The sequence below is a fragment of the Quercus suber genome, unplaced genomic scaffold, assembly GCF_002906115.3.
Source record: "Quercus suber isolate HL8 unplaced genomic scaffold, Cork oak 2.0 scaffold_551, whole genome shotgun sequence".
Classification (NCBI taxonomy): domain Eukaryota; kingdom Viridiplantae; phylum Streptophyta; class Magnoliopsida; order Fagales; family Fagaceae; genus Quercus; species Quercus suber.
Window position 1 is genome coordinate 1 of NW_027069999.1, and position 103,590 is coordinate 103,590.

The following is a 103,590-nucleotide window of genomic DNA, read 5'->3' on the forward strand; positions in this document are numbered from 1 at the left end:
TAATAAATAATGTAAATGCAAGAGCAAGACCCCAATTGTCCCATATAAATGTTCTGATCCACTGGAGAAGCATTTGGTATAAAAATTGCAGTCAACTTGCCTCCCCTCTTCGACAAAAAAGAAAGGAAAAAAAAAAAAAATTGACAAGTGAAGGTATCCTGGAAGCCAGAGCTGCCAGAATCAATTCACATATTCTACCATATGATTGAGTAGAGTTTTTTTTTTATATATACATACATACATATATATATATATATAAGTAGATTAGTTTCCATAATTCTTAGCATTTCTAATATTGTAATTGACATATCAGAGTATCTCTCTTACCAAATACCTCCATAAACTTGGGATCAGCAGCTGATCTGGAATCTGAAATTAAAAAATGAGATAAAATAAGCATTGTATCATGTATTATCCCTGCTAACTCTTATGACCTGCTAGTTCTCACAGGGTAGCAACTACAAAAGACTTGCATCCAAGTAAAAAATTTTAATTTTTCTTCCAAATGTAGCGTCTAGGCCCTAAAATCATTTTATGACAAAAACCATAAACAATATGAAACCACAACACTATTAATCAGTTGGAAGAGCCTGGTATTATAATGTCACATATTTATGATATGGACTAGAAATGAACCTACGTCTATCAAATGAGGAAATGAAACAAATATTCAGATATAAATTGAGAAAGCTTTATTATTAAAAGATAATATAATAACAGATCGATCCAGAGAAAGAAGACCATGCAACCAAATTTTAGGTCATAAGAAAGCCATACCTAAACTGGACTGCCGAACCAAATTCGGACGTCTGTCTAGAGCCAATGCTAGTACAACAGCATCCTCAACCTTAAAACAGCAATGATAAAAATTAAAAATTAAAAAGGAAGAAGAAGAAAGTATAGTTAGCATATACTTATAAAAAAAAAAGTATAGTTAGCATATATAGGTCTTCATTTTGTTTTAAGCAAAAATGGTGACTTGAAAAACTATATGCCAAAACATATCATGACAGAAAAAGATGTAATTGACTAGCTTATGAGCTCTAGTTTAACTCACACCTCCTCCCCTAAGTGGAGGGTGGGGTCATGGATTCAAGATCCATCGAGTGCATGTGTAACTTACCAATAAAATAAAATAAAAATGATGTAACAGACTCTTAAAATCCACATTATATAAGGAAAAACCTTAAAGGTATGCGGCATGTACCTTATATTTACAAATTACATCTCACAAAGAAAATTATGGAAAAATAATAATAATATAACAGAAAAGTGAATGCAGATTAACATTGGAAAAACAATAATAAATAAGGAAAAACCTTTAGAGATGCCAGTTCCCTCAAACCCATTTCAACTGAAAGCATAGTCTCAATATTTCCTTCTCCTGTGAGATCACTAATATCCCGGACAAGCTTGCTCCTGTCTGGATCATCTCCACCTGCTCCATGTCGGACAGTGTAAATTATTGATTATCAAATACTGGACGGTAAAAGCTAATAAACTAATAAAAAGGAGTTAAACTAACCTCTATCCCAAGATTCCTCCTTAGCCTTTTGTCCAGCAGAGATGACAACTTCAAATGGAAGAGGGGCTAAAGATGACCAATGCTCATGCTTTGACACTGCTATATCTGCACATATGCCTATAAAGCAAAGAGCAAATGCCAGAAAAGCAACTCAGATGTGACTAAATATTACAAATCTAAGAGCTCGTTCATTCAAAGCCAAAATCATTAATATATCAAAACCATCATACTTTAAAAATGAAGAATTAAAGCAAAGGTCTGTCAAGAATTCCCCCCCCCCCCCACAAAAAAAAAAAAAAGGAATCAAGATGCAGAACATTAAGGAACAATGACTTTTTTATAATAAAAATGGTCCTGACCCGAGGAAGTGCTAACTATATATGCACTATACCACAAAAGGACTAGTTAAGTTAGAATTAAGCCTCCCTGTAATTGTTTCTATAGCTTATATCAACCTAGAAACACTTGATGTAAGACTCAGCACACACTACACAACACATTCAATCAATCTAATACCAACTACGTATCAAAAAAAAAAAAAAATCTAATACCTAAGAAGCATGGACAGTCATTTTGTGTCCTGATTTTTCAAGATTTTTTTTTTTTTTTTTTATAAGTAATAAAAATATATTAAAAAGAAGAGGGGTGTCACCTGCATATACAGGAAGTACACATCAAGGACAAAAACAAATCAAGTGCATAAAGTACAAAAGTCCATGAAACTGTGGACTGAAGAAAAAGAATGAAAGCATAACACTGTAACCCAATCTAGAAGAGTCTTAAGGAAGAAGAGTTTAAAATCTGAAACTAATCTCTCTAAATGCTCAAAATGCCAGTTACTCCTCTCCCGTCAAATGCAACACATCAAATAGTGGGGCACAGCCATCCAAATAGCGGAATTCCAATGCCTCCCAAACTTTCCTTGCCAACAAGCCAACAGCTCCACCACTGTTTTCGGCATAACCCAGTGAATGCCAAACAAAGTAAACACCATAGACCACAAATCAAAAGCAATAGGGCAATGGATAAGGAGGTGGTCTACTGATTCCCCATTTCTTTTACACATACAATACCAATCCAAAATCAAGATCTTCCGTTTTCTAAGATTATCAATAGTCAAAATATTCCCCAAAATTGCAGTACCCAAAAAAAAAAAAAAAAAAAAAAAACACTCTAGAAGGGAGTGATAACTACACTTGTGCTATACCCAAAAAGGACTATTTAAGTTACAATTAGGGCTCCTCACAACCGTTCAGTACACATCCAACATTGGACTTAGCACACAGCCACATAACCCACACTCATATCAAATCTAACACCAATCTAGAATATCCAAGGTATCACAAAAACTCTCATCCATAATTGACTTATACCTAGATAATGATATGTTTGAAACTTTTATCAACCATATCCGCAAAAGAAGAAATTTAACAGGACATGTGGAATTAAACCAGGCAACTGATTTCCTCTTTCAAGCAGGAGAAACTGTTAAGTTTCAATACAATTCTAGAAGATCCGTGATATCACAAAAACACTAGTCCATAATTGTTTTATAACTAGATGATGATATGTTTGAAACTTCTATAAACCAAATCCACATAGAAAAAGAAATTTTAGAATCAAGCTCATGTTGCAGTTTGCTAATCAAGAAAGGAAACACTGAATTAAAGCATGCAACTTATTTCTTTCAAGCAGGAGAAGATTGTAACAAGTTGATTACCATGCTGTACAGCTAAACCCCAGTAACGAGCAAGCCAACATCTCTTCAAAACAACTTCCTCCTAAAAGATAGATGCAGCGACAGAGTTAAGTGCAAGAACAGATAATCATAAATCACTTGATTATCAAAAGACAAACCATCTCTTCTTGAGTCAAAATCATTCTCTGTGTCATAGAGCGGAGAGCCTTTGCTTCAGATTCTGCTTCTTGGAGTTGTTCCAGAGCTGTTGCAGCTTCATCTTTTAAATTCTAATTTGAAATGAAAAAAAAGAAAAAAAAAAAAGGAATGAAGCTATAGTAAAAAATCAGAAAATTTTCAACTGGGACAATCACATATTCTAACATAGAGGACCTATAGCCTACTGATCAGCATAAATTACCTCAACCTCTGTACGAAGGGCGGCAACCTCCTCATTTTTCCCATCCTTGTTTTGTGCTACAGCAGCCTTTAGAGCAATCTGTGACCAAAAAAGAAAACTGCAGTCTAAGAACAGCCACAAAGGAGCTCAATTGTAATATAGATCATGAAACAAAGTTAACACAGCCCTTGTAAATTACCTAAAAATAGGAGAACTAGCTTTCTCTCTCACTTTTTTTTTAATTAAAAAAACAAAGGGTCATACATAACCCACGCACACAGGATGGAACCCAGGTTTTCACCATCCACCCCTTACTTATGGGGAAGCAGATGCCATTTGGTCCAATGGACGATGGCATGTTTAATCAAATTAATCTCAATTTTACTGACCTAAGGAAATCAAATTTTCAATGCCACATTTCTGCCACATCCATTCTTTCAACATACCTCTTTTTGCCGCAACAATTCTTCCTTCCTGCAGAAAATCATCCATAGAATCATATACCAAGAATATTAAACTATGAAATGGCAAAGCAAGTTAAACCATGCTTACTTGCTCAACAATTTAACTTCGAGGGACACGCCTTCTCCAAGAGTAGCAACCTATGAACATAAAATAAAACATGAACACGGATAAAGAAGCAACAATACTTTTGAGGGATACATTTAGTGCTAATTTGTTAAACTTCATAAACAAGACTAAGATTTGCAACAAAATAAACTGAGTGAAAATTTACTCATCAACTGGTTCAGCAGATAGCTACTAGAATACACAATGTAGACTTAATTTACAAGAAAGTGGCACTTGTCTTATAGGCAGCACAATGAAAAAGAAGTGGCAGAAACAGGAAAAAATAACTACCAAGAACTTTACTTAGATGCAGTTGTGTATAATATATAATATTCAACCTATTGAACTGTTTTCTGTATGGTATTCATTAGTGTCAATTCTTTTAAAGTAGGGCAAGGATAAGGAGGGGGATGGGAGGTAAAATGTTTTCCATCATTAAGGTTGTCCTGTCTATGCACAATCATATATAGTGGCAGGATTTTCCTCAACAAGAAAGAGTAAGAATGGATGCTTAATATAGATTCATAACACTGATATGCAACTTATGTAAAATCCTAACTTAACAAACTAATTGCAAATTAAAATAACAACAGTAAAAACTAATGTAATTGACCTGTTTCTCAAGCTCCCTAGCTCTGGCCTCTGCTGCCTCTCGTCTTACTTCTGCATTTCTAAGCTGTATAGCATTTTTGGGCGTCAATGTTATACATTACATATGACATATGCACAAAAATCAACTTGTTATTGAGTTTGGATTACACACCTTGTCAAGAATAATCTCATTTTCCTCTTCTAACATATCAAGCTGCAATTTTAATGCATGTTAGCTTTGAAGCTATGCTTACCATTTACATTCCAAACCCCACATAATACTAAGCGAAAAGTTGGAACAAAGTAAAAAAACCATATATAGCTTCCTTTAAAACCATATACAGCTATGAAAGCAAGACTTGACGGATGTGAATGACATACTTCATCACGAAGTGCAGAAGCTTCACGCTGATCTCCTTTATCTTTTGAGTTGAGTGGTGAAATATTGGGAATAAACCTGCTTCATTAGACCAATAATATTATCCAATCAACAGAATGCATAACATCAACCATGACCAAAACACCCAACAAAACAAAGTTTTGTCAACTCGAGCTCATCGGATAGCAGACGAATACTGTATCTATTCACAGTTAAAATAACACACCAAAGAAGATATTTACTTGTTGTTCCTACTAGAAGGAGGTTCAATCGGAGGTATCGCCACCGGACTTCTAAGTGAGGATCTGCTGGGTGGCACAACGGCTGCCGAACGAACTGACATTGATGGTCTTCCAGCTGATGTTGACCGAACCGAAGAAGGATGCTCTACAAAGTTCCGACCTAACTAATTAAAATATCAGAATCCCAATTAGTCTAATACTTTACCAACTATAACCAAATCAAAAATCAACCATAGCACCACCATATCTAAATTTATCAACTTTAACTCAAAATTTAACAATTTTCTCTTAAATTTAAATATTTTAAAAAATAAAAAAAAAAACCGAAACTTTATTTCAAAGAAAACGATATTCCAGAGAATAACGGTGAAACTCAATCTTATCATTGAAATTGAGACTTAAACAATACAATTCAGATCTTCAAAGATAAAAGAGAAAGAACAAATTGAAAGACTAAAATCTTACATAATTCAAAAGCAATTAGTTCAAATAATAGATTCAAAAAACACAGTGAAAGTTAAGAGACAAAGATTTCTCGAAGTTACCGCAGGCGACGGAGATCGATTAGGCCGAGAAACCGAAATCGCCGGAATTGAATTCCCGCTACTATAATTGTTGCTGTTACTGTTGGCGAGGGAGAAAGGCGAGGGAGCAGGTGGAGCCGGAACGGCGAATTTGAATCCGTTCTCCTCCTCCTCGTCGTCTTCGTCGGCGGAGGTCTGCGACGCCATGACCTTAGCCAAGCGCTGAGCCGCGACCTTCGCGGCCGCGTTCTGCGTTCGCTTGACGGTGGAGAATCCGGTGGCTCCAGCCGCCAGCCGAGACTGCGGATGCGCCGGCGACATCGCCGGCGACGACGAACCCGTGCTCGAAGTCGAACCGCTCCACTGCCGAGAGTACACCGGACTAACCGGCCTCCTCCGATCCATTTCCTATATATGTACAAATATACACGTATGTATATATCTCTATCTCTGTGTGTGAGAAAGAGAGATAGTTTGGGGAGTGAAGGCCGAGATTTTCTCGGAGATAGATTTTCTCGAGAAAATCGGAGAGAGGTGGTTTTTGTTGATTTGAGATTTGGAGGAAGAACAGTAAAACGGTGCCGTTTTTTGAGCTTCTTGGCAAGGACGCGCATTTCGCGGGGTGAGAGAGAATATGAGTGGAAATGTAAAAACGGGTGTGTGGGGGCCCAGTGTTTTGCTGGATCTGACTCTGGCTTTTTGATGACGTGTCAAAAAAATGAATACGTGTGGGTCCGATATTTCGGTGAGGTTTGGTAGGATTACCCGATATTTTGGGTTACGTGTAAACTGATTTCGGACCCGGTATTTAAAAAAACAAATATTGTACATTTTATTTTATTTTATTTTATTTTACAGTTAATTCAACTGATAAAATATTTAATGATTAAATAAAAAATTTAAGTTTTAATTCCTGACTGAATTAAAAATCGATTGATATTTTAATTTAATGATAAAGAACTACCATCAAAAGCGAACGATATAAATTAAAAAGTCTCTCTAAAAAAAATCGTTTTTTTTTTTTTTTAAAGAAAGAATTGTCTTATCTAATTAGATGATATTTGACTTGCTAAACGGGAAAATTTTATAAGAGAAAACGAAATTTTGTTTTATTAAAAAAATTGAAAATGTTTACCAAATAAGGGTCCCACAAGAGAAGACAGATGATTGGGAAAACGACATTACTAAAAAAAATATTCCGCCAGCACAGCTGCACAAATGAAAACTTGGTAAGATTATGAAATGTAATCGCTTTCATTGTTTATTAAGGGGCTGTGTCTCTTTATTTTTGTAAACTAGAGTCTAGAAAAATGTGTATATTAATGAGCAAAAGGTTTGCATCATTTGTTGAAGATCATTATAAGGTCGTGGCGTGCTACATGGTCTAATTAAGCTCATTAATGTTGCGTGAATAAATTCACTAATAGTGGGGTCTAATTGTAATATATATATATATAGAGAGAGAGAGAGAGAGAGAGAGCCAAATGAATTGTTGCATATAAAAATCAAAAAGTCTAGAATTAATGAATATATATAAAATAAAATAAAAATACAAAAACAACATTTTGATCCTTACATTTTGGCATAACAACCAATTTTGTCCCTATATTTTAGTAGTAGTCAATTTGATCCTAGTTATTTTCAACTTACAACCAATTTGGTCTCTACTATTAACTCACTAACGGAAATGCATACATGGCAAATGGTTTACATTATTGGTGCACATGTGGTTAAAATAATAATATTAAATTAAAATATTAAATATTAAAAAAAACCCATGTAAGCATTTTAGTAAAAATAAATAAAATTCAATGTCAAACAAAAAAATTTCTAAAACACATCATCACCTAGTCAACCACAAGTTTTCTAATCCGCTAACTCAAACAGATTTACCATTTAACCTTAAAGATCTGTTACTAAATAACCAATCATTCCAAAATCTTCATCACCAATAAGATCTAGTAGTCGTCGATTTGCGAACCTCCACCTTCACATTCATCACCGGAGTGTATGAAGGTGGGTCAACTTTGTTGCCGAAAGTGTTGGCTAGGCTATTTTAGTAGAAGTCGGAGTTTTTCCTTTTGTCTTTCCTCAATGTAGTATATTTTTAAGTGTCTGCAATTTTACCGGAAGTTCATTCAATTACCAACAAAGTCTTGAATTATGTAATTGTTTTTTTCTTTAATTTGTTGTTACTTTGATTCTAGGATATATCAACCAACAACTAGTGGAACTTGGTATTTGATTTTGAGTTTTTTTTTTCTTCAATTTGTTGGTACCATTTGCGTTTAATGTTATTTTACAAATTAAAAAAGAAAAAGAAAAAAGTTCTATCAATCTCATCAAGCCCAACACCCCTTTGATGAACAAAACTTTAAATGAACCTCAAGATCTGATCGAGAATGCCCAAATTGGTCATGGCATAGCTAAAGACTGAAGTTGAAGATTTGGAATGGATAGTGAGGTTGAAACGGCCATGGCACTCTCGGGTTGAATGTGAAGGTGGAGGTGTATATATTGGCGGTGGCTAGATTTGACTATTGGTGAAGATTTAAAATTGTTTGGTTACATGGATAATGTGAGATTCATCTAGATAAGTGGTGAAATGTATTAGTGGCTTATTAGACAATTCATATTGCTGGCTAGGTGATGATGTGCTTATTTTCATTTGTTGTTATTTTATTATTGGTCCACTTGGCATTTTTAATATTATTAAAATTTATTATTATCATTTAATTAGCCATGTTAGCTTCATGTGTGACAACTATGTATTCCGTTAGCCACATAGGCATTTTTCATTAGTGAGTTAACAGTAGAGACCAAATTGATTGTAAATTGAAAATAACATGGATCATATTGATCGCTACCAAAATGTAAGGACCAAGATGACAATTACACCAAAATATAAGGACCAAAATAGTGTTTTTGCCCCAAAAAAAAATTAAATGGACAATTTACACTTTCTACTGAATAATATTCTTACAAAACTTTTTAAAAAGTTAAAAAAATATATATAAAAATGACTATATATTTTTTTTTAAGTATATCAATATATATGTACAAGATTACAAACTGGTGCATATAAATAGACAATTTAGATGACAATCTATTTCAACGGAATTAAATAGGAACTTATTTTTAAAAGAGAAACTTATTAAACTTTTGAGCATTAACATAGGCTTTTTCCAAGTGGGGTATCTTAAGATATGTACAAAGCTTTGAGCACAGAGCAAAGCCAACTGTTTCTTCAAAATCTCACCTGTCTCCCGATTCAGATATTAAATTAATAATAACAGGCATCTAAAACTTGATCTTAGTCAAAAGGTCCCCAAAAAGAAGAAGAAGAAGAAGAAGAAGAGTACTGCAGCTCAGCATATGGTTTTTGTTGCATATTATAGAAGAAAAAGGATGTACTTAACTCACAGGAGACGTGGAACTGGGAAGTCCTCAGAGAAGGGAAAGCCCTTTTCTTTGGAATTCTCACCATTACCTGCACATGTAAGCAAGCATAATGGACTAAAATTATTGCTTTGTTTGGTGAACAAAATATTAAAAAGTTTACGCAAAAATGGCCATCATTGGCCTTGAAATATTGAATCCTGTAATTCAGAATAACTAGATGGATCCCATTCACCTCGAAACATGATCATCTCAATGATTATAGAATCATCTCATATATGTGAAAGTACCTTTTTCATAAAGGATTAGCATAACTTCACATGTTATATCATTTATGTTTCTTTCTATTCAACCAAATATTTTTAATTTCAACAAAAATACTAAAGTTATTACAACACAATGTTTATAAATTAAATTTAAAGAAAATTTTCATGGAAGAAAAAATTAATTTGTTTGGGGGTAATTCTCCCATACGGCCATACCCTCTTTTTTTGGGGCTATAGTACCTACTTGTAAGGTTGAATTTAATCAACCATTTAATTGGCTTTATTCCGTGACCAATTTACTTGTAATTTAGCACTTAGTAACCCTGTATTTAGGTGGGAAAATTGTAAGGGTAGTGTGTGAGAAGATGTGAAGAAAAGCTCAAGAATGTGCAAGAAAAACCGAGTCTCGCGACTAGGACTCACGGGTGGTTCGCGACTGGCAAGCCACGAAAGGCAGGCACGTGAGAGGCACACTGGGAAGCTGAAGGGTCGCGCCAGCTGTCACGCTACAGGACAAAAGTTCCAGTCTGGCCAGGCCGTTACGTCGCGACTTGATTTCGCGACTTGGCCAAGCCGCGAGATCAAGTCCTCAACTTGCCCTGTTTGGCAAAAACTGACGTTTTGCATTCCCTTCTCACCCTACTATATATACACCCTTATACCTATCATATTGAGAGAGCTTCCAGAGAGAATTTTGTGAGAGAAAACCCTAGAGAAATACAAGATTGATTCATCCCCAATCTTCATCTAAAGAGACTCTACAAATTCCTCTACTCTCTTCCTCTCCATTGTCATACCCTTGAGAGGTCATTTACCAATCCCTTATCTCACTACACCCACGTCTGTGAGAAGGTCCATTTGGTGCTTTGGGAAGCAATTTGGAAAGGAACCAATATACATTGGTTGATGCTATGGTCAAATAGCAGAATCCGGGAAGCTAGAGAAGAAATAGGTTCGGCTTAACCTCGTTGGAGCAAGAAGCTTGGAGGGCTTAGGTACTTGGGTAGATTAGGCTTGGAGGGTCTTCTGCTGTTCATGTATCCCAACTACATTCTTTAGTGGATTATTTGACCGCTTGGAGGGCGGCGGAGAGGTTTTACGCCAAGGACTTCGGTTTCCTCTTCGATAACACATCGTGTGTTGTCCGTGTGTTTGCATCTCTCTTTCCTTTATCTTTACCTTATATTTACTGATGTGGATGTGTTTATATTTGGCTTAGATTGATTTATCAATTCTGTTATAAGCTTGTTATCATATTCCGCACATTGATTGTTTGATATATAGCTTGAATTGGTATTTTGTTTCTGGGGGTCTAAATGTTCAAGGGTGTTTCATACCCATATTAAACTTTCACTACTAGTAAGCAACCTGTTATATCAGATTACCAAAGTATCACATTTTATGAGATCATCCTCACATTGTGTAATACTAACATCACATGTAACTGTACTTTTGTCACATTTGGCGGTTCTCTTATTTTTTTCTCACATTTGATGATACCATCTTCACATTGTGCAGTACCAACATCACATGTAATTGTACTTTTGTTACATTCAGTGATTCCCTTATTTTTTTTATCACATTTAATGGTATCATCCTCAAATTGTGCACCAATATCACATGTAACTGTACTTTTGTCATATTCAGTGGTTCCCTTATTTTTTTCTCACATTTAATGGTATCATCCTCACATTGTGCAGTACCAACATCAAATGTGACTCTAAATACAAATTACTATCTTAAATATATATATATATATATATAATTCATTTAATAATATAAAATTTACAAAAAAAAAAAAGAAAAAAAATTTACCTAGTACTTGATTTCTTGAAAGTAAAGTACCATACAAAGAAAAAAAATATATAAATATAAATCACTCCACAGTCCACTCTCTAATTACTAATTACTATCTTAAACATTTATAATCCACTTAATAATATAAAATTTACAAAAAAAAAATGATTTTTTTTACCCAATACTTGATTTCTTGAAAATAAAGTACCATACCAAAAAAGAAAAAAGATAAATCACTCCACAATCCACAATCTAAGTACTAATTACTATCTTAAATATTTATAATCCACTTAATAATATAAAATTTACAAAAGAAAAAAATTGAAAAAAAAAAACCCAATACTTGATTTCATGAAATAAATAAATAAATCACTCCATAGTCCACAATCTAAAGACTAATTACTATCTTAAATATTTATAATCCACTTAATAATATAAAATTTACAAAAGAAAAAAATTGAAAAAAAACCCAATACTTGATTTCATGAAATAAATAAATAAATCACTCCATAGTCCACAATCTAAAGACTAATTACTATCTTAAATATTTATAATCCAATTAATAACATAAAATTTACAAAAGAAAAAAAAGTGGAAAAAAAATTTACACAGTAATTAATTTCTTGAAAATAAAGTTTTATACCAAAGAAAAGAAAAGAAAAAAAAGATAATCACCACACAGTCGACCATCTAAATATTAATTACTATCTTAAATATTTATAATTCACTTAATAATATAAATTTACAAAAAAAAAAAAGTAAAAAAAACAGTTACCTAGTACTTGATTTTTGGAAAATAAAGTACCATATAAAAAAAAGAAAAAAAAAAAAAAAAAGATAAATCACTCCACAGTCCACACTTAAAATACTAATTACTATTTTAAATATTTATAATCCACTAATAATATAAAATTTACAAAAGAAAAAAATTGAATTTTTTTTTTTTACCCAATACTTGATTTCTTGAAAGTAAAATACCATACAAAAAAGAAAAAAATATAAAGATAAATCACTCCACAATCCAAACTCTAAATATTAATTACTATCTTAAATATTTATAATCCACTTAATAATATAAAATTTACAAAAAAAAAAAAAGGAAAAAAAAACTAATCAGTACTTGATTTCTTGAAAATAAAGTACCATATAAAAAGAAAAAAATCACTCCACAATCCACAATCTAAATACTAATTAGTATCTTAAATATTATATTCCACTTAATAATATAAAATTTACAGAAGAAAAAAAAAAGTGAAAAAAAAAACTAAAACTTGATTTCTTAAAAATAAAGTACCATACAAAAAGAAGAAATGATAAATCACGGTCGCAATCCACACTCTAAATACTAATTACTATCTTAAATATTTATAATCCACTTAATAACATAAAATTTACAAAGAAAAAAAATTAAAAGAAAAAAATTTATCCAATACTTGATTTTTAAAAATGAAAATATTTTTTACACAATACTTGATTTCTAGAAAGTAAAGTACTATACAAAAAAGAAATAGAAAAATGATAAAGATAAATCACTCCACATTCCACACTCTAAATACTAATTACTATCTTAAATATTTATAATCCACATAATAATATAAAATTTACAAAAGAAAAAAGAGTGAAAAAAAGTACCCAAATTTGATTTCTTAAAGTAGAGTACCAATACAAAAAATAAAAAAAAAAAAAAAATCACTCCACAGTCCACAGTCCACAGTTCACAATCTAAATACTAATTATTATCTTAAATATTTTAATCCACTTAATAACATAAAATTTAAAGAAGAAGAAAAAAAAGAATTTTTATTTTCACAGTACTTGATTTCTGAAAATAAAGTCCTATACCAAATGAAAAGGAAAAAAAAAAAAAAAGATAAATCACTTTGCAATCCACACTCTAAATACTTATTACTATCTTAAATATTTATAATCCACTTAATAACATAAAATTACCAAAAAAAAAAAATTACCCAATACTTGATTTCTTAAAAGTAAAGTACCATATAGAAAGAAAAAGAAAAAGAAAAAGGAAAAAATAAATCACTACATAGTCCACAATTTAAATACTAATTACTATTTTCAATATTTATAATCTACTTAATAATATAAAATTTACAAAAGAAAAAAAAGTGAAAAAAAAAAAATTTACATAGTACTTGATTTTTTGAAAATAAAGTACCATACAAAAAGATAAAAAGATAAACACTCCACAGTCCACAATATAAATACTAATTACTATCTTAAATATTTAAACCACTTAATAATATAAAATTACAAAAGAAAAAAAATGAAATTTTTTTTTACACAATACTTGATTTCTAGAAAGTAAAGTACTATACAAAAAGAAATAGAAAAATGATAAAGATAAATCACTCCACATTCCACACTCTAAATACTAATTACTATCTTAAATATTTATAATCCACTTAATAACATAAAATTTACCAAAAAAAAAAAAATTACCCAATACTTAATTTTTTGAAAGTAAAGTACCATACAAAAAGAAAAACATAAAGATAAATTACTACATAGTCCACAATTTAAAAACTAATTACTATCTTCAATATTTATAACCTATTTAATAATATAAATTTACAAAAGAAAAAAAAAGTGAAAAAAAAATTTACATAGTACTTGGTTTTTTGAAAATAAATTACTATAAAAAAAAAAAGATAAATCACTCTACAGTCTACAATCTAAATTCTAATTAATATCTAAAATATTTAAACCACTTAATAATATAAAATTACAAAAGAAAAAAAAATTACACAATACTTGATTTCTAGAAAGTAAAGTACCATACAAAAAGAAAAAAGATAAATGATAAAGATAAATCACTCCACATTCGACGCTCTAAATACTAATTACTATATTAAATATTTATAATCCACATAATAATATAAAATTTACAGAAGAAAGATAAAGTAAAAAAAAAAAATTACCCAAATTTGATTTCTTAAAAGTAAAGTACCATACAAAAATTAAAAAATAAAAATAAATCACTCCACAGTCCACAATTCACAATCTAAATACTAATTATTATCTTAAATATTTATAATCCACTTAATAACATAAAATTTACAGAAGAAGAAAAAAATGAAAAAAAAAAAATTCACAGTACTTAATTTCTTGAAAATAAAGTCCTATACCAAAAGAAAAAGGAAAAAAAAAAAAAAGATAAATCACTTTGCAATGCACACTCTCAATACTAATTACTATTTAAATATTTATAATCCACTTAATAACATAAAATTTACAAAAAAAAAAAAAAATTACCCAGTACTTGATTTCTTGAAAGTAGAGTACCATACAAAAAGAAAAAGAAAAAGAAAAAAAAAAATCACTACATAGTCCACAATTTAAATGCTAAGTACTCTCTTCAATATTTATAATCTACTTAATAATATAAAATTTACAAAAGAAAAAAAATACATAGTACTTGATTTTTTGAAAATAAAGTACCATACAAAAAAAAAAAAGATAAATCACTCCACAGTCCACAATCTAAATACTAATTACTGTCTTAAATATTTAAACCACTTAATAATATAAAATTACAAAGAAAAAAATGAAAAAAAAAATTTTACACAATACTTGATTTCTAGAAAGTAAAGTACCATACAAAAAAGAAAAAGATAAATGATAAAGATAAATCACTCCACATTCCACACTCTAAATACTGATTACTATCTTAAATATTTATAATCCACATAATAATATAAAATTTACAAAAGAAAAAACAGTTAAAAAAAAATTACCCAAATTTGATTTCTTAAAAGTAAAGTACCATACAAAAAATAAAAATAAAAATAAATCACTCCACAGTCTACAATCTAAATACTAATTATTATCTTAAATATTTATAATCCACTTAATAACATAAAATTTATAAAAGAAGAAAAAAATGAATTTTTTTTTTTCACAGTACTTGATTTCTTAAAAATAAAGTTCTATACCAAAAGAAAAAGGAAAAAAAAAATCACTCTACAGTCCACAATCTAGACACTAATTACTATCTTAAATATTTATAATCCACTTAATAATATAAAATTTAGAAAAAAAAATTACCTAGTACTTGATTTCTTGAAAGTAAAATACCATACAAAAAGAAAAAGAAAAGATAAATCACTTCGCAGTCCAGACTCTAAATACTAATTACTATATTAAATATTTATAATCCACTTAATAATATAAAATTTACAAAAGAAAAAATAAAGTTACTCAGTACTGTATTTCTTAAAAGTAAAGTACCATCCAAAAAAAAAAAAAGATAAAGATAAATCATTACACAGTCCACACTCTAAATACTAATTAATATCTCAAATATTTATAATTTACATAATAATATAAAATATACAAAAAAAAAGTGAAAAAAAATAATTTATCCAGTACTTTATTTTTTTGAAAGTAAGTACAATACAAAAAAATAAATAAATAAATAATAATAAAAAAAGGACAAAGGTAGATTCGAGGTCAGCTGGTCCTCCAAGAAGAAGAGAGATAAGAACAGAGGTAGAAAGAAAAGAAAAGAACTGAATTATGCTTTAGTCAATGCTTGAATCACTACAATTATGCTCTCTTCCTTTTATACACTTTCCCGCCCCCTAACTAACTTGGAATTACTAACTAACTAATGCCAACTGTCCTCTCACAACTAACCCCCAGTAATTGCCACTCTCAGTACCAATCTCTTTCTATTACAATTTCAACAATTACAAATCAGCCCCAATCACTACCAATTACAATTACCACTTAATACAAATCCTAACAATACCCTCCCCATTAAAACATCTTGCCCACAAGGTGTGGAAATTGTTGTTGCAGCAAGTACAGACTTTCCCAGGTAGCATCTTCCACTTGTTCACCTTGCCATTGAACCAAAACCTGAGTGATAGACCAGTTCCTCAATTGATGAGTCCTCTCTTGTAACATAGCAACAGGTTCAGGCCTTAGAATTCCTTCAAAGTCCGCAAGTGGTAAGGATGGCAGAGGCACCACATGTTGACCCAACCGCTGCTTTATACAAGAAACATGGAAGGTGGAATGAAGTCTTGATTCAGGGGGTAATTCCAATTTGTAGGAGACATTACCAACCTTCTGCAATATTTGAAAGGGACCATAGAATGTAGGTGATAACTTTCCCAAACGTTTCTGCTTCAAAGACATCTGTTTGTATGGTTGCAACTTAAGATATACCCAATCACCCACTTTGAAATCCCTTATGGTTCTATGCTTATTAGCAGCAACCTTCATTCTTTCCTGAGTAGCCACCAAATTTTGCTTCAGTAATGCAATGAGTTGCTGTCTAGTTCTCAATTGCACCTCCATACTGTCCACCTTAGTAGTGCCAAGAATGTAGTCCAGGAGTCTAGGTGGAGCAAAACCATATAATGCCTCAAAGGGTGTCATCTTAAGAGAGACATGAAAATTGGTATTGATCCAAAATTCTGCTGAGGGTAACCACTCCACCCAAGACTATGGTCTGTCTGTAGCAAAGGCTCTTAGGTAATGCTCAAGCTCTTGTTTACCACCTCCGTTTGTCCATCTATTTGTGGGTGATAAACTATAGACATGGCAAGCTTTACCCCTTGTAGCCTCATCAACTCTTGCCAAAAGTGTGATGTAAATACAGGGTCCCTGTCACTCACAATTGTGCCAAGCATACCATTCAATTTAAAGACATATTGCATATAAAGTTAAGCTACTTTCACTGCAGAATAAGGGTGTGACAAGGGTACAAAGTGAACAAATTTAGTAAACCTGTCCACTACCACTAACACCACATCCTTTAATTGAGATTTAGAAAGTCCTTCAACAAAATCCATACTCACATCCATCCAAGGCTTGTTTGGTATTGGCAGAGGCTGCAAGAGACCAGCTGGATTACAAGTTTCATACTTCAATCTTTGACAGGTGTCACACTCCCTAACCAACTTCTTCACATCAGTCCTCAATCTAGGCCAATAGAAATCCCTTTTAACCCTATGCAAAGTCTTAAGAAATCCTGAGTGACCCCCCAATGGACTATCATGAACCTGATGCAGAACAGTAGTCTTCAAGGCTTCACAAGTGCCTAGGTAGACCCTCCCTTTGTACAATAACAGACTATTCTATAGAGAATAGCCTTTAGGAGCAGCCTGCCCTGACCCCAAAGCTTGTAGAATACCCTGCACCTGTTGATTCGTGGCATAGCTTGTTTTAAGATCACTCAACCAAGCTGGTGAAGGAAATGAAATCATACACAAAACTCCTTCTTGAGAGTCAAAATCACCTTCAATAGTAAGGTGAGTAGAATTAGCCTTACTAAAAGACCCAACGGTATCCAATTCATCATTAGTTTCAACTTTTCTGGACAATGCATCAGCCACAAAGTTATCTTTACCCTTTTTATATTGAACCACAAAAGCATAACCCAATAATTTGGCAAACCACTTCTGTTGAGTAGGAGTACTAATTTTCTGCTCTAATAGGTACTTAAGACTTTGTTGATCAGTTTTAACAATAAAGGGCCTACCAACCAAGTAAGATCTCCGTCTCTTTACAGTGGTAACCAGAGCTAATAACTCCCTTTCATAGGTAAATAAGGCCAAATTCTTTATTGTTCTCAACCCTTTGCCTGAAGCATCACATTCTATGACAAATGGCATATCAAAATTTGGAAGAGCTAACACAGGTGGTTGAACCATGGCAGCCTTTAATTTTCTAGAAAGCTTGCTCAGCCTCCTCAGACCAAGAAAATGTATCCTTCCTCAATAATGTAGTCAAGGGAGCAACAATCTGTCCATATCCCTTAACAAATTTTCTATAGTAACCTATGAGCCCCAAAAATCCTTTCAAGGACTTAAGATCAGTGGGGGTAGACCACTACTACATTGCTGCAGTCTTCTTTGGATTAGTATGAACCCCAACACCAGTGATGATATGTCCGGGGTACTCAACCTTAGAACAAGCAAATTTGCATTTAGACTTCTTAGCATATAGTTTATTTAAGGCTAACACCTCCAAAACAGATCTCAAATGGGTCACATGCTCAAATAAGGAAGTGCTATAAACCAAAATGTCATCAAAAAAGACTAAAACAAATTTTCTGAGTTAAGGCTTAAAAATCTGGTTCATCAAGGATTGGAAGGTTAAGGGGGCATTGGTTAACCCAAATGGCATTACAAAGAATTCATAATGCCCCTCATGCATTCTAAATGCTATTTTAGGCACATCCTCCTCCTTCATCCTGATTTGATGGTATCCTGACCTCAGATCAAGCTTGGAAAAAACTATTGCTCCATTCAACTCATCTAACAGCTCATCAATGACTGGAATTAGAAACTTATCCTTCATAGTGATGTTGTTCAATGCTCTATAATTAATGCACATCCTCCAAGACCCATTTGTCTTCCTTACTGACAAAATAGGTGAAGCAAATGGACTTGTGCTGTTTCTGATTGACCCAGCAGACAACAACTCTCTCACAATATTTTCAATTTCATTCTTTTGATAGAAGGGGTATCTATAGGGTCTCTGGCATACTGGTTGAGAGCCCTCCATAAGAATGATCTGGTGTTCATGACCCCTCACAGGTGGTAAACCAGTAGGAGTCTCAAAAACCTCACCAAATTCCTGCAATAACAACTCTACTTCTGCAGGTACACCATCTTCCAACACCACATCAGTTGTAGGGTTGATTTGAAGCAGTAAACCCTTCCTCACTGATCCCTTAAGCAACTGATTACAATCTATGAAGGAAGCTGAAGAGGGTTTTAAACCCTGTAGCAAGACTTGTTGATTCTTATAATGAAACTTCATAGTTAACAATTGGAAATCCCAATGTATTACATCCAAGGTACTCAACCACTGAGTGCCCAACACAGCATCACAACCTCCTAATGCCAAAACATGAAATTGAACACAAAATTCCACTCCTTACACACACACTGGTACACTACTACAAAAGCCTTGAGTTCTCACCACAGTGTCGTTAGCCACTTTAACCTCCAAAATTCTTGAAACATCGACTTTAACCTACAAACTAGAGACCACTAATGCATCCATAAAATTGTGAGTACAACCTATGTCCACAAGTAACACTAACCCACTGCCATTAATCTTGCCTCTAACCCTCATGGTGCCTGGTGTAGGAGTCCCAGTTAAAGCATACAAGGTAATTCCCACATCTTCTTCTTGACCAATTGGTTTATTAAGATCACTGCACAATTCCTCCTCCAATTCTGTAATTTGCACTCCAGATTGCACCCTACGTGTTATATCAATTCCTTCTAAAAGGAACAGTTTAACATTCTTACACTTATGCCTAGGGCCTCATTTCTCATCACAATTATAACACAAGCCTTTCTTTCTCCTTTCATCCATTTGAGCAGGAGTAATTCTCTTAACTGGTATTTTTGGTTTAGTAAATAACACTGCATTACTAGCACTACTTTTAGGCAAACCAAGAATTGAAGTGTTACCTGATTCTTAATGACTCCTTATGCTTTTCCTGTTGCTCCACACATATTCTTCTTGAATCTTCACTAATCCAAAAGCTTCATTCAAGGACTGCGGATTGAGCATTCTTGCAGGTAATCTTATTTCATCCTTTAAACCACTTAGGAAACAACTGAGCTTATGTAAAGGAGAAAGGCCTTTGACTCGGTTAGACACAGCTTCAAATTCTGTCTTATACACAGCCACAGTTAAAGTTTGCCTCATCTTGGTTAGCACCTCCATAGGATCATCGTAGGCACTAGTTCCAAATCTCACATGCAAAGCTGGTACAAATGATTCCCAATCCGAGAACACCCTTGTCTCTTCTGCTCCTTGAAACCAAATCAAAACCTCCAAATCCATGTGGAAAGAAGCTGTCAATAGTTTTTCTGCAATTGGGGTTTGATAATACCCAAAATACTGGTTAGCTTTGTAAACCCAATTAGCAGGATCCACACCTGAGAATCGTGAAAAGTCCAACTTCACAGACTTGGCAAGCGACAAGGTTGAAGAACTTGGAATTGAATTTGATTGCACATTTCTCTGAGGAGAACTTTGATTCACCTCTATGGAATTCAACTTCTGTAAAATCACATTGATGTTCTGATTCATCTCATTCAAGGTCCTGGTATGAATGCTTTGAATCTTTCTTATTTCTTGGATGTCCCTGTTATGGTGATCAGAAGTAGTACGAAAAGAAGCAATAGCTTCATTCACTGTATTCATGGCCGTAGCTCGTGTTTCAGTCACGATAGCACAGGAACTATGCTCTAATACCAATTGTCAAGAACAGAGTATGGTGTTTAAGTCTCTAGCTGGATTCGAGGTCAGTTGGTCCTCCAAGAAGAAGAGAGATAAGAACAGAGATAGAAAGAAAAGAAAAGAACTGAATTATGCTTTAGTCAATGCTTGAATCACTACAATTATGCTCTCTTCCTTTTATACACTTTCCCGCCCTCTAACTAACTTGGAATTGCTAACTAACTAATGCCAGCTATCCTTTCACAACTAACCCCCAGTAATTGCCACTCTCAGTATCGATCTCTTTCTATTACAATTTCAACAATTACAAATCAGCCCCAATCACTACCAATTACAATTACCACTTAATACAAATTCTAACAACATTCCACACTCTAAATACTAATTACTATCTTAAATATATACAATTCACTTAATAAAATAAAATTTACAAAAGAAAAAAAAATTATCAAGTATCTGATTTCTTGAAAGTACGTTAAAGTACCATACAAAAAATAAATAAATAAATAAATCACTCCACAATCCACAATCTAAATACTAATTACTATCTTAAATATGGGTAATTTTACTATACACTCCTTTTTTTTTGGTATGGTACCCACTAGTAGGCAACTTGCTATACCAGGTTACTAAAACATCACATTTGATAGTTTTATCCTCACATTGTGCAGTTCCAATATCAAATGTGACAAAAGAACTATCACATGTGAGGGTTTCATCCTCACATTGTACAGTTCCAACATCACATATGACATTTCTTTTGTCACGTTTGAATCACATGTGACAATTCTTTTGTCATATTTGGTTGTTTTCCTTTTTTTCTCACATTTGGCGGTTTCATCCTCACATTATGTAGTTCCAACATCACATGTGACTGTTTTTTTATCACATTTGATAGTTTCCTTATATTTTCTCGCATTTGACGGTTTCATCCTCATATTGTGTAATTCTAATATCACATGTGACAATTATTTTGTCACATTTAGTGGTTTCCTTATTTTTTTTTTTTCTTACATTTGATGGTTCCATCCTCACTTTTTTTTTTTAATGAAAAAAAAAAAAAAAAAAAGGTCATACACAACTCACGCACACAGGATTGAACTCAGGTTTTCACCATCCACCCTTTACTTATGGGGAAGCAGATGCCATTTGGCCCAATGGCCGATGACATGTTTAATCAAATCTAATCTCAATTTTATTGATATGAGGAAATCAAATTTTCAATGCCACATTTTTGCCACATCCATTCTTTCAACATACCTCTTTTTGTCGCAACAATTCTTCCTTCCTGCAGAAAATCACAGGAGACGTGGAACTGGGAAGTCCTCAAAGAAGGGAAAACCCTTTCTTTAGAATTCTCACCATTACCTGCATCTATAAGCAAGCATAATGGACCAAAATGATTAGGTAATTTGCAGAATAGCAGTAGTAAGGGAAAGAATATAAGAACATTAGTATTGAGGAATCCCAATTCTACTCTATTTTACCATTCCAAAAAACAACTTTATCATTATACCCTGTCATTTTACAATACCTCATGTATCCCAAACTTTTATTTTCCTATTCTACTCATTAAAATAATATATCTACACAATAAAATATATTTTTTCTTTTTTATTTTTTCCTAATTTTCTCCTCCACCTTCCCTCAACCTCTATCACCGCGCCTCCACTACCCAGTCACCACCACCGCACCTCCACCATGCCCACCACGCCACCACTACCCACCAAAATCCCACTGGAACAAAAACCCATACTAAAAAAAAAAAAAAAAAAAACCCACTCTGTGACCCACGCTGACCAAAACGCAGAATCGAAACCTTGCCGGCCAATACATAGAACCAAGACCTCACTGACCAAGCACGCCCTAGACCTCGCCGACTAAGCACAACGCAGCAACCCACGGTCAAACACAGCAACCCACCCTCTCCAATTCAAACCTTTGTCAAACCCATCAGAGCCATCTCCAGCAATCCACCCTCTCCGATTCAAACCTTTGTCAAACCCATCGAAGCCATCTCTAGCACAACCAGCCCACCGATCCGCGCCGATCCAATCCACCATCAACCGATCCCAACCCACCACCATGCTTAGATCAAACCACAAACCCAACCCAACTCTAGTGCATGCCTTGAATGAGAAAGAGAGATGTGAGATGAGAGAAAGAGGGACTTTGCATGGAGTGGGAGATGGAGAGACAGAGTGGGAGTGAGAGGGAGAGAGGACTAAAGGAGAGATAACCGATGAATAAAAAATTAATATTTAGTTTAGAATTGTGCTATAGTGCAATTCTAAAGGTAAAATTGCACTGTAGCAATATTGTAAAAAAATTTGCAATACTTGGGTTTAGCATTCGTTGATGTAGAGTGTTTTGAGGCTTAAAATGTCAAATTTCCCTTACATATGGCATTAGCATTCTCCAATGCTAATGCTCTAATAAGTTGACATTTGTTAAAAACAATACTACAAACTAGCATCTCAAGTTTTAAAGGCTCGATTTCCATCTAAATATCGAGTCTCAAAGACTCGAGTTCCACTTGCTGATCTAAGGTTTTTTTGCCACATAGATCTCGAGCCTTATAGACTCGAGTTTGTAAAAAGTAAATCCGAGTCCACAGGACTCAATTTCTATAGTGAAACAGATCAAATTAGATCTATAACAGAGAATGGAGGAACAGACCAGGAAGGAAGAAGAAGAAGAAGAACATAAGACTAGATCGGGTAGGAAAAAGAAGAATCAGATCTGGAAGAAAGAAGAAAAGAACTAAGGAAGAAGAAGAAATAGACTTGTTCATGGAATGTGGAGAATGGGAACTTGAGTTTTAAAAACTCTATTTCCACGTGGATTTTTTTCCACCATCACATGCAATTCGAGTCTTAGAAACTCAAGTTCAACCTCTGAACTCGAGTTTTAGAGCTTCAAGATGCTAGTTTGCTATATAGTTTTGCAAACATGACAACTAATTAAAATATTCTAAAAATAATGTTAAATGCAAAAAAAAATTCCCAAAATGATTGCTTTGTTTGGTGGACAAAATATTAAAGAGTTTACACAAAAATGGCCATCATTGGCCTTGAAATATTGAATCCTGTAATTCAGAATAACTAGATAGGTCACATTCACCTCGAAACATGATCATCTCAATGATTATAGAATCATCTCATATACCATTTATGTTTCTTTGTATTCAACCAAATGCTTCTAATTTCAACAAAAATACTAAAGTTATTACAACACAATGTTTATAAATTTAATTTTAAGAAAATTTTTATGGGAAAAGAAAAAAAACAATTAATTTTTTTTATGGCTTTTTATATTTTTCATGAAGATGATATCAAAATTTTTCTAAAATAATTTATTAACAATTGTTCTAAGGACACTCATTAATAAGACCCGTTAAATAAATATATGATTTGTCTTTTATAATTAGTGACATACAGTATATTAGTTTCTAAAATTTATATAGAAAATTTTGCACTCTAATTAATTCGATTCCATCATGATCATTCATGCAACAAGAAATAATTATTCTTGGTAAACCAACCAGCCGGTTTAAATAATCATAATAAAGATCACTGGTGAGGCCATTGGCCGCAGACGTACTTTATTGCATGTCGAGTTGTCGACCACAATGCAAATGACTATATCAACTACCAATTCATTGAATAGAGCCAGCAGCGTGTTTTTTTTATGTAACTACTACCAAGTATTCAGTTCATTTAATTTGATAAATACAATGTATACATAGCCCACTTTTTATTAGAAGTAGGATTCCACATTTCCAATATTAATAGAGGTACTTATGAAGCTATAAATATGCATATCTTTCTTTATCAATTATCATGTGCATTGACATGATATTAATATATACTCGTTAATTGGTAGGTAAAACCTGTTATGGTACTATGATATTTAAAGAGGTAAGGTGTGTTAGGTTATTAGTGTTGACTATAAAGTACTCTCTGCTTATACTGAATTATAAATGTATGTTTTGATGTAATTTGTCATTGATCTCTGGTGATGCAAAAAGTCAGCAGTTAAGTTCCTCATCTATGTCGATGGACAAAGGTAGTTGAGTGCTTCTTTGGTGTAAACCTGCAATAAGATTCAAGTTAGAGAAAGAATATACCGGTGTGGTGTTTACCAAAAACCCTCCGATGATTAAATCAAAAAAAGGTTCAATGAGAGGTTTTGACTCAGGAGTAGTTTTTGGATGGAATTTTGTGTGTACCTTTTAGTTTCGTTTTCTCTTTCTTTTATAGCTATCTTTCCCCTTAAAGGGCAATGAATCTCTGCACTTATGTACAACGGCTAGTGCGTTACAGACAAGTGTTTTGATGTATACAGCTTCTTTGTTACTATTGCTCCATTTGTTACTCTTGGTCATAAATACTCATAATGAATGCATAACGAATTTTGGTTTGTCAGTGATTTAAATGACGACTTCTTTATTTTTTGACTCATCAATCTCTATTTTGTTGAAGCTTGTTCTTAAGGTTGTTCGAAGGATTGCTAATTGAAGAAGCTCACTAGAACGAGATGGTAAAACCAGCTCAAGCAAATTAGTAAAGATCCGAGATTTCTGCTTGTCTCTCACTCAAGCGACGTCATGAAAATCAGTTTTATCAATTTCTGATTTAAACCCTAATTTGAGTACCTATATAAATAGTTTTGTGAATGATTTTTCCATAGAATGTAAGGGCTGCCACACCTGGTCAACTGAGAGAAAAATCTATGGTGTTTTTTTTTTTTAATATCCTTTGAGCATTATTGAATAGACATGCTAGTTTACCCACTTCTCTTGTGATCTAAAGGGAGTGCTTGAGAGTTTGAGTCCACATAGCCTTTTCTAATGAGATTCATTGTAGCAAAAAATGGGGTTTTTTGGAGTGCCAGATGATTTGGTTCGTGAAGTGGATGTGTTGTTCAAAAAAGGGAATCATATAGAAGTTAAAAGCTTTTCTGGAGTTGCTATAGTGATATTAACAAGTTATTTGTGGGGCTAACATAACCACAAATTAATAATTGTTTTGTGAGTAGTGTAAACAATTTCTTTTTTAGTAAATTGAATTGTTGGGATATGTTACCTTTAAAGTGGTTTTTATATTGACGAAGTTCTTATTTGGTTTTCTACTTGTTACCTAATCACATGGCATGCTTTGTTGCCTTTATTTTTGTGTTGCATTCAGAATTGGAATATGCCAAGATGTGGTAAAGAATAATTATCTGTATGGATCTCTTAATTGAGGAAATTTGATAATTTTGCTAATTAATTCGTACAAAGGGTCTAAACTAGACATTTCACTAGGGATATATTAAACTTTTAACCCGTTTACTCTAGCTGTGAAGCCTTGGTGATTGTTCAAACCTAAGACAAGCCGTTGAAAATGCAGGTTATAGAAGCCCAAGGGAAGCACCAGTTCATGACATGCAAGCAAAGATACAGAGATGGTAGAGTGAAGGACAAGATTCAGAACTATTAAAGCTAGTGTCCGGCTAATCAATAAGTCTAATAAAAAAAAAAATATAATTCACAATTGTTGATATGACCTATATTATGATTGGTGCATGGTAAAATGATATCGATCTTAGACCTAATTAAAATGTATTGGCAATAATGTTTTGATTTCGTTTTGAAAACCGTTTTAGTTTGGTTACTGGTTATGAATATTGTCAAAACTATGCTACAAGTGATATTTCACCTCTACAATAACCATTGTCAAGATTAGGGATTTGTAACAAAATAAAAAATGATTTTCTATTAGACTCATTGATTTTGTACATTGATACGGGAATCATTCCTAAATAGGTGATTTGTGGAATTTAAAGTTAAGTTCTATCGTGATTGACTACAAACGATTGGGTTAAAAATGTATTCAGAAATATTTTCATAATTTTGCTAATATTTTATTAAATTTTGAATAAATTTTAGTTTCATTCTTTAAATAGAGAAGTGCAAAGTGTATGATTGTCGATTTTTTCCCCTTCATTTGCTCTCCTTTGGAAATCCCACGTTGGTGAAACCCTAGCCTCATGTAGGCGCCTCTTTCCCCTGCTCTGGTGGAAACTGGTTCTCTTTTTTCTTGCCTTCCCTTCACTGTCCGCCTTACTACACTATCTGCCCCTCCCTCATACTCACCAAACCCAACCCTCTCAACCATGGATGACCTCACGGGTCAGTGTGCCCATCTCTCCCTCCACACAAAGGAATGCCAAACTATTCCTCTAACCTCTGCTATCGAAAACAACAACAGGGTGCTTGTGGCAAAGCTCTTCACCAAGCGTAGAGTCAATATTGAATCCTTGGCGCGAACTCTCAAAAGCATGTGGAGGTTTGCTCAGGACTTTAAAGTAAGGGATCTTACTCAAAACACTATTCTGCTACTATTCACCCATGAAATCAATGTGCAAAAAATTATCCCGCAAGGACCTTGGACTTTTGACAAATACTTGATAGGACTCTACCAAACAAGCGCCTCTGAATCGGTGGATGATGCTAAGTTTGATACCAACCCATTTTGGATTCAACTCCATAATCTTCCCCTCAGTTGTATGAACAAAGCCAATGCCTTGGCTATCAAGAACACTATTGGTAGTGTTGAACAGGTGGATGCTTCACCTTTTAGGGAGTGCTGAGGACTTTGCATCCGAGTTTGAATTAGAATTGCTATTGATCAGCCCCTTTGACGAGGCCAGTTTGTGGATTTAGGTGGTTCAGATCCCCACTAGATTTCGTTCCAATATGAATGCTTACCTGTCTTCTGCTACTGGTGCGACCTCCTAAATCATGATGAAAAGGATTACAAGCTTTGGACAGATAGCGGTGAATCTCTACAAAAGGATGACCAGCAATATAGTCCTTGGTTACAAGCTTCTCTGGCCAACATTCAGCAATCCCAAGTGGTCCATACCAAATCTCCATAAACTGCGAGCCCTTCTCATCCCGAACGACCCACTCCATCACCATCAATGCGCCTATCTCCTCAAACAACCATCACATCTCCCTCAGCGTCGAACCTACCATCTTTCTCTCAAACTGAAGCAGCCATAACTCACACCGAACATCCTGAGACCACTCCAACGCACAAGGAAATTTTATCAGACTCCACTTTGTTTGACACATACATCACTAATCTGGACCACGAACTAATTCACCCTTCGAATTCAAACATTCCTACTCCACTCCCACAGCTAGCCCACACTCCACTTATAGACCCTAAAGAACACCTTATCTACACCACACAGTCATTTGTCCCATCAACTAGACAAACTGACACCTGGCCTACCAATCACACCATTACTTTTGACCCCACACACACCCCTGACACCACTAAAATCTCAAATACCAATATCACACCCACATACTACACTGAGGCTGAGAAGAATGACATGTTGCGTGGTACTGTACACTCTGAAACTTTGCATGACTCTGGGCATGACACTTTACAAGCTGAAAATTTGCATGGCACATGGCATAGGCTTGGATCACCTCGTGACATAATGAACTCTTCTACCTCTAGTGAAATGGAAGGCACAGTCTAAAAGGAAGGCACAGTCTCTACCCTCAATTGATGACCCACTCAGTGATAAAAAATAGAAGCTCTTGGACATGGAGGCAAAGGCATTGGGCAAGCTTATGGCAAAAAATTTGGGATTGGTGGTGGCTGCTAGGCAACACTCCCGGGCACAATAAGTGTCTTGAGCTGGAACTGTCGAGGGCTTGGGAACTCTCAGACAGTTAATGCCTTGAAAAAGGTTATTAGGATAAAGAAGCCCAATTTTTTTTTCCTGATGGAAACAAAATGTGATGTAGAATGGATGAAGATAGTAAGAGAATGTTATGGTTTCAAAGATGGGTTTTCCTATCCTAGTGAGGGAGCCAATGGTGTTTTGGCTCTTTTTTGGGATTCTGATATACAAGTGCAAGTAATGAGTTCTTCAGTCTCTTATATTGATGCTCTTGTAAAGGGTGGGAGTAAATTTGGGCGATGGAGGTTAACTAGTTTCAATGGGAATCCAAATACGTTGTTGAAAGCAGATTCATGGTGTCTCCTTCAGTACCTCTCTAATGTTTCTAACCTACCATGGATGGTTATTGGGGATTTTAACGAGATTATGAATGTTGAAGAGAAGGAAGGAGGGGCTTCTCGGCCACCTTAGCAAATGGCTCGGTTTAATAGTGCTATTGATATTTGCAGGCTTAAGGAGTTAGAGTTCGTGGGTTCACTCTTTACATGAATATACCAGAGAGGGGATGACTATCAAATAAGGGAACGGTTAGACCGTGCCCTTGTGACTTTGGATTGGTCGCTCTTATTCCCTATGGCTAGGGTATTTCATAAATCAACTTCGGTGTCAGACCACTGTCAGCTTGTTCTGAAATTTTTTGAGGAGCAGAAACGTCAAAGGCAAAAAAAATTATTCTGTTTTGAGTCTATGTGGCTGAAGGACTCTAGATGTGATCACATTGTTGAATTTGCTTAGAGTGAAGGACAAAGGGAGGCGTTGTTGTTCCCTATAGTGTCATGTTTGAATTTATGTCGAGGCAAGTTGGAAGATTGGAACCGGAATGTTTTTTGGGCATGTGGGAAGAGAGATTGCACGATTGCAAACTAAGTTGGAATGGATTGATATGCAACCTTCTGATCCGGGTATCATCAAGGTTATTCGACATATAAGAATTGATCTCAATTGTTGGATGGAGAAGGAAAATGCTATATGGAAACAAAGGGCTTGGCAAGACTAGTTTAGAGAGGGAGACAAAAATAACAGTTTTTCCACACAAAGGCTTCATCTAAGTCTAAGAAAAATACCATTAAGGGTGTCCTTGACTCTCAAGATGTATGGCAGGAGGATGAGGCAGTCATGGAGCAAGTGTTTGTGGACTACTGTTCTGATCTATTCAATTCCACAGCACCCACGGAGTTAACTGAAATCTTAGAAAATGTCCAATCCAGAGTCTCCCCTAACATGAACAGGCAACTATTGAAGGAGTTTGTGTCGAATGAAGTCCATAAGGCTTTTAAGCAGATGCATCCCTAGAAAGCTCCAAGCCCTGATGGTATGCCTCCTCTCTTTTTTCAGCACTATTGGCCTACTGTTGGTAATTTAGTAACTCAAATAGTGCTTGATTTCCTTAACTTTGGTATCATCCCCCCAAAGTTTAATGAAACTCATATTGTTTTGATTCCTAAAATCAACCAACCAAGGCGAGTGACGGAGGATAGGCCCATTAGTCTGTGTAATGTGATTTATAAGTTGGCTGCTAAAACTCTTGCTAATCGTCTTAAGAAAATTCTTCCTACAATTATCAGTGACACCCAAAGCGCTTTTGTTAATGGTGGACTTATTACTAATAATGTTTTGGTAGCTTTTAAAACTATGCATCACATTAGTCAAAGGAAAACAAGTAGGCAAGGAGAAATGACAATGAAATTAGACGTGAGCAAGGCATATGATAGGGTGGAATAGGCTTGCCTGGATAAAATAATGGAGGAGCTGGGTTTCTACCAAAGATGGAGGGAGTTGATGATGCAATGTATTTCTTTTGTCACGTATGTTGTCAAAATTAATGGTTTGCCCAAAGGCCACATCATCCCCACAAGGGGTCTTCGACAAGGTGACCCTCTTTCCCCTTATCTATTCCTTCTTTATGCAAAAGGTCTTTCTGCTTTAATTAAAAAAGCTGTTGTTAATGGCTCTATGAGGAGTGTTTCTATTTGTAGGGGTGGTTCTATGTTGTCTCATTTATTTTTTGCAAAATAGTATTATTTTTTGCAAAGCTTCCATTGAAGAATGTGATGCTCTATAGCGGATCTTGTCAGTTTATGAGGCAGCTTCATGGCAACAGTTGAATAGGGCCAAAACATCCCTCTTCTTTAGTAGCAACACGCTCAAAGAAGTTCAAGAGGAGATACAGGCTAGATTTGGGGCACAATTTATCAAGTAGCATGGGAAGTACTTGGGTTTGCCCTCATTGGTAGGTAAAAACAAGAAAAACTCCTTCAAAGAAATTAAAGCTAAATTGGCTAGGAAATTGGCGGGATGGAAGGAAAAATTATTATCAAAGGCAGGAAAAGAGATCCTAATTAAGGCGGTTGCCCAAGCAATACCCACATATTCTATGAGCTATTTTAAGATCCCAGACTCCTTATGTGATGAATTGACAAGCTTAATACGAAACTTCTAGTGAGGACAGAAAAAGATGAACGTAAAATGGCTTGGATTAGTTGGGACAAGCTTTGTACTCCCAAATCCCAAGGAGGTATGGGGTTCAAACAATTAAAAAAATTCAATTTAGCTCTTTTGGCCAAGCAACGGTGGCGGTTGCAAATGGGAGGAGAGTCCTTATTGTACCGGGTGTTCAAAGCTAAGTATTTTCCTAACTGTGATTTCATCTAAGCAAAGTTGGGTAGTAATCCCTCGTATGCATGGCGTAGCATCTTGACAGCTCAACAAATAGTGGAAAAAAGGAATCCGTTGGTAGGTTGGCAATGGTAGAAAGATTAAGATATGGCAGGATAGGTGGCTTCCAACACCTTCAAATTACAAGGTGACATCACCACCACCCTTGCATCTTGATGTTTCTTGGGTTGGCGACCTTATTAACCATGACTTGGGTGTATGGAAATCTGATCTTTTGAAAAGGCTTTTCATGCCGCATGAGGCTGATTTGATTGATAATATCGCTTTGAGCTCGCATCTGCCTGATGATAAATTGGTATGGGCACCAACATCGAATGGGAAGTTCACAGTTCGAAGTGCTTACCAAGTAGCTATGGAGATGACAACCAAGGAGGACAAGGGGTCAGTGTCTGATGGATGTCAGTTGAGGAAATTCTGGAAGTGGCTTTAGGGGCTTAATATTCCACACAAAGTTAGGCACTTTGCTTGGCGGGCTTGCACAGATATTCTCCCCACTAAGGAGTACCTTTTGACTTGAAAGTTTTGTAGGATAGGAGGTGCGAAGCATGCCAGTTGGAGGTGAAGTCCTTGGCACACCTATTTTGGGACTGTGTTGCGGTCCATAAGGTGTGGGCAGTCTCGAAGCTTTTTCCAGTTGGGCCAAGGCTTCATTTTAGCTCCTTCATGGACATGGTGTGGTACGGCACAATGGAGGCGAAATGGGATCAGGATAGACTTGAAAAAATCATCATGGTAGCATGGGCTGTGTGGACGAATCGAAATCAGACCAGGTGTGGAAGTCCATAAAAGCTGTGTCAACAGTTGGTTTTTAGGGCAATGGAGTACCTTACTGAGTACCAGGAGAGTGTCCACGTGGAGAATGGGCCTAGCCCGATTACATAGGCCCATTGGAGCCCTCCTCAAGTCGGTCAATTCAAAGTCAATGTGGATGGTGTTGTTTTTATGCACCAAAAGTCTGCTGGAATTGGCATGGTAATTAGAGACTCAATTAGCAGGATTATAAGAGCGTGTAGCAAGAAAATTGAGGCACCCCTTGGAGCTATGGAAGTTGAAGCCAAGGCTATTGAATTCAGTTTGCACTTTGCGTGGGATTTGATGATCCAAGAGTTTGTTTTGGAGAGTGACTCATTGACTCTCATAAATGCTTTGAAAGGGACCTCTCCCCCACCCGCTTCTATAGCTGCTGTGGTGTATGGTTCGCTGTCTAATTCCCACAATTTTCGCCAAGTGGAGTTTTCCCATGTTTGTCAACAAGCCAATAAACCGGCTCATCTCTTAGCTAAATATGCTCTAGGCTTTGATGACTATTCCATTTGGTTAGAAGAGAGTCCTTGTTTTATTGAATAAGCTCTTCTGAATGATGTATTGTTAATTCCTTCGTTTCAATAAAATTTTGAAGTATTTCATATCAAAAAATAATAATTAAATAGAGAAGTGCATGTCCACTACACTTTCACAACAAATCATAAATGGTAAATTGTTTCTAATTCTAATTTGAATTCATTACTTAAATTACTTTTTTGTCCACTTATAATAGCAAGTAATAACCTACTATTTAGAATTTGTTGTTAAAATATTGTGAAAACATTGTCAACATAACATTTCTCCTTTTAATATTATTTAATATTAAAATTTAAGTAAATTTTTTGAACAAAAAAAATTGGTGGTTCATGTTTTGATCTCCATAAATAAAATCATGGTCCCCGCTACAATAGCTCCATCAAAACTTCGGTAGTATATATATTGGGTATTATCCTTATTGTCACGTAGCATAAGGTTAATAATTCCACACCGACCACGTACTTTTGTAGTGAGAAAAAAAAATTCTGGTCCTGTACGTTCACAATATCTTCATTTTCTCCCATGAAGATTGAAGCTACGAAAGAAAAAGAAGAAAAATTATTGAATTAATCAAGAAGAGAGAGAGAGAGAGAGCATAGCGGTCATAGACATATAGTTGCGCGCATGATATAATGCGTGAAAATGAATTTGAAGTTTCGCATGGTTAAAGCAACGGGAAGCAATGGCATTTCACAATTCATATATATATGCGTTTAGTTGCGTACGAGTTGGGTCGTGGTTGAGATCTCTAAGTTGGTCATATCATATGCCGCCGCCAATTATTGAAAACAAAAAAGAGTTGGTCATATTCATATTCATATTCATATGCCTCTCTCTCTCTCTCTCACGACTCCACGGCTCTATATGTTTTGTTTTAGGCTCATTTACTCCAAGCTATATGGTGCAACTAATTAACATTACGTGTTTGACTAGGATTTTGATGAGGCTATCATCGTGAGCTCAACTCTTATCAAGTATTATATGAAGCAATACAAGAATTTCTATCACCAAGCCACATTCCTCTAAATATAGTCTACACCAACTTGTCAAAGCCTTCGTATTAGTCTAACGTGGAATTCAAGACATAAATTACACGGTCAAAATTTGAAGAGCTAGAATATCAATTATCACAGTTGCCTTAATTGCAACATCCAAAAGGTTGTGCAGCAGCCTTGGAAGGTTCTTTGAACATTGAAGTCTCTCATGACATGGAATAGAGAGACAAAGACAATACATCTTTCCTGAGCAATATCTATATATGATTCACGTCGTTGCTTACTTAAGGTGGCATTTGTGTGGAATTGCCATGTCCTTTGCAAAAAATAACACAAGTCCCATAACTTTTGCGTAGTAAGACCAACCTTCATGAATAAGACTTATTCAAGTACAATATTCTTTACAACTGTTGAATTAACAAGTTCCAATTGACTCTCATGTGAGCTTATTACCACCGACATATAAAGTCAAATCAATATCCTAAATGCTAATTACTATCTTAAATATTTATAATCCACTCAATAATATAAAATTTACAAAAAAAAAAAGTGAAAAAAAAAAATTTACTCCATACATGATTTCCTGAAAATAAAGTCATATACAAAAAGAAAAAAAATTGATAAAGATAAATCACTCCATAGTCCACAATCTAAATACTAATTACTATCTTAAATATTTAAAATCCACTTAAAAATATAAAATTTACAACAACAAAAAAGTGAAAAAAAAAAAAAAAACCAGTATTTGATTTCTTGAAAGTAAAGTACTATATAAATAAATAAATAAATAAATAAGATAAATCACTCTGCAGTCCATACTATAAATACGAAACACTATCTTTAAATTTTATAATCCACTTAATAATATAAAATTTACAAAAGAAAAAAAAAAGTGAAAACAATTTACCCAGCACTTTATTTCTTGAAAGTAAAGTACCATACAAACAGAAAAAGATAAAGATAAATCACTACACAGGTCATACTCTAAATACTAATTACTATCTCAAATATTTATAATCCATATAATAATATAAAATTTACAAAAGAAAAAAAAAAGTGAAAAAAAAAATTAGCTAGTACTTGATTTCTTGAAACTAAAGTACAATACAAAAAGAAAAAGAAAAAGAAAGATAAATCTCTCCACAGTCCACAATTTAAATACCAATTACTATCTTAAATATTTATAATCCACTTAATAATATAAAATTAAAAAAAAAAAGTGAACAAAAAAATTACTTAGTACTTGATTTCTTTAAAATAAAGTACCATACAAAAAAAAGGATAAAGATAAATCACCTCTAAGTTCACAATCTAAATACTAATTACCATCTTAAATATATATAATCCACTTAATAATAAAAAATTTACAAAAGATTAAAAAAAAAGTGAAAAAAAAATTTACCCAGTACTTTATTTCTAGAAAGTAAAGTACTATACAAAAAGGAAAAAAAATGATAAAAACAAATTACTCCACATTCCACACTCTAAATACTAATTACTATCTAATATATTTATAATCCACTTAATAATATAAAAATTACAAAAGAAAAAAAAAGTGAAAAAAATTTACCATGCAAAAAAAAAAAAAGATAAAGATAAATCACTCCATAGTCTACAATTTAAATACTAATTACTATCTTAAATATTTATAATCCACTTAATAATATAAAATTTACAAAAGAAAAAAAAAAGTGAAAAAAAAATACCAGTACTTAATTTCTTGAAAATAAAGTCCTATACAAAAAAATAAAAAAAATAAAAATAAATCACGCCATGATCCACAATCTAAATACAAATTATTATCTTAAATATTGTTAAGAACTGAATTATAGTAGTTGAATTCGAGGTCAACTAGGCCTCCTTGAACAAGATGAGAGAATTGAATTTGGGATAGAGAGAAGAAACAGAGAAAGAGTTATTTGATTTAGCAAAATGATTCAATGCCCTCCTTACAATTGGTTATTCCCTTATATACATGTAACCCTCCTTCTATCATAACCGTATAACTACCTTCTAACTACCATGACAGCTCATAGTCTAACCAACTCCAGCTCACACTCTAACTAACTCTTACACGTGTTACTAACTACACTGGCAGCCCCTTGATCAGCTGTGCACGCATGCTGCATCAGCAACTCCTGCCTTCCTCATCAGCAACTTGGCCACCCTCTGTCAATACCCTATCATGCAGCCCTCTTACATAAGCCACCAACCCCACCTGCATTGGTCATCAGCACCACATGCATTGCCCATCAGCACCACATCACCAGCATCCCATACTCATGTTCAACCTTGCTTCACTTATTCAACCTTGCTTAACTAAGTTCCTAACAATACCTCCTCCTTTAAAACACCTTGCCCACAAGGTGTGGGAACTTATTTTGCAACTCAAACAAATTCTCCCAGGTAGCATCAGCTGTGCTCTCATCCTGCCACTGCACAAGTACCTGAGTGATAAGTCTGCTCCTCAATTGATGGGTCCTGGTATCTAATACAGCCACAGGTTCAGGAGCAAGGATATGTTCTGCAGAGACCACTGGTAAAGCAGGTCTAGGACTGACCTTAGCACCCAACTTAGCCTTAAGGTTTGAGACATGAAAGACAGGATGAATCAAGGACCCTTCAGGCAGATCAAGTTTGTAAGACACCTCACCAATCTTCTGCACAACCTGGAAGGGACCATAAAAACGAGGAGCAAGCTTCCCAAAATTTCTGGGCTGCACTGAAGCTTGCTTGTAAGGTTGAAGCCTGAGATAAACCCAATCTCCCACCTCAAAGGACCTGTCCACCCTCTTCTTATCAGCAAACCACTTCATTCTCTCCTGAGCTAACTTCAAATTGCTTTTCAACAATGAAAAGAGCTGCTGCCTGTCATGCAAATAAGAGTCTACTGCTGCAACCCTTGTTACTCCTTGCACATACTCCATAACCTTAGGAGAGGGATAACCATAAAGGGCCTCAAACGGAGTGAGTTTAATGGAAGTGTGGAAATTAGTATTGAACCAAAACTCTGCCATAGGCAACCAATCCACCCAAGAAACAGGTCTGTCAGCAGCAAAGGCTCGCAAGTAATGCTCTAGGCTCTTGTTTACTACTTCAGTCTGCCCATCAGATTGAGGATGATAAGAAGAAGACATAGCCAAGTTAGTTCCCTGTAATCTCATCAATTCTGACCAGAATTTGGAGGTGAATACTGGATCTCTATCACTCACAATTGTAGAAGGCATACCATGTAACTTGAAGACATATTGCATGAACACTTGAGCAACCTTAGCAGCTGTGTAAGGATGAGCTAATGGGATGAAATGCACATATTTAGTCAACCTATCCACCACTACAAAGATGACTGACTTCTGTTGGGACTTAGGCAGCCCTTCTACAAAATCCATGCTAATGTCTAACCAAGGTCTCTCAGGGATAGCCAATGGCTGCAGCAACCCAGCAGGTGAGCAAGTTTCACTCTTCAACCTTTGGCATATATCACATTCCCTCACAAATTCCTTTAAATCCTTCACCATACCAGACCAGTAGAAGTCTTTTTTAAGCCTCTGGAAGGACTTTAGATAGCCAGAGTGACCCCCTAAAGGGCTAGCATGTACCTGGTTTAACACCTTAGCCTTCAATTCTTGGGCTGCACTACCCAAGAACAACCTTCCTTTATAAAACAACAAACCATTTTGAAGAGTAAACCCAACTGGAATGTCACCACCAGACTGAATGGCACTGACTATTTTCTGGACTGCAGCATCAGATGCATAAGTCAACTTGAGATCTTCCAACCAAGTAAGATTAGGAAATGAAATCATACACAAGGTGCCCACCTTTGTACTCTCCAACTCCCCATCCTGCATAACTTCTTTCCTTGAAAGTGCATCAGCCACCAGGTTTTCTTTACCATGTTTATATTCCACCAAGAATGCATAGCCAAGGAGTTTAGAAATCCATTTCTGCTGTGCAGGGGTCCCAATCTTTTGTTCCAACAAGTACTTAAGGCTTTGATGGTCTGTCTTAATCACAAAGGACCTGCCAAGGAGATAAGGTCTCCATTTCTTCACTGCAACTACCAAAGCCAGCAACTCTTTCTCATATGTTGAGAGAGCAAGGTTCTTACCTTTCAAGGCTTGACTGTGGTAAGCAATTGGCCTTTGATCTTGCATAAGGACAGCCCCCACACCCACACCTGAAGCATCACATTCCACCACAAATGACTTAGTAAAATCAGGTAAGGCCAGAACAGGTGGGTTGGACATGGCATCCTTAAGACATTGGAAGGCTTGTGAAGCTTCAGGGTTCCAATGGAAAGAATCTTTCCTCAATAAGGCTGTTAGAGGTGCAGCAATCAGTCCATACCCCTTAACAAACTTTCTGTAGTAGCCAGTCAACCCCAGGAACCCCCTTAAGGCCTTCACATCTTTAGGAATAGGCCATTGCTGCATAGCAGCAGTCTTCCTTGGATCAGTCCTCACTCCATCTCCAGATATGAGGTGTCCTAAATATTCTACTTCCTTACAAGCAAACACACACTTTGATTGTTTGGCATACAATTGATGTTTCACCAGAACTTCCAAGACCAAATGAAGATGATGCACATGATCACTCACATTCTTACTATAAACCAGAATATCATCAAAGAATACCAACACAAATCTCCTTAAGTAAGGTTTAAAAACAGAATTCATAAGAGATTGGAAGGTGGAAGGTGCATTGGTTAAGCCAAATGGCATGACCAAGAACTCATAATGCCCTTCATGAGTCCTAAAAGCAGTTTTTTGAATGTCATCCTCCCTCATTCTAATTTGATGGTACCCGGACCTCAAATCTAATTTAGAAAAGACAGCTGCACCAAACAATTCATCCAGCAGCTCATCTATGACAGGTATAGGGTATTTATCCTTGATGGTTTCTTGATTTAAAGCCCTATAATCTATGCACATTCTCCATGAACCATCTGCCTTTCTAACTAAGAGGACTGGTGATGCAAAAGGACTGCTACTATCTCTAATCAATCCAGCAGATAATAACTCTTTAACAATCTTCTCAATTTCATTCTTTTGATAGTAAGGGTACCTGTAAGGCCTTTGGCAGATAGCTTGTGCTCCCTCCTTCAAGTTGATTTGGTGTTCATGATCCCTTAAAGGTGGCAGCCCCTCTGGTGTAGCAAAAACTGANCCAAAAAAGGGAGTAACCCCTCATATGCTTGCGAAGCATCCACAATAGTCTTGACGTTATTAGAAAGGCACAAGATGGAGGGTAGGCAATGGTCGGCGAATCCATATTTGGGACGATAGATGGTTGCCAACACCAACAACCCACAAGGTGGTTTCCCCTCGGGCTGACTATGGAGACTTTCCATGGTGTCTTCCCTCATAGATCTTGACACTAGACGGTGGAAAGTCGATGTAATTAATGCTACTTTTCTACCTCATGAAGCCAGCACCATCCTTAAAATCCCCCTAAGTTTTAATCTTCCCGAGGATTGTCTTATCTGGATAGGTAACAAAATGGGTGAGTTCACGGTTAAAAGTGCATACTACATTGCATCTGGCTTGGTGGATTCCGTTGAGGAAGGTGAAAGCACCTCAGGTAGTTCATGGTCTTTATTGTGGAAACGATATGCAGCTGAAAGTCCCTCCGAAAATCAAAATTTTTGCTTGGAGGACTTGTGTCAATGGTCTTCCAACCATGCAAAATCTAAACCACAGGGGTGTCCATTGCTCTAGCTTCTGCCCGTTATGCGACAAAGCCATTGAAACTATAACCCATGCACTCCTTCACTGTGAACACGCAAAACTGACTTGGGCCTTTTGGTGCAATAGTCCTGTGGACCTTTCCACTTCTTGTGATATGGTAGAAATTGCATTAGATATTATTGCTAAAGGCTCCCTGCACGATCTTGAACTCTTTTTTGCTGTTGCATGGTCTATTTGGTGGAATCGTAACCAAGAAATTCATGAGGACTCGGGCTCCCCTCCTATTCAGGCTTGGGATTTGGCTGGTGGTGTTTTGGCGGAGTTCAAGGCTGCTTGCCTCTGTCCAGCTTTGTCCCAAGCTCTGCCTCTGTCTAGGTGGAAAGCTCCACCTACAGGTTACTTCAAAATCAATACTGATGCAGCAGCTTTTGATGATGAGAGGTGCTCGTGTATAGGAGTTGTCATCCGAGATTGCAGGGGTGTTGTTCTACCTGCTTCAAGCAAGGTTCTGCCTGCATCGTTCCCAGCTGAGATTTTTGAAGCGTTGGCCTTGCAAGAGGGTGTGCTTCTCGCAGCAGAAATGGAAGTCTCCCATGCCATTTTTGAGTCCGACTCCTTGTCCATCATTCAAGCAATCTCTGAAAAGCTCCATGGTGGTGAGTTTGGGCACATAATCAGGAACATTTGGGAAGTGGCTGCTTCGTTTACTTGGTGTTCTTTCAAACATCTGAAAAGGGAAGGCAACAAAGTTGCCCATGAGCTTGCAAGGATTGCTAGGAATTCTGGTGCTTCTCAGGTTTGGAAATGGTCTTGCCCAAGCTTGGTTGAGCATCTTCTTGTGGAGGACCTCTATTTGTAATACTTGTTTCTCTGTTTTGTATTACTTTTTGAGGACCTCTGGCTGTGCTATGTCTCCTTGTTGTGTTTCAATTTCAGATGAATGAAATTCACATATTTCCCATCAAAAAAAAAAAAAAAAGGAAGTTTCAGATCAGTGACTTTCTTAGTGGGAAAAGTTTCATTTTCTTATTTATTTATTTATAAGATTGAAATTCTACTAAATTGGTTTAGTGTAATTTAAGTGTATGTAATGGTTTTGAGTGGAAAAAGTTCACTGATGATATAAGAGTTAACTATTTTAATAACTTTTTATAGAAAATGATTAATTAATTTTTTTACCGTATTTTATATTTTTTATAAAAATATTGTCAAAATTTTCTTAAAAGAACTTACTAATAATTACATTATTTTAAAATAACCCTTACAATAACTCTTTATTAATTTATATGTGTTTTTAAGATAAAGTCTGATGCTTACAACTTGTAACATAACTCGCTTATATGACGAGTTATGATTAATAAAAAAGTGATGGTAGGTTCATACGAGTACACCTCTTCACTAATGGCACTAGAACTACTCTGTGTTTAATCTAGAAAAAGGTGAAAGCCCTTTGGGTTGTGGGCCATATGAGTAGTTTGGGTGGTTCATTTGTCATCAACTAGATTTTGCCAAGTTGCATTAGAGTTCCAAAACAAACGCTATGAACTATTTTGATTAGAAAATTTGGAGGAAGTCAAGAACTAGGAAGGGAAGTCATACACGCCATTTAATTAGTAATGATTGTTTTTTTTTGAGGGGAATTAGTAATGATTGTTGAGGATGACATTTGTAAATTGTTCCCAAAAATAAAAAGATTGCAATTTAATTACCAATGATAGTCAAAGTTAAGGAAGCACAATAATAATGGTCATCTATATGGTATAAAGGGTTTTTTTTTTTTTTTTTTTAATGTGTTTGGCTTACCTCCAATACTCAATAAAAATCACCATATAACAAAAATTACCATATGTTCTATCTTATTAAAAATTTTAAAAAAATGATCATAAGTATTATTAAATTTAGGTAAGAATTTTAATATTTGACTAATTACGTTTACTTTTTAAAAAAATAATTTGACTAATTATCTATATTTTTATGATAAAATTATGTTTGATTTTAAATTTAACTATATATATATATATATATATGCATTAATGCATGTGTTACATACTATTTTTTTAAAATTATAATTTGACTAATTATTTATATTTTTATAATAAAAATTGTGTTTAATTTTAAATGCATCCATGCGTTTGCATGTGTTACATGCTAATTAAAATAAAAGGAGATCTATTTTAAAAAAGTACTGGAAGTAAGCCAAACCCTTTTTTATTTGGGTTCCAATTTTTAGATTCCTAAAATATCCAAACCTTACTCATCTCTCTCTCTCTCTCTCTCTCTCTCTCTCTCTCTCTATACATATATATAGCCCAAGCTCATAGAAAAATCCAATTAGATTTTAATTGGATTCTTAATTTTGCGCCATGTGTCCCATTTAATTTTTAATTTTGTGCAAAGTAAAGTATTTGGTGTAAAAAAGTGAAGTATTTGGTGTAAAAATCAAAGAGTCTAAATCCAGTTAGATTCTAAATTGGATTTCAATTAGGGTTCAATTTTCTGCCAAGTGTCCATTCAAGTTTTTAATTTTTATGACAAGTGAATAACTGGGTGCAAAAAATAAATAGTCTAAAATCAATTAAATTATAAATTATATATATATATATATATATATATTATATATATTATGAGAAACCATTACATATATTAGAAATGTATGGTTTAAAAAAGGTGCAAGTTAATTTCATGTATAATTTGAACCTCTTCTAATTAAAAAATGTATAATTTAAACTGTATAATTGTGATTATTTTTAATTATACTTATGCACATACACAGAACTATACACTAGTTTACAATAATAGTGGTCATTTGTAAATTGTTCCTAAAAACAAAATGATGGCGATTTACCAATCATTATCGGAGTTAAGCAATAAGCACAATAATAGTGGCCATATAATTAAAATGGGTCTATGTTTATTTATTTTGTCATTTACTTCATAAGATTTGAACCTAAAAGGGTTTCCAAAATTTTATTTGCCTCTTGTATGTATGTGGTCAACACTTTACTTTTTTTTTTTTTTAATTAGTTTTATAAATACGATAGAATTTCATCTTATGGTATCCACTTTATAATGATTATTTTTTATCATTATGCCAAGATACCAATCAATTTTGATGTATGGTGTCAACACTTGGTTCACATCATATTCACTCAACTTGATCACTAGTCTACTCGAAACTCCATATAGTGGAAACAAAGATGATCTCAACTCAATTTACCTAGAGATTAATTAACCCAAGAATTAACCACAATGCGCAACAACAAGGATTAAGGAAACGGTCCTATATACCGGGCCATGAAGATTCTTTATGTAGAGGAAAAAGAAGGGAACATGTAGGAAGATTTGGAAAACACAGACATATATGATCTTTTTTTTTTTACTTTTTTTTTTATTATAAAGAATTCTGTTTACAAATGTCGTAAAGGTAATGATTAGGATGCATTTAATGTTTTATTAAATAATATTTTTATACATTTTTCAATAAATAAAAAGTTAAACTGCACATGTGTTTTATTATTTGAGAAGGCATTTGTTTTTAAAAATAAAAAATTGAAAATGCATTGGAATTCATAATTGAGCATTTATTACATCAACTACAGCTAATACGTACGCATACTTGCTCAACATTCCAACACTATAAAATACCTCAAATATGTGGTAGTAGAGGGAATGACAACAGATTAACACATGATTAACACATGTTGAAAAGGGTGCGACTAAAGATGCAGACGTTGTTCTTCTATCCAACCATCTTGGTTTAAGAACAATTTTTGATCGACAAACTTTTTCTGTTGTTCGGCCGTTAATGTTTTCTCCCATTTCACACGTTTCGACATGTTTGCCCCTGGTCCCTTGCATTCCACCTCTGCATATGTGATATATTTCCTATACAACAAGAACACATATGAAGAAAAATTCTTACTTGCTCGACATTCAATCGAAAAATGGCTCAACTATTTTGAGCACATTGGTAATATGTGAAAACTGTAATGTGAAAACACAATTTTCTAGTGATTCTAAAAAAATACTCTTTAAGCTGTGATTTGAAAATGCACTTTCTTGGTTTTTGCTCAATTAAAAAAAGAAAAGAAACAATTTTCTTAAAAATACAAAGCCAAATGGCTCTTTTTTGTGTTTGTTTTCATTTAAAAATCACTCATCTTCTCCATGAAATCGTAATGCCAAACGAGCTCTATGTTAACTATTTCCTATAAACTTAAGCTTTTAAAACAAATGCTAGCTTATCAAGATCAGTCAAACAATCTATAAGATGAATGTAAAATGGAGAAAAGAAGAAGAAGAACATACTCTTTTCCAGCTTGTTTCCATATATCCCAACCTGCTGGGGCAATAATATTGTCGAAAGTTGACCTGAAATATACTACTGCCGAATGGTTTCTATATGCCCTCCCTAAATATGCAGTACCAGTTCCTGTTACTTTACAATACTTAAACACAAAACCATTGGTTTGTGTATCACTTTCTCGACCTTGAGCTGTAATATAAGCGTTCCAATTGCCTATACTTTTTCCATTTACATGTATTTCAGAATTCTACACAAAATATATGAAGTAATGTCAAGGGAAGTATGTGATAAAAGATAAAGATAATATATAAGTCTGGTTAATGTGTGTCTTTAGGGCACGTATTAACTATCTATTTTGGAAAGATTTTTTATGGAAAATTGAAAAAGTTGTTAAAACAATAAATAACTTTTTCGTTTTTCTATAAAAAATTTCTTAAAATTGATTACTAATATATGCCTTAAGGACATACATTAGTAATTTCCATAATATATATATATTATATATTTCTGAATAATGTTCCCTTTAGTATTGGTAAAAAGAAATATGATTTAACCTTGTTGATTCTAACCTGATAAAGTGATTGACCATAACCCCAGATGAAGTCTATTGCACCTTCAACATAGCAACCATCAAAAAAGTGACGACCAACTAAGTCAGTGAGTGTATCTTGTATGCCAATAAAACCACATTCATAAAATGATGCTTTGTCTGCATAAAGAAGAGCTGCTGGTGCCCATGTAATCTTTTTCACCACATCATTTACCAGCACGAGGTCATATGTATTCTAGCAGTAGCAGCAATATAAGGAAAGCCAATTAATAATTAAAATAAGTGTTGGAATTCTTTTGCTATTTTTAAATATTTTTACCTGCCAATAATAGAAACTTTTTAGTTTTCAATTATTAACTTTTTGTGTTAGCCCAAGATGAAACTTTTTGAGTTTTGCCTAACCTTGAATGTAATATTACGAGCCATAAAATTTGAAGCATACAACTTGAAGGTTGAACTTTCCAAGGAGTTTCCAGAATCATCCCATTCTATCACAGTCGATAGCCTACTCTTTCCCTTAAGAATAATGTATTGTTTATCTTTAGGGATTGTAACTCTCTCTCTAGACAATAAAAGAAAAAAGAATATTATTAGTGACTGAAATTTAATGGATAGCTTATTATAAATGAAAATTGGAGTTATATATATATATAGTATATATACTAATGTTGATTTACTTGTAAACACCAGCATTGAGAAGGATAATTGTCCATTGTTTGTTATTTGATGGGATTGAATCGATGGCCTTCTGCACTGTGGTGAATTGTCCCTTGCCTGACTTATCAACTAGGATAGTCTTAGTAGAAGTGGACACATTTAGGAAAAGGAAGAGAGTCAGTGTAAAGTAGAAAATAAATGCAGGAGATACCATTATGAAGAGATGCAATGGTGAAAATTTTTTCACCTGATGATGAATAAATTCTCTATTTAAAGCTATCAATGTTGCAAGATACAATGAATCAGTTGGCAAGAAATGCTAAAATAGAAAGTGTGACAAGATTTTGACAAATATAGAGCATATCGCATTTCCTTACCTAAAATTTCTTTTCTACTTTTGGATAAGATAAATTATTTTTTCTATTTAGGGACTATTAACAATATCTATTCTAAATTTCACTATTTAGGGACTATTATTTAGGGAGGAAAGGGTTTGAGCTGCGCGGTTAGCCGTATATTTTAATTATATCTTAAAAAAAAAAAATTCTATTATCTATTCTAAATTCTAATTTATATTTAAATAATATCTCTTCAATAACTTTTTTATTCTTTTCTTTTCTTTTCCCTTTGCAAGTCAAAAAAAGATTGCATCTTCTCTCTTTTCTCCTTTCCTCCCCATTTCCCAAACATATATAAGGAAAGCGATTTCTTTTCCTTTTCTCCTCCCTTCTTTTCCTTTCTCTTCTCTCAATTGTAACAAACAAAGTGATAATTTAGGCTCAACTGCAAGAACTATCCTGGATCCTTGCAAAAATTACAATATATACTCAAAACTCAGCATTTCCTATCTCAATGTTAAGAACTGAATTATAGTAGTTGAATTCGAGGTCAACTAGGCCTCCTTGAATAAGATGAGAGAATTGAATTTGGGATAGAGAGAAGAAACAGAGAAAGAGTTATTTGATTTAGCAAAATGATTCAATGCCCTCCTTACAATTGGTTATTCCCTTATATACATGTAACCCTCCTTCTATCATAACCGTATAACTACCTTCTAACTACCATGACAGCTCATAGTCTAACCAACTCCAGCTCACACTCTAACTAACTCTTACACGTGTTACTAACTACACTGGCAGCCCCCTTGATCAGCTGTGCACGCATGCTGCATCAGCAACTCCTGCCTTCCTCATCAGCAACTTGGCCACCCTCTGTCAATACCCTATCATGCAGCCCTCTTACATAAGCCACCAACCCCACCTGCATTGGTCATCAGCACCACATGCATTGCCCATCAGCACCACATCACCAGCATCCCATACTCATGTTCAACCTTGCTTCACTTATTCAACCTTGCTTAACTAAGTTCCTAACAATACCTCCTCCTTTAAAACACCTTGCCACAAGGTGTGGGAACTTATTTTGCAACTCAAACAAATTCTCCCAGGTAGCATCAGCTGTGCTCTCATCCTGCCACTGCACAAGTACCTGAGTGATAAGTCTGCTCCTCAATTGATGGGTCCTGGTATCTAATACAGCCACAGGTTCAGGAGCAAGGATATGTTCTGCAGAGACCACTGGTAAAGCAGGTCTAGGACTGACCTTAGCACCCAACTTAGCCTTAAGGTTTGAGACATGAAAGACAGGATGAATCAAGGACCCTTCAGGCAGATCAAGTTTGTAAGACACCTCACCAATCTTCTGCACAACCTGGAAGGGACCATAAAAACGAGGAGCAAGCTTCCCAAAATTTCTGGGCTGCACTGAAGCTTGCTTGTAAGGTTGAAGCCTGAGATAAACCCAATCTCCCACCTCAAAGGACCTGTCCACCCTCTTCTTATCAGCAAACCACTTCATTCTCTCCTGAGCTAACTTCAAATTGCTTTTCAACAATGAAAAGAGCTGCTGCCTGTCATGCAAATAAGAGTCTACTGCTGCAACCCTTGTTACTCCTTGCACATACTCCATAACCTTAGGAGAGGGATAACCATAAAGGGCCTCAAACGGAGTGAGTTTAATGGAAGTGTGGAAATTAGTATTGAACCAAAACTCTGCCATAGGCAACCAATCCACCCAAGAAACAGGTCTGTCAGCAGCAAAGGCTCGCAAGTAATGCTCTAGGCTCTTGTTTACTACTTCAGTCTGCCCATCAGATTGAGGATGATAAGAAGAAGACATAGCCAAGTTAGTTCCCTGTAATCTCATCAATTCTGACCAGAATTTGGAGGTGAATACTGGATCTCTATCACTCACAATTGTAGAAGGCATACCATGTAACTTGAAGACATATTGCATGAACACTTGAGCAACCTTAGCAGCTGTGTAAGGATGAGCTAATGGGATGAAATGCACATATTTAGTCAACCTATCCACCACTACAAAGATGACTGACTTCTGTTGGGACTTAGGCAGCCCTTCTACAAAATCCATGCTAATGTCTAACCAAGGTCTCTCAGGGATAGCCAATGGCTGCAGCAACCCAGCAGGTGAGCAAGTTTCACTCTTCAACCTTTGGCATATATCACATTCCCTTTTTGAAACTAAAGTGCCATACAAAAAAAAAAAAAAAAGAAGACAAATCGCTCCACAGTCCACAATTTATATACTAATTACTATATTATATATTTATAATCCACTTAATAATATAAAATTTACCCAAAAAAAAGAGTGAAAAAAAATTTACCCAATACTTGATTTCTTGAAAATAAAGTACCACACAAAAAAAAATATAAAAATAAATCACTCCACAATCTAAATAATAATTACTATCCTAAATATTTATAATCCACTTCATAATATAAAATTTACATAAAAAAAGTGTAAAAAAAAATTACCTAGTACTTGATTTCTTGAAAATAAAGTCCTATACAAAAAGAAATAAATAAATAAATAAATCACTTCACAGTCCACAATCTAAATACAAATTACTATCTTAAATATTTATATTCCACTTAATAATATAAAATTTACAAAAGAAAAAAAATTACCAGTACTTAATTTCTTGAAAGTAAAGCACCATATAAAAAGAAAAAGAAAAAGAAAAGATAAATCACTCTACAGTCCACACTCTAAATAGGTGATTTGTGGAATTTAAAGTTAAGTTCTATCGTGATTGACCACAAATGATTGGGTTAAAAATGTATTAAGAAATAATTTCATAATTTTGTTAATATTTTTTTAAATTTTGAATAAATTTTAGTTTCATTCTTTAAATAGAGAAGTGTTATATCCACTACACTTTCACAACAAATCATAGATGGTAAATTGTTTCTAATTCAAATTTGAATTCATTACTTAAATTACTTTTTTATTCACCTATAATAGCAAGTAAAAACCTACCACTTAGGATTTGTCATTAAAATATTGTGAAAATATTGTTGACATATCATTTCTCCTTTAAATATTATTCAATATTAAAATTTAAGTAATTTTTTTTAACAGATAAAATTGGTGGTTCATGTTTTGATCGACATAGATAAAATCATGGTCCCCCCTACAATAGCTCCATCAAAGCCTCGACAGTGTATTGGGTATTATCCTTATTGTCACATAGCATAAGGTTAATAAACTCCACACCGACTGCTTGTGCTTTTGGTATTGATTATTTTTGCCAACTTATTTTACTATTCAGCTTATTTTTACTACTATGCATAAGTTCCACTGCACTTTTTGGTGCTATTCATTGGTCTCACAGTATTATTTTAACTAAATTTTACCTTTATCTACAATACTTTCTGCAAAAAGTTTTAGTTTCAGCAAAATAAACGGATCTCAAACGACCACTATGTATTTTTTTATTGAGAAAAAAAAAATTTCTAGTCCTGTACGTTCACAGTATCTTCATTCTCTCCCATGAAGATTGAAGCTATGGAAGAAAAAGAAGGAAAATTATTAAATTAATCAAGAAGAGAGAGAAAGAGAGAGAGAGAGAGTATAGCGGTTATAGACTTAGCATCTGCAGCTAGAAGGCCAAATGGCAAATGTAAGGTACATTTGGCATTCAGACCCAAAATGTGCTCAGTAGTTGGAAGGCCGAATGGGAAGAATTGTAAAAAAATTTACAATGTTGCTACAGTACCATCGTAAATGTAGGATGACATTGTAGCACTATTGTATTAGTTTTTTTAATAAGTTTTATTCTCTCTCCCTCCTCTGTCTTCTCTTTCACGGTCTGAGATGGTCTCCCTCTTTCTTCATCTCTCTCTTTCTACAACATTTCAAGTGCAACATACAAGCACTCATAGCACAAAACAAAAACAAAGTACATTCTCAAATTTTCTGGTAGCAGAGCTTTTTGGTTTGGTGAAGTCTCCACTCACATGGTCAATCCAATTCAACAAACACCCATTGCACCAAAACTAAAACCCATTTGAGAAATTGAGAGTTTAAGAGAGAGAAAGCTTCAGTTTTAGAGAGAGAGAGAGAGAGAGAGAGAGAGAAATGGCTCAAGTGAGCAAAATATGCAGTGGTGCTCAAAACCTAAAAACCTAAAAACCCAAATTTGAGAAGCCATCAACGGTACCGGAGAAGCCATAGCTGAGAAGCCATTGAGTTTGTTACTGATGTGGGCACGGGTCAGGTGGTGCAGCGGCAGCAAGTTGTGTGGGTTTGTGACTGGTTTGGATTTTGGATTTTGGATTTTGATTTTGCTATGGATTTTGCTATGGATTTTGATTTTGATTTTGGCTGGATTTTGCTATGGATTTTGCTCAGCGGAGGTGGGTGGTGTGACTGAGATCAGAGAGAGTTAAAAAGAAATAAAGAAATAGAGAACAAAGAGTGAGAAATATTTTTATATTCTTTTTATTTTATTTTATATTTTTTAATATGTAGTCTGGTAAAATAAAAGTTAGGATGTAATGGTATTATATAATTGATAAAATAGTTTTTTGAAATAGTAAAATAAGATAGGATGAAATTTCCAGCCGTGAATGTTTATTGTTGCGCACATGATATAATTGCGTGAAAATGAGTTTGAAGTTTCGCATGGGTAAAGCAACGGGAAGCATGCACAGATGCAATGGCATTTCACAATTCACATATGCGTTTAGTTGCGTACGAGTTGGGTCATGGGTGAGATCCCCAAGTTGGTCATATCATATGCCGCCGCCAATTATTGAAAACAAGCGAAGAGTTGGTCATATCATATTCACACTACAAAACACATTCCTATAGCCACGTTTTCAGGAGCGTTTTTTGTAGTGATTATATTCATATTCATTTGTCTCTCTCTTCTCTCTCTCTCCCTCATGACTCCACGGCTCTATATGTTTTGTTTTAAGTCTTAGGTTCATCAAAGCCACACTACATAGTCCCAATAAGTAATATTAGGTGTATGACTAGGACTTTGATGAGACTATATATCATCGTGAACTCAACTCTTATCAAATATTATGTGAAGCGATATGAGAACTCCTACTACCAAGTCACATTTCTCTAAATATAATCTACGCCATCTTGTCAAAGCCTTCGTATTAGTCTAACGTGGAATTCAAGACAAATTACACGGTCAAAATTTGAAGAGCTAGAATATCAATTATCACAGTTGCCAATTGCAACATCCAAAAGGTTGTGCTGCAGCCTTGGAAGGTTCTTTGAACATTGAAGTCTCTTGTGACATGGAATAGAGAGACAAAGACAATACATCTTTGCTGAGCAATATCTATATATGATTCACGTACAATATTCTTTACAACTGTGGAATTGACTTTATATTCATTGCTAAGAACTCAATCACCTTGACAAGGATGAAAAAAAATATAATAAAATTTGTGACTTTATATTTATTGACCTATCAAGTCTATAAATATAATAAAAATATAAAGTGTCGGTGATTGAGAGAGGTGAAGAGAGAGAAATATTAAAAAAGTCAAATATAAAGGTATGGTAACCGTGTAAAGATACACGATTACTGTAGCAAAAATGAATATGTATAGTGATATACAAAGACTGATGTAGATAGCTTTTAAGTAAAATTGTGTAAAATTTATCACTTTTTTCTATTTTGCATCTACTAATGCGATTGCTCTAATAGTCTTTTCTTTTTCCTTTCGGTAAAAAAAAAAAAAAATTCATACCCAATCAATTCTAATACTCATATATAATTCCAACAAAATTGAGAATTTATTAAAATGTTATTTGGTGAGGTAGGATGTATTAAATTCTAAGTAAAATACTGATGTGGTAATCATTTATTAAATGATGTAGAACATAAGTTTTACACCCCACCCTTACCAAATTTGGACTCTACATTTAATACGACTTGTTTTTCTCAATGTAAAACATGTTGAGAAAAATGTCTTTTCTCATTTTCAAGTGTTTGAAACACTTGAAAATTTTGGTCAAATCGAGAATTAGTAATACCCCACCCCCAACTCAATCAAGCGCCTTGGATTTGCTTAGAGAAGCCTTCCACAACACACTCAATCATGTCTCGGTCTCACACCTACCCCCAGCAACCCAATCCACAGCACCCTCATCTCTATAACCCATAACCCAACAATCCAGCCATTGATCTACTGCCCACCGTCGAAAAATTTTTTTTTTTTTTTTTTTTTTAAAGCTATCAATCGCATTCAGGCTTCTTTTTTTTTCGCTTTCTTTATTTACCAGCCATTGATCTACTGCCCACCGTCGAAAAATTTTTTTTTTTTTTTTTTTTTTAAAGCTATCAATCGCATTCAGGCTTCTTTTTTTTTCGCTTTCTTTATTTGATGAATATTCCTTTTTCTTTGATTGTGTACCTATAAAAATGAGATATCTAAAGTTCAAATCATCCCTCCAATTGTAATTATCCAATTATTATTTATTTTATTAAAAAAAAATTGCTAGTAGAAGACAGTAGCCAATTTATATATTTCATGGAGTATATTTGCCATACGAGCTAAGCATTGACAAATATTTTTAGGAATGCAACCTACCAACGAAAAAAAACAAATCATTTTTCCTAAAAATGTTTTTTTGAAACAAAAAATTACATTTAAACAATTGAACTAAAAAGAAAAAGTAAAAAAAGACAAGAAATGATTGATGAACATATACCACCTTCCATTCGTGCGTACTTAGAAGCACTAGTAACGTTATTTGTATTTTTTGAAAATACGTGTAAGTAAAAAAGAGTAGAAATACGTGTAATGTTGTTTAAAAACTGAAAACTGTTGCTTAAAATGCCATACCAAACAGCCCCCTATTTTCCCAAATTCATGTCACAATAATTTGACCACTTTTAAAGCAGATGGAATTAAGGATGGATCATTGGAGATGATGATATAGGCACCCAAAAAAAAAGATTGAATGTTCATTAAAATGTATAATTCAATTCGAACTTCAATCTTCATTTCACTGTGTGCTTTGTACACCCAAGCCTCTCTCCAATAAAATACTGAATAGTCTAACAAATTAATGATAAGCTTGGGGAAAAATGTTACAATTTTTTTTACAAGTTGCAGTAGGATAAATAGAATGTTTATGCACAAGCAAAAAACAAAGAATTACATTCTTTAGGCTCTCTCTCTCTCTCTCTCTCTCTCTCCTGTTACAACAAAGACATCGCTTTATATAGGTGGTAAGTGGGTGACCTTAGAATCCTGGCAAAACTGAGAGATCTGCTATCCCTCTTGGAAGGTCAGCAATATCTCTGAGCAGAGCAAGCCTGTTTTTTCTAATTCTTTCTTCTTCCTGCAAGCACAATTATTTTTTATAAACAAATGAATGTTGAAGTGAAACTGACCACATCTAAATCAACAGAAAAGAACTGCAAATGGAATGCACAGTTTTTTTTTTTTTTTTTTAAAGTGAATTAATAACCAAAACCAATTAGCATAATCTTTTCTAGCTCTACATATTGCCCAAAATCAGATTTTAAAATTTCAGAATAGCACTATTACAATGAAAAATGCTCTATGAGCTGATATCAACAGCCTCAGGATCACAACTTAGTTAATACTATTAGCAGAATTACTACTACTACCACTGTTACTCAGAGCATTTATTTTATTTTATAATTAAATAAGGGAAAAACATGTTACAATTTGAAATCATGACTTAAAGTCATGAGTTTAGTTCATTTGGGGCAGTATGGATCCACACATGTAATAAACAATGCCCATTAAATAATGCTCTCATGTTTTTCCAGAAGACCTGGCTATATCCTCAATAGAGCAAACGAACTTTCAAGCACCAGCAATAAGCTTGTGACTAAAATCCAAAAGGTGTATGTTTGACAAAATCAGCTTTGCTTTTTAACAAGCTGGCAATAAGTAATTCTCAAAACTTTTTGAATTTGTCTATCAGAAAATAAAAAAGTTATCTTGAAGCATATGATATGTGACTCGAACCAGCCTTGTGTCATAGAATCTATGGAAACTGAAGCTAATAAACTGTCTTGTAAGAAGACCTTGCATATGCATAACTATGGACCGAGAACAGAGCTGACTGTCCCTCAGCTCTACCTGTTGAATTAATGTCACAAAAGCATAAGCTAATAGAAAACAGCCAAGCACCGTATATCAAGATGAAACACAGTAACACTCCTCTCCCCCCATGTGCATGCAATGATCTTAAACTGAATGTAGCCTTGAATGTGCAGAAAAGAAGAAATCACTACAAATGAAAATTGTCACTAATCTAACTGAGGAACTCAACAAAAGATAAGGCTTTGATACCACGTTGGACAGCCAATTCCCAAAAACCTAAATCCTAATAAACTACCACTTGTCCCAAAAGGTTAAGCTGTTAGGAACAAGGGAGTTTAATTTATTTAACCATCATTTTAACAGCCCTCACGTGTGGGCTCAGACTCCCCCTTGATAAGTGGGGCTGAATACGTGAGATTTTTAACTATTTAAAAGGGAGATAAAGTGGAGATAGGGTTTGAACTAAAGACTAATGCTCTAATACCATGATAAACTATCACTTGTCCTGAAAACTTTAAGCTATTAGGAAATTGTGAATTTAATCACTTAACCATTGTTCTAACAAATCCTGTAGGAAACAAAGTCAGCAATGTATCAAAATAAGCAGATGACACTGGGATTTTTTGAACTCAATAGAGATGCTCAACATGCAAATTCATTTACAAGCAGGTTGGGTCTGGGTAAGTTTCTGCAACTCCAAATCAAATTTTAAAAATATTAATGTACATTAATTATCAGCTAATCACCAAAAGGAATTGGTCCAGTCTTTTATACCTCGTTGAAAAATATAAACAATTTGAAATTTGACAAGAACCTTACAATCACAAGAATTAAGTATAAAATGCGATGGATAAGTACCTATATAAGCAATAAGCTAAGAAGGTAACATAATTAAGCATCCAAAATTGATCTACATGTAGGCATATGAATGTACTGATAAAATACATGTTGTATACATGGTTGCAATTGCTCATACTATGCAAAATGAACAAAACACTGCCAGAAAATAACAAACACACACAAACATGTGTGTTTGTGTGTGTTATGCATGTAAATTTCATTATATCTTATGATTATCTAAATATGTATGCAACAACAACTACCTAGCCTCAGTCCTGAAATTTTTAAGATCAGCTATGGATCTTCAACAAACTAGTCAAGATCAGCCAAATGTATTTTTACTATACATTTACGCAACTAGAACATAAATAGTATTGGAAACTGATTAAAATCTAGAGATACTCAACAAAATAAACAAATATTTGTGTTTCAAAAGATATGCAACTTTGATCTAAACATCAAATTTAGGTTCAATTGTAGTCTTCCATTACTCTTGAAACCTAAAACATAGCTTGTAAATTTCCATAAAACCTATTTATCAGACTACTCCAGGTATGAATGACATTGTTTCTTCTTATCAAAAAATAAAAAAATGGATGACACTGTTTCTCATTCTTTCAAGCCCCAAGGGTGTGATTTCCACCTAGTACATGTTAACTTCTAATGTTACATATGTTCATTCATGTAAGTGACAGGTAAGATAACATACCACCATCACAAAGACATGGTTAAAGAATTCTTCAAGTGGTTGTACTAGCTGTGAAGATATTTCAACAAAATCATCTATCTCAATTCCTGTAGGAGGACAAAAATGGTAGATCTTATAGTTAGTTAAGCAAATTGTGGCCACCAGTTATCCATAAAATCAGAAAGAAACAGGCATGGAAAAAAACAAAAAACCTGAACTACGCAGAAAAAGGAAATATAACAGAAAGAAAGAAATACCAGGATGGATTTTGTTTTTAACTGACAAGAAAGCGCTCCATAGAGCTCTCTCTTCATTTGTCTCGAAGGCAGCCTCATCAACCTAATAAAGACATATTCATCCATTATAAGGGGATAGGCTAAAAATAAATCCTTAAAAGTATAAGATATATTTCGTAAAGAGCATTGTCCCAATATTGAGAAATAGATTTTTTTTTTTTTTAAATAGTAATGAAACTTTATTGAAGAAAAGGAACTACTTCATTTACACAGGATTCTACAAAAAACAGTCCTAAAGAGAGATAATAAATGAAAGTTACGGTCTAAGAGAATGAGAATCAATGAAGTTTACAACAGAATGCACCTCACCATGGCCCAAAACATAGGACCATTCAAAAAAAATTCTTAGGAAATATGATTTCAGCTGAGTTACCGAGGCATCTACACCCTCAAATGCACATTGACTCCTCTCCCTTCATAAAGTCCACAACAGGCAAAATGGATCTAAGTTCCAAAAAAATTAAGAAAGTTTACCAAACCAATTCCCCCACAACCAGAAAGTAGCTCAACAACACTATTGGGATTACCAAATGAGCCCCAAATGCAGAAAAGGTACAAGTTCACAATTCATAAGCAATTTCACAATGCAACATATGATATACAGTTTTTCCATTGCTTCTGCACACGCAACATCAATTACTAGAGTGATCTCATTCTTATTTAGATTGTCACCGGTTAGAATATCTCCCATGCTGGGGCCCAGACAAAAATATTTCCCCTTTTGGAGGATTTTGTGCACCAAATACTTTTTCCAAGGAAATGTCATTTCCCTTGTGCCCCTTAAAGCATCATAGTATGAGCAAACATCAAACTGACCATAACTAGTCAACCTCCGGTTCATTTGATCCAGACCCTCACTATTGGGAAATAAGATACAAACTGAACAAACATGACTCATTTACAGACTGAGGTAGAGGTATACAAGTACATGGGTTGACACAAACATGACTTATTTAATAATTGTGTCAACACGCCTCAAGCCCAACACAACGTGTGTATTAAGAGAGTTAACACAAGACAACCTACGTAACATGCTTAATAAACAAATATTGTTGAATTGACTAAAAAATCGGCATGTTTTTATATTTTATAAGCACATAAATTATAATAATTATAAAGAAATATACTTCAACTGAAGTACTAATAACATATAATTGAAAAGTTCTTAATTCAACATGGTGAACTTCCATCCTAATTTAGAAATACACAACATAAAAAAATTAATATTAGATGAGAGCTTCTTTTTTTTCTTTTCTTTTTTTTTTGGAAAAAATGTTATGAACAGTTATTCACAATAGAATTTACCAATATAGACATTAAAATTCATTTATTTACTCAATTCTATATTTGAATTCTAATATGTTTTGGATAAAAAAGACAATTATAATATAGGTTAAACATGTTTGTGTCAAAATGGATCAACTTGCTTTGACACAAATAATGAACTAAGTAATTTCAAGTTAATTGTGGATTAAATGACACAGAATTGACCCATTTCATGATTGTGTCAAAGCAGGTTTACCCTCTTTGACATGAACCCATTTACACTAAATACTAATCCACAAAAAATTGAGTTGTGTTCATAGATCGTGTCAAACCATGTCACCGAATAACATGACTGTTCTACTTGAGAATATAAATCACTCAGAATTTGGACTAGGTCTCCTGGAGCTATTTTAGAATGTTAATCAGCATTCTGAAGGGGAGATTATTGCCCCACCTTGATATTGTTGTAGCTCCAGTACGCTTTAAAATATATATATATAATAATTAGATAGTTAAACTTCAACTAAACTAAGCAACCTTAAACAATCAACACTAACTAACTTATCCAATTATTATTATTTTTAAATCAACATTAAATAAAAAGCAAGTGATTTCCAATTATAAACAACCCAGCCTTCAAATCTACTAAAACCTTGAGGTAGACACCCCATCAAGCATAAATTCTTAAACCATCCTCTGCACAATAAAGATAAGAACATTTGAACCCTAACAAAAATCATTGCATACTTCCCACAACATGCTCCACATAACTGACCAAAGGCAGCTAATTCAATGATAAATGGAGCTGGGAGAGTTCATGATATGGATACCCCAAACCAAGCGCTAATATCAGTCAAGCTGAGAGATGGAATTAGACTATATCATTTGAACAAAGTAATTTTGTTGTCGGAGAAGCAGAGAAAGAAAATGAAAATCCACTGTGTGACTGACATTGGACCAACACATGCTTAACATAAACACACAAAAAATATATTGCACTTCTGGTTTTTACAAAATGGACCACCAATTAAGCCCTAAAAAATACCTTTGGCAAAGATGCAAAGGACATCTGAAATGGTTACACATGCAAAGAATCAAGCTAGACATGTCAAAAATGTAAAAAAGGAAAAAAAAATATGTAATACAAAATACAGAAAAGATGTCTGTGCTTGAACACTAGAAGGACGGGAAGCCACACACTCACACCATAGAACATCTTATAACAATTAAACAAACAATGATGAGCGCTGCTACACATGTCAGAATGTAAACAGACAAAAACAGACCTATGAAAATACGAAGTCAGGAACTAGATAAATTTCAGGCCCAAAAGATAAGGCTTCTATAGTAGAAAGAAAAAGGTACCTCCATATCAGGGTCCACTTCCTTTCCACGGACAATTCTTGTTGGACGAGAATATGCTTCAACAACCTTTGGAAAAAGATTGCCTCTTGACAAGGATGCCATCTAGAACCAATTTTTTTAGACCATTAAAAACTACTACATAGTTCAAAAAAATTGTAAAAATGTAAAAGAAATATCTCCCATATAAGTCCTTTTTCTTTAAAGTAAATATTTAGAAAAGGCACTAAAGCCATGTATATGCAATAGATTTTTGTAATTAAATCTTTTACTCAAGAAAAAGAGACCAAAAAAAAAAAGGAAAGAAAGAAAAAGAAAACCATTTTAGAGCAAGGATTGCAAAAGATGGTAGATAAAGAAATTTAAGAGTATCAATATCATATCCTAATCCCAGCTCACAGATCAGTGCCTCCTGGCAGCTTCTGGTATCTATCTATGGTATCTATGAAAATTACAACCACATTGATCTAAGAGATTTATTATTTTCAAGAAAGAGTGCAGGACTGCATAAAGAAAAGAATTTTTTTTCAGCATAACTTTAATGTAGTGGTTGAATCTATTAAGTAGTTATTTGCAGCAGACACTGGTCAATATATACTAAAAAGGAGTATAAAAAACGTCATTTACCTTATTTGCTGACTTTGCTGCCAGAGAAGGCAAGTTTGCCCGCTCTGCAAGGATAGAACGAACCACTTCTGAGCTTATTCCCTTATCAACCTGTAACCAAATCACAGCCAATTTGTCTAAAAGTGAGCTCAATGTCTTGTCAGAATATATTACATGTCCTCAAATAACATACTCTGATTATTAACAAAAATTAATTTACAGGATTAAAAATTGCAATGAGTAAATAATAACAGTAAGCCAAACAGATCATCTGACATAATACAGTTAAAAAAAAGCTTATATTACCAGAAACTACCACAATAGAACATATAGAAAATTTGGGGAGTAGAAAACATGCACATCTCCCTTTTCAACAAAAAAAAAAAAAGGAGAATACCAGATCTAATGATTGTTTCAATAAGTAGCTGGAGATAGCTGTAACCTCTTAAACATTATGAATTCAATCTATTGTAAAGACTTCAAGTATGGTTAGTTTCCTCACCAATGGTCTTTGAACCAAATGAAATCTCATGTCCTCATGAAGAAGGGGTGGACGTTAAGGTTACTGGTTCAATTTACTATAGGTGTGTCCGTGTGAGTAGTGTTTACCTAGCAAGATAAGTTTGGATCAGTACGTCTTCCTTTCTACACACTTATTCTAGGTGGCGTGCCCATTTTCTTTTATATTTTCCAGATGAGCATGGTGGAAAATCAGCTATAAAAATTAACTTCAGAATTTGCAGTCACTGGTCAAGCATTAACCACATTTTTTGTCAAGATAAATGTATTCAGACAAACTATGAAGAGCAGGCAAAATTTCTGTGAAGTATTGGTACTAAAACCATGCCTCTCAGCCAATGCTGTCATAGCTCAGCAGAGAAGGCAACCAGAGCAGAACGGGGAAGGAGTCTTAGGTTTGAGTCTTAACACTATGCCCCAATAGTACCATTCCTTGTTTTCTGTTGAAAATATTATTTTTAGCAGAAAATAAAAACCCAAAAAAATAAGGAAAACATTCTGGCAAATGAAAAGATGCATAAGTTTTGTTAAGCAAAGAACTCCATAATATAAAGATTACACACCAGAAATTGTTCCAGTCTCCGAGTAACAAATTGAAGTACCTGAAAGGAAAGATGCAACAATCATAATTGGATGCCCATAACAGCTGTAAACAAATTTATAAGCATGATGATGAATCCAAAGTAATTGCAAGGGATGGCATATATAAGAGTTGTTCATATATAGTAGCAATCAAGAAACACATGCAGAAGTAGAGTAACAGAAACCTACTCAAATAATCAGTTGTATGCCATTATGTGGCATTGGTATTTATAGTGGTAACCATAGGAACAGTGATGTTAAATTTTGATACAACTCTAAAAGGGTGTTTGTGCTTACATCTTCTATTATACTGGCATCTACTTGAATGGGTTGGACTTCAGCAGCGAGTTCCAAAGCTTGTTTTAGATCCAGATTTTTATCCTTTTCTACCAACAGTTGGACCTAAAAGAAGTAAATTCAGCATAATCGAGTGTAATTATAACAGCCTCACAGCATTAAGATAATAATAACTTACAAGACCATAAGAGATTCTTCGTAGGCCAAATGGATCATTGGTGGAACTAGGCTGACAACCGGCAGCAAATAAGCCAACAAGGCTATCTAATCTGCAGAAAACATATTACATGAAGACAAACTGCAAGCAGAGTATCCTTGTTGAAAAGAGAAAGCATCCGGTGCAGTTTAATAATCTTCTCTTACAAACTCATGTCTAACCCAGGACTAAAACTACCCTTCCCCACCACGTACCCCCCCAGACCCCTTTCCAAATAAAAAGGATGACAATACATTAGAGAATCCATGCATGCATGCCATACAAAGGAACTGTGTCTGTTCTAGGGCATTAGGCTATTTGAGCAAGATCTGATGACTTTATGGACCATTTTTTACCCACTACAGAGAGATCTTCAGCTGTTTTTGCATATTAGGGTGTTAGGTAATTGAGCAAGAAACTGAAATCCCACTTCTTTTACAATTTAGAATAATTTTTGACAGAGTCAACTCAAATGCTCTTATCAAGTCTTATTCATTCAACTTCTTCAGTGGACCTTGAGAAAAATTTTACCTACCAAAACAAGCCATGCTTTTCTTGCCAGATTGCAACTCCATCCAGTTGGTTTTGCTTTTTTAATCTTTTTCCCCCACTTTTTTTATAAGTACTAAAAATTTTATTAAAGGACAAAATATAAATACAGAGGATGAAAATACTACATCCTTTGAAGAAATTACAACTGAATATTCAAAAATGAAATCCAAGAAAGAATCACAATGTAAACTGCCCAAAATGCACCACAAGTCAAACAATAAATGCAGGAAAATGGTTTTAAGTAAGTTTCTTCTTTCTTTTTTCTTCTTTAACTAATACACCATATGCCCAAAAAAGGAGAGAACTATAAGCCCTCTTTATTCAGTTTTAATAATTTTCAGCATTTTTGAGCAAACACATAAACTCATATGGCATACATTTAATTTATCCAAAGTAAAATTTTAGGTCAAACTACAATTTTGGTCCTCAAACCATGCATCTGCCTGAACTATCAATAGTTTCAAAGTTCTGGAAGTTCTGAAAATGTCTCAATGTGCCCTTACCCTACCTTTTATCAATATGTGAATGGCAATCATTGATGTAGCACATGTGTTTCTACAAGTCGTTATAATACTCATGTGACATTTTAGGCCACATGCAGGTCTCACATAATCAGAATATATTGAGATATGTGAACTTAAAATTAAAGAATGTAAAACAAATAGAAAATATTTGTGGTCCCTAAACCCTTATTTTTTGAGAGCACCATGTGGCTTAACATATTATATTAACATTATAAAGACATATACAAAAAAAAATTGCCACATCAGCAATTGTCTTTTGTGTTGTGATGGAAAGGTAGGGTAAGGATAATATTGACTTGATTTTAAAACTTCAGTAATTAAATTGAAACAATTGATAGTTTAAAGATTAATTTCATATCTAACACATAGTTCAAATACCAATATTGCATTTTGACCTAAATTTTATTTTGCAACCAATGAGCCTGAAAGGGATAAGTAAATGAACTTATGATTTGAGTTTCACCTGTCAGCAATTGCCAAAACTATCCCTGCATCAGTTGCCGGAAGAATGTCCCCAGAAAATCTAGGAAGTGTGATTTCATACAATGCCTCTGCAACCTGCAACACACAAAGCACAGAAACTGAAACAAAAACAGAGTATATTATATTAAGTAGCACATGTGAGGGAATAATACATAAATTCCTAACAAAAAAGAAAAAAAGAAAAAAAATACATATATGAAACCTGAAAAGAAGAAATAACAATTAAAAGTAAGATGAACCTGCTCTGGATAGCCATCTCTAATAGCATAATGGCGGGCCATTATTCCTGCGAGAGAAGTAAATTCTGTGACAACCGCAGTAGCAAGATCTGACATAGCAAGTGATGCAGCAACCTGAAGAACTTGAAGCATATCTTCATCAATTTGCAGAGCCAAACTTAGTTTGGTAACCATATTCTGAATGCGAGTTATCTTGTCCAGCATTGTTCCTAGTTTCTCCTATTGTATTTCAAGTTATCAAGATGTAAGAGCTATTAGAGAAGGGAACAGTGTCAATTCATCATCAATCAGATATAATTCCAGCACTTTCAAAAATCACTTTTGATCTTAAAGTTCCCCCCACCCCCTTTTCTTTCAGGGGAAAAAAATCCACTATGAGCACTACAAGCTTAAAAGAGTTTGTTCAATTATAATATAAAAGAAACAGTGTTAAAAAACAGTTACATGCTGAACTTTCTAATTCAAAGAAGACAAAAGTGAAATTCTCTAATTCCCAAATATATCATCTCTCCTTTCTCATGGATTAAAAAAAGAAAGAAATAACCTACATGGAAAAGAATCCCTTTCAATTTACTTCGGAATTCTGAAAATTTTTTATGTGTATCCATCTCATAAAAAAATTTAGCATCTTCATAGCGAGCTCTGCACAAAAACGAAACGCTTTGTCTCATATGACAGCTCAATAAGAGAATAAGATGGAAGGCATAATAACAGTGTAATTCCAAAAACATATGCAAGCACTCAAAGTAGATTCATGAGAATTGAAATTTCATGCAAAAATGGTTAGGCTCAGAAACACCACACCAAAACCTTATACCCATGGGACTCACACTAGGTAATGGCCGTAAAAACCATTTTAAAACCTTATGCCTGTGATAGTGGCCGTAAAAACCATTTTAAAACCTTATGCCTGCAGGACTCACAATAGGCAATGGCCTTAAAATAACATAAAGACAGAAACTTGGACCTAATTTGTCTTGTCAAAACATGTACAACTTCTGATTTAGGTGGAGAAAAAAGAAATCACTTCTAAAAAGATCAATAGAATTTTTCCTTTGCCAAAAGCAATTTAAGGACATATGAGAAGTTTAACAGATCATATCCTCCTCTATTGACCAAAGAAAAAAAAAAGGTGAACCAGTGAGAACCTTGTTTACCTGAGTACTGCTTCATTTCCTTTTCTCACTACAGTCTCATCAATTGCACCATTTGCCACCTAAAAGAAAAACTCATGTCACCACACTACTTACAAACAGATCAACCTTGACACTTTAAGAGGAAAAAAAAAAAAGGTTATAATGTAGATATAACTGGTAAGAATGTCTCACAGCAATGAAGTATGGCAATAGCCTTCCAGTATCATCACTAATAGCAAAGTATTTTTGGTGCTTCTGCATAACCTGCATAATCGTACATAACAGTCAACAAATGATGCACAAATTTCTAGCCCCACGTTAACAGTCTGATAAACTTTTGACATCTTACCATAGTTAGAAGGTCTTTTGGCAGCTCTAAGAAGGACTCTTTAAACTTCCCAAGTACTGGAACAGGCGCCTCAACAAGATTTACAACCTACATTATTATGCAAACAGATATACTAAGAACTTTTTTTTGCCCAGAAGTAAGCACAGTTCAATAACATGCCTATGGAACAAATTTCACCAAAAGAGAACACATCTATAACCTCATCAAGTAAGCCCTCCTTAAAAAGTGTGTGTCCATTGACACTTTTTGCTAACACATTAGAGTGCTCCAAAATCTTTTTCTTACGTTCCTGTAAGAGAAAACAAATCATTCAGAAATTTAGTTTTGCTAAATCTATACTTCTTTATTTTTTTTTTTGGGAAAAGAGTACAAGAAGAACGTGGAAATGTTTTTAGCCATCCATAGTTTTGCAGAAAGTAGAAAAAGCAAGTTACTTCATAATACCTCAATTTCAACATTGATTCCAGCATTCCTCATAACTTTAGCATAAGATTCTGCACTTTCTACCTGTGAATAGTTTTGTGGAGCTTTGACTTAATCAAGCATCTTAGACTTGGAAAACAAAGAGCAACTCCTAACACAACCCACCCCCCTCCCCCCGCATAGGACAAAACGCACCCACACTCACCTTTAGAAGTCCAGGAATATAAAATCCATAAATTAAATAGGTATACTAAGAAATCATCAATATGAACAGATAAAAGAAATCATAATGTGGGAAATAGAGTGATATAGCCCTCAAGCAACATTCACAAATACTGTTAAGATAGAATCTAGCAAAGGGGGGAAAAAGAGACATGACCAAAATTTGTACTAAAAAAGAATTAAATGATTTGTAGCCACTTATTTGCAAACCTAATAGAGTGCCAATTAAAGTTTATAATCAAAATTGTGAATTTAAAACAAAAATCTTCAGATCTTTATAAAACAGGACAATTATACAAGCGAACAAAATTGGCCACAGCTCAATCATTTGTACTTTCTTTGATAAGTTTTGGCCCCAAGAGCAGGAAGAAGGGGAAATTTGAACTAGTAACCTAACCTCCACATCATGAGCCGTGGTCCTCAGCCGATTGTGCTACCCTTTGAGGTAGCCAATTAGTTATCTCTAAAGGAAGAAAGGAAAGATATCTGCATTGATCTTTGTGTGTGTATTGACTATGGCTTGTATGATGAACACAAAAGATAATGCAGTCAATCCTGTCACAGTTTTTCTATATTCCCTTCAATAAGAAAATTGATTCACTCGAGATTTGAGTAGTTAGATCGACCTCTGGGGAGGGGGAGATAATTATTTTTGTAAGATATACATGACTACATACACAGATACATAAACCTAAAATGAAATAGATACCTAAGTAGTCCAAGTAAAATGCAGAGGAAGCTGATTTTGGAAATTGAAAAATAAAAAAAAGTATAAATTTTACCCACATACCATGAGAGTAGCTGAAGGAGTATTACGAAGGCCATAAGACAGGTTGCCACTATATCCAAAAAAAAAAAAAAAAACTAAATTTGTAAGTACACTGTATAAACACACACAAAAGGAAAAACCAAATCCACAAACAACTTTTATATGCATTTCCCCCTAATGAGCCAAACGATAAGATGCATTTTAGCCAGTGATTTAACCACAAAAGGAATAACTCTAGACAAAACAAGCCATGCACCACAAAGTTCTATTCTGCCCTTCTCTTTTGGCATTGAAACTGTCCTTTCTAGAGGAAACATGCATCTATTGTCAGCACATAACCAAATCAAGCAACTTGTTGACCAACATGTACTTTCTGAATAGTCTACAAATGCTTTTTTTTTTAGTATTTTCTTATAAAGTATTAGTCCATGGACTAAATTTACATAATAGGTTGGGTTGCATCAATCTACTAGTTACAAGTATGAGAATCTCACCTAGTAAAAAGGGAGGATGGATGATAGTTTATAGGTTTCCAAGCTACCTTGGGAGTTGTGGGGTGGGCTAAAAAGGTACAATTATGAGCCTCAACCTCCCCTTCTCTCCTTCTCAGAATATTCTTTTAAGTAAAATATTTCATTTATTAAAAAAAAAAAAAAAAAAAAAAAAAAAAAAAAAAAAAGATCCTCTCCTCAAAATTATTTGGTGAAAATCAAATTTCTAGCATCAGTGCCTAGATCTCCAAAGGTAATTCATTTCCTCCATTGACAACAACTCATTTGTCAATAATGACAATGCAATATCCCTAAATGCAACAATGCCCCACTTAGCGAATCAATTTCTTAGGCCCATAATGAATTCCATTTCATCGCAGATCTTCAAAATGATAAATAAACATGATTCTAACAAATACTGCCAATTATTGATTCAGGGAGATGTAATGCCATCCCCATAAGGAACACTATACTTAAAAACCCTTAAATAAAAGTTCATGTTGCAACAATGGAAAACGTAGCCCAAGCCAAGCCAACTTTATTCGAAATACAATTGTGCAATTATATATCAGAGCGAGAGAGAAGAATACAGGTAAGCATGATTACCTCAAAACTCCGGCAAACATGAATGGCACGACTACATCTCCATGGAGGGCCAAAATCCAACGAATAGGCCTGCTAAACATGATCTACATATGAATAGCAAGGGCTTGATTAGCAAATCGAGAAAACTAAAAATATGAATATATTGACCAAAAATATAGAATAACCACAACAAATAATTTTATTGCTTATGAAAAAAGTGGAATTAAAAATAAAAACACACACACACACATGATCTACATATTAACAGCAAGGGCTTGATTAACAAATCCAGTGAACCAAAAAAATGAATATTTTCACCAAAAATATAGAATAACCACAACACAATTTTATTGCTTATAAAAAAAGCAGAATTAAAAAAAAAAACACACACACACACACACACACAAAAAATTGAAATGTGGGGTATATGGCCTTGAAGATTGATTTGGAAAAGGCATATGATAAACTTGAATGGAGTTTCATAAGAGAAATGATGATTAGAGCTAACTTCCCAGAGGATCTAGTGGAGATAATTATGAGTTGTGTGTCTACTATTTCGACGGAAATTATGGTCAATGGGGAAGCTTTGGAGCCGATATATCCATCGAGGGGGATTAGGCAAGGCGACCCACTTTCGCCGTACCTCTTCATCTTATGTATGGAGTTCCTTGGTTAGCTTATTCAAGAAAAATGTCATGCCAATCTTTGGTAGCCGGTAAAGGTGTCCCAAAGTGGCCCGGCCTTTTCTCACATGTTTTTTGTGGATGACTTAGTTCTTTTTGCAAGAGCAAATGCAATTAATTGCTCCACAATAAGAGATGTGTTGGATGTTTTTTGCAAGATTTCAGGGCAAACAGCGAGTGAAGCCAAGTCTAGAGTGTTTTTCTCGCCTAATGTGGATAGGGATAGCAGGGAATCCTTTTGTGATATTCTTGGGTTCCACTCTACCCCATCGCTTGGAAAATATCTTGGTTTCCCAATTAGACACACAGGCTCTTCTTCTCAAGACTTCAATTACATTCTTGATAGGGTGAAGAACAAACTAGCGGGATGGAAAGCAAATTTGCTCTCATTAGCTGGCCGTACGGTGCTCATCCAAGCATCCTCCTCTGCCATACCAACTTATGTCATGCAGTGTGCGCAGTTGCCGGTTAGAATTCTTGATGGTATTGATTGGGTAAACCGGAATTTCTTATGGGGTTCGTCAGAAGCCTCTAAGAAAGTTAATTGGGTTAGCTTGCACAAAGTGTTTAAATCTAAGGAGGAAGGGGGCCTTCGGCTGCAGGCAGCAAAAGGTAGAAACAATGCTCTTCTTGCTAAGTTAAATTGGCAGTTTCACACGGAAAAAGATGCTTTGTGGTCCCAAGTGTTAAGGCAGAAATATTGCAACAGTAGAAGAGTGAATGCTCGAAATGGGAATAGGCTTCCATGTTCACCGATTTGGAAAGCGATGAAGAGAGGAATGGACACTTTTAATAAAGGTGCAATGAGGACGATTGGGAGAGATAGCAAGTTGAACCTTTGGCTGGATTGTTGGATGGTTCAAGGGCCTTTGCGCAAGCTGATACAAGGACCTTTAACCCGAGAGGCCACACATTTAAAGGTGAGAGACATGTTGACAGATGCGGGTTGGCAATGGGGTCAGATTCCTTTTGAGCTCCCCTCTGACCTGAAGTCCTTGATCCAGGCGGTTCCGGTTTCAGCATTGAGTAGGGCAAGTGATAAGTTGGCATGGGCAGGCAACCCGAGGGGTTCTTTTGATTTAAAGAGTGCTTACTCTATGTCTTTGGCGGATGATAATAGTCCTTGGTTCAATTTGGGGTGGGTTTGGAAGCTGGAAACTCTTCCTAGAGTTAAATCTCTCATATGGCGATGTACTCATAACAGTGTAGGGGTGAAGGATTGTTTGGTGAGAACAGGTATGGGGGAAGATGATAGTTGTCCCATTTGCCAATTGGAGTAGGAATCTATTTTGCATGCTCTTAGGGATTGTGCAAGGGTTAAGGCTGTGTGGGTTCAGCTGGGGATTGGGTTGCAAAACCGAGAGTTTTGGGGTGATGATTTGCAGGAGTGGTTGAGGTCTAATGGGAAGGATAGCAGTAGCCGAGGGGGCTTTCAATGGAGGATTTTATTTCCTATTGCTGTTTGGAGTATCTGGAAGTGCAGAAACCAGTATGTTTTCAACAGGAAAAGCCAAAATCTGAGGCTAGCTGCATACATTCATGTTCAAAAGGCAGTCCTTTAACAATTACAAGAGCCACTATTTTAATAGGGCTTATAGGATCAAATCAATATGAAAGATTTAATCATGCCACAATTAAATCCCACAAAATCCTTAATCACAACAAAGCCAAACCAATTCAAAATTCAAATACATCAAAGTAATAAAAGTCTGAAATTTGATGTCTCAAATAAGTAAAAATCAGAAACAAATCTAGCGTCCACACCAACTCCCCAAGCTGATGCAGAGTGTAGTTAGGAAATGCAATAAAATAAAAACAAAAGAGAAAAACTCTAGGCTTCACCACCTAAGGGTGCTTGGGATCACCACCAAGAAAGAGATAATTTCTCATCAGAAAATTCTTTATTACAAAAGCCACTAATTTAATAGGGCTTCCAAGATTACATCAATCTGGAAAGATCTAATCATGCCACAATTAAATCCCACAAAATCCATAATCACAATAAAGCCTAAACTAATTCAAAAAATTCAAATACATAAAAGTAATAGAAGTCTGAGATCTGGTGTCTCAAATAAGTAAAAATCATAAATAAATCTAGTAGCCACACCAAGTCGTCTCATTGATAATCCAGAAAAATCCATTTCAATTTAATGAACAGTAGATTAATAATTGATTTTATTTTTTTATTTTTAACTAACAAGAAAAGAGGAACACATGCAAATCAAATGTTAAGAGCCCTAAATAGAAATTAAAAATTAAAATTGTACAAACCTGAGAGTTCCAGCGCATTGACTTTGGAAATGATATTTTAGCAATGGTACTGGGCAATTCTTCAGACAACACCTATTTATAGCAAATTAAAAACAGCATTTATCAACAAATCCTTATGGGTAAACATTGTTAAATTAAAAAAAAAAAACCACAAAGTGGTGACAATAGAATCAAAAGGCAAGCCACATGTCCACTATTCTAAAGCAGCAGTCCAAGTAAGTAGCCATTAATTCCTAGAATCTTAGAAAATCATTGAGCAAATTGTCACCTTAAGGAGATAGATAAGTAATCATTAATAGGATACTAGAAACATGGTATTCCATTATTTATCTGTACCTTGATAATTTGTACTCACCAATAAGCTCCAATAGCTAACAAGCCATTTATGTAAGAAATAAAAATAGAATAATTGACACACACACACATTAAGTGATGTTCATATATCTGCACATATCATTGGAAATTACGTTTTCTTTCAATCAGTATTAATTTTAAGCATCAGATATTATTGCATCTGTCACCTTAATAATAGAAAAGGGGCATGGTAAAAAAAATGAAAGAGCCCTAATCTTCATCAATGCTTCCTTGAATTCCTCCCCAGCTCTTTTTAATTGTATCCTATTCATGAGTTCTACAAATAGTACATAAGATAAACTTTTCTACTAACATTTTCTGTTGGAAACTGTGACTGTTAATAAAGTTTCATTCAGTTAATCAAAACATTCGGTCTTTTTTTTTTTTTTTTTTTTTTTTTTTTTATAGATATAAAGGAAAGTAATACTAATTTTTTTTTTTTTTTTTTTTTTTTTTTTGATAGATATAAAGGAAAGTAATACTATTCATTCAGTATTTGTCTTATATTAAAATTAGCACATATTGACATCTTAACTGAATCAATACACATCTGCAATTGTACATCCAAATTTGATAGGCACTTCATCTAACCAAATACATTCACAATAAATAACTAAGGAAAAACTTTATTTTTTTATGAGAGAAGTTCATAAATACAATTAGCAAAGAGAAAAAGAGGCACTAGAACCTCAACAGCAAGTCGGGCAGATTCCATTATACGAGCATATAGATACTCTGTTTTCCCTGCATTTTGAAAAAACCCTCATGAATACCCATTATCAAGTACAAACATTATGTATAGCAACTTTGAAACAAGAAAATGTGAATTTTCTGGAACACGGCCCTAAATTTCTGATGGCTAACCATTCAAATGTGCTAAGCTTTAAAGGCCAAACTTACTTCCCCTCAAAGTAGCAGTTAAATAGCAATAACTCAGAACTTTTGCAGCAAAGTGGCCCATCAATAAATGGGCCAGATAAAGGTTCACTTCTATTAAAAAAAAAAAATGCCAGCACGGGAACCCAGTATGCCCCAGCGGAATTATGTAGTAAACAACTATAGTACAACTTAGTTGATTTGGCATTAGGTGTACTAGCAAATTAAATTGATTACTTGGTCAAATAGAAGATCAAATAGCATAAGATTTTCTATACTTATACTGAATATTAAACATTTACAAATACTGAAAACAATCTTCTGTGAATACAATTAGGTAGATCTCATACACAATTTATTGGAAGTGCATGGGTATGCTCATCAACCCACCTCACAGATGAGTCAATCGTTTCCATAGATTTCTGCCAATAAGCTCTAGCTCAAATGACACTTGATGCCCCCATAGAATGGCTTGGAGGGTAAAGTCATGTGTTCAAACCCACCAGAATCACCAGATGCATGTTTACTTGCCAATCAAGAAAAAAAAATTGTTTCCATATATTTTTACCAATTATCTGCAATCTCCAAACGTAAACATGTCTGCTATTGTTCTCACATAAGGTGGAAAATTCGGAGTTAGAGACTTCCCTAAATGAAAGTGATAATACTAGTGTGCAAGCAGAGTTTAGTGTTAGAGACAGCTGGTCAATGGCCATGGAGCTTGGAATTTCTTGTTTAAAAGTGGAAATGATGATAATAGTTGTCAACTTAGTCACTGGGAATTTTGCCACTAGCAGACTAACATTTTCCTTTGCTGATTGCAGAAATTGTTTGTTTTTATATAAATAACGTAAGAATATTATTAATAATAGAAAGATTGCCAAATGAAGTACATTGGGGATGTACTATGGGGGCACAAATCAAGAAACAAAAGAACAACAGTCAAGAAAAAAAAGAAAAGGAAGAGCAAGAAAAATGAGAAAAAACCACACTCCATTCAAAGAGAGTGTAAGAAAAAAAAACTTAATCTCCAGCAAAGAACGTTCACAACCCTCAAAGTTTCTAGCATTCCTTTCACGCCAAATGCACCAAATCAAGCAATGAGGCACCAATCTCCAAATATCAATGTGACGATGTCGTGCAAACTTTCCTTGCCAAGCCTCAAACAACTCAAGAACAGTATGAGGCATAACCCATTGAATACCAAACAAGCAGAAAACCAAGGACCACAACTCCCAAGCTATGGAGCAATGAAGTAGAAGATGATCCACTGACTCCCCACACCTCTTACACATATAGCACCAGTCAAGCACTATCACTCGTCTTTTACGAAGGTTGTCTGTTGTTAAGATCTTACCTAATTGTTATTCACCCTCTCTTGCAGTAGTTTGACTACGGTGATGCTCTTGCTTAGCTAGACTATTCACAAGATGAGGATTTGGTGAGCTATGATAAGCCTCCTTAAAATATAAGTCCTCTTTTGTGTAATGATAATACTGATTTGTAAAAGGGGTTAACTTCTAAATATAACCATTGCAAGATACTTGCAATATGATAACTTATCACAGTAAAAACTAATCACTATACACAGTTCTAAGTCACCTTCTAGTAGTAGTTTTTTTTCTTCCTCTTCTTTTTTTGTTGGGGGAGGGGGGGGGGGTGGGATTGGGGGAGTATTGAAATAATTAAACCATCTCTATATTCAAAATCATATAAAAAGTACAAATAAATTTGAGGAGATGAACAATGAAGTAAACTTAGATCTCAAAACCTTCTGCTTGTAATGGCAACTATTTCACTTTCTTTTTGTAGGTAAACTTTGCACACTCACCATCAATCTTTCTATTCAATGAGTCCAGTGGTATAGAGTATCTACGGCAAAACCCCTCAGCAGCCTGACATGAAATAACAAGTTAAATATTATATGGCTATTCATATTCAAATCAGGTACTAACCAATTAAAAATGATGACCTTTTAAGTTACAACAGTATACAATGACATCTCAATAATTACACTAACAAGTGAGCAATGGATTCTAGCTTTGCCAAAGTCACAGCACAAGCTGGGAAACATAAAATACGTGTAATAACTAATAATCCCTTCCATGAAGGAAAAACAAATAAATTAACATTAATAATAAAGCAATTGCACTCATGGTAGTTACTACCTACTTCTATTGCTGTTTTCAAATAATCTCACCACACAAATCATTTGGCCAAAAAAGCAAATTTACTTTTCTTTTTCTTTTTTTTGATAAATAAAAATAAATAAATAAAATATTAAAAATAAAAAATAAAAAAGCAAATTTACTTAAGCTCCCAGGAGAAAAAGAATGGCAAACCTTTGTAGCATTTCCTTGATTATCAAATGCTTTTGAAACAGGAGGTCCTCGAACCTCAACCTCCTTCTCAGCTTGTTTAGTGCAAAGATTCTCAACACAAACCTGGAAATGTGGCAAAAAGGCACCCATCATTACCATTCAGTGTGACGAAATGAAACTAGATAAGGTCCTGAAATTTGAACACTTCTGAAATTTCAGTGGACGCCTGGACATTCAATTTTAGTACTAAGAGCCACATAGGGTACTATAAAATTCAACATATTTAGATATAAAACCTGCATTATTGCATGTGAAACATGGTTCTTTTTTATTATTAAGTATAAGATAGAAGAACTGAACCCAGAAACAAATCCCATGGAAGAATGCAATTAGGCCATTAAACCATAAGAATAAAGAATAACTTCTCTTCTATTTTCTCTATTTGGAAAACAATGTCAGTATTTTGCAAAGGGAAATATAGTTTCACTGTACCAGTAATCTGCGAGGTGTTCCAAATGCTTGCACTTCACCATGGCTTAATCTTTGTTTTTCCAACACCAGCAATATCAAGTCTTTGAGCTGCAATGACCAGCATTTCAGTCAGTGAACAACTATAGATGGAAAATTAGGCGGAAAAAGTGGGGTTGACAGTATCTAAAAGGTAAAGAGAGCTTCAAAACCAACCAACCAAAAAATAAAAGGGAAAGGAGATGGCTATAATAAGAAAAGGATCAACATGCTTCATGTGAAAAAAAAGAGTACTTGCTGGCCTGCATCAACTACATCTTGAGGCGGCATCTCTTCAGTCCCAATCTCAAGAACAAACAACCTTGAATCATCATTCACCTGTGACATAAGTCAAAGAATAAACCCACATTTAAAAGTAATAACTAATGTACACATAGTAGTTGTTAAACCGTGACTTATTCTGGTCAAACAATAAAATTATAATGTTAAAAAGTTCACATAAATTTAAAGTTCTAGCAATATCCAACTACTAGAATTTCAATGACAAGGTGTCAATGGTAAATTGAACACCATCCCCCCTCTCTCTTACACACATATATATATATTATATGTCTAGGAGTGTACAAACACAATTATATAATTGCTCAGACCATTTAGTTCTCATGCGTAATTTATGATGTCTTTAAAGCTACAAGCATAGGTAAAAAAATCAAGGACTCCTATGTACACCTGGTGATCAAACCATATCAACAAGAGCATGCCACAAAAAGGGATGTAACAGTAAATCCCAAAATAATATTGAGTCTATTCATGTAGGGTTGATCATTCATACATATAATTAAAATGTTAATATATAAATAAATGAAAGCTAAATTAGCCTTAAGAAAACTGCTATATCAATACTCCAAACAATGAGAGAAGTTCAAGTCAGCTGCATATGCAAACTAACCTTCTTGACGGCTGTATCCAAAAGCTCTTTAGGACACACAACATGAACAGGGTCAGAAGCAACACCCAGTGGATGTCCAAGAGACTCCCTGGTATTCAACCAAAGTTGTGCACACTGACGAGCTAAACTGATTGAAGAGAAAAAAGAAACACACAAAAAAGAAGATAAGATAGACACAGAACTCAGAAGGATTGACCTGAAAGGATCATGTTCTTAAAAAATATATCTTTGTTCAGGCCTAGACCAGCAATTTATTTGCATGCAAATAATCTGTCATGCATGTCTCTGACTCTGTTCTGTATTATCAAGCTGCCAACCATTTCATTGATAACATAGACACCAATATTGGCCCTTAACTTCATATGAACATTCAGTTAATGGAACCGAAGTTGGTAAATTTGTTTAGCTAAGCAATGATAACCAGTTGCAACTTATAGTGGCTAGGACTGTTAGTTTCAATAGTCCTCCCTACCTCCCATTTTGTTGATCCTATGGATCAAAAGACAATAGTCTTGTTCCTTTATAAATTCAATATTAGTTGAGCTGCTTGAGCAGTATATCGCAAGTTGCAGACTACATATTAATCTTTCTCCTGCTGATCAGAGCATATATGTCCCCTAAGATTTTGCCATAACATGTCATTGGCACCAAAAATTAATAGTGCCCTGTGCTCAGTTGAAAAGTCTACCAGATGGTCTATAAATTTAGTTCTAAAACCTTACCCATTAATTGAATCTGTACAAAGAACATGGTAGGTCATGTTATCACAGATAGGGCTGAGACAACAATGACTACAAAAAAGGTATCTGCCCAACTTTAAGATCGAGAGATTATCGGATTAAAAATAAAAATTGATCTCTATGAGTTTCTAAAAGTGGACCTTAATGCCATTCTACAGCAAAACAAAATTCACAACTTCAATTTTACCAGTACATACATGACAGTGTTTTTCTATTTTCAGTGCAAAGTTTTCCGGGCCACAATTAGGAAGAATCCTTACCTTCTTATCCGACCAAAATATCGAGCACGTTCTGTTACCCCAACAAAGCCTCTAGAGTCTAAGATGTTAAAAGCATGAGATGTCTTCAGAAGCTGATCATACCTAGCATGTAGCACAGAAAATGTTAACTTAAAGAAAAACAGAGAAAAGGTTTCCACATAATGCACTGAATAATGGAACATAATAAAAATTAAACAACATACGCAGGGATTGCAAGGCCTAAAGCAAGCAAAGAACGCGCCTCTTCTTCAAAAAAATCAAAGTGTTTCTGAAGATTATGAACACTTGCATGTTCTAGATAATATGCACTCATTTCCTTCCTGAAAAAGAAGTACGAAATATATTGATTGTGGACATTTAGAAAGTAAATGGCACAGTCAAGCTTGATAATGCTTATATAACAGAAGGCCGAAAAAGAGCAAAATAAAGAGAATAGAGATTAAAAAGGTTAATGGAAGTCATCTGAATATTTGAACTTCATATCAGATGGCATCCCATCCAACTATCTTCAAGTGCCAATCAAGCACCTCAGAGTTCTTTTATATTAGCTTCCAGCAGTAGTATGCTTCAAAAAGAGGCAAAGCTGCTCACAAAGGAGAAAGTACTTGACTAAAAAAGGGAATGAGGCAAGAAGTTCAACAGTTAACTTCTACAAAGGAGACTAAAAGAACACAGAGGAGTAGAAAGGTGGGAGTTTGAATATCACTAACTCGAAAAGTTTATTTGCATAAAGTACAAAATGTTTGGGGTAGCAATTCCATAAAGACCATGACAAAAATTTAGAAAGACAAAAGATTACCAGCATTTAGGAAGAAAGTACGAAACATAATCCATTATTCAAGAATACTGAGTGATGTACATTGACAATCTTTGGAAGATTATAAGTATTTGTGACCACAAAGTTCTAGCACTATTTTGCCTTTATAGAAAAAGAAAAAAAAGAAATATATAAATATATATATTTTGAGGAGAAACCTACTCATTCTCCAAAAACAGCTCCCCGTATGTAATTCCATCAGCATATTGAATTTTCTTAAAATGATCAACTCCCTGCCAATTAGTTCAGACAAATTTAATAAAATGGACAATGAGGTCAAAGATTAATAAAAGAAACAATCAAAGACGGACCTGTAGTAACATGAGGATGCGCTCAAGACCATAAGTGATTTCAACAGATATGGGCGACAATTGCAGGCTTCCAGCCTACAGAGAAAGAACGGGAAAAAAGCTTCAAGTGAAACCAAATAAAACTTGGCAAAATCATGAAAAATCAACAGTACCTTGAACAGTAAACATGAAAGCCATATAATCCAAAATTAGGGAAGATTCTTAGTTCTATTCAATTTTAAAGGAGTAACCTGCTGGAAGTAGGTGAACTGGGTAATCTCCATCCCATCCATCCAGATTTCCCAGCCTAAACCCCAGGCACCAAGTACCTATAAGCATGTTTGGTCAGCACATAGAAAACAAACAAGCTCATGATCCATTTAGGCAAAAATGCTTCCTCAAGAAAAATTTTACACATATAGTTGCACTATGCTTACAACTATGAGCCACAGCAAGGAAATCTAACCAAGTTAAATTGTATCTCAGTAAGACGCACTAATTAGATCTGCATAAAATAACAAGGGAAGAATAAAAATCCACCATCAAAGACAAGATATTACCGGACTCTCCCAGTTGTCCTCCACAAATCGTATATCATGCGCACTAACATCGATACCTATCAAGCATAAAGCATCACTGTTAAACGAAGTGTTGAAAAAAGGATAAAATGTGAAAATATTAAATAGTTCTTGTCATTTGCACAAACATCAATGGGACTAGATGATTGGCAATCTAAACAACAATTACACACAACATGTAACCTTATTGAATCCTAGAGGCCTTGAACCACAATCTTACCCTCCATCCGAATATTAAGGGAGTAGGAAGCACCATTTGAATTTTGAGCTAGAGCTCATTGGCATCATTTGAAATTGTTTTGGAAACAATGGCCATTAAAACATAGAAGCTTTTAGGCCAATGAGCTCTAACTTAAATGCAACTCCTCCCCTTGCGAGGTTAGGTGGAGGGTCTGGTCAGAGTTCTAGATACTTGTAACTTTAGATGATATTTGTGGCTACCCTCATACACTTCCTGTGTACATGAAGATCATTGCCTTCATTTCTCTCCAATAAATTTTTTTAAATACTTGTAAAAAGAAGAAGGTGGAGCATCAGGTCATGGGTTTTCAAGACCACCATATACATATTCAATTACCATTAAAATGAAAAAGACACAAAATCTCTTATGTTCCTGCATAGATATAACACGGAATGTAAATGGTGCTTATTCATTTTAATTGTAAAGGAATAACCAAAATCCTTGGAGACTATGACAGTATAAAAATCAAAGGTATTACCATATAGGGACAAAATATAGAACATGAAGTGCCATAGATATATGATAGTTTTTTTTTTTTTTTTGATAAGTTATATGATAGTTAAAATAATAATGTGATCTCATAATCATCAACCTCCAAGCCAAAGAAGGTAGTGATCATGATTCTCAATCAAATTCGTAGATTGAGGTAGAAATTCATCCCGTTAAATCTAATAGAGACAATAATATTAACCACTTTGTTTGTTTATTTATAGTGATTATTCTCTTGAGCTTTAGATTGATCATATGGAATGCAATTTTATTAAAGCTGGAACTAGATATTAAGTGATGATAAAATAGATGGACAAATAATGCCTACATGTTATCACTTTCAGTATCTTGGCTCAATCATTTGTAAGAATGGGGAGATTGATGAGGTATAGAACATGTTATACATGCTGTTCTTTTTTTTTTTTTTTTTTGGGGGGGGGGGGGGGGGGGGGGGATTTGGGGGGGGGTGGGGGGGGTGGGGTTGAGAATTGGTTTGGGAAGCACCAGTCAACTATCTGGAATATGATACCAGGTTGTTTACTGTGGTTAGCTTGGCAGGAACATGATAACCGTATCTTTGAAGATAATGAGAGATCTTTAGATCTTTTAAAAAATCTTCTATTTGGTACTCTATTTCTTTGGGCTCGTATTTGGGGTCTTACACAATGTATTTCAATTTCTGCTTTCTACAGTCTGTTAGCTTTAGCTCTTGAGCTTTATGTATTTTCTTCATGTCCAGAGTGTTCGACATCATGAACACGATGTTCATTTTTTCAATAAAAGTTCTATTACCTATCAAAAAAAAAAAAAATTACACATATAATTAGAGTTGGGAAACATAAAAAGTGAATTGAGAATCTTGCATGATTGAATATTACCATTAAGTTGAAGGGGGTGTTATATATGATTGCTATAAGACCAGCCATACTTCAAGGAAAAAAATGTTAGGCTACTAAGAAACAACATGTTCATGAAATGAGTGGAATACCTCGAAAGAACAAATGATGAGGTAGGGCCTAGTTCATTTTCCAACTTGAAAGGAGAGCTCGTGATTTTTTTTTTTTTTTTTATAAGTAATAAAGATGTATATTCAAAAAACACTACCTCATGCAGAAAGTCATAAGGCAGAGAAAAAAAATTAAAGAAAAGAATATAAAAAAAGAAAGAAAAGATACTAATTTCAAAGGAGAGAGCTAAGGAATATAGGGAGAGAATCACTAGAGGTGAGTCCCCAAGCCCTAGACCAGTCAAAAAGGGAGCCACTAAAAAAAGCCAATAGCTGGTTGTCAGAGTTTTCCATATCCTCAAACGTCCTCCAATTTCGCTCCCTCCAAAGACACCACATTAAACACAACGGAGCTAAATTCCAAATGCTAGACAAATGCTTCCCAAGCCAATTCCACCAACCAAAGAGAGTATCCACAACCAATCTTGGCAAGACCCATGAAATTCCAAAAGATCTTAAAACCAAACTCCACAACCGGAAGGCTCGTGATTATCATATTAGGGAACCTCTAGATACCCAACTTTCTTCCATTTATGCAGAAAATGGGTGTGCCTCTGCATCTTTGTCAAGAAGAACAACCAACAGCAACATTGTAAGGCCTAGTTCATTTTCTTATACAGCATGACTTCTAATGAATTTTTTTTCCCTTTTTTTAAAGGGAAAAATGAGTTTTAGTCCGTCATTTATGGTTAAGATGTGGCTCAATTGCTAGTTTTCTTCTTGTATTGATATCGGTTTCAAGAATCAATAAGCACAAGACATGAAAATGGACAAAGGGCACCAATGAATTCTTCTCAACTTATTTTGACAAGTAATGATGTTTTATTGAAAAAATACTACTTGATGTACAAGTAAAATGAACACAGAGGAACCTACAGAATTAAAATTCTTTTCAACTTTAAGAACAATGCAGAAATGCCTTTAAGCTTATAGCAATTTAAAGAAAATATAGGCAGAGTCACTACCTAAAGCTGATAGGCTACGAATAAAAAGGTCTTGTGAATTTCCAGGATCAGGCTTTAATATAACCTGAGATCAAATTTGAATACAAGCAGTAAGGTATTGTAAAACAAAGCTCCCTAAATCATCCAGAAAAGAAAAATTTTATCTATAAACTCAAATTTAACCTGAAATTGAGTGTGTCTTTGAAGCCTGTTTGGATTTTCACCATAACGACTATCATCTGGCCGAATGCTAGGCTCCGCATACCTTTCATATGAATCTCCATGTTAGCAGTTACCTAAGAAAACTCTTCTTTTTTTTTTTTTCCTTTTTTTTTTTTGGGAGGGATGGTTTTCAAGTATCAATGCAGTTGTCAAAATGTAAAATAGTAGTGACAGAAAATCTCACAACTTTATAGCATGTTAAATTAGCTAATCAAACAATATTTTGAAGATTCCAGCAAAAAATCAAAGCAATCAAAATCAAATTTTCAAACTTTTTCAAGCCTAGTTACAATAAGCAAATGCTTATAAGAAAGAATTTGATCCCTGAAACGTCTAATTCACACAGGCCTTATCAACCAGCATGCATTAAAAATCCACATCACCCCAATATTGATCAGCCAATTACCCCATTATATGCATGACAAATCTGTGCATTTTTTTTTTTTAAATGTATAGAAACCTTTGGCAGAGATATCTTGTTATTGCAAATAAAAATGAGAATAATTTTGGCTGCCATAAGTTAAAAAGGTTGATTCCAATCTGCTATTTGTTTATTTTATGTCTTTTCAACAAACAAGATAGGCAGGTATGGTAGCATCAAAGTCAAATTATAAAAAGAGGGGATTGGGGGGGGGGGGGGGGGGGGGGAGGGGGGGAGGAATATATTGATTTTTATTATTTTATTTTGCACCATCTTCAGTTTCGTTTACGACAAGAACAACTTCTTTATAATTTACATACAAAAAAAGGGACCAAGGGGTATTTTTCAGAATGTTGCAAACAATTGAACTGGAATATAGTTAATTTAAGCTACATGGTTTCTAGGAAATCATTATTTAGATGACCAATTTCTCCATCCAGAAAGTAGTAGGTCTACAACCCTCTTGAACATTACTCATTGAACCCCATATGTCAAGAAGGTAACGGTCACAAATCATACGCAACGTCACAATGCAACAATAGATGACCTACAGTCTCACCACTACATCTACATATGAACTAATTATACAAAACATTTGACCCTTTTACACGTAACTGGATCTCACGTGCAAACAAACTAGTATCAACAACAGAAATCCTGCATTGACTACCAATCACTTTTCTTCTCTTAATTAAGCCATATACACCATAATCCCAAGGAAACCATCCATGTTCATTAATTATTTCAGTTACTACATGACTCTAAACATCATTTTCCTAAAATTTCAACACTTGCTTGCACAAGAAGATACATCAAAAGAAGTGACAACACTTGCTTCCACAAAAATATATACATAGTAATGCATGGAACTTCCAAAAACAGCATACTTACGCAACATTCCACGGTTCTGGACCCAGAACTCTCAAGAATGTAAGAGGATTCATAGTCCCAGCTCCAACCTGGTCAACAAAGATTAACGTAAATTACATCAAACAACTCACCAAGTGTGAAATGGATTTATATTAAATTGTAGACTAAATTAAACTTTTGACCATTAAAAAGTTTGACGTTATTTTCATTATGGTCCCTTGAGTTTCATGTTTTTCATTTTCGTCCACCAAATTTAATTCGGTTTTTAAAATGATCCTTCCCCATGCCAACTAAGCAATGCCATTTCTTCTCTGTTTCTTGTTTTTGCTATCTCATAATGGCCAAATTAGTCACAGACATAAACGGAAGTACCATTTTGAAAATGAAATTAAACTTGCTGCAAGAAAATGAAAACAACACTGAGGACCCAAAAGTGTATTCTAATCTTAACTGTAATATCAAACAACTGCATTATATAATATTGAGAAAGTTTATGACAGCAACTTTTGTCACAACTCTGAGGTAGTCGACTGTAAGTGATAGAGAAAAAGTGAACCTAGTGGGTCCACCACTCGCAATCGAGCACGTTATCAAGTTGTGTCAAATGTTGTGGTCGTAGAATAACTGATTACAGCTGTGTTTGGTTCGAGGGAAATTGATTTCCGGAAAATATTTTCCGCATTTACGGGTGTTTGGAGCGACAGAAATGTTGGTTAAATAAAGGCATTTATTGCAGAAATTGGGTTATGTTTTCACTTTCCATAAACCATTTTCTCCCTCACCCAAAACTTATCAACCGAAGCTCCACCCCACCCCCACTAACGTCCCCGGTCTCCTGTGCTTGGGAAATAATGTGATAAAGTAGTAGAAAATTTTCATAGCATTTTCAGGAATGCATCAAAACACTGTAAAACATTTTCCGGAGTATTTTCAGAAACGCAACCAAACACTAACACAGCATTACATTACCTCAGTATTGCTGCATTGCATTACGGCACATCCAACAGAGCCCCAATATTCCTATAAAAACACGAGTTGAGAGTAACAGTATTATCGTCAATAACACTAACACTAACAAAGAAAAACGCAGAGAAAAGCAGCGTGAATTCAATTGAGTGAGTTGAGAAGAAGTGAGACCTGGAGGCGCTGAATGGCTTGCTGGAAAGTTGGGACGGAGGACTTGAGAGCTTCGTTGTTGTTGTTGTTGTTGGAGGAGTCCGAGTCCGTAGAAGGCGAGTGTTGTGGAATACTAGTGGAAGAGGTGCTGATTGCGGAGACGGCGTAGCGGCGGCGAGGGCGGAAGAGGTGGTGGTTGCGGTTGGCGACGCGGAGGAGAGAGAAGCCGGAGGTGTGGGGTTTGAGGAAGGAGATGACTAGGGGAAAGGCCAGGATGGCCATGGCTATGGCTCTGAGAGGCTCGGAGAGTGAGGCTTAGCCAGTTGGGGTTTATCGGTGGACCATTTTAACACACCCTCCGTGTACTCTTATTTCGAAACCGTTTTGTGAAAATACGATTTCACCCCACGTGACAGCGCGTGTTGTGACTTTTGAGTGTCCTAGGAATTCCTTCAAATTTTAATTGCGACACTGAGTGAGGGTAATTTGCAGGCTAGCATGCATTTGGGAGACAATAGCATTAGTTAGCATGCGTTAGAAATGATTCATTAAAGTAACATCTCAAGTTTTATTGGCTCGAGTTCAATATGAAACTCGAGTCTCAAATACTCGAGTTTCACTTGCTGATTTGGAGGTTTTGAGTTTGTAAAAATAAACCCGAGTCTATAGGACTCAATTTCTATAGATAAAGATCTAGAAGACAAAAGAAGAAGAATAGCGGAACAAAGGACCAAATCAGGAAGGAAGAAGAATAGAGGACCAAATCGAGCAGGAAGAGGAAGAATCGGGTCTGGAAGGAAGAAGAAGAAGAAGAAGCAGAGGTCTGTTCGTGGAATGTGGAGAATGGGGAACTCGAGTTTTAAATACTCAATTTCCACGTGGATTTTTTTCCACATCATACTGCCATCACATGCAACTCGAGTCTTAGAAACTCGAGTTCAACATTTGAACTCAAGTTTTAGAGTCTTGAGATGCTAGTTTGCTACATAGTCTTGTAAACATTACAACAAATTAAAATATTTCAAAAATAATGTTAAATGCAAAAAAAAAAAAAAAAAAAAAAAACTTGAGATGCTAGTTTGCTACATAGTCTTGTAAACATTACAACAAATTAAAATATTTCAAAAATAATGTTAAATGCAAAAAAAAAAAAAAAAAAAAAAAATCTACTGTGGTGTTAAAAATTGGAGAGAGAAAATTGGTTTTTGCCCACTCAAAGAAAGTAAATACCAATGTCCCTCTTCAAGCTGAGATTGAGGCAATTATTTTGGTGCTTAATATTGCTACTAAGCTGAATGCCTCTCACTTCGTAATAGAAAGTGACTCCAAGATATGTATAGATTCAATAAGAGATCCCGGTGATCAAGTTCAATGGAGATTGCTTAGCTTTTTTTTTTTTTTTATGGGAAGAGATTGCTTAGCTTTGTTTCGGCTGTTAACTCTATATTTATCGAGCTTGGTTCAATATCCTTTAGTTGGGTTTATCGTGAGGAAAATTTAGCAGCCCATGAACTAGCCAAATGGTCTTGTAGCCAATTTTATTTTTGAAGTTTTGGTCTTGGTCATTGCCCTCCTAGTGTTGTAGATGTGATTGTGAAGGAGTCTGGCCTTTCTGTTTAGTTTTCTTTCTTCTTCAATAGTCTTTTATTTCATTAAAAAAAAAAAAAAAAGTGTTGTGTGTGTCCAATAACAAGTATATGATAATCATTGTCCATATGTAATCAATTGTTGAGGCAAAAGTTTAGGTTGTTATAATGCCTTGAAGTATTTTGTTTCATGCTATAAGTTGAATCGATGTGAGTATTAAAAAACATTTTTTTTTTTACTAGAAGTATTAAAAGTTCATAATTATTCATTTTTATTTTTACATTTCAAACCTGAGCAAGTTCAAACTCATTTTCAAACTAAATAATATGCTTAAACTTAGCTTATTTTCTTATCAAACAAGTTTGAATTGGATTTAAGACTTTTTGTAATTTGAGGCATATGGGTGGAATGAGAAAACCAATTTCGTTTGCCTTCCAAAGTGACAAAGTATGGTTGAAAGTTTAGATTGTTTCCTTACCCAGATTTATAAACGAGTCGAGTTAAACTGAATTTTAAAACCTATAATTGGCCATTTAATTTTATTTTAAACACGAGCTGAGTTTGAATTCATCATCACACCATATTATATATTCAATTTATTATCTCATTGAAAAAGGTCAAGCTTGTTCATAAGCTTCTTTATATATAATATATCTATAAACTAAATTATTTTTATCTCTCTAAAAATGTATACTAATAATTAATAATTATACTATTGTACAAAAAATATTTCATTTGTAACCTATAAAAATTAAAATCAACAATCTTGTATTTTTTTAAAATTATGTATTGTTTTCTCTACAAAGTGAATTATTTATATTGCTTTGTGGGTTAATTTTAGATAGTAACTTATTGAACTTTGGGCCTATCAACTCATGTTCAATAGGGGAGTTGAACCCTCTGCTCACTCCCATATTTTAGAGATAATGGAGGTTAGCGGTGTGTAAGAGTCACACACACACACACACACACACACACACAAATTCAACTAAAATAATTCTGTCATAATTATGATAAATTATATTCACCATACAAAATACTTGGGAAAAATGAAAGAGGTGGAGAGAGAGCCCTACTTGTGCATATATACACACAGACACACACACTAGTCTTTGAGCACGAGCGTGCTCAGAGGCACTTCTATTTTTTTAGGTAAAGGTTAATAATGTGCTCAAAGGCACTTCTATTTTTTTAAGTAAAGGTTAATAATTTTTATATATTATAATTTAGAAACATTTTTTTTTATTTTTCAAAAAAATAAAAAAGATAAACTTTAGAGATAAGCTATGACTATAATTTCTTTTTTGAACACGAAGGAAAAAAAATCATAAATTGTAGGAATTCTCTTTTTGAATTCAAAATGAAATTTGTTATTTGACATTTATGATCCTATTTTTGATGAAAGTATTTTTGAATCACATAAAAGTCCGGTTGGAAGAGGGGAATTCTCTCTCTCTCTCTCTCTCTCTCTCTCTCTCTCTCTCTCTCTCTCTCTCTCTCTCTCTATATATATATATATATATTTAGAATGTTATAATAAATCATAGGTATGTCTAAAATTGAATTTAGATAATGATCCTAGTTTTTGGTTGTCAGATTTTTAAAGGGATGTCAACATTGAGTTTTTTTTTTTTTTTTTTGGGTATTACAACAATCCAGTTTGCAACCAATTTTTATATAACATGGTGCTAAAACCTCTCTTTTTTTTCCTTAAATTTTTAGGGGAAATAATCACTTAAGAAGCTGTTAAATTTGAAGAACATCGTAACTTAGCATTAAATATTTTCAAAATGCTTTTCAATTTTCATATATAAATTGAATCTACTTTTCAAGGAAAAAAAAAATGAAATCAAGGAAAATTGAAGCTATTGCAAATGAATATACTATATTTTGCATTGCAACATTTTTTTTCTTCTTCACATTACAGAAATTATATATCTTATCACTTGGGTGTCCCCGAAAGAACAACATTGCAACCAATCTTGTTGTATTACTACTCCTGTGGTATTGTCATCTAACCCTTTTTGCCAAATGATTAAAATGCCCTCACAGATCATGCATGATTATAAAAACAAAAAATGTTTATAACATGAGTTATTGAATGCAAATTATTAAACACAATGTATATGGAGTGCATGTCTCATTAGTTAAAATCATATTTAAATCACAAATCTCTTTTTCGAGACAAAAGATTTACCACTTATCCATTAATTTAACCAACACAATTGTTTAAAGGGTTATATTAACGGATACCTTTAAGATATTAATTGATGAACAATTTTATAAAACTTTTAATACAATTTTCCATAGCATTTTCAAGAATGCAACAAAAACACTAGAAAATATTTTCCGGAGTATTTTCTGAAAACGCAACCAAACATTAAATAATTTCATTTCGGGAATATATTTTATGTTCGGGAAACATTTTCAAACACAGCATTACATTACCTCAGTATTGCTGCATTGCATTACAGCACATCCAACTGAACCCCAGTATTCCTATAAACACGTTGAGAGTAACAATACCATTATCAATAATGCTAACACAAAAAAAAAAAAAAAAAAAAAAAAAAAAAAAAAAAAAAAAAAAAAAGTGNGCATGGAGAGTGAGGCTTAGCCAGCTGGGGTTTAGTAGTGGGACTTTTTGTAATTTGAGGTATAGCCGTTAGATTTACCACTTAAGATAAATCTCTTTTTGTCTCAAATCTCTTTTTAAGAGATAAAAGATATACCACTTACCCATTGATTTAACCTACACAATAGCTTAAAGGGTTATATTAACAGATACCCTTAAGATATTTGTTGATGAACAATTTTATAAAACTTTTAATACAATTTTCTATAGCATTTTTAGGAATGCAACGAAAACACTAGAAAATATTTTTCAGAGTATTTTCAGAAAATGCGACCAAACACTAAATAATCATTATGGGAAAATATTTTACGTTTCAGAAACATTTTCAAACACAACATTACATTACCTCAGTATTGTTGCATTGCATTATGGCACATCCAACTGAACCCCAATATTCCTATAAAACATGTTGAGGGTAACAATATTGTCATCAATAATGCTAACCGAGAAAAAAAGAAAAAAAAGAAAAAAAAAAAAAGTGAATTCAATTAAGACTAGGAGGCGTTGAATGGCTTGTTGGAAAGTTGGGGTGTAAGACTTGATAGCTTCGTTGTTGTTGTTGTTATTGTTGGAATTGAAGTTTGAGTCCGTAGACGATGAGTGTTGTGGAATACTAGTGGAGGAGGAGGAGGTGCTTATTGCAGAGAAAGTGATGCAGCGGCAAGGGCGGAAGAGGTGGTGGTTGCGGTTGGCAACGCGGAGGAGAGACAGGCCGGAGGTGTGGGGTTTGAGGAAGGAGATGATTAGGGGAAAGGCAATGATGGCCATGGCTATGGCTCTAAAAGGCTTGGAGAGTGAGGCTTAGCCAGTTGGGGTTTATCAGTGGGACTTTTTGTAATTTGAGGTATAGCCGATAGATTTACCACTTAAGATAAATCTCTTTTTGTCTCAAATCTCTTTTTCAGACAAAAAAATTTACACTTACCATGATTTAACCACACCAATGTTTAAAGGTTATATTAACGATACCTTTAAGATATTTTTGATGAACAATTTTATAAAACTTTTAATACAATTTTTCATAGCATTTTCAGAATGCAACAAAACACTAGAAAATATTTTCCGAGTATTTTCGAAAACGCAACCAAACATAAATAATTTCATTTTGGGAATATATTTTAGTTCGGGAAACATTTTCAAACACAAGCATTACATGTACCTTAATTACAACACATCCAACTAAACCCAATATTCCTATAAAACGTTGAGAGTAACAATATCATCATTAATAACGCTAAAAAAAAAAAAAAAAAAACCAAAAGAGAAAAGTGTGAATTCAATTGAGTTGAGACCTGGAGGCTTGAATGGCTTGTTGGAAAGTTGGGACAAAGACTTGATAGCTTTGTTGTTGTTGTTGGAATTAGAGTCTGAGTTCGTAGATGGCGAGTGTTATGGAATACTAGTGGAGGAGGAGGAGGTGCTGATTGCAGAGACGGCGAAGCGGTGACGAGGGTGGAAAAGGTGGTGGTTGTGGTTGGCATTGCGGAGGAGAGAAAGGCTAAAGGTGTGGGGTTTAAGGAAGGAGATGACTAGGGGAAAGGCAAGAATGGCCATGGCTATGGCGCTAAAAGGCTTGGAGAGTAAGGCTTAGCCAGTTGGGGTTCAATGTACAACAACAAATTTGTATTTTAAACGCCCCTCCCCCCCCCCCCCCCCCCCTATAGGTCCCTTTTACTTTGTATTTTAAGATACAAATTTGTATTTTTTTTTAAAGGACCTATAATAGCGTTCAGCATTCAATGAATGCCACTATAGCTCATTAGAAAAATAAAAATAAAAGGATTTATAGTGGTGATTTTGAAATGCTGTTATAGGCTCAATGTTTGAAAATGCCATTATAGAGACCTTCGAATGCAACTATAGATAAGCTTATAGCAGCGTTTTTAGAAAACTCCACTATAGGCAGTTTTTTTTGGTAGTGAGTGTTTCCATTTTTTTAGCTTATTTATTTATTTTATATTTCATCCGATTTTATAGTTTCAAGGCATTAAATTAATAAATCACAATTTTAAAATGAAGTGAATCTATTTGTATATACTAATGAATTAAAAAAAATGTTTTGAATAAATCACAGCTTCAAAATTGTTTTGAAAAAAGTTTTCTAAAATTGTTTGCTAATAAATACCTTAAGAACATACGTTAGTAAAACCACACACACATTACACATTGACACACATATATATAAATTTTTATATATATATATATTGAAATATTTTGTTAGTATAAAAAAATAGAACAAACAAATGAGTAATGACTAGGAATTATGTTTTTACTTTCAAAAAAGTCTAAAGGCACTGATGTCAAAAAAAAAAAAAATTCTAAAGGCACAAAAGTTTTTTTTTCTTCAATTGGTAAGTTGACAACTAGTTCAAGTGGTAAGTTGTAACAATATCACAATAAATTAAGTTTTGAAAACTTTTGTGCCACTTGAAAAAAAGAAAAACAAACTTACCACTTGAAAGCGTTTGAGTCTGGGGTGCAATTTGCCAAATATACGAGAGTTTATTATCTCTAACTCTTTGGCAGAGCACAGACTTACACCCATCTTAGAGGCTCCTATCTTATATGGCATAGTTTCGTGACTTTTCGTCCTTGCATGAGGTTCGATGTGTTGTGATCTCCCATGTTCATAGATAAGGCAATAGACTTCTTGTCTGTTAGCAAAACTTGCTTTTGACATTGATGATTTTTCTACTTGGATCAAAGGGAATCCTTGTTTTCTTGAAGAAACTCTTGTCTATGATGTAATTTATATTCCTTAATTAATAAAGTTTACAGTTTTCTATAAAATAAAAAAACTGTGATAAATTTGAGCTCCAATTGTTACTACAAATAATTTATAAATTGATATAACAATGAATATAATTGGAAGATTTTAAAAACATAATAAATGAAGAATTTCAAAAAAAAAAAATTTTGGTGATTATTGTCATGTGAATTTGTAAGACTAATATAATAAAATTAGTAATTTCTAACTTCAAAAAGAAAAATTGTACTTATTTTCTTATACTCTATATTTTTATAACTTTGTTTTTTAATTAGTTAGATTATATTTTATGGGAAAAGTTAATGGATGCCCCAAGGACATTTATATTTTCCATAAAAGTTGTGTCAAAATTTTTCTAAAATAATTTATTAACAATTGTCCTAAGAACACCTGATAACATGACTCATATTTTATAAATACAATAGTATTTCAAATTTATACTGTTTGCTTCATGATAATTTTTCCAAAATGCCAATTACTTTTTTTTTTTTTAGTTTAAGGGAGAATTGAATCCAAATCTTTTTTATATTGTCTTTTTTTTTTTTTTTTGGGGTGAGAGTGTTATTTTGTCTATTTTATATCTTAAGCATAATATTTTTGGCACCATGCTCTAGCTTGATACAAGAAATAGCTAAAAAAGGCAAGTCTTATTTACTTAAAAAATACTAATTAAATAAGGAAGGTCAAAGATTAGCAACAAAAAAGGAACAGTATAAAACCGCGAAAAGTTTGGGAATCATTTCATTTCCTCACTGTTGCCTGCGCCCATAACCACCCATTTCCCATTTACTTCGCTCTCTTTCTATTTCTCTCACTCTCTTTCTCAAAATCAAATAACTCAAAAGAGTTTCATATAACACACATTTTTAGAGAGAGAGAGAAAGAAAGAACCAAAGAAAGCAAAGAGAAATGGAAAAAGATTCTGTGAAAGCTGGTGGCAGATCAGCTATGATCCCGAGCTTTCTTTACTCTTCGTCGTCTTCTTCTTTGTCCAAAAGACTCTTTGATTTAGACACTCTCACTAGGTCCACTAACCTTGATCGTCATGATCACGGATCATCATCATCACCATCACCGTCCATTTCATCATTATCGTCGACGAAGGCAACAAGGAGCTTTGTGATTCCGGCGCCGAAGGAGAAGGTCCAGATGTACTCGCCGGAATTCTACGCCGCTTGTACCGCCGGCGGAATCCTCAGCTGCGGTCTCACTCACACCGCAGTCACTCCTCTCGATCTCGTCAAGTGCAATATGCAGGTCTGCTCCTCTCTCTCTCTCTTTCTCTCTCTCATTCCTAGCTAGCTAGTCGATCGCTTTCATTTCCTTTATTTTCTTAATCTTTATTTAACCTTGGTTTGTTAGGGTTAATTAAGTTTTTCTCTAGTGTATAAACTCTAATTTAGGTTCACTGTAAAATAAGTGCTTATCATCGCGAACGTAAACTGTTAAGCTGAAACCATATTTGCTCGCTCTATCATGCTTTCGCTTATCATACAATCATTACACGCAATGACTTTAACAGTTTACAAGTATATATGGTCATTATACTCTTTTTTACGTGAATAATGAAATGCTGAGTCATTCATATTTAAGAGACTAAAGTTGAATAGAGCTCATATTTTAAGGGAAAAAAAATGCAAGTAAGAAATGGACGGAAAATAATAATGAATAGAAGATAAGTTAATGGACTAAATTATTAATATTTTAAAAATTGAAAGGTCCAAAAATTGCAATTTATCCGATATGAAATTCTCGTGAATGATGAGATTGATTGATTTTTTTTTTTTTAGTTAGTGTTCTGTGTAACGGTCTTTGAAATCGGTGCACTCATCATGATGAATAAGAAAGTGATGGGAAATTGCAAAAGCGAATTTTTGTATTTGGAAATTGGAATTGATGTTTTTGCGAGCTTGCAATGGTTTTGATTTGTCAATAGTAACGTATGTAATGGTTGTTTAAGTATTTTGGTTGGTGGATTGAAAGTTATGCGTTGAACCCATCAAGGTTTGCGGAGAATTTGTTTTCCTCTCAACTTTGAAAATGTGGCTCTTTGTCCGGTTCAACTTTCAAAAGGTGGCTGGCTAAGGCCATGGCTCTTTGCTGTTTGTGGGGTCAGTGGGGGTTGAATTGTCCAGTTTATGTGTTTCTTTATTCATAATATTTGGTACATTTTTACAAAAATGGTAACACACTCTACTTGAAATGATACATATAGGAAATAGTGAATCCCAAATTCCCAATTAGTTGCAAAGGATGATTCATAAGTTAGAATTAAGGCTTACTTGACTTGGTTGAGTGTGTGTGTGTGTGTGTCCATGACTCTCATTGGACGAATTGAATTAAGATTGATGTTTTCAAGGTTTGCAGATTGACCCGGCAAAATATAAGAGCATCTCATCTGGATTTGGAGTGTTGTTCAGGGATCAGGGAGTTAAAGGTTTCTTTAAGGGTTGGGTGCCCACTATGCTTGGTTACAGTATGCAGGGTGCCTGCAAGTTTGGATTTTATGAGTTCTTTAAGAAATACTACTCAGACATTGCTGGGCCTGAGTTTGCAGCCAAGTACAAAACCTTGATCTATCTTGCTGGTTCAGCATCTGCTGAATTTATAGCTGATATTGCCCTCTGCCCCATGGAGGCCGTGAAAGTTCGTGTCCAAACTCAGCCTGGGTTTGCCAGGGGTTTGTCTGATGGATTTCCCAAGTTTGTCAAGTCTGAAGGAACCCTCGGGTATGACACTTGTAGCAAAAAAACGAAAGGCATTGTTATGTAGTAACTATTACCCTTTTTTGTAGTTCAAATTTGATTTATGTTTTTGAATTTGCAGATTGTACAAAGGACTTGTTCCTCTATGGGGACGTCAGATTCCATGTAAGTTGAAGCATTTCCATCGGCTCATGTTACTTGTCTTTTGGTGATATACTTGCTATTTCACTAGTTATTACTTATTATCTATTAGCTCAGGATTGAAAGAGAGCTTTTATTTTCTGTGTCTTTGGACATTCTGAACTTTAAATATGAAAACAAAACTTTGATGCTCTGTGCAACTACATAATCCAATATTTGGTGCTATGATTTGATTAAAAATTTTCTAGTTATCTGGTTTAAGAAACATTTATGGCTGTTTATGTACTAAACATTTGCCGTTAACCAATTTATGTGCCTGTGATGCATGAACAATGAGGCAATTGAGGCATGATTATTGTGTGAAAAGTGTCCAGCTGTACTGCTGTAGAAGATTGAGTTTTTATTTGTCCTTTTTTCTTTGGCTATATTAACCTACACTTACATAATTGGTTAATTGTAGGAAGAATTGAATCTTCTTAATTCCTTTTGATAGGTGGTTTTTGATCAAAATGGATGTGTTATGCAGATACCATGATGAAATTTGCATCCTTTGAAACTATTGTGGAGATGCTGTACAAGTATGCCATCCCAACCCCAAAAGACCAGTGCAGCAAAACTTTGCAGCTTGGGGTGAGCTTTGCTGGTGGATATGTGGCTGGTGTATTTTGCGCCATTGTTTCGCACCCTGCTGACAACCTGGTGTCTTTCCTTAACAATGCCAAGGGTGCAACTGTTAGAGATGTGCGTGAATTCTTTGCATAGTACTTCATGGACTCACTCACCAATATATATAATCTTCATTCTCCTATGCTCACTTTCTTTATTGTATTTGTCTATTACAGGCTGTGCAGAAGCTAGGGTGGTGGGGTCTTTTCACCCGTGGCCTTCCTCTCCGTATAGTCATGATTGGAACCCTCACCGGAGCCCAGTGGGGAATTTATGATGCTTTCAAAGTTTTTGTTGGGCTGTAAGTTTCTTCTTTCTTCGTATCCATAGATTAATTTTTTATTTGCTTGGCAACATTCCTTATGGTCTCTGATATGCCTGAATAGTTCATACGTAGGAAGTTCACTATTTATGTTTGTACAATCATGACACTTACTGTTCTTACAGGCCAACTACTGGTGGTGTTAGTCCCCCTCCTGCTCCTGCTGCCACTGTTCTTGCAACGGTGTAAATTTAGCTGATGGTCAATAGACACAAATGTTAAGAAAGGCATTTTATCTTCTTTTTTACAGATTAAATAATATTAGGGTTGCTGATGCCTGCTATGAAGGCATTTTTTTCTTGGTGGGAATTGTACTTTATTCTAGAAGCGGATTTTGTTTACGTTCTTCATGTTCTTACTGCCTCATTTGATTCTTGAGGGGATAGTTTTGATTTCATCCTCCAACCCAAAAATATCCATTTGGTTTTTGGTAATTTTAGGGATTAATTTCCCCTTAGAATTGTAGCCCATATCTAGCAGCTTACTGCAGATTATTTGCAATGCTACTCTATTTTTGATCAAATGAACAGTCTGAGTGCACTTGCATACCACTTGTTTGACTAGGGACTTGGTAAGCCAAAGGGTTCAACAGTAGTTCCCCCGTAACAGAACTGGTATCTTCATTTAATTTTATGCTGATCTTTAGATTTTCCTTGGATAAGGTATCTACAGCCAATGTCAGGGTATCTTTTGAATGGCATACCAAAAATGTTATAGGGTTCAATTATGCAAAATACACTTAGCAACTCTACTATGGTGAATAGGAAGACTTAATGACAACTGAGGTTATAATGTTAGGAACAAGATCCATTTTTTTTTTTTTTTTTGAGTGAGAATTTTAACTTATGATGTTCACTCCTGATGATAGTTCTTTATCATCAGACCAAGACACCAATTAGTTTTTTATGTAGGTGGGGATTAAACCCCAAATCTCTTATACAATTATCAGAGACTTTACCAGTTAAGGTAATTAGAACCCACAGAACAGGATCCTTTTCATTTCATTTAAATTGCGAATTGGAGAAGGTCTAAGAATGTATAGTGTCATATTTTTTAATTTTGTAATATTTAATGTAAACTAGGAAATAGATCTATTTTGAAGAATTGCTTCCCACTATTTCTATTACATATTTAACAACACCAGCTTAACAATGTGGATAATTAGGTAGGCTACTTTGAAAAAGAATGCTTTTTTTTTTTTCCTATAATTTATTATTTATAAATTACCATGTTCTTGATTCAGTCTAAGGGGGTACACTGTATCAAATACAATTCTTGCAAAAATATGCCGTACTTCTTGCATCCCTCCAAGAGCCAAGGACTCATAGTCAATCTTGCTGCCTTGCTTTGCCACAAAACCCTTCTCAGCACCGTCTCTCACGCACTCAAAGATCCTGCACACCCTTAAATATAATCCCAATGGAATAAATACCTGCAAATCAAGAATTAAAGAATCAGTGTCCTTTAGACCAAATAAACTATACCAAGTACACGGCTGCGCCTATCCCTCTGACCTCAAGTTCATAGGTGATGCACTGTTGGTTGAATTCTTGATTTCCCTAAACTGAAAAGAAGAAAAAGGAATGACAGAAAAATACTCACCATGTCTGAATAAGGTGCTTGAGGGTACCCTGACATTGCCTGAGATATAAAATGCTCATCAGTCATCTTACAGAGTGCACTTTTAACAGATGCTGCAAGATCCATAACCTCATGTGTCATTGCCCGAGAGCCCAGAACCTGTGGTTCTGATAGTTCATGAAAGCTAACATCATGTGGTGCGGTGATCTTCTTAGCTATGTTTATTGCTTCCAATATATCTCCACCATTGTGGACTGCAAGGCTAAATGCAGCAACCACCATAGGATCCCTAGGAAACTCAGACAGTGCTGTATGGAATGCTAAGATCCCAACCCTGAAAGCATATACCCATCATGAGCATTTTCTTGGTTGGTCCAACTTAAAATCAACTTCCAAGCATTTCCATGTATGTTTGATACACACACACATACAATTAAATCAGTGACTAGAGAAAGAAAAAGATTTTAATTGTCCCTGAAGATACCTCTTCGTATCATTGAATTAAAAAAAATTGACTCCCTTAATTATAGAATTAAATCATAACCATAGAAAGTGGGCAGACAAATTTAGAGTAATTGTATTTCATTGAAGCTATCCACTTTGAAGAATGAACAACCATAGAAATTCATTGTTTAAAAGAATATGACCTAGTCAGCAATGAAATCAAAACATGTTCAGAATATGACCTAACAAATTAAGAAAACAGATAAGAATTGCCAATGAGCTCTAGCTCAAAAGACCCTTTCCTCCTTCCACAAGAATGAGTGGATCGTGGAGGTTGTATGTTCATCAGGTGCATGAGTAACTTACCAATCGAAAGAAAAAACAAATAGAAATTCTGTTTTTGATAAGATCTTACCATAAACTACTGTGGCATGGGCGGTCAGGTGCCAGAAGTTTATCCATATTAGAAAACAGAGACTGCAAATGAAATAACAGTAAATGGGATTAGTCACTTGCTATTCAGCTTCCAGGCTCTTGAAATTATACCCAATCAAGAGATATTATGCAACTGGTGCAACAGAAAAGGCAAACTCAAAATGTCAAAACTTAGAAGATATGCTTCAAATCCTTGCAATTTATGCATATGATAATGGGAGTCTTCAGAGCATGCACAATTGAAAATGTTATAAGAAAACTATTATACATGCATCTGGGATGCACTATCACCAGGTACGAAGGCCTGAAAATTATAATAAATATGAGTAAGACAGCCTCACACATCTTAACAAAGATATAATTATGGCCCTGTTGTGACGCTTGCCAATATTGATATCTAAGGATGAAGTAATGATATTGCCATGAAGAGGATGTCATCACTTGGAATGGAAACTTGGGGGATGTCTTTGTTGGGTTATTAGTTTAAAATATTTGTAAGTATGCAAAAGCAAGAGAATTTAGTTTACAAAATTTGTAAGTATGCAAAAGCGAGAGAGTGTGTTTAGCTTCTAACAACCATGTCTTTCAAGTATTTATCCTACAGAAAAGTGTATTTTACATTGGTAAGAAGCATAAAGCATATCATCAAAAGGACACATATTGGAAGTTACCAAAAGCATGTTAGATCTCTTGTCACGCCTTCGGAAACCATGGCGAACAAAGTAAGCTGCCTGCAACATGAAGCTATATTAAACTCGTAAGACTCTGATGGACAAATAACAAAGAAATTTAATTATCAAACCATACCTGAATGGGTAGAAGTATTTCTAAGAGTCCGAATTTCCATAATAATCTCAAAGAAGCTTCAGCAGATCCATATGCAAGCATGTAGTTCATTTCCATCAGTAGCCTAGCCTAAACATTTTGAAATCTGAATTTAGCTAAGGGCAGTTTCATGTACAGTAATCACAAGGAGATGGTAAAGGAGAAAGAAAGAGCTCTTTAACTACCTTATCAAGTCTTATTACTGAGCAAGATAAATTTTTAACAAAATGAGCTGTCTCCCTTGAAAAACGAAATCCTAAACGGGCAGCGACTCTTATTGCACGCAGAATGCGAGCTGCAGAGATGTGGAGTTAGACATTACTTCCATTGCGCGAGTACAATCCTTCCCCACACACACACACACCCACCCCCAAAAAAAAAAAAAAAAAAAAAAAAACTCTTCAACACATCCAAAATCTAAATCCAGAAGTGCCCATGTTACAAAGTAAATCGTACATAAGAAACAATTCAAACAACTCACCACAATCCTCTTGAAAGGAAGTACTTGCAGGAATCACAGTTTGCACCTATGCCCATAGAAGACTGTGAGGGGAAAGTACATTGCCAACTAATCTAGAGTAATGTAAGAAACCACAATGGTTAAGAAATACATGCACACTTTAGATTTTCTAAGATCTTCCATGCCTCCTATGTAGTCATATACTATTCTCGCATATGGATCAAACATCAACCTGCAATAAGAAAGAGGCAAATTAATCGAATGAAAAGAAAAAAGCTAAGTGAAGGTGAAAATCTTAGAAGAGAGAAGTTACATAAAAGAGATTCAAAGCCACACCACAGAAACGAAATGAAAGGTCTGAATTTCAAGTTACAAGAGTCTTATTAACAACCCGTTAATTGTGAAGTCCCGCTGCAAACAATTCTTCCAACGAATATAATCCTTCTCATCACAACCAACAGGTATTTCAAAATCATCACTCAAGTCCCTATCAAACTTTCGTCCAGATGTGCTAAAACTCGAAACCTAGGTTGGATAGACAATTTAAGTTACATAACATAAGAAGCAAAATAAAGTCTGAAAAAAAAAATCTGCAATTAGAATGAGATGAAAGTGACAAACCTCCACAATGCTATCTTCAACGTGCACATGGCATATAGGAAACCGTTTGCCAACTATTTCACACCATGAAAATGTTCTCATAACCTGAAAATAGGGTCTATGGTCATCATTGTATGTTAAAGCCTAACTAGTGAATTTTATCATGACCTTGCACTCGTAATAAAGGTTTAAAGAACAATGAACTTCACAACTGGAAATCAATTAGTGAATGGGGAAACCAAGATTTCAGAGGGAACGCTCATTGGAGATAATGGTCCCTATGCAGAAATGGTTTAAGCAAGCCACATATATAGCTATACCAATCCAATGTACCAAAATGGGGAACCTCATCATCCCCTTGGATACCAAAATATTATCACTTTATCAATTCTGCTAGAATTTAGCGTACCATATGTTCCACATGCCTTTGTCCAAGCCAAAAATTACATCTTTAGAGTTTAACTATGATATCTGTACTGTGATGTAAAATTAGGAAGATCTAGATCTAAGTAAGCTATTCCTCCCTCAAAACATCTGACAGACCTTGGTTTTCTTTTACCAACATGCAACTTCCAGTGTTTATAATTAATAACGATAGACACCCACTTTTTTGCATTTTCCCTTTTTCTTTTCTTTTTTTCCCAAAACTTAATCATCTTTGTTAAGTTCTCTACATTTATTATTGACTTGGCAATAACCATGTAGGATGAATCTTAATGCATAATTACTAATTAGCCTCTCATGAAACTATCAACACGTGCATTTGATAAACAATTTCATGTAGTAAAAAGAATCAAATTCAAGAAACCAGTTAAAACATCAGCACTATGGCAGTGTAGGACGAAAGTGAGACCAACCTCTTTAAGTTCAGCTGAAGTTATTATATCAAAATCCTTTGGTGTTCGCTGTAAGATAAGATCCCGTACACAACCTCCAACAAGGTAAACATCATATCCTATGGCAAAAAAAGAAAAAAAGTAGTGTTTAGACACCATAAGCGTAGAACAAGCATTCATAATGATAGAAGCTAATATGATACCAAAACATAAGTCTTATCACCCAAACAAATCTAAAAGCTGCCCAATCAAACACAACACAATTAGGACAATAATGATTCTACTACAGAGTTCAACAAGCTAAATATAATGCAACAACACTGAAAATTATTTTGTACATTTAAAACCAGCTACAAGCCAAGTGCTTACCCTTTCTCTTCAGTCCATTCAGAACCTTTCTTGTCGGCTTTGTAATCATCGAAGTACTAATTCCAAGTTCTTTGGAATTCAACCTCTTCCACTCCAGCGCCTTTTGATCCCCTCCACTCACTTCACCCCATGAAATGGAACCAAAAAAAAGTACAAAAATTCAAACTTTCTCACAACATAATACACACACACACAAAGAAGATAGCTTTAATAATAAATTTGAACCATAAACAAAACCCAAATTCAGAAACAAAGCAAAGAGCTTCACTTGCATTTTCCATGAACTGAATTGAAAGGAGTAACACACTCTGGCTCCTCAACTGCCTCAACTGCAGCCACCGAACTAAATCGAAGCTAAACATATATGAATCCAATGATTAACACAGAAATGAGAAAACCCCACTAATAATACACACACAGCATACATATATAGATGTAAATTACCTTGAGAAAACGGAGGGAGGGAAAGATAGGACGTAGAGGGAAATGGGTTTTGCAAGAGAAGCCTAAACCCGAAATCGCCATGTGAGGAAGTGCTTTAGGGTTTTAGAGCAGTAACAGAGACAGAGACAGAGACAGGGTTTAAGGATTTTGGAACATAAATTTCTTATGGGCCACAGGTTAGAATTAGGCCCATTTTAGACTAGAAAACTAAGACGACAGAAATAGGCCCATGGGCCTTTTCATGTAAATCTGAGAGACTGTTTGCCAAAACTAATGGGCTAAAAGTGACCCATTTGGCCATCTTGAATTTCAAAGAGGCTATCTTCTTCCGAGTCCAAACTACACTAATTTTTTGTAGGTGGTCTTACATTGTTGAAAAGAAAACAAAGACATGGAATCCAATTCGAGAGACATAAAATTAAACAAGTATGGACATCCTCATTAAGAGGTATTATTTTTTGAGAAAACAAAATGATATGATTTGAATGTGAATTTCCAACCGTTTTATGTGCTAGATAGACTGATTCCCCTCTCTCTCTCTCTCTCTCTCTCTATATATATATATATATATATATTTATGAAGCAATTTATAAAGCACAAGGTGAGACTTATGAAATCAAAGTGCATTTTACCTTTTTTTTTTTTTTTTTTTTTAAGAGAGTTTCAAACTATGACGTCTGCTCCTAATGATAGCTCTTTATCATTAGACCAAGACACCAATTAGTTTTTGGTGTAGACAGAGATTGAACCTTAGATCTCTTATTTAACCATTAGAAACTTTACCAGTTGAGTTAACTCGAACTCACAAAGTCTGTTTACTTGAATGCATTTTTTTTTTTTTTAAAGGAAGAACATATCAAAAGGGTTCAGTTGGCTAGAGAGTTGGTATTCAATACTTAAATTATATTGGGATTCAATATATATAATCTTCTTAAGATGGGATTCGGATTATAGTTTTAATGGAGCTTATCCATTTTAATTTTTCTTCAAATTAGTTAGTAGAATTTTATTTATTTATTTAATATTTAGTGGAGTATTTAGTAAACCGGATTCATTTTTCATGGCTTTAAGTAAGGGGGTCATTTTTTTTTTTTCTTTCATAAGCTCATCTACAAGACTGTTTTTTATTATTTAAATTTGCTCAATATTTTCATAAGCCATCCCAAAGTTTTCAAAAGACCCTAAAACTTCATCCACCCAGCTCTCTTTAAAATTAAAGGAAGCCTCATTCTCAGAGATCCCTTCTCATAGTCGGCATTAACATGAAGTAAAAGACACGAGTGATGATAAAGATACTATAAATTTAATTATATAATCTTTACAAATTGTAGTGTTATTAATTAAAAATAATAATTATTTTATCATTAAAGTGGGATTAATCACATTCATTATACATTAGTTTGTAAGGCTTTTATATAAAATTGATCATTGCTTAATGTTTTCTTTTATATTAATTTTTGTTTAACCATAGGTTCCAATTAGCTTAAATAATAAAAAAATTTGTCGTTAAATCGGTGGCAGCTCCAGGAATTTTATTTAGGAGGGTAAATTTTTAATTAAAAAAAAAAACTTGAATATATCGAGTTATCAACAANTTTTTTTTTTTTTTTCTTTCATAAGCTCATCTACAAGACTGTTTTTTATTATTTAAATTTGCTCAATATTTTCATAAGCCATCCCAAAGTTTTCAAAAGACCCTAAAACTTCATCCACCCAGCTCTCTTTAAAATTAAAGGAAGCCTCATTCTCAGAGATCCCTTCTCATAGTCGGCATTAACATGAAGTAAAAGACACGAGTGATGATAAAGATACTATAAATTTTATTATATAATCTTTACAAATTGTAGTGTTATTAATTAAAAATAATAATTATTTTATCATTAAAGTGGGATTAATCACATTCATTATACATTAGTTTGTAAGGCTTTTATATAAAATTGATCATTGCTTAATGTTTTCTTTTATATTAATTTTTGTTTAACCATAGGTTCCAATTAGCTTAAATAATAAAAAAATTTGTCGTTAAATCGGTGGCAGCTCCAGGAATTTTATTTAGGAGGGTAAATTTTTAATTAAAAAAAAAACTTGAATATATCGAGTTATCAACAAAAAAAATTAATACATGAAGTTTTACAATTTTCTTCTACAAATTCCCAAATTTTTAATTATTATATGATAGTTCATTATGAGTATCTATTGCCAATGTGGGTAGCTATGAGCCTATGACTATTTTATTTTGTTAAGTTTATCTAACATTTTTATTTTATTCAATTTTTATTATCTATTTGTTATTTTTTTTATGAAAATATTTTAAACTAAATGATAAAACTAAACTCATTAGTTTTGTATTAATTATTGACGCACATAACCACACTCATTCATACATAAAATTATACACTACGTGTTTACTTAACCAATCAAATGCTTGGACAAACACTAACTTTACAATTTTTTTTTCTTAAATTTTACTAACTTTATAACAAAAAGTTATTATAATATGATAACAATACACACACATGTAACAAACCATTTCTATTTCCTAATTATTAAATTATATAAATTTATATTATATTTATATTGTACACACAAACATCTACACACATCATAATTTACACAAATAACACTATAATAAAAATTAATGCACACAATCAATATTAGACACACTCACACACATAATATAAATTTATAAAAAAGAGTGGCACAATTCACAAACACTTACTTTTTATTCTTAGACTTTGAAATACTTGTAATAAAGATGTGCAAAATTTAATTCAAAGTGTGCAAAAATATTTTAAAAAATAAATTAAAGTATTAAACTAACAAAGAAAAAATATTATACACACACACACACATACACACACACACACACACGCACACATTATATATATATATATATTTTGAAGTTAGGGGGTCCCCAGAATATAGACTAGCGCCGCCCTTGCGTTAAATAAGAGATACGAAGTTCGAACTTCCTCTATATCAAATACTAATTGGTGTCTTAGTCTGATAACAAGAGTAAACGTTATAGATTGAAAGCCATAGCTTGAAATTCTATAATAATAAAAAAATTGTTTTTCAGCTTCATATATGGGATTATGTGTGACTATGAATGATGGGAGGAACTAGGAATTTAATTGGGTTCCCTGTTTTACTAAAATTGTGAATTTGGTTGTCTAAGAATTATGATAGTGCATTAATCATATGTAGGTAACGTTTGGATATAGCGTCTCACTCTCATGTCTGCGTTTCTACGTTTGTCCATCCTTACTGGGACCCACGTGTACTGTGCAGTTTGTCCATTCGCATAGTTCAACCACTGTGCACTGTGCACGTCTCAACATTTAGTTGCGTAAACAGTTTGTCCATCTTTGTTGGGACCCATGTGTGCACTGTTTAGTCTTATTTTAAAATTATTTGTTACAATCAGTTTTCAACAAAATAAGAGATGTTTAAATAGACCTATAGTAGAACCTGGACCTAAGATTTCGCAAAGAACTCAACTTGTCCACTAACATCTAAACGAGGCAAGTCCTTACAATTTGAATTATTGAAAACTCAAACAATATATATCTTTACTGAAAAGGATATCACATGTACAAGCTTGACATATATATATTGCCTGCAACTTGATTTTGATAAGGCACTGTGACAGTGATGATATCTAGCCAAGAAATCAAGAACACTTTCCAATTTTCAAACGTACAAAAAGATGCAAAAATTTATCCAAAGTGACAAAATTGTCTGTTTCTTTTAACCCAAGACATTATCAAAGGCACAGTTTTTATCAAAAAAGACATGAACTCGTACTTACATAAAAAACTGTATCACCAAGTACTGCGAGCTCTTGCGTTTGCTTTGCCATATTTTATGGCTGCAATGTTTTGAGAAAACGAGCAGTACTGTTTATTGCACGGAAATATTTGTTTCTTTCTTTCCCCACGTACAAAATTTCATACACAATTATTACGCAGGTCTGTATATATATATATATAGTACCACGTACTACGTACTATATATATATATATATAATTAAATTAGGAACTGTGTTTACGCGTTTAAAAAAGAAACCGCGTATGATTTTTTTTTTTTGGTTATTTATAGGTATTCTGTTATTACAGTTATTTTTACCGTTATCTTTTTGCTACTTCAATTAACAAAGAGAGGTTCATGCTGTTGCTGTTGCTGTTGTTGTACATTATTGGTTAAAGCATTTGTTGGTTTACTTGGCTATACGTGTAGTGTATATATTGGTGGAATCTTCTGTGTTCTGGCAGTATTATTGGGTTGAGGCTTCTTAGGTAGCTGAATTCCTCCTATGGAGCATAGACATATGGCATCTGTATAACTTTTGTTGACAAGAGCATCCAGTGAATGCTTCTTGTTCCTTCAAATTTATCTGAATGATATGTAGCCATTCCTTTGGGTTTTCTCTTTGCAAGTTGTGCTGCCTAAAGTGCCAGCAAAAAAAAGTGCATGTTTTTACTACAAATAGGAGAATATGTCATATGAACTTACTCTCTTACTCTCGCTGAAAACCTAGCTAGTGACCAGTGAGCACTAGGATTTGAGACCACTAAATTGCACAAACTTTTCTTTTGCTATCACGTGAGAGGGTCACTGATTGTTACATCGGGCATGTACTGTACAAGACAAAGAGACATAGTTTATTTCTTTTCTTTATGCATAGCTAGGGTTTGTATTTATTTGCCAATAGGGGAAAAAAAAAACTAAAATAGTCATAGTTTGGGTTTTTATTATTTGCAATGGGCAATTGGCAATGGAACAAAAGAAAATTATGAAATAACTGTTAGGTGTATATGTGCAAGTGGAAGAATTTCAAAAATTATGAAAATAGTTATTAGATAAAAATAAAAAATTTAAAAATTAATATAATATTGTTGACTTGGATTCACAAACTTAAGGTTGTTTGGATTTGGTGGAAACTGAGTTATAGTGACAAAGTTGTAAAAAAATCAAATTTGTGGGACTCATTTTTCTGACTTGTCACTATCAAGTCATTAATGCCACTTTGCTTCTTCTTTCTTCTTCCTTTCTTTTTCTTTATTTCTTCTTTAGAGTTCAAACAACTCCACCCAACGACCCTTTTTTTCTTCTTCAGTCCCACTCCACCACCAAGTCACCAACGGTTTTTTTTTTTCTCTCTTTATTTTATTTTATTTTTTTTTTTTTAGACCCACTCCACCATCTTCAACAATCAAACCCACAAGTACAAACCCACAACCATGGCTCCGAATCTTTGGTTCCCTTTAAAACCCGATTCGTCTCAACAATCGGGTTGATTCTTGACAACCACATATACAAACCCTCTCATCACTCATCTCTGTTTTGATTTGTATATGTGGTTTTTGGGCTGTGGGTAAGAGGAAAAAAAAAATCTAAAACTTGGAGTGGTGTTGGTGGTGGGGGGGGGGGGGGGGGGGGGGAG

The 103,590-nt window shown here is 34.3% G+C and overlaps 5 protein-coding genes across 13 annotated transcripts; 1 reads left to right on the forward strand and 4 right to left on the reverse strand.

Annotated features, from left to right (window-relative positions):
* Positions 1 to 327: 327 nt before the first annotated feature.
* Positions 328 to 6,541, reverse strand: LOC112022467 (coiled-coil domain-containing protein SCD2; the record flags this gene model as incomplete). Of its 4 annotated transcripts, none has more annotated exon segments than XM_065764316.1 (14): positions 328 to 369; positions 778 to 847; positions 1,320 to 1,438; positions 1,526 to 1,642; positions 3,246 to 3,306; positions 3,383 to 3,493; positions 3,625 to 3,702; positions 4,050 to 4,077; positions 4,156 to 4,205; positions 4,787 to 4,849; positions 4,937 to 4,978; positions 5,146 to 5,221; positions 5,389 to 5,549; positions 5,931 to 6,541. In XM_065764316.1, coding segments are annotated over 14 exon segments (1,402 nt in total), but the record flags the coding sequence as incomplete, so codon positions are not given.
* Positions 6,542 to 42,609: 36,068 nt separating this feature from the next.
* On the reverse strand, positions 42,610 to 44,817 carry LOC112024179 (probable pectinesterase 55). The gene is made up of 5 exons (XM_024056825.2): positions 44,593 to 44,817; positions 44,318 to 44,477; positions 43,935 to 44,150; positions 43,368 to 43,612; positions 42,610 to 42,944 (listed from the first exon to the last, which is right to left on the reverse strand). Exons 1-5 carry the CDS (start codon positions 44,784 to 44,786, stop codon positions 42,776 to 42,778), a joined length of 984 nt encoding a protein of 327 aa, XP_023912593.1. The 5' UTR covers positions 44,787 to 44,817; the 3' UTR covers positions 42,610 to 42,775.
* A 7,068-nt stretch (positions 44,818 to 51,885) lies between these two features.
* Positions 51,886 to 81,757, reverse strand: LOC112019733 (glycine--tRNA ligase, chloroplastic/mitochondrial 2). Of its 2 annotated transcripts, XM_024052245.2 has the most exons (36): positions 81,349 to 81,757; positions 81,181 to 81,231; positions 80,233 to 80,300; positions 78,882 to 78,963; positions 78,720 to 78,783; positions 76,001 to 76,056; positions 75,692 to 75,769; positions 75,462 to 75,536; positions 75,313 to 75,383; positions 74,537 to 74,653; positions 74,334 to 74,435; positions 73,334 to 73,460; positions 72,679 to 72,762; positions 72,409 to 72,495; positions 71,938 to 72,039; positions 71,427 to 71,490; positions 69,408 to 69,463; positions 68,366 to 68,437; positions 65,433 to 65,515; positions 64,357 to 64,405; positions 63,366 to 63,428; positions 63,121 to 63,210; positions 62,922 to 63,008; positions 62,765 to 62,836; positions 62,594 to 62,652; positions 61,985 to 62,078; positions 61,437 to 61,655; positions 61,178 to 61,272; positions 59,621 to 59,711; positions 59,443 to 59,547; positions 59,127 to 59,165; positions 58,066 to 58,155; positions 57,442 to 57,543; positions 54,772 to 54,853; positions 54,536 to 54,621; positions 51,886 to 52,249 (listed from the first exon to the last, which is right to left on the reverse strand). In XM_024052245.2, exons 1-36 carry the CDS (start codon positions 81,607 to 81,609, stop codon positions 52,151 to 52,153), a joined length of 3,222 nt encoding a protein of 1,073 aa, XP_023908013.1. In that variant the 5' UTR covers positions 81,610 to 81,757; the 3' UTR covers positions 51,886 to 52,150. The 2 variants fall into 2 exon arrangements, with proteins under 2 accessions (XP_023908013.1, XP_065620384.1); XM_065764312.1 differs by lacking the exons at positions 78,720 to 78,783; positions 78,882 to 78,963; positions 80,233 to 80,300; positions 81,181 to 81,231; positions 81,349 to 81,757 and adding an exon at positions 77,411 to 77,500.
* A 7,317-nt stretch (positions 81,758 to 89,074) lies between these two features.
* Positions 89,075 to 92,673, forward strand: LOC112019741 (mitochondrial phosphate carrier protein 3, mitochondrial). Of its 4 annotated transcripts, none has more exons than XM_065764323.1 (6): positions 89,076 to 89,573; positions 90,684 to 91,045; positions 91,143 to 91,186; positions 91,689 to 91,886; positions 92,005 to 92,129; positions 92,276 to 92,673. In XM_065764323.1, exons 1-5 carry the CDS (start codon positions 89,226 to 89,228, stop codon positions 92,103 to 92,105), a joined length of 1,053 nt encoding a protein of 350 aa, XP_065620395.1. In that variant the 5' UTR covers positions 89,076 to 89,225; the 3' UTR covers positions 92,106 to 92,129; positions 92,276 to 92,673. The 4 variants fall into 4 exon arrangements, with proteins under 4 accessions (XP_065620397.1, XP_065620395.1, XP_065620396.1 ...); XM_065764324.1 differs by having other exon boundaries at positions 91,689 to 91,792; XM_024052258.2 differs by having other exon boundaries at positions 89,079 to 89,573; positions 91,689 to 91,903.
* Positions 92,674 to 93,177: 504 nt separating this feature from the next.
* LOC112019738 (uncharacterized) lies at positions 93,178 to 98,278 on the reverse strand. Of its 2 annotated transcripts, XM_024052255.2 has the most exons (14): positions 98,145 to 98,278; positions 97,973 to 98,054; positions 97,701 to 97,820; positions 97,353 to 97,450; positions 96,517 to 96,600; positions 96,287 to 96,420; positions 96,055 to 96,127; positions 95,917 to 95,962; positions 95,621 to 95,730; positions 95,418 to 95,525; positions 95,282 to 95,341; positions 94,591 to 94,652; positions 93,753 to 94,065; positions 93,178 to 93,582 (listed from the first exon to the last, which is right to left on the reverse strand). In XM_024052255.2, exons 1-14 carry the CDS (start codon positions 98,223 to 98,225, stop codon positions 93,367 to 93,369), a joined length of 1,587 nt encoding a protein of 528 aa, XP_023908023.2. In that variant the 5' UTR covers positions 98,226 to 98,278; the 3' UTR covers positions 93,178 to 93,366. The 2 variants fall into 2 exon arrangements, with proteins under 2 accessions (XP_023908023.2, XP_065620398.1); XM_065764326.1 differs by lacking the exon at positions 98,145 to 98,278 and having other exon boundaries at positions 97,969 to 98,050.
* Between the last annotated feature and the right edge of the window lie 5,312 nt (positions 98,279 to 103,590).

Coding starts and splice junctions, on each gene's coding strand:
- LOC112024179 (XM_024056825.2), bottom strand. CDS start 44,786: ATGGTATCTCCTGCATTTATTTTCTACTTTACACTGACTCTCTTCCTT. Junction 44,478..44,592: donor CTCAATGCTGGTGTTTACAA/GTAAATCAACAT, acceptor TTTATTGTCTAG/AGAGAGAGTTACAATCCCTA. Junction 43,613..43,934: donor ATGGTCAATCACTTTATCAG/GTTAGAATCAAC, acceptor TATTTTGTGTAG/AATTCTGAAATACATGTAAA.
- LOC112019733 (XM_024052245.2), bottom strand. CDS start 81,609: ATGGCCATCCTGGCCTTTCCCCTAGTCATCTCCTTCCTCAAACCCCAC. Junction 71,491..71,937: donor ATCAAGGAAATGCTACAAAG/GTTTGCCATTCT, acceptor ATTTCATGTCAG/GCTGCTGAGGGGTTTTGCCG. Junction 57,544..58,065: donor CAGCAAAGTCAGCAAATAAG/GTAAATGACGTT, acceptor AATTGGTTCTAG/ATGGCATCCTTGTCAAGAGG.
- LOC112019741 (XM_024052258.2), top strand. CDS start 89,226: ATGGAAAAAGATTCTGTGAAAGCTGGTGGCAGATCAGCTATGATCCCG. Junction 89,574..90,683: donor TCGTCAAGTGCAATATGCAG/GTCTGCTCCTCT, acceptor CAAGGTTTGCAG/ATTGACCCGGCAAAATATAA. Junction 92,130..92,275: donor TTCAAAGTTTTTGTTGGGCT/GTAAGTTTCTTC, acceptor CTGTTCTTACAG/GCCAACTACTGGTGGTGTTA.
- LOC112019738 (XM_024052255.2), bottom strand. CDS start 98,225: ATGGCGATTTCGGGTTTAGGCTTCTCTTGCAAAACCCATTTCCCTCTA. Junction 96,601..97,352: donor CTTCAGCTGAACTTAAAGAG/GTTGGTCTCACT, acceptor CCCTATTTTCAG/GTTATGAGAACATTTTCATG. Junction 93,583..93,752: donor AAGCACCTTATTCAGACATG/GTGAGTATTTTT, acceptor CTTGATTTGCAG/GTATTTATTCCATTGGGATT.